Source organism: Bos indicus x Bos taurus, chromosome 3, assembly GCF_003369695.1.
Source record: "Bos indicus x Bos taurus breed Angus x Brahman F1 hybrid chromosome 3, Bos_hybrid_MaternalHap_v2.0, whole genome shotgun sequence".
Taxonomy (NCBI): Eukaryota; Metazoa; Chordata; class Mammalia; order Artiodactyla; family Bovidae; genus Bos; species Bos indicus x Bos taurus.
Window position 1 is genome coordinate 87,576,184 of NC_040078.1, and position 144,179 is coordinate 87,720,362.

Here is a 144,179-nt window from a genome sequence, read left to right on the forward strand (position 1 = left end):
AATCCCCATGGACAGAGGAGCCTGGCGGGCTACAGTCCATGGGGTTGCAAAGCCTCGGACATGACTGAGTGACTAAGCACAAGCATCTATAGGGCACCAGTCACTGTGCTGGCCTGCCCGCTAAACCATGTGACAACTCACGTTGTCCTGTAACATTAGTCCCATTTTCCTCTGGATGGAGTGCTGATTGTAGAGGGGACAATCCTGGGTTGGAATCCAGGCTCTGAAACTCACTCTCCATGTAAATCTGGACAAGGCCCTTCCCCTCCATGTCCCCACGAATAGTGGCCGTTACTATCTAATAGGCTTGCTGCACAGATTGTATGAGTTAGTACTGTGTAACAGAAGCTTAGCCAGATAATGCTCAGCAAATGTGAGTTCCTTCATTCCCATGTGGCCCCTGGTTAAGAGCAGGGCTTGAATGGAGAGAACATGGAGACATGCTAGGAAGAGACACCCTAGGGCATTGGGATTCTGGGGGAACACCTTTCTCTTACTCCCGAGAGAACAAGGCTGTATAAACATCATGAGTGGACCTCCCGGTTGGGCTGGTAAAAAAACACAGATGGCTGGTCACCTTCATCCCTGGCCTTTCTGGCCTCAGGGCTTGGGAGGAGTGTAATGATACAGCAGGAAGGAGTTCAAACAGCAGTTCTAAAGGTCAGCACACCTGGGTTTAACTCTGGCTCTGCCACTTACCAGTCTTGTGACTTTGGTTCATTCCTCCTAATCTCTGTGAGCCTCAATTCCCCATCCAGGTGGTGATAATATCACATGCTCTCATTATGCATTGTTGTGTGGCAAACCATGCCAAAACATAATGGCTTACAACAGCAATTCTTACCTCTCAGGGTTTGGGGCTGACTTGGTTCAGCTGGGTGGTTCCTGCTGATGCTCTCATGCAGTTGCAGTCAGATGGCAACTGGGCTGGAGTCATCCTAAGTTTGGACAGGCTCAGTATTCACGGTGGCTTTTTCATTCACCTGTCTGGCACCTGGGCTGGGTGGGGAACTCTCTTGCCGTTTGGCCTCTCCACATGGCTAGCTGGGACTTCACAGCACACTGATCTTAAGGTAGTCAGACTTCTCCCATGGCAGCTGGCTTCCCCCAGGGTAAGCATGCCGAGAGATCAAGGCAGAAAGGGAAAGGTGGCTTCTCACGTAGCCTTGGAAGTCCCTCTGTGCCCCTTATGCTGCAGTCCACTGGTTATAAGTGGGGCACGAAGCCAGCCCAGATGCAAGGAGAGGAGATGGGGAGGGGTGTCAAAGACAGGCCACCATCTTTAACTCACCGCCCCATGTGTCCCACCCTCTCAGGGCTGCTGCGAAGACGTCGAAAGATGGCATGCTCCAAAGTCATTAGTGTAATCATGAAAGAGACATGAGGTTACTGTTTCAGATCCATCCCTTCCTCTCTGTCCTAAATCAGGACCTCATCCTCTTTATTCTGTACTGGGAGCCTTCAGAGCCGACTCTTGTCTCCCCATCAAATGCATCCTTCATAAATGCCACCAGCCTTAGTGATCTTTCCAAATCAAGAGTGCATCTACATCTTTACTCTAGTGGAAAACTGTCACCAGCCCAGGGCCCTCTGTGCTGTGGCTCTCGCTTACCTGTGCAGCCTTGGCTGTACTCCAAACCCCACAGTCAAACTATTCCGTTCCCCACTTCAGTAGCTCGTGCCTTGGCCTATACCATTATTTCACCCCACAACTCCCTTCTCTTTGCACCTCTGCCCAAATCCCCACCTTTCAGGTAACAATTACTCCTAATTTAAAAAAAAATTTGGGCCACACCACGTGGCATGTGGGATCTTAGTTCCCTGATTAGGGACCGAACTCACACTCCCTGCATTGGAAGTGCAGAGTCTTAACCACTGGATCACCAGGTAAGTCCCTACTCCTAATTTTAAGATTCCCTTCAAAGTCACCTTCTCCAAGAAGACTGACACCAACTCTTTCCTTCTACTACTGTCCCATGTATCGGTTGGATTCAAGCATCCCTTCCATGTTCAGTGTCTACGTGGTGCCATGTGGCAGCTGGCTTGCACCAGCTTGCAAGAGCCATAGTGTGCATCTTTCTCAATCAGTGTTCTAACATGCCAGGTTGGTAGCTTGAAATTAGTCATGAGGAGAGTATTTTCAACAAGAAAATAACCAAATGCTGCATATTATGGTTCTCTTTTTCTGCAGAACCTGTTGCTACACTTCTACCAACACACTCTGCTGTGCTGTGCTTAGTCACTCAATGGTGTCTGACTCTTTGCTACCCCATGGATTGTAACCCACCAGGCCCCTCTGTCCATGGGGATTTTCTCCAGGCAAGAATACTGGAGTGGGTTGCCATGCCCTCCTCAGGGGGATCTTCCCAACCCAGGGATTGAACCCAGGTCTCCCGCATTGCAAGCAGATTCTTTACTGTCTGAGCCACCAGAAAAGCCCAAGAATACTGGAGTGGGTAGCCTATCCCTTCTCCAGGGGAACTTCCCAACCCAGGAACTGAAACCAGGTCTCCTGCATTGAAGTCAGATTCTTTACCAGGGAAGCCCACCAGCACATTACTGTATATATATTTTTGTTTTGTTGTTTATCTCCTGTACTAGATTATAATTTCCATGAAGGTAGAGCCTTTATTAATTCTGTATTCCCAGCATCTGTTGCAGTGCCTGATAAAACATGTATATTTAATAATGTTTGTTGAATGAATGAACAAATGCACAAACCAACTACTGAGTAACAATAATCACACTGAACTGTGAGCTGAGGTCCTTGAAAGCAGAAACTGGCTCTTTTTTCATCTTTTGCATCCAGTACAGAGCCTAGCCCATAGAAGGAGATCAGGAAATGTTTATAAACAAGAGAATACAGTCTGCAAAGGGCTGGATCCATGTTGACTTCAGTTGCACTCTGACGAGCACCAAAAGACTGGACTGGACAACTGCTCTGGTAGTTTCCATTATGAGCCAAAAATAGAAACCAGCACTAATGCAGGCAGGGGGAAAGCACTGACCTGGAAGGCAAGGCTAAAGTTTTCTAATCCCATTGTAGCTATCTGATCTTGTTGCAAGTCACTTCCCCAACCCAGGGCATAGTTTTCCTATTGGTAAAATGAAGCAACTAGGAGTAGGTGATGGGGTCCATTCTAACTCACCAACTGTGATTGAGTTTGTGTCTGGAGCTTCCCCAGGAAAGGCTGCTCTAAAGTAGGGTAGGTGTGGGAAGAAGGTGGCTGACCTGGCAGAAATGCCCAGAAACCAAGGCCTGTGGTCCCCATTCCAGCCCCTCTTACCTTTCTCTGCTTCGTGATGGTGGCATCTGGCTTGAGGCTTCCCTGAGAATAATTATAGAGTGTTGGCCATTTTGCCTACTTAAGCTGGACGTGGATGGGGTCTCCCGCACCGGGGAGGAGCAGGAGACTCTACACACCTGGAAACCTGGGCTCGTTTGTGACAAACGTCTTGGCCGAGTTGGTCGCCCAGCCCTGTGTTTCCTGTTGCCATTTATGCTCCATAGAGGAGACCCTGGCCGCTGAAAGAGCCCTGAGTTGGATTAGGCTGAAGAGTAGAAGCTGGCACTCATTGAGGACACACTGCATTCCAGGTGCTGCTCTAAGCTAAGGGTTGGCAAACTATAAATCTGTGACCAAATCCTGTTTTTGTGTGGGTATTTGTTTTTGTATGGTACATGAGCTAAGAATGTATTTTACATTTTCAAATAATTCTATATTATCATGTTAGTTGCACAGTTGTGTCTTTGCGACCCCATGGACTATAGCCTGCCAGGCTCCTCTGTCCATGGAATTCTCCAAGCAAGAATACTGGAGTGGGCTGCTGTGCCCTCCTCCAGAGGATCTTTCTGACCTAGGAATTGAACCCATGTCTCCTACATCTCTTGCATTGCAGGCAGATTCTTTACTGTCCGAGCCACCAGAGAAGACCAAATAATTCTATAGATGTCTCTAAAACAGCCTTGAATTTTGCTCCTCAGCCCACAAAACCTAAAATACTTAACATCTAGCCTTTTACATAAACAGTTTGCTCACCCCAGCTCAAAATTTTAATTTGGATGAACTCTTAGTCCTCACAATAACCTTATGAAGTAGGTTCCTATTATCCCCATTTTACAGATGAGAAAACAGGCATAAAGAAGTAAAGTGGTTTACTGAAAGTCAAGTAGCCAAAAAAATGCTCAACCTAAAAGCTGAGCATTAAGTTTTATTAAGTTAAGCATTAAGTTAAGTTTTATTTGGGAATCTTAATGAAGACTGTAGCCTGGCAGACAGCCTCTCAGATAGCTCTGAGGAACTGTTCCAAAAAGGTAAGGGAAGAGTTAGGATAAATAAGAGTTTTTCGTGGGAAAGAAAAACAAACAATAAATAAAATCCCAAAAAACATGTAGTTGAACATCAAAAGATTAGCCACACACACACACACACACACACAAAACAGAACCTCAAATGAATGATTTCAGTGTTTTTCTGTGTATGGGAAGATGTACAGTAAGAATCCGGGCTCGTTGGAATAATTTCATAGATACAATGTATGCATCTTAACCACCTAGGGCCAGCATCCATGGCACAGACTGCTTCCTGTTTTTTTCCATCCTGAATTCCCCTCGGGGTGCACTGTGGGTGTGTGTGGGAGGGTGGCTGCAATAGCTGGTGGCTTGATGGGGTGTAGGGTGCAGGGACAGACATTCATTGTTTACTGGAACGGCAGGCAACATTCCCTTTCTACATGGTGAAGTCGGTATTTGATCCCAGGCAGCTGGTTTTTAAGTTCTTTCTCAAAATGAAACTGCCTGATGTTTTCACTAACCGGCACTGTGAGCTTTAAGAAGTCATTCCACTGTTTGTTAAACGAGGTGAGGGCACTGAACTCGACAGAAATTCTAAACCGAGAATGGGAGAGTCCTTGAGAGGAATAAACTCAGGGACTCTGTGGCCTCCACTGGAAACTACAAAGTTTAGTGTTTCTGCCTCTGTGCACAGCTGTATTTATTTGAGGAGAAAACCCGCCACTTTTCTCAGACGTGGGACTCCACAATTTAAAATAGATTAGAACGACTGGACTGGCTGCCTCGGAAACTCATTTCCAACTTCAACATCCTTTGATGTTCTTAATTAGGGCTGTCATTTTTGTGCCTCAAATGTTATCCCTTTAGGTTGTCTTTTATGACCACATGTTATTTATTTCAGGTGCCTTTTTAATGCAAATATTATCTATTAGATTATGTTTTTCTCCTTACCCTCAAAGCATTACATGTTCATCATTGACAAAAATGAGAAAAGTGGGAATTCCCTGGTGTTACAGTGGTTAGGTTTGGACTTGGCATTTCCACTACTGTGGGTCTGGGTTGATCCCTGATCTGGGAACTAAGATCCCACAAGCTATTCAGCACAGTCAAAGAGAGAGAGAGAGAGAGGGAGGGAGGGAGGGAAAGGCATACAAACGTAAGAGAAAGTTAGGTTTTTCTATTGAGGTATTCAGCAATTCTAGGTGCATAATCCATATAAGTGGAGAAGGCAATGGGACCCCACTCCAGTACTCCTGCCTGGAAAACCCCATGGCAGAGGAGCCTGGTAGGCTGCGGTCCATGGGGTCGCTAAGAGTCAGACACGACGGAGCGACTTCACTTTCACTTTTCACTTTCATGCATTGGAGAAGGAAATGGCAACCCACTCCAGTGTTCTTGCCTGGAGAATCCCAGGGACGGAGGATCCTGGTGGGCTGCCGTCTATGGGGTCGCACAGAGTCGGACACAACTGAAGCAACTTAGCAGCAGCAGCAGCAATCCATATAAGTGGGAAGGACAGGAACTGTGCTTTATAATCCTTTACTGTAATTATTCATATGTTTTTATGATATTTATTCAATATATTTGCATTGAGCCCCTGCTTGGCAGCCATAACTGTGTGGATTGTGAGCTACTGAGAGTCAGGAGTTAGCTGCTATTTGTCTTTTATCCTCCCAGCCTGGTGCAGGGATGGTACATGGTGGGCACTCAAAGGGTTTGGAATGAATTAATGATGGCTGACTGACTGGCTGAATGGATGGTGAATGGATGTACAGGAAACCAGTCACATGGGTGGGAAAAGGAGGTGCCGGGTCCCGAGCAGGTTGGTTCTGTTGGCTCCCAGTTGCCTTCTCATCAGCAGACTCCGTGTTCTTGGAGAAGCTGTTGAGGGCAGACCTCATTTTCCCATCAGTCATGATTTGAAAGGTTATAGCTGAAGTTTAGCTGACAGAGCCAGGACTTCCCACATGAATCCAAAGAAATGAGTCCAATTTCTTGCATCCTACTTAGGCCAGAGGAACAATGAGGGCTTTCTGGCCTTTTGTCTTGGACCCGTACATCCCCACACTGGAAAACAATGAGATCGCCTCTGTCCTGCCTGTACTTTCTCCTTCAACTTCTGAACTTTTCCCTTGTCCCACTCCTCCTCGCCTCTACTTCCGTCCCTGGTGTGAGTCTAGTGACTCACAACTGCTGAGAGCATACTCAGCTCCTGGGACAGACATTTGCAAACATCCCCTGATAAGGGGTTAATACCCAAAATATACAAAGAAAGTCGGCATAAAAAAAAATTGAAAAATGGGCAGAGGATCTGAATAGACATTTTTACAAAGAGACATACAAATGGTCAACTGACACACGGAAAGACGGGCCACATCACCGACATCAGGGAAATTCAAATCAAAATCACAGTGAGATACCACTTCACATCAGTCAGAATGGATACTGTCAAAAAGATGACAAATGTTGGCAAGGATGTGAAGGAAAGAGGCCCTGTGCACTGTTAGTGGGATTTTAAATTGGTTCAGCCACTATGGAAAGACAAATGGAGCCACCTCAAAAAATTAAAAATAGAACTACCACATAATCCAATAGTTTTACTTCTGAGTATTTACCCAGAAAAAACAAAAACACTATTAAAAAGATATGTTTTCCAATGTTCGTTGCATTATTTACAATAGCCAAGATATAGAGGCAACCTAAGTGTCCATGGATATGAACATGGACACTTAGTGAATGGATAAAGAAAATACGTTTTATATACATATAATTTAGGTATATACACAATGGAATATTACTCAAGAATAATAAAAGAAGAAAATCTTGCCATTTTTAACAACATAGATGAACCTGATGGGTGTTATACTAAATGAAACAAGTCACATAGAGAAAGACAAAACTGCATAACCTAAATTATGTGGAATCTAAAAATATCTTAAAACAACAGGGACTTCCCTGGAAGTCCAATAGTTAAGAGTCTATGTTCCCAATGCAGAGTTCAATCCCTGGTCCAGAAACTAAGATCCCACCTGCACAGCCAAAAAAAATTACAAAAAAAATAAAACAAAACAGAAAACCCAGTGAAAATGGACTCATAGAATCAGAGAATAAGCAAGTCGTTGCCAGAAGAGGGGGAGAGGGGCAGGTGAATAAAATAGACACATGGGATTAAGTGGTACAAACCTCCAGGTATATATTAAGTCATGGGGATATAATATATGGCATAAGAAATAATACTATAATAACTTTATATGGGGACAGATTACTAGATTTTTCATGGTGATCATTTCATTATGTATGCAAATATAAAATCATTATGTAATATAGTTGAAACTAACATAATATTGCATGTCAACTATATTTCAACTAAATTTTTTTTAAAAAGACAAATAGGCAGGGAGAAGCAGAAGTACAGACAACAGAGAAGACTGGGTACTTGAAGCTGTAGAAAGGACAGCACAAGAGCCAAGAAGAGCATCTACGGCTAGGAGGAGCGGAAGGTTCTGTCCTGCTCTCTAGCTTTGGCCACCAACATGCTCTAGGCTGGACTTTCTTCACCTGCACAGTACTAATAATGTCTTATCTGTTTTTCTATAAGGGTGAATTCAGCCAAGATGTCAGAGCACAAAATTGTCTGCTGTTGGATAAAATCTAAGCCATATCATTACTTGGATTCAGTTGCGGGACAACTTTTTTTGTTTAAGTATTTTTTAAAATGTGGATCATTCTTTATTGAATTTGTTATAACATTGCTTCTGTTTAATGTTTTGGTTTTTTGGCCCTGAGGCATGTGGGATCTTAGCTCCCAAATCAGGGGTCGAACTCACAACCCCTGCATTGGAATGCAAAGGGGGAGTCCCTGAGAGACGATTTTGATGCCTTCATTTGGCAGCTCTAGAAGAACAAGAGGTTGGGATGTAGTTTGAACTTGTACATTAAGTGTGGTGGAGTTGAAAACCTGTGGGTTTGGGAAATTCACACGCTCTATAGCAGCTCGGTGTAAAACAAAGAGCATAATCTCAGAGCCAAAAGAATGTGAATTCCGGCTTTGCCGTTTACTGTTTATGTATTCTTGGGAAAGCCCCCTTTTGCCTGAGTTTTCATAAGTAAGAATAACAGAACATACCTCATTTAGATGTTGCAAGGATAAAGATAACACATGTTGAGAAGCTGACCATGACAGCCTCTCAATAAATTGCTGATATTATAAACACTGCCCAGGAATCATGTGTTCCTAGAAAAGAGGAAATTGGTAGCTGAGTAAGGGACAGTTTGAATTACACCCACCTTCCTAATCAGAGAGGTTAGACAACAGGAACAAGCCCTCCACACAGCTTCCCAGGGATCCTCTGCTGGCAGCAACCCAGTTACATGACATCATTTGCTGAACTGGACCACTGATGGAAACATCACAACCCAGGGGGTGAGGCTGGCACAGAGGCAAGGATGGGGGAGGAGGGATGTCTGTCCTAGACAAAGGCAAGGGAAGAGGCAGAAAGAGGCAGGAGGAGAACTGGGGGACAGAAGAGCTGGCTTCAAATCCATACCTGAGGAACCATCAAGTGGAGGGTGGAAATCATTTACTCTGTAGTGCTCTGAGTACGGAAATTTGGATCAGTCTGTGAAAATTAGAGAGGCATAGACTTTTCCTAAATATGATGAGGAACTTTCTCATAAAGATTCTCAGGGCTGGAATGAGTTGTCTTGTGGGGGAGAATGGATGATTCACCAGCCCAGGTAATGCTTAAGCACCTGTTAGGGATTTGGAGAAGAGATTTCTCTCTTTGGGTGGGAGACTGGGATAAATGACCTCTGAAATCCTTTTCAATAATTCTAAGAAGCAGCACTTGGACCAGGCTTGCCCAGAAAAGCAGGTTAGTGTGGGGGTGAGACCTCGCACCACCTGCCTCCAACTCCAGAACAGCTAGAAGTGCTAAGAAACAGCATACACCTGCATCCCCCTCTGTGAGGAATCACACATCACCTGGCCAGCTCAAGGAAAGGAAACGCCAACACTGTGATTCATAAACGTGGGGTCTGGGAAACCTGGCTGCCTGGGGAATGTTGTGACAACATTGCCCAATCACTCCTCATTTGTTGCCAAGTCTCACCGGAAACTGATGCACTCAAAAGCCAGTGAGATTAACTACACAGTTACTAAACATAGAACTACCATATGATGCAGCAGTTTTACTACTGGGCACATACCTTGAGAAAACCATAATTCAAAAGGACACATGCACCCTTGTGTTCACAGCAGCGCTATTCACAATAGCCAGGAGATGGAAGCAACCTAAATGTCCATGGACAGATGATGGATAAAGAAGATGTGACACATATATACAAGGGACTATTACTCAGCCACTAAAAGGAACAAAATAGAGTCATTTGCAGAGATGTGGATGAACCTAGACTGTCATACAGAGTGAAGTAAGTCAGAAGGAGAAAAACAAATATCTTATATTGATACATATGTGTGGAATCTAGGAAAATAGTAGAGATGAACCTATTTCCAAGGCAGGAACACAGATGAAGACATAGAGAATCAACATGCGGACACTGGGTGGGAAGGAGAGGCAGGGATGAATTGGGAACTGTGATTGACATATATACATACCACGTGTGAAACAGCTAGTGGGAACCTGCTATAAAGCACAGGAGCCTCAGCTCAGTGCCCTGTGAAGATCTAGATAGGCGGGATAATTGGGGGCTGGGAGGGGTGGGAGGGAGATTCAAGAGGAAGGGGGTATATGTATACACATAGCTGATTGACTTCACTGTACAGCAGAAACTAAAACAACAGTGTAAAGCAATTACATTCCAATTTAAAAAAACAAAGTTACTAGGTGACTTTTCTCCAGTGCTAAAGCCCTGGGGGAAGAAGTCAGCTACCTCTAGAAGAAGAGACCAGAATGAGACGGGAGCCACTTAGGGTTTGCAATTTGTGGCATGGATATCATGACAAGATCATGAAAAGAAGACGGTTAGTAGCAGATACAGAAATGACCATGACACAGACTTTTTGGGTGAGAATGCAGTCAAAAAACAAGCAGAACCACAGACGTCATAGCCAACCTCTCTCCTAAGAAAAGGAGTTAAGCCCCACCCAGATGCGCACACGCAAACAGAGAAATATGTTGTCTTGCCAGAAAAGTGAGACATCAGATTCCATTCCCTAGGCAGCTGGGTCCCAAAACACACTCAGTTCGCTAGCCCAACATCTTCAAACTACTCTCACTCATTCAAGACTTCAGAAAGAGCCCAAACTGTGCCATGGAAAAGTGCAGATCATGTTCAAACCCCTCCCCTACTGATTTCTTGCTGAGTGACCTTAAGCCTCAGCTTCCTAATCAGATGAATGGGGATGAGAATAGTTCATAGAATTGTTGGGGGGATTATACGGAATTTATTTATAAATAATAAATAAAAGCATAAATAAATAAATAAATAAAAGCATTAAAGTGCCTGACACCATGTTGGTGATAAATAAGTGCTGGTTCATATTAATAAGAAAAACTATGGAAATGGAAAAAAAAAAACAAGTAGAAGCAAAAACAGAAAACTATACTCCAAATATTTCCTCCAAACTTAATTTGAGGGATTAACTAGATTTAAAATTTTTTATTATAAACATTTTCACAATAACAAACAAGAAAATACAGAGTTCCCATTGCCTGGCTCTTTTGAATTCTAATAGTCTGCAATACTTGAGTTGCATTTTTAAAAAAATGAAGCACTGAAGACTCTTGTCTATTTGCTTCTCTGCATCTTGTCCCCAGCCCTTGGATGACTCCCCGTTCTTTCTATGGTTTGTTCTTGGAGCCTCTGTCCTCTTTCTGCCTAGTGACCATCACAGCCACCTTCTCTCTGTAGTTTCTGCATTCTGGCTGGCAGGACCACTTGATTCCTCCAGGACTCCAAGCTCCCTCCGAGGAAGAAGAGGAACCCTGACCAACCTTCAGGCCCTGTCCACCATTTCAATGGCTGCTCCTTATGAAGCCTAAAGCTGACGCTGGTCAGGCCAGAAATAAGAGTGAGGGCTCTTCCCAGCATGGCGCTAGGCAGCACCACAGACATTACACCACTGAATCCTCAAAGCTCTAAGACGCAACCATTGTCCCTGTTCTATGAGGGAAATACAAGGTGAAGCACCTGCTGGTAGCCTAGCAGCCCAGAATTCAAATGGAGGCCGCTTTTTCAGCAAAGCAGAGACATCAGGGACCACTTTCACTCCAGTGTGGGAGGAACGAGTGATTAGCGGACTAAGCCCTAGCGTTTCCAGGTATGAGCTCACTGGTGCGCCCTACACAATTTTAATAGCTATTTTGTGTTCTTCACAAACCAGAACTTTCTAAAAAGTGTTTGTATAGTTAAGGGAAAGAAAAATAATAAAAGACAACCCAAGGAACATGAGATGAGATTCTAACCCCTTCATGCTTTCAGTTCCCTTCCATCTTAATTAATTGACATGTACATCTGTAGTCAGGAGACCTGGATTCTAGGCCTGGCCTCTCTACCTATAAGCCTGTGACCATGAACAAGCCCTCTTCCCCTCCACAGGTCTCTGTTTCCACATCAGTAAAATGGGGATAATAATATCTTCTCTACCTACCCCTAGGGTGTTGTAGGTATTCCAACAGAAAATGGGAGTAGAAATGCTAACACACTCTAGATCCTCTCTAGATACTCTAGATATTCCTGCATCCGGTGGGGGCGGGGGAATGATAAGCGTTCTCAGGCAGCTCCCCTCCCTAACACCCAGCTCCTGTCAGCAATCCGCACAATCACCAGCTTTGTGCTTTTATGATCTCAAAGCATCCTCACATTCCAGAGAGGGCTGATAATAATAGCTAAGCTTAATTCCACCTAGAATATGCTAAACACTCTGTTGGGTTTTTTTTATATTCTTTATCTTGAATCATTAAAATAATTATGGATGGTAAGTATTTTACTAATAAACACACTTTTATTTTTGTGTTTTGCTTTTGTGAATCACCTCCTTGAATATAAAACTGATGTGTTGGTATTAATCTAATACCAAGGAAAACCAGAACATCAACAACAGATTAGCAAAGAGAGTACAAGAATAGATGAAGTATGAAGTTCAGTGGAGGGGGAAAGCATGTTCTCCATAATAAGATGGGAAATCATCCTTTTCCCAGATGTTGGGGAAATGTAGGCATTATTATCCCTATTTTATAACTAAGGAAATTGAGACTCAGGGAGGTGAAGTAATACACAGACAGTAAGTGATGTAAAACCAGAATTGGAGGCAAAGTCTTACTATAGAGCCAAAGCTCATTTTCTTTCAATCATACTACACTGATTGCCTCGAGAATCCTTGTCTATTCTAACCCTCATCAGACTAAACCTTCCTTCCTACAGTTATTAAATGTCTGAAAGTGAAGCTGGTCAGTTGTGTCCGACTCTTTGTGACCCCATGGACTGGGGCCTGCCACGCTCCTCCATCTATGGGATTTTCCAGGCAAGAATACTGGAGTGGGTTGCCATTTCCTTCTCCAAGGGATCTTCCTAACCCAGGGATGGAACCCGGGTCTCCGGCACTGCAAGCATTCTCCTTGCCATCTGAACCACCAGGGAAGTGTATTAAAAGCCTGGGATAAGAGCAAAAATAACACTCAGGTATCATTACCTGGTCTTCCTTGAAATGAGGTGCTAGGAAGGTAGGTTATGGTGAGGATAGAGGTTTGTGGCTGGGGTAGGTGATGAGAATTGGCCCAGAAGGGAAATACTGAATTGGTCAACAGCAACATTCCTAGGAGTATATGTTGATACTACAATACTCTGGGCACAACTCAACATTAATTAAGCCAATAAATATATTACTGAACACCTAACACATGCTGGCGCTGGAGCTACAGTGCTCAGATGTGGTTCCTGCCCTGATATACTCTTGTGAATCCTGAATTCATAGAACCCTTTTGTTAAATATTTAAAAATTAAAAAAGAAAAAACAGAACTAAAGCTAACACATGGTATTTTGCAGACCTAGGTGGGAAACAAAGAATGAAGGGGGTATCAGAGCTGGGGCTTCTCTTAATAAACCCATCTTGGTATTTGTGTGCTTGTTAGGAAAAATCTGCCAGAACCATAGAATTTAAGCAAGTGTGTGTGGGGTGGGGAATAGGACAGGGGGCAAGTTGTCTTTGCTTCTGTCCATCTTCCATAGAAGTTACTGAGAATGGACTCCCGTTTATCCCCTTCTTTCCAACACGTGACACGGCTGGAAAAGCCAGAGGTTTGGAGACGCAGCACTAGCCCAAATAAGGCCCAGGCATTGGGGCTGTCCTAGCTAAGTAGACACCATTGTATACATTCTGCAGCTCTGAGACCCTTTTCCCTTCAGCTTTCCTTTTGCTGGTCTGGGACCCATTGGAATATCAAGCAGGTGGCTTTCAGTTATAGGGGATTGTGGCTACCTAGTCAGTAGTTGGAAGAGTGAGAAGATAGATATTTAAATACTAAAAAGGCAATCTACTATTTTTATAGTGTCTTACAGCTTATAAAGCTTTGGCATCTACCATCTCATCTATTTACACTGGATCCTCAGGATGACTTATGAAGTAGAGAATTGCTATTATCTCCATTTTAGCGGGGGGATCACCAAGCCCAGAAAAGTTGTTGTTGCCATTCTGGTGTTAGAGGAATTACGAAAGCACAGAGAAGGGGCATCATCCTGACTGCAGCAAGAGGATCAATCAGGGAAGGCTTCCTGGAGGTGACCCAAGAGCTGAGTGTTAAAAAAAAAATCCACAAAATAGGTGAAGGAGTGGAGAGTCCAGGTAGATGACTTCACAAAGGTTTGAAAATATGACGAAGCCTGGAGAGGCAAGACGAAGCAAGATAAAGATGGTGATGGTGGTGACCATGACAATAGCTAACACCTGTCTATGCTTACCAAGTTTGGATACTGTTAGAACACACACTGCCCTAAGCGGTTTATTTAGGCTTATTTACATTAATTCTCACACCTATCTTGTTAGGTAGATACTTTTATTATCCCATTTTATTTACAGATGAGGATAGGTAACTAAGGCACAGAGAAGTTACATAACTTGAGAAGTTACATAACTTGAGAAATATGGCCAAAATCACATATGATCTTGTGTGCTAACTTAAGAAGTACGAGTTTCATCCTAAGAGCCAAGGGCACCTTCCACTCTGTGCATGAAAGATTCTCAGCAGAGAGAAGATGGGCACAGGTTTGTGATGTAGAAAGCCTTCTCTTGTTCAGGGTGGACTGGGTGTTGGGGAGGGGAAAACTGAGGAGGCTCCTGGTTCAAGAACCTAAACAGAGACAGTGGGAGTAGAGAGCAGAATGCCAGTTTCTTGTGGGTAAGAAACTGACCCCCACATGTTTCTGCTTTCTCTGCCTGTAAAGGCAGAATAATACATATCCACCTACCCGCCTCAGGAATTGCTAGAAAATTAATGGGGTAGAAACCTGACTGGCTTTCATGTGTTAAACAACACCCTGAACCACTGCTGGTGTTCTTTAAATGCTGAGCATATAAAATGTGCTCTGACTGGAGGAGCCGGGAATAATTATAGCTTGCTAATCATTGTTAATTTTACCACAGATTTGAAATCCTGAACTTTCTCAATGATTCAAAAAAGAGATGGCAACACTTGCATCCCATCCCAGTAGCCACACAGAAGCAGACAAGTAATTTCTCACAAGCTCCATTCGTTATTTGCAGTGGTTCAGCTACTTACATGAGGCGTAGTGAAAGAAAAGCAATAATTTGTTCTCTTAGAATCAAATTATACAAGGAACTCCTTATAGTCTTGCTGGTTCTTTGAAAGAATGTGTTCCTTTTCATCTCCCTATATTGACTACGTGCATAAATATTCCCAGTTTGTGGTGTTTGAAGAAGAGGGGGGGAAAGTGTTTAACAGAACTTCTAATATCCTGGCCACCAGGACACTTGGGTTTTAACTGTGATATGGTAACAGACCTGTTTCTAAACCTTCCTTCAGATTCGGCACCACTATTTCCATAAGCACTTACTTAAGGTCTCAGAACAGCCAGGCAGAGTTGCAAAGGCATCTCCAAGGAATCTGAGGAAACTGTTGGCCCGGTGACTTTAAATTCTCTAAGCCTCACCTACACCACCTATGGAATGGGTCTGATAGACAGTGAATACCTGTCAGGACCTGACGTGAGGATGAGATAATGTTTGTGTACTGTAAACTATATGCTGCTGCTAGGTCGCTTCAGTCCTGTCCAACTCTGTGCGACCCCATAGACGGCAGCCCACCAGGCTCCCCCGTCCCTGGGATTCTCCAGGCAAGAACACTGGAGTGGATTGCAAACTATATAAATCCATGCTATTAAGGCAACTGTAAGACTTAATGGGGTTCGATCCCTGGGTGGGGAAGAACCCATGGAGGAGGGCATGGCAACCCACTCCAGTATTCTTGCCTGGAGAATCCCATGGACAGAGGAGCTTGGTGGGCTCCAGTCTACAGAGTTGCAAAGAGTAGGACGCGACTGAAGTGACTTAGCATGAAAGCAAGGGACTGAGAAAAGAAGTGAGGAAGTGAAAGAACTTAAAGGAGGGACAAGGGCTGGAACAAAACCTGCCAGTCCCACGCCATCCTTCTCAATACAATTTCTGAGAACTCCAGCCCCGGAGAGCAGCCTGGACGCCCAAGGTTCTGGGCTGGAGGCCGCGCCTAGGGCGGGTCCCTTCTCGGGTGGGGCCGCGCGGGCCGGGGGCAGTACTCCGCTCCCCGCTCATCCACCACCCCCGCCCTCAGCCAAGTATCGGTTTTCCTTTCCCAGGCTTTCGGTCCAGAGGAGACGGGACAGCCTCCGCCTCCCTGATCCTATCACGGGAGGCGCAGGCCCGGCTGAGCCTTTAGTGAGAAGGGGACGAGAGCCCGGGAAGGGGCGGGCGGGGTATCTGTCACCCAAATACCAGCGGGTGAGTCGGCGGCCAAACCAGCCCGGCAGGTCCGGCGAAGTATAAGAGCTGGAGGGAGCGGCCGGCGGCAGACGCCTGGATACCGTCCCACACGCCGGAGCCGGAGCCCTGCGGAGTCTCCAGTCCTCGCCAGCCCGCGCCGGGTTCTCGCTCCTCCGCCCCACCATGGCCCGGGGCCCGGGCCTCGCGCTGCTGTCGCCGTGGCTCCTGATGCTGGCGGCGGTGATCGGCCACGCGGCCGCGCAGAACCAGTGCGTGTGTCCCACCAACAAGATGACCGTGTGCGACGAGCGCGACCCGAGCGGCCGCTGCCAGTGCCGCGTGCTCGGCTCGAACCAGGCGGTCAACTGTTCCACGCTCACGTCCAAGTGCCTGCTGCTCAAGGCGCGCATGAGCGCCTCCCACAGCGGCCGCGCGCTGGTGCGGCCGAGCGAGCACGCGATCGTGGACAACGACGGCCTGTACGACCCGGACTGCGACCAGCAGGGGCGCTTCAAGGCGCGCCAGTGCAACCAGACGTCGGTGTGCTGGTGCGTGAACTCGGTGGGCGTGCGCCGCACCGACAAGGGCGACCTGAGCCTGAAGTGCGACGAGGTGGTGCGCACCTACCACATCCTTATTGACCTGCGCCACCGCCCGGACGCCCCCGCCTTCAACCACTCGGACCTGGACGCTGAGCTGCGGCAGCTCTTCCAGCAGCGCTATCTGCTGCAGCCCAAGTTCGTGAGTGCTGTGCACTACGAGCACCCTACCATCCAGATCGAGCTGCGCCAGAACTCGTCGCAGAAGGTCGCCGGCGAGGTGGACATCGGCGACGCCGCGTACTACTTCGAGAGGGACGTCAAGGGCGAGTCGCTGTTCCTAGGCCCCCGCGACCTCAACTTGCGCGTGGGCGGACAGCCCCTGGTCCTGGAGCAGATGCTCATATACTACCTGGACGAGAAGCCCCCCCAGTTCTCCATGAAGCGCCTCACCAGCGGCCTCATCGCCGTCGTCGTGGTGGTCGTGGTGGCCGTGGTCGCCGGCGCGGCCGTCCTGGTGATCACCAATCGCAGAAAGTCGGGAAAGTACAAGAAGGTGGAGATCAAGGAACTGGGGGAGATAAGACAGAAACCGAGCTTGTAGGTACCGGCGGGGCTGGGGTGGGGTAGGGTATCGTATTTCAGCAAGTTTCCAGACCCAAGTGAGTCAGTCACCTTCTTGATTCTTGGCCCCCCGAAGGAGACATTTCTCCTCTCACATTCCTGCCTCTCCCCACCGCCACCATATTTAATAGATCCTGTTCTCAGGGTTACCTCGCTTTCTGACTTCTGTCCTGAAGAAAGCATTTCTAAAATTCCTTCCCTTTCGGTCCAACCAGAAACCTGACTCCAAGAGTTAAGGGAAGTTTGGCATAGGGTTATATATAAGAATCAAGTGTCTGTATGACAACCCAGCCTGGTTTACAAATGCGGAAATCCATGCTGAAGGCTTAAACGCTTTTAGCTGGGAAACAGCTGCTGTCTTGGGTTTAAGTTATTTCATTAGCTCCACTTGTCTCGTGGCCTTCCTGATGAGGAGTTCGCTAATTGGGCCCATGCTGTATCTTCATTTCCCATCGTTTGTATTACTGACCACACATGCTTGTCACCGGGAAAGAAGCCTGTCTGAGCTGCCTGCACATTTTAGATGTCTTTATTTGAGGGCAGACTTTGGCCCAGAAACTCAGCATCTGTTCCTCAACTTGCCCTTATTACAGCTGATACTAGTAATGTTTCTTGTGTAAAATGTTTGTACATAGGTTGTCTTTGATAATGCTGTTGTGATTTTTTTTTAAACATGAATTTAATAAAATATGGAAAAGGCACAAACCAAAAGATGGAATTTGTGAAAACTTGTTCCAGATTTAATATGATTTTGGACTGCTCTAATTTCCTATGACTCAGATTTCTTATTTCAAATTCTAACACTTCTTAGCAGGATGGGCCTTTTCCCATAGCCACTCTGGTGTTTCTGAGATCCCTGAGCTGGCAAGTGTAAACACAGGTGTTTCTAAATAAGGTTGTTTGGAAACCCACTGCTTGAGGGTAGGTCTGAGGGAACCGCCTAGAACCAGCCAGTGTTGTCAGGAAAGGGGACCAGCCTAAGGTTATCACCAAATGAGAATTCTCCCCTGGAGAAGAAAACTCTACCTTTGTCTCTGAGTTAAATGACTTTCCCACATGGGCACAGCCAGTCTGTAGCGGGCTCGTGCTCTGGCTGTGTGTGCGCATGCGCCCACGTAGTCTGTTTTCTTAAGATTTTACTAGTAAGGTGCTTTAAAAACTTACTGCGTTTTAGCTGCCAAAAATCTTGTCTCACATTTATCTTCTTGTTTTTACTCATTCACGCTTATTTATGTGAAGCAGGGTGTGTTAGAAGGTCACAGTGGGGTAGCCTAGTGGTAAACAAGTTACTGCAGTTCTGGGAGTTGCTGCAAGCACGGGCATGTTCGAGGATGGAGTGGTACATCCAACCCCAGATAGCTAGGTCTAGGACCTCAGTTTCTTCCCCAGAATACATCTCACATTCCTCCTCTGACTTGCACTCTGGTCTATGCCTGCCCCTCAGGAATGAAGCACCAGTAAGATTTGGGGTGAAAGAGCTCTAAGCTGCTGCCTGGGCAGCTTGGCGCCGTGACGGGTGTGTGTTGAAAGAATGATACCTTTTGGTCCCCAGAGTCTCTTCAGCCTGCAAGCACTCCTGCTAAGGGAAGGCTTCAAACATCCTTTCAGGTGAAAATAGGGCTTAAAAAGCGGAGAAGGCTGATGTAGGCTGGCTGTGGAAAGGACAGCTGACGTGCCTGAGGTTAGAATGAGAACCTTAACAACGAGTGAAACAACTCTCAGGCCACCTTCCCACCCCTCACCCACCCTCCGCACCCCCACTCCCCCCATCACTGAAATACCTTAGCTAAAGAGACCTTGGCAATCACTTCTATCCTAACCTCTCATCTTACGGATGAAAGGGTGAGTGACTTCTCAAGATTAATGTTTCTGTGACCCAGCTGAAACTAGACAGATTCTTGATTCCTCATCCAGTATTCTTTTCACTGCATCACACTGCCATTGTTTCGAGAGTCACTTCAGAAAACTATCACTTGACTGCCCAGAAAGTAAACAGATTAAGGATCGAGTGGGCGGCTGAACAAAGGAAAAAGTTCTGAGCAACCCCATTCTTCATCAGAATGTGGCTTTTGAATAATTTCTGAATGTCTGCATTAATTCTGGGCTGAGTCATTGATTGCACTTTATTTACAGTTTGTAAAGCACTTTCGTTTGTATCATCTCTGAGGCGCTGGGTTACTGACAATCAAGTGTTGACAAACCTGGGTTCAAATCCTGCTTTACTGGGCAATAAGTCACTTAACTCTCCAGTTTCCTCATCTGCTGAAAACTACAAATCTCTATTATAAAAATTGAATGAAGGTAATTGATAGGAGTGCCTAGAACTTGGTGTTCAGTTTTTCCCTCTCTTATAGATTAGGTCCCCCGTAGCTCAGTTGGTAAAGATTCTGCCTACAAACGATTCCTGGGTTGGGAAGATACCCTGGAGAAGGAAATGGCAACCCACTCCAGTATTCTTGCCTGGAGAATCCCACTGACAGAGGAGCCTGGCAGGCTACAGTCCATGGGGTCACAAGAGTCGGGCACAACTTAGGACTAAATCATGATGGATTATGTTCATTTCACATGTCAGAAAACAGGTCCACAGAGGCTGAGGCTGAGTGACTCATGATCACACATCCTCCATGTGCCAAAGCCAGAATGTAGAACCCTTGTTTCAGCTTTCTAGCCCAGGTTTCTACCCCAGGCACCAAGCAGGTTCCATGCCTGTGTGCTCAGTCGCTAAGTCATGTCTGACTCTTGGCGATCCCATGGACCGCAGCCCGCCAGGCTCTTCTGTCCATGGGATTTTCCAGGCAAGAATACCAGAGTGGGTTGCCATTTCCTCCTCCAGGGAATCTTCCCCACCCAGGGATGGAAGCCAAGTCTCCTGTGTCTCCTGCATTGCAGGTGGATTCTCTACCCACTAAGCCACTTAGGAAGCTCCAGCAGGTTGAGACATCTTTCCTATTCACTTCTTCCAAGGAAGAGCTCCTCATACTCTGTTCTGTACTTAGCTCACTTCTGTCAGTCACAGAACTATACTATCCAGAATTGGCTCTCTCCAGGGGTTTAGCCACCACCAGATTCCTCCTTCCCACCCCCCTACCCCAACTTAACATTTACTATTTTGAGCTCTGACCTGGGGCTGCTTTTGACAGGAATGTGAAGAGCAGGTATGATTCACCTTGCAGGTCACAACTTGTCTTCTGAGCCCTGCCGGAGGTTTCATTTGATTTCCTTGTTTTGGTCACCAGGGCTGTCTCCACTCTCGCTATTTCCTTAATTAGAGCAATTTTTTGGACCCACCTCATGGCTTGTGAGATCTTAGCTCCCCAACCGAGGATTGAACCCATGCCCTCAGCAGTGAGAGCATGGAGTCCTAACCACCTGTACCACCTGGAAATTCCAAGAGCAATTATTTAAATCACATACTTTTTACCTGCTTACGTACTTTTGGCGTCACCGTTTTTCGAATAGAATCACAACGTCAGAGCTGGAAAGAGGATCATTTAGTCCAAGAGTCCATTTTCTGGATGAAGAAACTGAGGCCCAGAGAGGAGAATGGGTTTAACCAAGTCTTGCAGATAGTGGCTGAGCTACCCTATAGCTCCAATACCCTGACTTCTGTCTTGGCTAATGTCTGTTCCACTTGTCTCCCTAGTCTCCTCTTCATTTTCACTCTATCATTTCTGTTCTTAAATTGTTGTGCGTTTCCTTTAGTTTCTTAATATCACTTAAATGGGAGCGATACTTTGGTCGAGTGTAAAATGTGTGGATTTTGAATTTACCTGGCCTTTCAGACCTCTTTTTTTCTTGTTTGTAAAACAAGTGAGTCTTGTCTATTATGCTTGGTTTTAAAGATTAGACATAAGAAAAGATTGAGTACATATTTAGTAAATGATCAGTCTTGATAGAATGACAGCAAGACCCCTCAAGATCCAAATAACTAACTAGTCACGGTTGAACTCTCTCCAATGCAATGCAAACAGCACTTTCAGCCTGCTTCCCTAAAGGGACTTCTCTGTCCATAGGCGTTTGCTCTTAGGGAGATGAGAGCAAACTTTGAGGTTACCTGTTTATAGAGGTGAAGTCACAGTCTGCCTGGTTTGTATGAAAGGGCTGCCAAAGCTGAGTGAGATACCTTCAACTCTGATGTGAGAAAGAAATAAATGCTTTTGTTTTTAAATTATGTCATTGTTGGGTCTCTGTAAGAGTCTTTTATTTTAGCATAATCTTTTACCCAAACAAGTATTGGTGGCCATATTATTATTCCTGTAACAGACAAAGGAAAAAAAAAAAAGACACTGAAAGTTAAATTACTTGCCTGTAGTCACACATCTAATAAGTGGCATATCTGAGTTTAGAGCCCTGGCAATGCTGCTGCTGCTAAGTCGTTTCAGTCGTGTCTGACTCCTAGCGACCCCATTGATGGCAGCCCACCAGGCTCCCCTGTCCCTGGGATTCTCCAGGCAAGAATACTGGAGTGGGTTGCCATTTCCTTCTCCAATTCATGAAAGTGAAAAGTGAATGTGAAGTCGCTCAGTCATGTCCGACTCCTAGCGACCCCATGGACTGCAGCCTACCAGGCTTCTCCGTCCATGGGATTTTCCAGGCAACAGTACTGGAGTGGGTTGCCATTGCCTTCTCCCAGAGCCCAGGCACATTGGCTCTTAAACCCAGATTCTTAACCAATGTATTATACTGTCTCCTAGGATTTATAAATTTGCTAGCCAGAGTATACTAGCTTCTGTTACAACATATTACTGCAAATCTAGTGGGTTAAACAGTACACATTTATACATAGTTATTACCTTACAGTTCTCTAGATAAGAAGGCTAGAAAAGACACTGGTTTCATTAGGCTAAAATCAAGATATCTGCATGTTGCATTCCTTTCTGAGGGTGCCAGGGGAGATTTTGTTTCCTGCTCATTCAGTTTATTGGCAGGATTCAGTTCCTTTTCAGTTATGGGACCTAGATGTTTGATTTCTTCTCACAGGCTGTAAACGAAGTGCTTTCCCCAGTTTGTAGTGGCAGCCTATGTTTCTTACCTCATGCCCCACTTTCTTCATTTTCAAAACCAGTGATGGCAAGTAGAAACTTCACACTGAATCTTTCTCCATTGTCCCATCTTTTTACGAAAAATGTCTCACTTGTGAGGACCCACGTGATTAGGTTGGGTCACCCACATAGTCCAGGATAAGATTATCTTCCCTCAAGGCCTCTAACTTTAATCATATCTGCAAAGTCCCTTTTGCCATTAATGTAACATATCCACAAATCCTGGGAATTAATTTGTAGGCACCTTGACTGGGGAGGGCATTATTCTGTCTACCCCTCAGAGAATGCCCTGTTCCCCACAAATCCATGCTCTTAACCATTATACTCTACTGCCTCTGTAAAATTTCAGGCCTGAGTGCAATTCTGTATTTTGTGATAAAAGAGCTCTTTCCCCCATGACCCTCTGCTTTGTCCCTTTTTGAACAAAGCCTTCACAAGGAGCAAAATGAACTCTTGGGAGAATTATTCCTGTATCACACATGGGGTCATGCAAGATGCCTAGCTCTGAATAGGCTCTCAAGAAATGTGTGTTGAAATGAAACCATACCAACTACTGGCATTTACTGAACATGTATAATGTGCCAGACACTGTCCTACAACTTTACAATGGATTATCTCATCCATTTCACAACAATCCCATGAACAGAAGATATGTTCTGTTGTTCCTGCTGAGGAAACCAAGGTATTAATAAGTGACTTGCCAGAAATCACATTGCTGGTAAGGAATACAGCTAGAATGTAAATCCAGGGCTACCTTCCCCAGAGTCTGTGCTTCTATCACCACGCTCTACAATACCACAGGGTAAAGAACCATGTTCCGTGCCAAAAAGAGATGATGCAAGTTGAGAAGCTTATTCTCAGGGACCCAGAGGGAATCCCCTGAAGGACCACTTAGGAATGTAACACATTTCTTTTACAATCAACAGCATACCCTGATGGGCATCTTCCAGTTGTAATTTCCCTCCTGGAGCCATTCTCTGTCATTGCTAAACACCATCGGCGATATCGTTACTGCTCTGTATGATGAACTCTAGGAAGGAATTACTGGAAAGGTGGGGATACATAAAGGGTTCTAGTTTCATTCAGCGTTAGGAATTCCACTGAGCTCAGGAGAACTGTGTCCCCTGATTCCACAGTAAGCTAAGATATCCTCAATGTCAGTGGAAACTCTCAGGTCCATGCTATACCAGGAGGGGATGGAGGGGAAGAGAAATGTCCCAGAGCAGCAGTCTGAACACTCAGCTTACCAACACATCATGTCTTCTTGGACAGACAGGGCCAAGAGTCTCTTGACTAGATCAGTTTAACATTTCAGTAGCCTTAGGTCCTCGTGGCTCCCACTCTGGAGCATCGCAGCCCCTTTGGGGTCCCACTACTCTCAACTCACTGGTTGGTTGGTACTGTTGGAGGAAATGTTCCGATCACCCAAACATTTTGATGGGAAGCACATTATCACGTGCTATCGAAACACAGCTTGATACAGAAGGTATCAGTTCAACTAGGTCAGCAAGGAAGCTTGATGTCTTGGTTCTCTCTTTTTAGCCATGTGATCTTGAATCTGGTAGTTTACCTCCCTGGTCCTCACATTTACATCGTCTAATGGATCTAATAATATCCAGTCACTCTGATTCATAGCACTCTTGTCTTCTAATCTCACCTCAATGGGACTAAGGTAAGTGTGACCAAGAGGCTAAGTTTGGCCAGTACTAGCCAAACTAGTACTAGGGAAGAGGTCTTGAGTAACTGTAAGTGTTACCTGGACGCCCTCCCAAATTGGACGACCTATGTCCTTAAGGATTCTGAAGTTTTATCATTCACTCATTCTCTCAAATTTTTTTTTGTTTGTCTTATTTTATGCCAGATATTGTACTAGCTTTTGGAGTATTTGATGCACTGAATAGACATGGTTTCTCTGGTGTTTGTTTTTTGCTTGACTGGCAACCCTGCAACCTTCTCAATGAGGAGACACACCCATTATTATGTGAGTCTTGGTGAGAGGCTCGGTGGTCCTGCTCCTGGCTGATGGAATATGCGTGTGTGACCTGGCTTAGTCAACTGAACTCTCCTGCCTGGGACATTGATCTAGAGGACAGGAAGCCATCCATCAGCCATCCATCACCTGATAAATTAGTCCCAGCAGCGTTAACTTTGCCAACTGTACAACCGCTTTATAGATGTCAACTGTCCAGTAGCAGCATACCAGTGGGCCATACTGATTAGACTGTCCCATTGCTTGCCTCTGGCCGTATTTCTACTGCCCAGCCAACCTACTTCCTGACCATTTTCTGAATCTGGTTCTCCAGTCTTCCCACTGATTCTGTATATTTACCCCAAACCCTTCAATAAATTACTTTTATGCTTGCGTTTAGCCAGAATCAGTTTCTGTTGTTTACAACCAACAATCCAAGGTAGAGTCCCTGACTTTGTATAACTGAAAGTCCAGAGACCAAGACATTCTTTAAGTATATGATCATAAAGGTAAGGGCACAATTGAAAAATGAGATAAGTGCTCTGAAGACAAACAGCACATATGGAAGTTCTGGCTCTGCCTTAGAGGGAGTCACATCCTTAAGGAATTGATGCTTGATCTAAGAGTATGGGTAGATGTTATTTATGCAGGGAAGGAAGGATTTTAGCAAAGGAAAGTAGCAGGTGGGAAGGTCCTGAAGCAGAGGGAATATGGCTTATCTGAGAACCTCAGAGTAGACCGGCACCCTAGAATGTAGATAGCAAGGAGAAGGGTGGTGCTGCTTGAGGCTGGAGAAGCAGGCTGGGGACAGACTTGTTTAGTGGCTCACTTGTGTCCAACTCCTTTGCAACCCCTTGGGCTATAGCCCACCAGCTCCTCTGTCCAGGGGATTTCCCAGGCAAGAATACTGGAGTGGGTTGCCATTTCCTTCTCCAGGGGCTCTTCCTGACCCAGGGATGGAACTCATTCTCCTGCATTGGGCAGCAGATTCTTCACCACTGAGGGAAGCTCCAAGGACACACTAAGAAAGGCCTTTCAAGTGAATATTTTGAACTTTGTGCAAATTAGTACAGGGCATGCCTCTGTACAGATAAGCAGAAACGGGCTTCCTGTCTAGTTGGACTTGTAGTGAAGGGCTTGACAAATGGGTGAGTGGGGACCTTTGTATGAAGAAAAAGGGGCTCCCTTCTCCCTACTGACACCACCTTATCCCAACCCCATTCAAGAGTAGCAATTTTACAATGTATTGTTGTTCAGTTGCTCAGGCGTGTCTCTTTGCAACCCCATGGAATGCAGCATGCCAGGCTTCCCTGTCCTTCACCATCTCCCAGAGTTTGCTCAAACTCGTGTCCATTAAGTCAGTGGTACCATCCAACCATCTTATCCTCTGTCATCTCCTTTTCCTCCTGCTTTCAATCTTTTCCAGCATCAGGGTCTTTTCCAAGGAGTTGGCTCTTCTCATCAGGTGGCCAAAGAATTAGAGCTTCAGCTTCAGCATCAGTTCCTCCAGCGAATATTCAGGATTGATTTCCTTTAGGATGGACTGGTTTGTTCTCCGTGCTGTCCAAGGGACTCTCAAGAGTCTTCTCCAACACCACAGTTCAAAAGCATTGGTTCTTCATCACTCAGCTCTCTTTATGGTCCAACTCTCACAGCCATACATGACTACTGGAAAAACCATAGCTTTGACTAGGCAGACCTTTGTTGGCACAGTAATGTCTCTGCTTTTTAATACACTGTCTAGGTTTGTCATAGCTTTTCTTTCAAGGAGGAAGAGTTTTTAAATTTCATGACTGCAGTCACTGTCCACAGTGATTTTGGATCCCAGAAAACAGTCTGTCACAGTTTCCCCATCTATTTGCCATGAAGTGAAGGGACTGGATGCCATGATCTTCATTTTTTGAATGTTGAGTTTTAAGCCAGGTTTTTCACTTTCCTCTTTCACCTTCATCAAGAGACTCTTTAGTTCCTTCTTTGCTTTCTGCCATAAGGGTGGTGTCATCTGCATATCTGAGGTTTACAATATATACAAACATCAAATCATTATGTTGTATACCTGAAACCAACAGAAGATAGAAAAGCCCAGAAAGTAAACGTACATTTCAAACAAAAATAAGTAGGGTTCCATGAAAGTTTTGTTTCTACTGTATTTATGTGTATATGTGGGTAGGAGAGTTGGCTGACAATGTAAATTGTATTTTGTCTTGTGGATTTCTGGTTCAAAAGAGTCTAAATCCTTTGATATAAAGCTTCTTAAATTCCTGTGCAAAGTGACACATGAGCTGCATTAGTAACACAGGACCATGTAGTTCATAATGTATTCAATAAGCAATTCATTTAGTGAAAAAAAAAAATAAGTGTAGTAAAAATCATTGAACATGGAGAAGGAAACAGCAACCCACTCCAGTATTCATGCCTGGAAAATCCCATGGACCAAGGAGCCTGGTGGGCTACAGTCCATGGGGTCGCAAAGAGTCGGACACGACTGAGCGACTTCTGTGTTTTTGAAGCTCAAAGGGATATGGGCCACTGAAAAGGATATAAACCAGGGCAGAATTTCTTAAAGAAGTAACAGATTAGTTAGTTACAACATCAAGATAAATGGAATTGAAAGAGAGATGCTACCAAGAGAGTTGGGCAGTACTGCTTAAATAATGCTCAGGAGTTTCTATTCTTAAATTGTTTCCTCTTGAGAGAAGATGAGCAGCACTGGGCCCACTCACCTCTGCCTTTTTTTTGTTCCCCACTTTGGTTATGTGTTGTTACTTTCAGAATTGCACTTTTTTCACCTTGTCATAGTAGCTGCCAAAGTGTGTTTTTATAAACATGGGGTTCTAGAGCGCTGGCTTCCTGGGGCAGAGGAAAGAAAGAAATACGTGTTGTACAAAATCAGTACGTTCATATGTTTAATAAAATAGTTCTGTTATTGAAAAAAAATAAAAATAAAAATCATTGAACATACATATATATGTGTACACACACACACACACACATTTACACAGATGTGACATGGGCTGCCGTCCATGGGGTCGCACAGAATTGGACACGACTGAAGCGACTTAGCAGCAGTAGACATAATCCAATTTTGGGAAAAAAAAATCGCTCTGGCTGGAGTCTGGAGAATAGACTGAAAAGGAACAAGAATAGAGGCAGGGAAACAGGAGAAGACAGAATCTCAGGTGAGAGATAAAGGTAGTTTAGACTGAGAACAAGTGTAGAGGATAGTGATGGTGATGGAGAGGAATTAGTGTATTGGAGGGATACCCAGGTCACAAAATCAGTAGGAGTTGGGGCTGGAGTCCAGCTGGTGGTGAGGAAGTGGGAGGTGTCAACAACAGTTCTCTGGTTTCAGGCTTTCATGACTGGTTGGAGATATCATTACCCACGATAGAGGACTCAGGAAAGAGAATGTGTTTGGTGGGAGGAAAATAATGTGTGCTATTGGTATGTTGAGTTCAGTTAGGAGTTGGATACAGATGTCTGACATATTATGTATGGGCAGCAGATGGGGATTTGGGAGAAGCTGGCATATAGGTTTTGGGAAGCACTAGTATGTAGGTACAGAGAAGGCAATGGCACCCCACTCCAGTACTCTTGCCTGGAAAATCCCATGGATGGAGGAGCCTGGTGGGCTGCAGACCATGGGGTCGCTAAGAGTCGGACACGACTAAGTGACTTCACTTTCACTTTTCACTTTCATGCATTGGAGAAGGAAATGGCAACCCACTCCAGTGTTCTTGCCTGGAGAATCCCAGGGACGGGGGAGCCTGGTGGGCTTCCGTCTATGGGGTCGCACAGAGTCGGACACAACTGAAGAGAATTAGCAGCAGCAGCACTATGTAGGTAGGACAAAAATCTATAATCACAGATGTAAGTGGCTAGAGGAAAGCGATAAATGGAAAAGGGGAGAGAACTAGTTCCAGGCCTCTGAAGACTTCAGCGCTTCAGGACATGAAAGAGGAGGATGAGCTGGCAAAGGAACCAAGAATGGTCAAAACCAGGCATTGAGATAAAAGGACCAGCCCAGTTTGGCCTCAGGAGATGAGACTGAGTCAGAAAGTGGTGGCTACTGAACAGATGGTTGAAGGGAGCATTGGTGGGAGCAAAAGCCCAGATCAAGAGAGACCTGAGTGTCTGACACTTACAGTTTTTGTCCACCAGCTGCCTGGTCTTTGGGGACAGCTATATGGGAAAAAGGAGAGGTTTTGAGTAGACAGTTCAAGAGACTAGTCTGTGAGCTGCTTGGAGGGACCCAGGAGGCTGAGATTGCCAAATGCAGCTTCTGGTAAAGTTCCTTTTCAGCATATGATCTTGGACCAAATCGATTAAACTTCCTGAGCGTCATTTCCTTACTTGTAGAAGGGCTTCCCAGGTGGCTCAATGGTAAAGAATCCTCCTGTAATGCAGGAGACCTGGGTTTGATCCCTGGGTTGGGAAGATCCTCTGGAGAAGGGAAAGGCAACCCACCCTAGTATCCTGGCCTGGAGAATTCCACGGACTGTATAGTCCATGAGGTCACAAAGAGTCAGACATGACTGAGCGACTTTGACTTCACTTCACCCCTTGGCCTTGGCGTAGCACATACACAGAATAACTTTACAAGATGGCCTGTTTTCAGTAAAAAAAAAAAAAAAAAGACAAAGGTCACAAATAGACAATTCTGGAAGAGAAACTAGAAATGATAATAAACATGTTTTAAAAATATTGCTAGGACTTCACTGGTGATGAAGATAAAATGGAGGAAGTCCCGTTCAGGTTTCAGAAGCAGGAGAGCAGAACTTTGAACTTGCTTCTGACCTGCTTGGACACAGCCCAGATTCTGTGCCTGCCCACAAGCACAGCTAGCCAGGCGACACTTTAGATAAGAGAGAAATGGAGTGTGTCTTGGAATTCTTGAGCCCCTGGAGGCCTAGCCAACCCCCCAGGATCTAGTGAAATCCTATGACTTAAAAGGTGAAAAAAACAGCATTGTAAAAATGTTACAGGAAAACCAGAGCTGCATTTTTGCACGCAAGATCCTTGGGTCAGGAAGATTCCCTGGAGAAGGGCATGGCAACCCACTCCAGTATTCTTGCCTAGAAAATCCTATGGACAGAGGAGCCTGGCAGGCTATAGTTCATGAGGTCACAGAGTCGGACACGACTGAAGTGACTTAGCATGCATGCACAAAGGTTTACATATAAGACATGTTCCCTGCAGCAATTTTATAATAAGAAGCTGAAAATAATCGAAATATCCAACAACAAAGGGACGGTTATACACATCCACAACTCTGAGATCCAATGTGTTTCAGAATCTTTGAATTTTCAAAAAATAATTTTGTGCATATACTATTTAGCATTCTCAATAAGGTCTGGAGCAACATCATCAACACATCCAGATTTCTGCCATGAAACTTACTAATAGCCACACTAATTGGTATAAATAGACCATAAATAGCTATAGGCCACTTCTGGTCATTGGTCATCAAATGAGTTGGCACTAAATTTTCAAAAGTTTTCAGAGCATTCTGAATTTGTGGATAAGGGATTGGGGATCTGTATAAATTATAGTATAATCTTTTAGGACTTTTTAATATGAAGAAATGATTACAATATATTGTTAGCTGAAGGAGCGAGGGAGGGGAGAGAGTACCAAAGTGACACAGTGGCCCCCCTCCACTTTAAAAGAGAAAAATGGGAACAAATTTGTTCATTTAAATGCAAAATTGGCTGTTTTAAATCCAAACTGACCATAGCTGCTTTTGTTTTCCTCTTTTTTCTTTCTGTTTTTAATCTTCAAGAGCAACAGTATAATTTTTATCAGTGTAGAAATCAGTCATTACTTCACTCAGCTTTCTTTGACTAATTTTTCTCTTTTGGCCCCAGTGCCTGGCAATACAGAACTTCTCTGACCAGGAATCAGATCCATGCCCCTTGCAGTGGAAGCACAGAGTCTTAGCCACTGGACCACCAGGGAGGTTCACTGGTTTTCTTTGAACGGTCTGCTGGGGCGGGAGAAAGGGAATCCCTCCATCCCATCTCCTACTTGGTGAAGCAAAGGATAAGGTCAGCTAGTAAAGAATCCACCTGCTATGCAGGAGACCAGGGATTGATCCCTGGGTCGGGAAGATTCCCTGGAGAATAGAATGGCAACCCACTCGAGTATTCTTGCCTGAAGAATCTCCTGCACAGAAGAGCGTCGTGGGCTACAATCTATGGGGTTGAAAAGAGTCTGACATGAGTGAGTGACTAAACCCTTGCTCCGAGGACTGGAAAAAGAAACTAAATTGCTTTGCACAAAGAAGTGGGAGGAAATCTGGAGGCATTGAGTGGAAGCAGGGGGGTGTGGGGGTAGAGAGGGTGGAGAGGTGGGGAGAGGAGATCACTCAGCATGGGGTTGACCCGTGTATTAGTTTCCTGGGGTTGCCATAATTATGCACAATAAATGTAGTGGCTTAAAATAATACAAAGTAAATTTCTCACAGTTGTAGAGGCTAGAAGTCTAAAATCAAGGTGTCAGCTGGGCCGCATTCTCTCCGAAGCCTCTAGTGAAACAGCCTTCCTTGCATTCTCTAGCTTCTTTGTTCCTTAGCTTACGGCAGCATAATTCCAGTCTCTGCCTCCTTCCCACACCTGTCTTTCCTCTGCGTGTGCTGTGTTGTGCTCAGTTGTGTCTGACTCCTTGTGAGCCTGTGGACTGTAGCCCACCAGGCTTCTCTGCCCATGGAATTTTCCAGGCAAGAATACAGAAGTGGGGTGCCATTTCCTTCACCAGGGGATCTTCCCCACTCAGGGACTGAACCCACATCTCTCGTGTCTCCTGCGTTGGTGGATGGATTCTTTACCACTGCTGCCACCTGGGAAACCTCTCTTCTGTGTGTGTGTCTGTGTCCAAATTTTTCTCTTCTTATAAGACACCAGGCATTGGATTGGGCTGTGCTGCAATTTAGTATGACTTCATCTTAACTTGATTGCATCTATGAAGAGCTTACTTCCAAATAAGAGAACATGTACAGGTTCAAGGTGGGCATGAATTTTGGGGGAATACTTTCCAACTTCATCCAGACTACTAGTGTGTGATTTGGCTAAGGAATGGAAGTTCTAATATTCCATTTTTAAACGGAATGAATGAATGAATGATAAATATGGAACTGTGATATAAAATTTCTCTTTGTCTTTACCCCCAGATTTTTAGGGTAAGTTGGCTATGCAAGTGTGGAAATCAAGGAAAAGGCATCTCTCTGTTTCTGTGAGATAAGAAGGGGACACACATGAGAAGTGAAATCAGGAATGCTGGAGGGGGGATCCTGAGAAGGTAAGGCCAGGAAAGTCCCTGGGGACAAGAGCCAGGATCTGAACTGATATCTGGTTACAGACATGCAGAGAAATAAAACACAAAGATTCATCAGTGGGGATAATGGGGCTTCTCATTTTCTCCAACTGTACTTCTATGTATATTCCAAATTTTGTATGATGATTATAATTTGTTTCAACAATCAGGGAAAAAAGCAAAAGTTATTTAAAAGAAGCCCATTCAAGGTAATGGATTATTTAGATTTAAATTCAGATCATCAGAAAATGCCTAAAGAACTGCAAACTGAGTTCTTCCTTTCTTTAAGTCTCATCAGACGGCTCAGTATTATTAAAGCCATAATCTTCATCCTCCGTGAGTATAATTATCCTTTTCAAATTATTCCCTTTGATCAGCTTGGGAGTTTTCAAGAAATTATTATGATGATTTTATTAAGAAATCCCTAAGTTAAAGCAATTAGTAGTTTCCATACTAAAAATTAATCAGGACATATTACAGTTGTCCAGTAGCCACACAGACACACAGACACACACATGAAGTAGCTATGACTTATAATTGGTCATAGTCTATTTTACTTTGAAAAACAAATGAAGATTGAAGTTGTGAATGAACAGACAATAATCACCTACTACTTTTCATCACTATGCTAGAAACTGGAATATAGCAATAAACAGAATTTTCTTCTGTTCTCAAAGGTCTTACATTTCAGCACAGTGGAAGTGTTAGGATTGTTGTTGTTTAGTTGCCAAATCGTGTCTGACTCTGCAGCTCCATGGACTGTAGCCCACCAGGCTCCTCTGTCATGGGATTTCCCAGGCAAGAATACCAGAGTGGGTTGCCATTTCCTTCTCCAGGGGATCTTCCCTACCTAGAGATCAAATCCACCTCTCCTGCACTGGCAGGCGGGCTCTTTACCACTGAGTCACCAGGGGGAGGAGGGGGCAACAGAGGATGAGATGATTGGAGGGCATCACCGATTCAATGGACATGAGAGCGCAAACTCCAGAAGACAGCGAAGGACAGGGAAGTCTGGTGTGCTGCAGTCATGGGGTCGCAAAGAGTTAGACATGACTTAGTGACTGGGCAACAACAACCAGGGAAGCAACCTTAGGATCGGGGAATAAATTAAACAGACAATTACAACGACGTGGTATAAGTGTTATGATAAAGGAGTGCCAGGCTATGAGAACATCCATCTGGTAGAACTGATGTAATCTGGGGTGGAGGCGGGGGAAGTTTAGGGAAGGTCTACTCCAGAAAGTTTGAACTGAGCTCTAAGGATAAATAGGACTTTGTCAGGTATAAGAAGAGAAGAGAAAGCAGATCCATCAAGGAAGAAATTAAATGTGTAGTACTTGATTGTATTAGTAAGTAAGAACTGTTTCAGTTGCTGGTGTTAGTGACTCAAACTAGTTAAGCAAAAGGAATTTGTTAATTCATGTAACTTGTAGGTGAAGAGGAAGTGTTAGCTTCATGCGTGTCTGGATCCAAGGGCTCAAATAATGTCAGGTTTCTGTTTCTCTCTTTATATCTTTATTATGCTCATGACTTGGCATCATTTTCTAGGGCAGCTTCCTCCTCATCTGGAGCAACAGGGCCACTAGCAGTTCAGTCTCTTATTCTACTAATTCAAGAACCACACAGAATGTTTTCTCCTTCCAATTTCCACTGGAAATAGTCTTTGTAGATGTTAACTCCTCTTGGTGATGTTAACTCTGGGAGATGGTGAAGGATAGGGAAGCCTGACATGCCGTAGTCCATGGGGTTGCAAAGAGTCAGATACAACTGAGCAACTAAATAAGAGCAACAACTCCTCTTGAGAGGAGATCATCCTGACCGAGGGAGGGCCCTAAATCCAATGACTGGTGTCCTTATAAGAATAGAGGACACAGAAACACAGAGAAAACAGTGGTATGAAGACAGAGGCAGAGCTTGGAGCTGTGTCTCTACATCCAAGGGGCTCACTTGTATGGGAGCATGTTAGTGGTTTCATCCTGGGGTTTGGAGTCAGGAGCCAATTTGGGTCTCAGAGCCACTTACAATCTCTTAGTAGGAGAGACATGAGAACAAAGTGCTGCTGGTGCACAGAAAATGGCGCAACTCACCAGGCTGGCTGCATAGGCACGCGGGACTTTTCAGAGGGTGACTTCTGCCCTGTGTTCTAAAGAATGAATTAGCTGGGTGACAGTAGAAAAGGCATTGGTAGCAGATGTTAGTGGTGCCCACTTACACCTCCCTGGATGTTGCTGCCTGGCACAACAGGTGTATTTCTGCACATGCTCATTATACTTGCAAAAATCAGCATCTGAACGCCTCTGCTTGAGACTTCTGGACCTCCCAGAAACATATGCAAGAGGCTGGAAGTGCAGAGAATTAATCAGCCTCGGGACAACTTTCCCTCAGTGACTGGTTAGAGTTGGTAGATAAAAAACCAAGCAAATTCATCCTTCAGCTGGGAAAATTCTGAGTGTGTGTTACATAGTACCCCCATACTCATTAGAGAAACTCCGCTTCATTTGACTCCATCTGTAACCAGTTTGTTAATGCATCATTTATTGGCTTCCCTTCCTTTCCCTGCCTCACTTTTCTGCTTTGAACCTCAACTGGTACTTCCTGGGATGGTCTCCCAAATAAATCACTTGCATTTGATTTCTTGTCTCAGGGTATCCTTCTGAGGGAACCCCAAATTAGATAACATTCCACACAGAAAGGACAGCATGTACCAGAGTGTGAGAATGTAAGCATGGACATCTCACAACATATTTAAGACATTATCCCAATTATTTGAGAATTTGCTGCCTGGTCTTTTGGTCTAAAGTGTAAAGAATTATCCGGAGCTTAGAAATAAATGTGTACCATGTTATAACGACCCCTCTTTAATTCTGGAAATAGTTGGAGTCCAAAAGAAAAGCTGGGGATTGTTCATTTTCCCTGGAGCCCTCAGACCTACACAGGGCCCAGCACATGGTGTGCACTCAGTAAGTATTTTTTAAAAATACTGTATTGTTGATTGACTGATTTTTGGCTGTGCTGGGTCTTTGTTGTTGTGCGTGGGCTTTCTCTGGTTGCCGTGAATGGGGGCTATTCTCCAGGTGTGGCGTATGGGCTTCTCATTGCAGTGGCTTCTCTTGTGGACGCACAGGCTCTACGCATGCAGGCTTCAGTAACTGCAGCTTGGATGATCCAGAGCGCGGGTTCAGTAGTTGTGGCACGTGGGCTTAGTTGCTCTGCAGCATATGGGATCTTCCCAGACCAGGGATGAAGCCCCCATCCCCTGCATTGGCAGGTGGATTCTTAATCACTGGACCATCAGGGAAGTCCAATAAGTATTTTTGAAGTGATGATTTTATTGTGCTGAAATTGGGGTATTGCAAAATTCCAGTGCTTAGTATACAATCAGATCAGATCAGATCAGTCGCTCAGTCGTGTCCGACTCTTTGCCTACTATACCCATCTGATAAATACTTTTTGAACAGAACTAAAGTTCACTTTTCACTTTCGTGCATTGGAGAAAGAAATGGCAACCCACTCCAGTATTCTTGCCTGGAGAATCCCAGAGACGGGGGAGCCTGGTGGGCTGCCATCTATGGGGTCGCACAGAGTCGGACACGACTGACGCGACTTAGCAGCAGCAGCAGCAAAGGACACTTAACAGCCAAAAAAATTTTAAAAAAGCCTTTCTTTGTCAGGCATTGTGCCACCTAGTGGTGACTTTGAGGAGGGGGACTTTGCAGGCACTGGTTGTGTGGTCTAGACTCTCAGGAACTTCGATTTTAGTTAGGGCGCAAAGTTGTAAACTGAGTTCTTTGTAAGATCAAAACAATAGAAATAGTTAAATGTCCACAACAAGGGAATAATAAATTAAATGATGCAATATCATTTCCATAAAACATTACGCAGTGATTAAAATGAATTAACTTGATAAGAAATTTCTCCAAGACTTGCTATTCAAGTGATAAACTGAAGTCACAGAAAATACATATAATATGATGTCACCATATCAAAAAAACTCACCAAAATACACCCCATATCTTTGCTTGTTTGATTGAGTGGGGTGATGAGATGATTTTTAAGTCCTTTCCAGTTCTGAGATTCTGTAATTTTAAGACAAGTCAAAGTCTATAGTTTCTTTAAAAAACATACTGCTTTGACCCATCATATAAGAAAACTGTAAAACTTTATGGAGGGACATAAAAGAAGATCTGTATAAATGGAGACACATGCCAGTTTCCTAGATTGATAGAGTCAACACTGCAAAGATATACTTTTTTTTTCAAAATTAATATAAATTTAAAAACACAGTGATAACAAAACCAAAGTCTCAATGCACTTTTGATGGAGAAGACTTGAAAAAAGTTCTAAAGTTCATCTTCAAGGTCAAATGTATAAGAAGAGGCAGAAAATATTTGAAAATAAAATCTGTATTGTAACGTTAGAATAATTAGAATTGTATACTAGTGCCAGAACAGACAGACAAAGGAACAAAGAGAAAGTCCAGAAACAGATGCAGGTATTTATGAAAATTTAGTATGTATAAAAAGTAACACTTCAACTGAGTCAGGAAAGGATGGGCTATTCAGAACTGTTGGGACCACAGTTATCTTGGTGGTCCTTACCACAAGAAGGGCATATGCATGTGTTTGTAAAAGCTCCACGGGCCTAATCATTCAGAAAATATTTTAGAATATTTTCTAAATATTCTAGCCAACTGGTTTCTGCTTAATATCTATGACCAGAAAAACACAAGAATGGAGGAAGAGGAGTCTCAGTGTGGTTATCCAAATAAAAAGTCATGTTCCTTTCTTAACTCTCATATCTGAGTAAATTTTCAGACCTAGACCATGGAACCCATTGATCAAAGGAGGTGGCTAGGTCCCTAGGAAGAAGGACCCTGCAACACTGAGACAAGTATACCGGGGAAAGAAGAACATCCAGATATTTCTCAGGATTTGAAAGGATCTTGTTACCCAGAAATACAAAGTACCACCATGGCTCCTCTGTAAGAAAGGGGACTTCTGAATGTCAGGTAATGAGCAGAGTCCTTGATAACACAGAGCTTACAATGGTCCCTGGGCCTACAGACCCACCCATTTCCCCACTCTTGAATTCACAATTGGGAATATAAATTGGGCAGTTGGAGCAAGCCTGCACATTAGGTTCTTGGCCTTTAGTTCTCATGTGGGGAAGTCCAAATGAACACCTTTGAAACTATCCCTTCTCTATCAAGTTGAAAAAATAAAATAAAATCAATATTTCATCCAAGGGGATGTGGAGGTGACGGTAGAATTAATGCTGCCATGAACAGCCTAAAGGATGCAGGAATGGTCACCCCTTAAGTGGTCACGTTTCCATTTAGTTTGCCTGTCAGCCCTCTTCAGAAACCAGGAGGATGGCTTACAAACTACTGCAGACCTAACCATGTAGGAGCCCTGATCACAGCCATCGTGTCAGCTCTGTGACCAACATAATACAGAATCTGGACCACTTGGGCATGCCACAGAACACAGAACACCTGTTTCACTGATGACATGATGCTAATCAGGCAGAATGAGCAAGAGGTGGCTAGTATATTGGAAGGATATTTCCTTGTTAGAAAACATGCCCTTCAGAGGGTGGGAGATAAATCCGTGAAGATTCAGGGAACTGCCACTTCAATTTTCAGGGAACCAGTGGTTAGAGATATGCCAACATAGTTCCTTTGAAGCAAAAAGCAAACTACACAATACAGACAAGCAAGATAAAAGAAAAAATTATTTTAAAATGCTCTAAAAGTGATACCTAAAAATAGTGTTTCTATCCTTTAAGATGTTCTTCACTGTGCATAGAATATAACAGACTAAATTTGTAATTAAAGTATATCACTATCTGGTATCTTGAAGTCTACTATACACATCACTTTGTAGCCAGTTATTTTCAACTAACTTCCAGACGCCGCAGGTATCCCTCATCTTCCTTAAAACGTGCCATGTGAAAGCAGACAGATCTCACACTCCGAAGACTACTTCTATCAGTGCAACTTCTGAACCAAGAAACCTTAGCGTTATGGTAGCCTTCGAATCACTTTCCTTTCGGCCAGCACAGCAGGCCGTATCTACAGCAGGCACACCCTTGACTGGATCACACTAGTGAAGATGTTCCTAGGCAAGCGGCCTAGCCCATAGTCACGTCCCTCCTCCAGCCACGCGGGGGCACTAGAGCGCCATAGTTCACACGGGACCCCGGCCCTCTGGGAGGACGATCTGGGCGGGTGTGTTGACTGCCCGGTGTGGGCGGAGCAAAAGGCGTCCCGGTCCTTGCCGAGGGCAGGAAGTGAAGAGGCCGGGCTTCTCTGACGAGGTGTGCGCGTGCGCATAGGTCGAGTCGGCGGACTCGTCGCTTTTGCTACTGCTGGGGTCTGTCCTGGTGGGGACGCCTTTGCTATAGAGTGGGCCGGGCCCCGGGGAGGGGACAGAGTACTGGAGTTGGGCCTGAGAGAGCTTTCAGGGGCGCTGGGGTGCGGAGCAAGGACCCTGTGTACCCGGCGGGGTGGGGATGGCGAGGCCTGGGGTAGGGGAGGGACGACAGGGCGCCCGGGCGGGAATAGAGGGGGCGGCGTGTGGAGTCGGGGAAGAGGGGCGAGGGGGAAAGGAGGACGTGGGAGTAAAGCCTCCTTCTCCCGCCTGGTCCCCTTTTGGTGTGAATTGCAGGGACTCCAGGGCGCTACCGTGTAGCGCGGGAGTTCAAATAGACAGGTGGCTGTATTTCCGGCAAGATGACCTCCCTCTCCCAGCGTTCTCGTTTAGGCGTCCCTTTTTAAAAGTTGTGTTTCTAATTAACGTAATATGGCTCACAGTAACACCTTCTCCCGTGGAAAACTGATTCCAACCGATTTAGGCATCTTGAGACTCAAACCTCTTGTACTTCCTCACTCTTAAAGTAGAGAAAAGTTTTCCTACCTAGACCCCAGTGAAAAATAGGAAATTCCCTGTCTGAACAGCTGTAGGGTATTGAAACAATTTCTTCATGAACTTGTCTACAAAAATCACTTTTTGTGCTCTTTAAATAATGTCTCTTGTTTGTGTAATGTGGAACAACAGTTAACAATGTGCATGAGAAATTTTAGTCCAGGGAAATGAAAATACTTGCATTGAGAATTCAGGGATTGATCAGCTATAGTGACTCCAACCAAAGCAACCAAATCCTCACTAAAAGGGATTTGGGTTCGTATCCATCATTCTCAGCTGTGGTGAAAGGATGTAGGCTGACATTTGGAAGCCTAAGAACCAAGTCTGTTGCCTTCCTATTTATTATTATTTTTTTAAGCCTTCCATCATGTGTGTACTTTGCTTGAATGATTATTTTAAAGTACATGTCCTATTTTTGCCGATCCGACAGCTGTTGCCATAGAAACTAGAGAAGAAATAGTCATTTTCATCAGAGTTGTTAAAACTGTCTTCTAGGCTTCAGCTGTGAGTGCCAGTGAGGGCTGTACTTGCGCATTCTGAGATGGTACTTAAAGAATTAAGGATCTGAAATGTTCTTAGAAGCTAACAATCCAAATTGTTTAATTTCCTCACATCGTTAATTTAATAATCCTAGAAGTTTGCCAGCTATGTTTGTTGACCTGCTGCTGTTCTTTGAAGAGGATATGTAAGCCCGGATTCTTTTGCTCTGTGTAGTCTAGTCATTGGTTCTTTGAAAATGTATAAATAGACTCCTTCTCCCATTCTCTATCCTTTAAGGATAAAGCAGGGATTACAAACTATCAGGCACTATTTCTGTTCTAAGTGACACTTGTCGGTGATATAAATGATAGTGTTTTTGCTTGTATGTGTAATAGGTATGGTGTTGGGCTTTTGCTTATACCTTCTGTGTCAGTAGAACACTTTACATTTCACCGAAGTCGAGAGTGATGAGCAGGAGTTTGCTTGACATATGAGCAGAGCTAAGCAGTGTAAATAGATACGCGCAGACAGAGATGAGAGGTTTTTTTCTTTCTTTCCGCTGAGAGGTGTAAGTAAATCCGTGGGTCTGGAACTTAGGAGTTGGTGAAGAAAGGGTGGGGAAGGTGCCTGGAGAAATAGTGGGAAGTGGTAATTTGCAGGGTTTGGTCTACAGTATGTAGGAGTTTATTGAAGTGCATGGAAACCAATGAAAATTACAAATACAGTTGGCTTTATTGGCTTGAGGCTTACAACAGTAGTCACACATTCTGTAAAAATGTAAATAGCACAGAAATACAGAAGATGGGAATGCTGAATCCTTAAAACCATCATCCTGCCGCTCCAGATAACCACTGTGAATGCTTTGGTGTATATTCCTTTAGATTTATTTATATTTGTGTATACTGCCATATTTTAAGCTTTACTATTTTTGCAAATTAGGTAGTGATTTTTGTCTGGTTTGTTTTCTGTGGTATCCCTGGCATTCAGAAAGGTATGTGGTATGGCATGTAGCAGGCACTTATTAAATATTTAATGTATGAATGAATAATAAATAATTCAGAGGTCAGAATCAAAAGGGACAAACATGGCAGTCTAGGCCTATGCCCCAAATTTAGGCTGTAGAGTGTACTTAGAAAAAGGGAGTGTGGTTGATAAGTGACTGAAACTGGTCCCCCAGAGTAATGAAAAGAGAATGTTTGTTTTTGCAGTTTGGACTTTTGGTAGAAGACGTTCTATATATAAACCTTAAGTACACTTTCATATTTGAAATCTTAAATTTTTTTTTATGCATCTGCCCAAATGGTGTGCATAATAATTGCCTTCCTGAACTATTTTGCTACTCAAAGATATACTTTCTTTTTTAAAATTCATACAGTGTATGGCACTTAAGGCCATGTTTTACTGTCCTTTAATAGTCTTACTAAAGTACTTTCCCCCCAGTTCCAACTAGATTATAACCTCTGTGAGGTCAGGGATTGAATTTTATGCTGTGTCCATAACTCACATACCACCTAGCCAATGAAGAATCTTCCTAGCTACCCAAATACTAATTTTAAAATGATTTCCAGGCCTAAAATATTTTACCACTTTTCAGCTAGGTTCAAAGGAGAAGAAAACTAGAAAATATCTTGTTATTAATGTTAAACTATTATATACAATATCAGCTTCAACTCTACTGATTTAGAATTGGTAGGAATTCAAAAAGGGTTAACTAGAAGTTAACACTTGCTTAGCATGCTCTTTATTCAGATTATACATTAATGCAAGGGCAGAATGTATAAAGTATGTAAAAATGTTGAACAGTATTCAAATAGTTTGATATATAGATAATACTATTTATGAAAATTGATGTTCTGAAGCATCTTTCCAGATAATAGTATATTAACCTAGATGAATTAGATTTATGTATTTTTACCTTCAAGTTTTATTGGGCTTCCCCAGTGGCTCAGCTGGTAAAGAACCTGCCTGCCAATGCAGAAGATGCACTTTTTATTATGAAGATTTTGAAACACTAAAGAAAACTGAAAAACAAATTTAATGGCACGTATATAACCACCACTTTACACAAAGATTGCTACCATTTTTAGTATATCAGCTTTATGTCCTGTGTGTATGTATGTAGGTAATTTTATTATAAAATTTGGAAGTTTCATTCATGATGAAGAGAGTGTTCAGCAAGTATTTCAGGTATAAGATACTCACCTCCATAACCACATCTTTTGTCAACTAAGAAAATAAGCAGTACTTACCTAAAAGAATCTAAAAGCAAATTCATATTCAGATTATTCCAGTAGTTCCAATTGTCTTCTAAGGCTAATTTTTTTCTTTCAAAGTAGGATCTAATCCGAGTTTACACATTGTGTTTGGTTGCCTCTTTTTAGTATCTTTTAAAAAAATATCTTAAATGTATAGTTTATACACAGTAAATTGGACATATTTAAACTGCATATGTTTGGGCTTAGTGTATATTTATGAAATCAGCAACACAATCACAATAGTGAGCATTTTAATTGTCCCCCAAACTTTGTAATTCCTCCTCTTGCCCCTCTTTACCTCTCCAACCTCTGATTTCTCTGTAACTATAAATTAGTCTGCATTTTCTACAGTTAATATTATAAAGCTGGAATCATAGAGTATGTTTTTTGGAGGGAGAGTAGTGTTTTTTCCTGTGTATGGGTCTGGCTTCTCTCACTTGCTAGTATGGAGAAATAAAATTGTTTTTGTGTACTGCTCTTGTATTCTGCCACCTTAAGCTCATTCTAATAGTTATTTTATTTATTTATTTTTTTGGTTTGGTTTCTAGATTTCTTTGGATATTTTGGATAGACAGTCATGTTATCTAGGAATAAAGATGATATATATTTCTTATCTGGATGCCATTTATGTACATATTTACTCAATTCAATCACACTCACCAACATCTCCAGTAAAATGAATAGAAGTGGTGGGAGTGGACATCTTTTCCTTGGTCGTGATCTTAGGAGGAAAGTATATCCTTTACCAGCAAACATACTGTTGGATATGCTGCTGCTGCTGCTGTCACTTCAGTTGTGTCCGACTCTTGAGACCCCAGAGACGGCAGCCCACCGGGCTCCCCCGTCCCTGGGATTCTCCAGGCAAGAGTACTGGAGTGGGGTGCCATTGCCTTCTCCACTGTTGGATATAGATACCTGTAAATATCTTAGTTTACTGAGTGTTTTTAAAAGATTGGTTGTTGACCTTTTTGGGGGCTGTGTTGGATCTTTGTTGTTTTATTCTAGTTGCAGTGAACAAGGGCTGGCTCTTCTCTTGTTGCAGTGTGTGGGCTTCTCATTGCAGTGGCTTCTTCTGTTGCAGAGCACGGGCTCTAGGGCCTGCAGGCTCAGTGTTGCGGCTCCCAGGCTCTGGAGCACAGGCTCAGAAGTTGCGGCTCCCAGGCTCTGGAGCACAGGCTCAGAAGTTGCGGCTCCCAGGCTCTGGAGCACAGGCTCAGAAGTTGCGGCACGCAGCCTCTGTTGCTCCTTGGCATGTGGGATCCTTCTGGGTAAGGTATTGAACCCATGTCTCCTGTGTTGGCAGATGAATTCCTTATCACTGAGCCACCAGGGAAGCTCCTGGTTGTTGGGTTTTATCAAATGCTTTTTCTGTGTCTTCTGAGATGATCACGTGGTGTTTTTTCAGTTAGGGTGAATTACTTTGATGTATGAATTTTTATTCAGCCTTACATTCCTGGGACAGATGTTGCTTGGTCATGATGTATTGTCTTTTTAATATATTGTTGAGTTAGAATTCCTAAAATATTAAGAATTTTTGTATCTATACTCATGAGGGTTATTATTTTGTGGTCTTTTTGTAATTATCCTTTTTTTTTCTGTCTTTGTTATCAGGTGATGCTGGTCTTAAGGAATGGGTTGCAAAGTATTCCTTTTTAATTTCCTGAAAGAGTTTATATAGAATTGTTATTTCTTCTTTAAATATTTAGTAGAATTCCCCAGTGAAGCCTTTTCGTTCTGAAACTTTCATTGTGGGAAGGTTTTCAACTACAAACTCAATTTAAAGATCGTGTATAAGGTTCTTTAGGTTATTTATTTCTTCTTGAGTGAGCTCTGGTAATTTGTGTTTTTCAGGGAATGTGTCCATTTAATCTAAGGTGTCAAATTTAAGATTTTCTCTTTCATTGGTTTTAAGAAATTTTATATACCTTGGAGTAATTTTGTTTGTGTTTCCAGTGTGTGTGATTTGTTAAACTTCTTGATTTGCAGGTTTACAATTTTCATCAAATTTGGAAAATTTTCAGTCAGTCAGTCACTTTAGTCGCTCAGTCGTGTCTGACTTTGAGACCCCATGGACTGCAGCACACCAGGCCTCCCTGTCCATCAACAACTCCTGGAGTTTACTCAAACTCATGTCCATTGAGTCAGTGATACCATCCAACCATCTCATCCTCTGTTGTCCCCTTCTCCTCCCACCTTCAGCCTTTCCCAGCATCAGGGTCTTTTCAAATGAGTCACTTCTTCGCATCAGGTAGCCAAAGTATTGGAGTTTCAGCTTCAGCATCAGTCCTTCCAGTGAATATTCAGGACTGATTTCCTTTAGGATGGACTGGTTGGATCTCCTTGCAATCCAAGTTACTCTCAAAGGTCTTCTCCAACACCACAGTTCAAAAGCACCAATTCTTCAGCACTCAGCTTTCTTTATAGTCCAACTCTCACACCCAGACGTGACTACTGGAAAAACCATAGCCTTGACTAGACAGACCTTTGTTGGCAAAGTAATGTGTCTGCTTTTAAATATGCTGTCTAGGTTGGTCATAACTTTTCTTCCAAGGAGCAAGTGTCTTTTAATTTCATGGCTGCAGTCATCACATGCAGTGATTTTGGAGCCCCCCAAAATAAAGTCAGTCACTGTTTCCATTGTTTCCCCATCTGTTTGCCATGAAGTGATGGGGCCAGATGCCATGATCTTAGATTTCTGAATGTTGAGTTTTAAGCCAACTTTTTCACTCTCCTCTTTCAGTTTCGTCAAGAGGCTCTTTGGTTCTTCTTTGCTTTCTGCCATAAGTGTGGTGTCATCTTCATATATGAGGTTATTGATATTTTTCCTGGCAGTCTTGATTCCAGCTTGTGCTTCATCCACCAAGACATTTCTCATGATGTACTCTGCATATAAGTTAAATAAGCAGGGTGACAATATACAGCCTTGATGTACTCCTTTCCCTGTTTGGAACCAGTCTATTGTTCCATGTCTGGTTCTAACTGTTGCTTCCTGACCCGCATACAGATTTCTCAAGAGGCAGGTCAGGTGGTCTGGTATTACCATCTCTTTCAGAATTTTCCACAGTTTGTTGTGATCCACACAGTCAAAGGCTTTGGCATAGTCAATAAAGCAGAAAGGGATGTTTTTCTGGAACTCTCTTGCTTTTTCGATGATGCCACAGATGTTGGCAATTTGATCTCTGGTTCCTCTGCCTTTTCTAAAACCAGCTTGAACATCTGAAAGTTCACGGTTCACGTACTGCTGAAGCCTGGCTTGGAGAATTTTGAGCATTACTTTACTAGCGTGTGAGATGAGTGCAATTGTGCAGTAGTTAGAGCATTCTTTGGCATTGCCTTTCTTTGGGATTGGAATGAAAGCTGACCTTTTCCAGTCCTGTGGCCACTGCTGAGTTTTCCAAATTTGCTGGCATATTGAGTGCAGCACTTTCACAGCATCATCTTTTAGGGTTTGAAATAGCTCAACTGGAATTCCATCACCTCCACTAGCTTTTTTCATACTGATGCTTCCTAAGGCCCACTTGACTTCACATTCTAGGATGTCTGGCTGGGTGAGTGATCATACCATCGTGATTATCTGGGTTGTGAAGATCTTTTTTGTATAGTTCTTCTTTATATTCTTGCCACCTCTTCTTAATATCTTCTATTTCTGTTAGGTCCATACCATTTCTGTCCTTTATTGAGCTCATCTTTGCATGAAATGTTCCCTTGGTATCTCTTAGAATTTCTTGAAGAGATCTCTAGTCTTTCCCATTCTACTGCTTTCCTCTATTTCTTTGCATTGATCACTGAGGAAGGCTTTCTTATCTCTCCTTGCTATTCTCTAGAAAATTCTGGCCATTATTTTTCAAGTGTTTTTCCCTGTGTGCTATCCCTTCCCACTTTTCTTGGAGTCCATTTACTCCTTTTGAGTTATCCCACACCTCATTGATGCTTTATGCATTTCTTACAGTTTATTTTTTCTCTGCATTTGATTTTCGATGGGTTTTATTGTTATTTCAGGTTCATAAGTCTTTATTTCTACAGTGTCTAATTTGCTGTTAGTCTCATCCAGGGTAATTTTTATTTAAGACATTGTATTAATAGTTTTCCTATCTAGAAATTCAATATCAGTCTTTTGAAAAATTATATTCTTTGTCTCTATATAACATGCTCAAACTTTCCTTTAAGATTTAACACATGTGCAGTGTATATAACTACTTTAATATCCTTGAATTCCCATCTTCATCTCTTTGATTTTGGAGGACCATTGGGCTGCGCTAGGTTTTACCTTTTTGCGTAGTGGCCTGAAAACTCTCCAGGCAGGAGATTGGGGTGGCCATGAGGTTCCTTTATCTGTTTTCTCCCTGTCTCTCAGGGATGACTGGTCTTCATTGCCTAATGTCCATATGGTGCAACCTTTGTTTTCAGTTCGGTCGCTCAGTCGTGTCCGACTCTTTGCTACCCCATGAACGGCAGCATGCCAGGCCTCCCTGTCCATCACCAACTCCCAGAGTCCACCCACACCCATGTCCATTGAGTCAGTGATACCATCCAGCCATCTCATCCTCTGTCGTCCCTTTCTCCTCCCGCCCTCAATCTTTTCCCAGCATCAGGGTCTTTTCAAATGAGTCAGTTCTTCGCATCAGGTGGCCAAAGTATTGAAATTTCAGCTTCAACATCAGTCCTTCCAATGAACACCCAGGACTGATCTGGTTTAGGATAGACTGGTTGGATCTCCTTGCAGTCCAAGGGACTCTCAAGAGTCTTCTCCAACACCACAGTTCAAAAGCATCAGTTCTTCGGCGCTCAGCTTTCTTCACAGTCCAACTCTCACATACATGACCACTGGAAAGATAGCCTTGACTAGACAGAACTTTGTTGACAAAGTAATGTCTCTGCTTTTTAATATGCTGTCTAGGTGTCATAACTTTCCTTCCAAAGAGTAAGCGTCTTTTAATTTCATGGCTGCAGTCACCATCTGCGGTGATTTTGGAGCCCAGAAAAATAAAGTGTTCCACTGTTTCCCCATCTATTTCCCATGAAGTGATGGGACTGGATGCCATGATCTTAGTTTTCTGAATGTTGAGTTTAAGCCAACTTATTCACTCTCCTTTTTCACTTTCATCAAGAGGCTTTTTAGTTCCTCTTCACTTTCTGCCATAAGGGTGGTGTCATCTGCATATCTGAGGTTATTGATATTTCTCCTGGCAATCTTGATTCCAGCTTGTGCTTCATCCAGCCCAGCATTTATCATGAAACCTTTGTTTTATTTACTCTTTTTAAAAATTATTGAGGTATAGTTGATGTACAATATTGTGTCAGTTTCAGGTATACAGCAAAGTGGTTCAGTTATATATATATATATTTTTTTTTCAGATTACCTTCCATTGTAGTTTATTACAAGATATTGAATGTAATTTCTTGCACTATATAGCAAGTCTTTGTTGATTATCTGTTTTATGTATGGCAGTTTATAACTGTTAATCCCATACTGATAATTTATTCCTCCCCTTTCCTCTCCCCAATAATCTTCAGTTTGTTTCCTGTGTCTGTGAATATGTTTTTGTTTTGTATATAGACTCATCTGTATTGTTTTTTTAAGATTCTGAATATATGTGATGTTATGTAATATTTATCTTTCTCTGTGTGACTTATTTCACTAATATTCTCTAGGTTCATCCATGTTGCTGCAAATGGCAGTATTTCATTCTGTTTTATGGCTGAGTAGTATTTCATTGTGTATACATATATATACCACATCTTCTTAAGCCAGTTATCTGTTGATGGGCACTTGGGTTGTTTCCATGACTTGGCTGTTGTAAATAGTGCTGCTGTGGGCACTGGGGTGCATGTATCTTTTTTCAATTAGAGTTTTTTCTTTTCTGGATAAATAGCCAGGAGTGGAATTGCTGGATCATATGGTAGCTCTATTTTTAGTTTAAGGAAGCTCCATACTCTTTCCCATAGTGACTGTAACATTTATATTCCCACCAACAGTGTAGGAGGGTTCCCTTTTCTCCACACTGTCTCCAGCATTTATTGTTTGTGAACTTCTTAATTATAGTCATTCTGAGCAGTGAATGGTGATACTTCATTGAAGTTTTGATTTGCATTTCTATAATAATTGGTCCTTGTTGAAAGGACTGATACTAAAGCTGCAGTATTTTGGTCATCTGATGTGAACAGCTGACTCATTGGAAAGTCCCTGATGCCGGGAAAGATTGAGGGTAGAAGGGAAAGAGGGTGTCAGAGGGTGAGATGGCTGGATGGCAGCACCAATACAATGGACTTGAACTTGGGCAAACTTTGGGAGATGGTGACGGGCAGGGAGGCCTGGCATGCTGCAGTCCGTGAGGTCACAAAGAGTTGGACGTGACTGAGTGAACAACAACAATAATAATTTTCAGTGTTGAGTACCTTTTCATGTGCTTGTTGGCCATCTGTATGTCTTCTTTGGAAAAATGTCTATTTAGGTCTTCATATTCTGTTCTTTCAGTTGTTTTCAGTGAGAAGATAAGTCCCTTTCCCTCTGTCTTGACCTGAATCAGAAGTGTCAGCATAATATTTGAAAGGAACAAATTGGTATTTTAAAAAATACATTTTGTGTTAGACTTTAGTATTCCATTAAATGCTCTTTGACCTGGTTACTACCAATTACTGAAACTTTCCCTGGTGGCTCAGCTGTTAAAGAATCCCCCTGCAATGTGGGAGACCTAGGTTCAATCCCTGGGTTGGAAAGATCCCATGAAGAAAGGAAAGGCTACCCATTCCAGTTTTCTGGTCTGAAGAATTCCATGGACCGTGTACAGTCCATGGATTTGCAAATAGCTGGACACGACTGAGCGACTTTCACTTTCTTACTTTCAGTCTTGTTTTTGTTTAATCTATTTCTTGTTCCCCAAATAATTTAGCTGTTAAAATAAAAATAGACTTCTTTCAACTAAAATTAAAAAAATGAAAAGAAGCAAAAAGGTCAGATTTGTTGGACATTGGAGGTACATGTTGCTGAGTTTAAAAAAGTTAGTAAAACCTCTTTGGTTTTTGTTGTTAAGAGGAATTGCTGCGTGAGTGGTGAGTAGAAACCCAAGGTAATTTGGTTGGAGACGTGTTGAAGGAAGAACTTTTCAATGTGTTATATTTCCAGTTTGGTAATAAATATTTTGCTGGGATTATTTATAGTTTATATTTTGTGTTCCAGATAATCAAGTAAAACAAAAATGAGCTTCATCTATGGACTGCAGTCTGCTGCTAGAAACTGTTTTTTCTTCCGATTTAATTTACTGACCAACTGGAGAAAATGTAACACACAAGCTGTAACCTCACGAGACTTTCATCAAGTGAAAATTAACCATATAGTAAATAAATCTCTGGGCCTGGGAGTAAATCACGGTGATAGATGGACTCCTTTGCCTGAAAACTTTCTCTTCTATAGGACTTTTAATACCAAAAGAAAAGGCTGCCTTTTGAGTTCCAGAAGTAAGGAAATTTGGATGATTAGCCGAAAATGTACTGCATGGACTGACTCTTTTTCAAGACAGCTACCGATGAAGAATGTTCCCGTAGTTCCTGCTCATTCAATGTCGCATCCCTTGAACTGTTTACCCACAAGAGACATCAGGAGTTTCCACACTTCTCCACGGTGCCAAGCTGCTCCTGCTCCTCTGTTGTTGATGATTCTTAAGCCAGCGCAGAAACTGCTTGCAATCATTGTGGGCAGGTAAAATGCTTTTCAAAATATAAGCTTTTATATTAAAAGTTTGTAAAACTGTACTTTTAAAGAAAAATTGGTAGATTTCCCTCCCATGATTAGCTCAGTTCAGTTTCTAAATAGTTGGTGTGTATATATATATATATATGTATGTATATATATGCCTTAATAATCTTGAAATCATTTGCTGCATATATAATACAGAAATGTGATCTGTGAGAATTATTCTTATATATATTATCTAGACACTGTTTTAAAGATCTTATAATTACAAAAATCAAAAATATTTATTACAGTTCATGTGTAAGAACTGTACTTAAAACATTCCTTTTTAGTTCATGAAATTTGAGGCAATGAATCATGAAACTGAAGAACTTTGCTCATTTAAGAAAGAACTCCTAGCCAAGTTAACTCTTAATTAGTATTTGTTTATTTTTCTATTCTGTTTCCAACAAATCTTTATTTTCTTTTGGTGATCCTTTATAGCATTTAATGTTTTTAAAGCTAAATAATGCTTCGTATTTAACTTAAAACTCCTCCCTCATAATTAATCTTGTTTTCTCTTATTTGCTCCATGAAGATTGAAGAAAGGTAAAGTTAAGCATTGTCTCCCTATAAACTTATTTCATATTTGATAGCTATGAAGTGCCTTCTAGCTTTTTTACTTCCATAATTATCCACCCAGTTTTCTTTTTATCCAAAATCGAGAACTTGTACTCTAATTTATTGTGTTCTTTATGACTAAGCTTTGGCACTCAGAAAATACACAGTTAATTTAGCTCTCAATTTAAGTATGACTTCGAAGAAAGCTAGGGTTAGGCAGTAGTCAAAGAAGTAAAACCAGCTTTTATTCAGAACTTTTGTGGTAGGAGAAAAGAGACCTCAGTATAGAACCAGAGTCAGTTTTGAATACACCATGGGCTGTGCAGGTAGTGTGGTGGTTGGTAGATGGAAAACTACAGAGGAAACATCAGGAGCCAGGAGGGATTCTACTCAATCTGGTCTACCAGAGTTACTGCCGAAACAGGTGAGAGTGATCAGATACCACCCAACCATGGTGCCTATCCATGGCCTGTTCAGAAACACAACTTCACAGCAAGAGGTGAGCAGTGGGTGAACAAGCAAAGCTTCATCTGTGTTTAACAGCTGCTCCCCATCATGTGCATTACTGCTTGAGCTTTGCCTCTTATTGGATCAGCAGCAGGATTAGATTCTCATAGGAGCATGAGCCCTACTGTGAACTGGGCATGTGAGGGATCTAGGTTGCGTGTTCCTTATAAGAATCATCCCGAAACCATTCCCTCACCACCACCCCAGGTCCATGGAAAAATTGTCTTCCACAAAACCAGTCCCTGGTGCCAGAAGGGTTGGGGACCACTGACCTGGGGGATACTGGAGAAGGCAATGGCACCCCACTCCAGTACTCTTACCTGGAAAATCCATGGACGGAGGAGCCTGATAGGCTGCAGTCCATGGGGTCGCTAAGAGTCGGACATGACTGAACGACTTCACTTTCACTTTTCGCTTTCATGCATTGGAGAAGGAAATGGCAACCCACTCCAGTGTTCTTGCCTGGAGAATCCCAGGGACTGGGGAGCCTGGTAGGCTGCCTGTGTATGGGGTTGCACAGAGTCAGACATGACTGAAGCAACTTAGCAACAGCAGCAGCAGCAGACCTTGGAGATGATGAATGATAAGTAACAGGTTAGATATCACGAGTAATCAGATATGGAGGATAAGGGATTCTGACTTAACTGACCTGTGCAGAGATGAACACAGGAGTCCCGAAGTCAAAACATTCATGGGCGTCTAAGTAGAGTTTGGTCCAGGAGAGAATCTTTGTCACAACTCAGCCCAGGCTCTTGGGCTGATAGATCTTTTTCCTCCTTTTAAATTATTTAACTTTTTGTTATTACTATTATAAATCACCTGACATTTTGTTTTAGGTTATGTTTTCATACATTTTAAATAATGGTGTCATAAATTTTTAAATTGGAAATAAGTATACTTCATAGCTTGATCTAAGTCTTTTTAGGTTGAAACACTTTAAGGGCCTTTTAGGTATATCACTTAGCAGGACTAAAATAACTTAAAGAAATTGTTTTATAGAATAAATTTTGTCTAGAGAATGATGTATATATTTTAAATATTTGTTGTAATTTCACAGATGAACTCATGGGGGAAATTTTTTGTTCAGGTACTGAAAACAGCATTATTATTTTAGTTGCTAAGTCGTGTCCAACTCTGCGACCCTGTTGATTGTAGCCCGCCAGGCCCCTATGTCCATGGGTTTTCCCAGGCAAGAGTATTGGAGTGGATTGCCATTTCCTTCTCCAGGGGATTTTCCAAACCCAGGGATTGAATCTGGGTCTCCTACTTTGGCAGGCAGGTTCTGTACCACTGGGCCACCCGGGAAGCTACTGAAAACATTACTGGTTGTCACAATGTCTGTGAATCCTAGGAAGCAGCAGAGAACGTTGTTGCCTGGTAGAGTTGGACCTCCTCAGATGTTATCATAAAATCTCTGATTTCTGTGTTTACAGTGCCTGTGCTCTTATTACCTCTCCTTTGTCGTGTTCTCTGTAGCTTAGTGGAGTTTCTGCTACTGTGCAATATTTGTTTCTAAAATCAGTGCTGAGATAGTTTCCCTTGCATCTGACTGAAGTACTGGCAGATTGTGCCAGATGTCTGATGTCTGATGAGCAGTGGGGGGACTGGTGGTTAAAGGTGAAGATTCATTGTACCATAAGCCTTCAGTTGTTTATTTGCGCAGTTCATCCCTATTATCACATTGCCTTCCTGATTTTCCTCTTATTAACTCTGTGACCTTGGATAAGTTGTTTAACTTCTCTATGCCTCAGTTTTCTCTTCTGTAACAGGGTTATTATGAAGATTAAATGAGATGACATATGTACAGCAATTAGAAGAATACCTTGAATGTGCTCATTAGTCAATAAATGTGAACTAATGGTAGAGTAAAACAACTTCTCACTTAGCTCGTTTAAAATAACCGAAGAAGAAAATTCAAATGAACATTAGAATTTTTAACTATAGCTCTGTATAATTGATTGCTTTTTTATCATTCGGCTAAGAATTTTATAAACTGGAAAAAAACCCCATCTATACAGACATATATAAAAATTCAAGCCTTTGATGACAAAATTTTAGCATAAGCATAAAGTTTTGGTGGTATGTACTGATTTTGTTATCAGAACTTTTTGTTATCAGAATTTTTCTTTTTGCTCTAGGGGCATAAGAAAATGGTGGCAGGCACTTCCTCCTAACAAGAAGGAACTATTTAAAGAAAGTTTAAGGAAGAATAAATGGAAGCTCTTCCTTGGCTTGAGTAGTTTTGGATTGCTTTTTGTAGTGTTTTATTTTACACATCTGGAAGTGAGTCCAGTCACAGGAAGGAGCAAGCTACTGATATTGGGGAAAGAACATTTCAGACTTTTATCAGAACTGGAATATGAAGCAGTAAGTAGAAAGACTCATTTTTTAATTAGATTGCTTGATATAATATTCAAAGCAGGAAAGTTTCTTAAACATGAACAATGCACTACTTTTTAATTTTAATTTCTGATGGGGAATTAGCCTTTTTTCCAAAAAGTCTCAGACCTTTCATGCTTTGTATTCCTGCCATCTACATTGCCTTTCCTCACAACCACCTAGCCAATTCCTGATTGCAACATGTCACCTTAAATGTCACTTTCTCAGGAAAGCCTTCCTCGATTATCCCGACTGGGTTAAGCAGTGAGGCTGTGTTAGGCCCTGGGGGGCATCCTTCATAACAGACTGCATTATGAATCAGTCATTTGTAGCTTGATCACTGCTTGACTATATTGGGGCTAGGTATCCTACTTTTATTTTCTCTTTGCATACTGTACTTTCCTTTTAAAAACCACTTATGAGGGTAGAAGCATCATAATTATTTGCATAATTATCTATTTGCTGATCTGTCTCCCTTGCTAGACTAACTCCAGGGGTTCAAAGAGCCTGTTTGTTCTGTTTATCATTTTATTTTAAGTACTGGTACAGAGTACAAAGTATGCTTACTATGTATTTTTTTTTAACAAATAGATCTATAATTTGAATTTTTGTATCTTGAAAATTAAGTAGAATAACATAGTTCCCCATCCCCTAAACATCAATTGGGGCAGTTTATGTATATATTTTCTTTTTCATTAAAAAAAAAATCTATTCATTTATTGGTTTCCCTGGGCCTTCACTGCCGCGTGAGGGCTTTCTCCAGTTGCAGCAAGTGGGAGCTACGCTCTAGTTGCAGTGTGCAGGCTTCCCACTGAGGTGGCTTCTCTGGTTGTGGAGCACAGGCTGTGGGTGCACAGGCTTCAGCGGTTGCTGTGTGGGCTCAATAGTTGCAGCTCCTGGACTCTAGAGCACAGGCTTCTGTAGTTGTGGCCATGGGCTTAGCTGCCTCGTAGTGTATGGAATCTTTCCAGACCAGGGATCGAACCCATGTCCCCTGCAATTGGCAGGCAGACTCTCAATCACTGGGCCACCAGGTTGCCACAGTTTATTATGTTCTTTTTAAAAGATTTTTAAAAATTATATTCTTTGAATACAAAATAAAGTTGGATTTCAGAAGCCTTAACTCCTTGGAAAGTATAGTAACTCAAGTGAACATCTTACACCCTTAGTGAGTTCCTTGAGGGCAGATCATCTTTCTGTCCCTCATGCTTAGCACACATACGGTATACACACTTCATTTTATTGTTATTTGCTTTATTACACTTTGCAGATACTGCATTTTTAAACTTAGGAGGTTTGTGGCAACCTTGTGTCAAGCAAGTCTGTCGGCTCCATTTTTCCAGCATCATTTGCTCACTTCCTATTTGTGTCACTTTTCAGTGAGGCAGTATTTTGAGTCTTTTCATTATTATTTGTTAGGCAAAAGAGATTATGTCTCTCCCAAGGCCTAGGTGATGCTTAACATTCTTTTTAAGCTATGAAGTGTTCTTTAAGGTGTGTGCATGCACACAATAAACAGTGGGAAACCGAAAATTCTTGTGACTCACTTTACTAAGACATGCACTTTGTGGTGAATATCTCAGCAAAGATATTGAGAACTGGAACTGAACCCACAATATCTCCAACGTGTGCTATATATGCTTAATTAATATTTGTTGAATTTATAGCCTCACTTGACAACTTTGCTGTGGTTAGATTTTTATATATCAATATTTTTATTGATATATTAAAATATTTATATATTTTTATTGATATATAAAAGATATATAAGATAAGATATATAAAGATAAGACCAATCTCTTTTATACAGCTTATACAGAGATTTGAGATGTTTCTTAGAATAGTCAGAAGCAAGTTTGACAAAAGTGTTTTATTAAGGTTGATAAAGCCCTAGTGTTAAATTAGTGTATGTTCTACCATTTATATCACTAAGAAGTTAAAAAAATTACATACATGTACATATATTTTTAACTTATTTTTAGCCTATGCATGTAATACCTGCTTGATATGAAAATTCAAGCACATGTTCTTATGGGATTATTATAAAGTACTGTAATTACATATAATCTTGTTGTATCTACTTCAGTAGTGTTCTTTTAAGACAGTTTACATTGGTGACTTGTGCTTTTAGAAAATACTATGTAAAGATTTTAAAATTCATATTCTGTAAAATCTTGTTTGTAATGTATTATCAAGGTTACAGACTTCTTAATTCATATATGAAAGAAATTACACATTTTTTGGAAATTTAGCAGTTTCAGAACATCCTTAATTTTCAAATGGATGTCTGAGGAACTTTACAAATAGCTGCTGCTGCTAAGTCGCTTCAATCGTGTCCAACTCTGTGCAACCCCATAGACGGCAGCCCACCAGGCTTCCCCGTCCCTGGGATTCTCCAGGCAAGAACACTGGAATGGGTTGCCATTTCCTTCTCCAATGCATGAAAGTGAAAAGTGAAAGTGAAGTCGCTCAGTCGTGTCCGACTCTTAGCGACCCCATGGACTGCAGCCCACCAGGCTCCTCCGTCCATGAGATTTTCCAGGCAAGAGTACTGGAGTGGGGTGCCATTGCCTTCTCAGTACAAATAGCTGAGGAAAGAAGAAAAGCGAAAGACAAAAGAGAAAAGGAAAGATATACCCCTCTGAATGCAGAGTTCCAAAGAATAGAAAGGAGAGATAAGAAAGCCTTCCTCAGCAATCAATGCAAAGAAATAGAGGAAAACAATAGAATAGGAAAAACTAGAGATCTCGTCAAGAAAATTAGAGATACCAGGGGAACATCTCATGCAAAGCTGGGCACAATAAAGAACAAAAATGGCATGGACCTAACAGAAGCAGAAGATATTAAGAAGAGGTGGTAAGAATACATAGAAGAACTATACAAAAAAGATCTTCATGACCCAGATAACCATGATGGTGTGATCTCTCACCTAGAACCAGCCATCCTGGAGTCTAAAGTCAAGTGGGTGTTAGGAAGCATCACTATGAACAAAGCTAGTGGAGGTGATGGAATTCCAGTTGAGCTATTTCAAATCCTAAAAGATGATGCTGTGAAAGTGTTGTACTCAGTATGCCAGCAAATTTGGAAAACTCAGCAGTGGACACAGGACTGGAAAAAGTCAGTTTTTATTCTAATCCAAAAGAAAGACAATACCAAAAGATGGTCAAACTACCACACAATCACACTCATTTCACATGTTAGTGAAGTAATGCTCAAAATTCTCCAAGCTAGGCTTCAAGTACATGAACCGAGAACTCCCAGATGGTTTTAGAAAAGGCAGAGGAACCAGAAATCAAATTGCCAACATCTGTTGGATCATCGAAAAAGCAAGAGAGTTCCAGAAAAACATCTTCTGCTTCATTGACTACTCTAAAGCCTTTGACTGTGTGAATCACAACAAACTGGAAAATTCTTAAAGAAATGGGATGCCAGACCACCGTACCTACCTCCTGAGAAATCTGTATGCAGATCAAAAGCAACAGTTAGAACCAGACATGGAACAGCAGACTGGTTCCAAATTGGGAAAGGAGTTCGTCAAGGTTGTGTATTATCACCTGGCTTATTTAACTTCTATGCAGAGTACATCATGAGAAATTCTGGAGTAGACAAAACAGGCTGAAATCCAGATTGCTGGGAGAAATATCAGTAACTTCAAATATGCAGATGACACCACCCTTGTGGCAGAAAGCAAAGAGGAACTAAAGAGTTTCTTGATGAAAGTGATAGAGGAGAGTGAAAAAGCCGACTTGAAACATTTAAAACACTAAGATCATGGCATCTGGTCCCGTCACTTCATGGCAAATAAATGGGGAAACAAAGGAAACAGTGACAGACTTTATTTTCTTTGGCTCTAAAATCACTGCAGATGGTGACTGCAGCCATGAAATTAAAAGACACTTGCTCCTTAGAAGAAAAGCTATGACCAACCTAAACAGCACATTAAAAAGCAGAGACATCACTTTGCTGACTAAAGTCCGTATAGTCAAAGTTATGAATTTTCCAGTAGTCATGTGTGGATGTGAGAGTTGGACCATAAAGAAGCTAAGTGCCAAAGAAGTGATGCTTTTGAACTCTGGTGTTGGAGAAGACTCTTGAGAGTCCCTTGGATTGTAAGGAGATCAGACCAGTCAATCCTAAAGGAAATCAATTCTGAGTATTCATTGGAAGGACTGATGCTGAAGCTCCAATACTTTGGTCACCTGATGCGAAGAGCCGACTCACTGGAAAAGACTTAATGCTGGGAAAGATGGAAGGCAGGAGGAAAAGGGGACTACAGAGGATGAGATGGTTGGATGGTATCACCGACTGAATGGACATGATTTTGAGCAAGCTCTGGGATTGTGAAGGACAGGGAAGCCTGGTGTACTGCAGTCCGTGGGGTCACAGAGTCAGAGATAACTGAGCGACTGGAACAGCAAAATTTTTCAAAGTATACTTGGAAGAATCTCTCATGCATATAGCTTCAGAAAAAATGTCTTTGTATGGTGGTTAGTCTTAACACAGTAAAAAGAAAATGATATGCTCATTAGTTCTACAGTTCCAGTAATTTCCTTTCAGTCGGTGTGAATAAGACACTTTAAAATTAATGAAATGTTGTCCTTTTTCTGGTAGAAGTTTAGCTTTCTTATTAAGCATAGGGCATTTTATGTTGTGAAAGAAAGTTTTCATTAATTTTTATCGGAGTATAGTTGGTTTACAGTGTTGTGTTAGTTTCTGCTATATAGTAATTTCTTTTGTGTTTTGCTTTCTTATATAAAATCTTTATGTTCTCTAGGAAATGCTTTGTTTTCTAAAATATTTAGGAAAGTAGAAATAATATTTAAGCATTTTATTTGTTTATAAGCTAATAGAAAAGATGAATGAAATTTTTATTTCAACCAATTTATAGGAAAAATCTTAAGTTATTAGAACTTACTCCATTTGTGAAAAGCCAAATTTTTGCCTTTGCATAAATAATTCAAATTTGAAAAATTTGAGTATTTACTATATGCAGATTTTTCCATATTTAAAAATTAAAGTATTCAACAACATAGTGCATATAAATCACTCCTTAAAATAAAGGCTTCCCTAGTGGCTCAGTGGTAGAGAATCCACCTGCCATTGCAGGAGATGAGGGTTCCATCTCTGGGTTGAAAAGATCTCCTCGAGAAGGAAATGGCAACCCACTCCAGTGTTCTTGCCTGGAGAATCCCAGGGACGGGGGAGCCTGGTGGGCTGCCATCTATGGGATAGCACAGAGTTGGACACGACTGATGGTGCTTAGCAGCAGCAGCAGTGGCTCAGTGGTAAAGAATCCACCTGCCATTGCAGGAGATGAGGGTTCCATCTCTGGGTTGAAAAGATCCCCTGGAGAAGGAAATGACAACCCGCTCCAGTGTTCTTGCCTGGGAAATCCTATGGACAGAGGAGCCTGGTGGGCTACAATCCATGGGGTCGCCAAGAGTCGGGTACAACTTAGTGACTAAACAAACAACAATAAAAGCAGTATAAACATTTTGTAGAGCTAGCACTCTCTTAGAGACTACTTTTCTTTTTAACCTTTCAGTGGATGGAAGAATTTAAAAATGATATGCTAACTGAGAAAGACGCCCGATATGTGGCTGTTAAAGCAGTGGTTCATCATTTAATTGAATGCAATCAAGATATTCCAGGGATCTCTGAGATCAATTGGATTATTCATGTGGTTGATTCCCCAGATATAAATGCCTTTGTACTTCCAGTAAGTAAATGTTACCCAGCCTAATTTTTAATTGTTAAATTTAGTGTCCTTGTTTGTTTGTTTTTTTAAAATGGTGTTCTCATTGCTTGCATTATTTTCATTATGGTGCAGAATGGACAAGTGTTCGTCTTCACTGGACTTTTAAATAGTGTGACTGATATTCATCAGCTTTCCTTCCTTCTGGGCCATGAAATAGCACATGCAGTACTTGAGCATGCTGTAAGTATCTGAAGTGAATGTTCAGTTATTGAAATACTCCTTTGGAGTCATCTTTTAGAGAACTGAATCTTTTCAGTTTTTTTAAATTGATGGTATTTTAGTTTTTAGTAATTGACTTACTCTGTTGCCTCAAAAAATATGACTGGCTAATTTTGAGAATTTCTATGATCTTTAGTGTTTGATTCTGAATAATTAGTGTTTCTCTTAAATACTGTTTTTATCACCTGTCTTTTTTGGTAAGAAGTAATTATTCTCAACCTCTAATTATTTCAAATTAGATTTTAAACTTTCCATAATTATTAACATACTTACAATCTAGTCAGAAAATTAACTGTAGGAAAGTGATATTACTATTTAAGTGGTAAATCAGTTTTCTTGCTTTTTTATTCATTCTCAGAGAATAACTTAGAGCATCTTGGAAAATGTCTAGAATGATATGCTGTATATAATGAATGGAAAGTAATAATGATACCTTGCTATTTTACAGTTTACTGAGCTTTGTAATATATACCTTCTCATTAATAATTTTAATACTGTCCTCATGAGGTAGGTATTTAATATCCTTATGTTATATACAAGAACAGTAACATTTAAAAAGACCTTAAATGAAATGACTAATCTGACAAACTGGCAGAATTGGAACTTTAATCAAGGCTTTGTCTTTGCAAGTCCAGCACTGCTTTCTGTTACCACAGTTACCTGGTGGTTTTCAGGTCAATTTATCATACAATTCAGGTTGATTAATGCTCATGTGAATATACACATCTGTTTGACTTGGTATGAATCTAGAAAAATATTTGTTTATTCATATTTTTATTTTGATGCACTGAAAATGTACATGGCTCATTTGTCCGCATGAGTAGAAAAGGTATATTTTCTAATTAAAAGCACAAAGGTAAATACTGAAAGGATTGTAAAATGTTGTATCAGAAATGCAAGTAATATTAACTTCAAGTGGAAAAGATAATGTTATTAATCCTTCTAAAAGTCATCTCAAATTCTGTCTTTTCCTTAGAATATTAATAAGATGAGGTAGGCCAAAGTTGTGCTCTTCTGGAGTACAAATAGTAATTATTACCTTTATTTCTTCTGAGTTATAGGAAAATTAAAAAAAATTTTTTTCCTTAAACAGATACATGCAAGAATCAATCTAAACAGTTGAAATGCATTATATCTTTCTAGAAATGGTTTCATAACTGCAAAATCAATTTTGGTCATTTTTAGCTTTTAAAAGGTATTCATTTCAGTACATTAATTTTCCTGGATCTAGATCAATGTGTTATTCAGCATAATGTTGTCATCTCTGTCTCTGCAAGAACAAAAATTAGATGAGACATAAAAAGCAAATAGCAGGCTCAAAAATAGGAAATAGTTATTAATATTTCTTTGTTAGGCGTCTTAGCCATTGTCTGTACTATGTTTTCTCTTTCAGGAGTCTCCATTTTTATTTGATCTCGCCTTTTATGTTGTTTTTGTTATTCCACAAATATGGATTTAAAAATTTTTTTTTAGTTTTCTAAGATTATGTAATAGCAATTATATTCTTTAGTAATTACAAGGATTTTCTCTTCTATAATGACTTCATCACTTGGACTTGTATTTTCTAGTGCTAAAATAATTCCGTAATTGTTTTTCATGACTCTCAGTTCTTATAATGAAGCAAAAATTGCTTAGTGAGGGCAGTTTGTATTAAGAAGTATTCTAGGTGGTTATTTTTAGTTGTCAGCCATGTTTCATACACTCAAGTAATGTTTCCTGTATTGTCAGTGTCAGCCTGACAGTAACATTTATTAATCAACAATAGTGGGGAGCGGTGAACAGTCCAGTGCCTTAAACTTATATTTAGATATCGCTATTCAAAACAACCACTTTAGAACTTTTTTTGGTTACTGCTATAAGTAAATACAAAAAAATCTTGTAACTAAATTTCTTGGTGGGCAATATCAGACTGATAAAATTTCAAACTTGCTTGACTTTTCATATATTAGCTCATGAAATCAAAAGATTTTTATTTAAAATAATTTCCAATATTTTCCTGAATTGTTCTTGTTTTAACTTCTTCATATGTTCAATAGTGTTTGGTCTCTGTCTAAAAGTAAAAGCATAATAAACACATTTATTTGATTTTTAAAAAAGATTTAGCGACAATATTAGAAACTAACTTCCTGGGTTTGATTCCTTGTTCTTTTTACTAGCAGCTATGTGAATTTGGGCAACTCTTTTAACCTCTCTTCATCCTAGTTTATCTATAAAATAGGAAACGATTGTACATATTTTACAAAATTAGTATGCTTGTTAATATAAGACTCTGTAGGTTAATGAACCTGTCATTATATCTGAATAGTGGTAATAGTTGAAGCAGATATTAGTTGTATGAGTAAATGAATACATAATGTGTAAGCAAGAGACAGGAAGGATAAAGCTCACAGAAGGAAGAGAACTTGCAGTCTTACTTGGCGAAGTTCAGTTAAACACATGTAATTATTTAATGTGGTTACACACAGTGAACTAGAAAATGTAAGCCTGTCTGAATTTATTAAGTATAATTTATTGTTTTGATTTTTCTCAGGCAGAAAAGGCTAGCTTGGTTCATTTACTGGATTTCCTAGGTCTGATTTTTCTTACGACGATTTGGGCCATTTGTCCTCGAGATAGTTTGGCACTTTTGGGCCAGTGGATACAGTCTAAACTGCAGGAGGTAAGTCCGAGACAAAAACTTGAATTTGCAATAGCTTGTGGTGCGGATATTTTAATATTACTGTAAAGAAAAAAAAATCAGAAATCTTTTCATATTTTATCCTTACCATGACACATGGCTACTATGTTTTAGTGTCTTACATTTTCTCATTTGTAGTGGATACTCTTAATAATAGGCATTTAAATTAGAAAATACTACTTCTCTTAAATGATGGAGATGGATGGGTAGGAAGGGCTTGGCAGCTTCTGGCGAACATAATTTTTTTGGCATCTTTATTGTTGCTACAGAGAGAAAACCCAGTCACAACCCTTTCTTTCCTTCTGTTGTTTACCTTCAGATGTTCCTTTTGTCTCTCATAGTGACAGTGGTGTACTCACTGGATGACTCTTCCTTTCCCCAAATGTTTACATTTCGATGGGGAACTTTTTTTTTTTGGAGGATAATTGCTTTACAGTGTTGTGTTGGTCTCTCCTGTACGACAGCGTGAATCAGCCATAATTATACGTATATCCTATCCGTCTTGAGCCTCCCTCTCCCTCCCATCGCACCCCTCTAGGTCATCACAGAACACCAGGCTGGGCTCCTTGTATTGTATAGCAGCTTCGTTATCTGTTTTACACGTTGTAGTATATATATGTCAGTGCCACTTTCTCAACTCTTCCCACCCTCTGCTTCCCCACCTGTGTCCAGAAGTCCTTTTCTGTCTTCATTCCTTTCCTGCAAATAGGTTCATCAGCACTCTTGGGGAGCTCTTAAAACCTGTAAACTTTTATGGATACAGGGTTGGCAGAAGCTGCCTAATTTCTCCCACCACCTCATTCCAGCTAAGCTAGTATTACCTGGTAAATATTGAAAGGACAGTTTTAATAGGTGTTTGTTAACTTTTGCTTTATGCATAATGATAGTCATCTGATAAAATTTGTGGGGTCCTCCATCTTGCTCAAAACAGTACACTACTGAAAGGAGGTCTTGCAGTCTTAATATTTGCTTTGCTGGCTGTGATTATTTTATTTTACATCTTTACATCTTGTCCTGGGAGGTTTGGTTATTTAGGAACAATCTGTTATTTGTGTATATTCAGTGATTTGTGGAGCACCCATCAGAGTGCCATCTGGGTGCTGTTTAAATCTAATCTGTAAAATTCTTTGAGACAAATTGCTTTGGAAATTGAATAACTAAATCTTTTATTCAGTGTTACTGTATCATTTGGTTTCATTTGTATTGAAATAAAAGTTCTTAAAGGGAAAGAGAAAAAATGGTTATTGCTTAAGTTACAGAATCTCATATTTTGAATTTTATTTTTATCGTTCATGTGCTGGGAAGTCAAAGAAGGTAATGCAGGTTTTCCACCATTTATCAGTAGATAGCATTTTGTGTAATGGAATCAGAAGATTAAGTCATAAGGAAGATAACTGGAAGCTGTTTCTCTGTTGAAATGCTTGATGATCCTGTTGCTTGAGTATAATTCTTTAATAATTACACTGAAACTCAAGTAAGGATTACTTCTGTTTGAACTCTTTTTTTTTTCCTCTATTTTTTTGCTCTGAATCAAGGCCCCCTCCCAATAATTTTGGTGATGAGGAAATGCTTCTTTCTCTAGAAGTCTTGCTCATGGTGATGGGAGGGCAGAGAGGATTCTGATAGTGAAGTTATTGAGGGGGAAATGCTGACATTCTTTTGTCAGAGAAAGGAAGAGAGGAAGGAAGAAGGAGGGGCTCTCACTTAACCATTTGGATATAGTGTAGCAGCCCTCATAGAGCGCTACCAGTTAAGGTTTTGAGAGCTATTAGTAATACAGTAGCTAGCATGTATTGAGTACATACTATATGGTAGGCACCACGATAAACACTGTAACTTAATTTTGTACAGGGGCTAAGAATACAGGCTCTCATCAGATGGATCTATGTTTGAATTTAATCTCTATTAGATTTAAATTCTGTAGAACTTCAACAGATGGCTGCACTTGTTATAGGTCTCAGTTTCTTTATCTGTAAGTTCAGATAGTAGTAGTGGCTAACTCAAAGCATTACTGAAGGTTTAATGATAACATTTAAAGCAGTATTTCTCAATATAAGCACTATTCACATTTTGAATTAACAAAGAATTGACAAGATAATTCTTTGTTGTGGGGAATTGTCCTCTGCATTGCAGAAAGTTTAGTAGCCTCCACACATTTAGATGCCTCTACCCACTAGATAGGGACTTCCCTGGTGGCTCAGATGGTAAAAGCATCGGCCTACGATGCGGGAGACCTGGGTTTGATCCTTGGGTTGGGAAGATCCCCTGGAGAAGGAAATGGCAGCCCACTCCAGTATTGTTGCCTGGAAAATCTCATGGACAGAGGAGCCTGGCAGGCTGCAGTCCATGGGGTCGCAAAGAGTCGGACACGACTGAGTGACTTCACTTCACCCACTAGATGCCAGTAGCTCTCCCCACTTCTTCCCACCCCTAGCTGCAGCTGTGACAGTCAAAAATATCACCAGACATTTCCAAATGTCCCCAAGGGATAAAAATCACATTCTGTTGATAACCACCGGTTGAAAGCATTTAGCCCAGCACCTGGTATAAAGTAAGGACTCAACAAATAGGAGTTATTACTTGCTCATTTTAACCCTCTGCAACTCTAGGAGTTTGGTACTATATGAAGTACTGCTATACTTTGCCACTATATGAAGTCACTGCTTCATTTTACATATGGTACTATTGGGCTTAGAAGGGTGGAAAAATACAGCCCAGAGGTAATAGTTAATAAGCACTCAGGCTTGAACATGTTTCTCTCCTTTCAAAGCCAGTGTTTTTCATCAGTTTATAGTAGTTATACTATTAGTGCCAGTCAGTTTGTGGGGACACCTGTGGAACAGCTTTTGGTGATGAAGCCAGTATATAATACAGCTCAGCAATCTGAAACAGACATGATCGAGAAGGAAGCAAGTCATACCTAATGGTCATGTACTGTGGACTAGATCGACTTAGTTATTTCTAGCCGTCACTGACAGGTAATTAATTGCTTCCCCAATTAATAGCTCTTTTCTCAAAAAGTCCTGCCTATCCATCTTCTACAAAGTTTTAGTACTTACTGAAAATTAGTATTTAACTGGAAAGCATTCACATAAATACAAGTAATTAGGAAAATTAAAGTTACAATATCTATTTGTATTTTTTTATTGAAGTTGGAAGAAAGGTTCATTTTCCTAACTAATCAATACTTAGAAAACAAATAAGAAATTAAGATAATACATCAAAGAAAGAACATTGTGCTATGTGGTTAATTTTCTAACTGAAATAAATCTCCTAGTAGTGTCACTGGCTAGTATATAGCTGCAGTTTTTCAATTTTCTTTTAAGACTGAAAGATCAGGATGTTTCTTGGCCATAATTAAAAAACCTATGTCAATAAACTTTCTCAGGGAATCCTCTACATAGTAAGTGGAGATTATAATCAGAAAAAAATAAAAGGACTCTGATACTATGGACTCTCCCAAAATTTGTAGGCATGGTTTTTTCCTATTTGTTCCTTATTTTTAAAATATTAATCTCTGATGGGGGAAATAAAGGTTGTATTGTTTTATACCATGGTGTGCTTTAAATGTTAATCATAGCATAAGAACTATATCCTAGATAATCCATGAAATTTATTTTAAAAATCTCATTTTGTTGCTTTTTTAAATGAAATAAATAGCCTGAATGGAACCTTTCTTTCTTATTTCTTAGTTTTTGTTTGATAGACCATATAGTAGAACGCTGGAGGCTGAAGCTGACAGAATTGGACTACAGCTTGCTGCCAAGGTAAAAAGTTTAGAAGTTGAAAATACACTATCTCCTTCATATAACAAAATACAATTGTATGTTGTCTTAACGAGGTTTGGCGTGGGCGTAGAATGAGAGTTTGACTATATATAATTTTTCACTAATACCTTTCTAAAAATAATTTTATTTATTTATTCTTGGCTGTTCTGGATCTTTTTTGCTGCATGGGCTTTTCTCTAGTTGTGGCGAGTGGGGGCTACCCTGTAATTGTGCTGCGTGGGCTTCTCATTGCAGTGGCTTCTCTTGTGGAACACGGGCTCTAGGGCACATGGGCTTCAGTAAATTGCCACATGTGGGCTCAGTAGTTGTGGCTCCTGGGCTCAAGAGCACAGGCTCAGCAGTTACGGTGCACAGGCTTAGTCTCTCTGCAGCATGGCGGGGCGGGTGCGGGGAGGGTCTTCTTCCTGGACCAGGGATCAAGCCCATGTCTCCTGCATTAGCAGGTGGATTCTTTACCACTGAGCCACCAGGGAAGCCCGTCATCAATTATCTTTTTAAGTCTGTCCTCTCTGGAAGCTATTGCTATCTTTATTTGACTCTTTTCCCTTGTTTTGCTGATCTAAGGAGGCTTTCTGAATAAGATGATGTACAACTGTTCTTCCCCACTTGGAAAAGGGTTTATCTTGTTGTAGCTATAATCTCAGCTGAACAAACTGAATTTTTACCATTTAAATAAATGGTAGAAGAACAGTCTTATTACTTTGTATCTTTTAGGTTATAATTTTTGTTATAGCAGATGACTTATTTTTGCTAGCCACAGAGAGCAGCTCTGGGGTCTTATTTTGGTTTATGTTGGGTTTATTTGAAGCTACTTTTATGCCTGGCTACTGTTTTTTATCATGTGTGATAAATGTGTATTAGTAGGATTTAACATTAGAAGTAAAACTGCATTTTTAAAAATTGGTGAAAACAGTGCCACTTCAAATGTTAAATTCAAATTGTATTTGATTCTTTGTTGAGTTTTCAGTAGTTATCAGAAATCCTAACTATTGAAAATCACTCTTACCTGAATTTCTCATTATGAGTTTTATGTATTTAATTTCATAAATCGAGATTAAAATTCAAAGTTCAAAAAATTCAATAAATCCAAAAAAGCTATGTTCTTTGAATGTTGCATAAACAGGATTAAATGAATTCTCAGACCTCATAGATTAAGGGGTTCTCAAATAGTGGGCCACAGGTTAACTCTTTCAAGAATTTCCCAATTTTAATGTACTATGGTCTGTGAAATTTTCCCTCTAGGTAAGTGCCTTCTGTGTTCTGGCTCAGAAATATTTGCTTATTTCAATAAGTTGTTCCTGTTTTATTTCCAAGAAGTTTTCTTGTTTTTTTAAATATAAGGAAGAGGTCAAGATAATTTTTTCCCCATGTGGATATCTAATAGACTCAGCACTGATTATTGCAGATTTTCTTTTCTCCACTAAACTTCAATTTCTGTGTCATGAATGTGGGAGGCTATATGTGAGTCTGTTTTTGGACTCCCTGTTGTATTCCACGGGTTCGGTATTTATCTTTGAGCCAGTACCACCTTTTCATTATAACAGTGTAATAAATTTCGACATCTCATTTCTTGATGCTGAAGCTGAAGCTCCAATCCTTTGGCTACCTGATGTGAAGAGCCTACTCATTGGAAAAGATACTGATGCTGGGAAAGATGGAAGGCAGGAGAAGGGGGCAGCAGAGGATAAGAAGGTTAGATAGCATCACTGATTCAATAGACATAAATTTGAGCAAATTCTGGGAGATAGTGGATGACAGAGGAGCCTGGCATGCTGCAGTCCATGGGGCCACAAAGAGCTGGACATGACTTAGCAACTAACAACAACAACATGCCCAGTAGTGGGAATACTGGATCATATGGTGGTTTTTGGAGAAGAAAATGGCAACTCATTCTGGTATTCTTGCCTGGGAAATCCTATGGACAGAGGAGCTTGGCAGGCTACATTCCACGGGGTCGCAAGAGTCGGACACAACTTCGCGACTGAAGCACCACCATGGTGGTGTTAGGCGTAACTTGTTAAGGATCTCCATGCTGTTCTCCACACTGACTATATCAGTTTACATTCCCACAGCAGTGCAGCGTGGTTCCCTTTTCTCCACACCCTCTCCAGCGTTTATTGTTTGTAGTTTTTCTGATGATGGCTGTTACAATTGCTGTGAGATAATGCCTAAAAGTAGTTTTGATTTTCATTTCTGTTATAGTGAATAATATCGAACATCTTTTTATGAGCTTCTTGGCCATCCCTGTGTCTTCTTTGGAGAAATGTCTGATTTCTAAGTTTTGACTCTCTAGTCCTGATAGACAGTCAAAGGCTCTTCTACCTCCTTCTGCTTGGGTTTCTTTTGATTTCTGCATATATTCTTAGTCTCTTGCTCTTCACTGCTTAAAATTTAATAAGATTTGCTGGTTGGAATTGTGAAACAGAGGATCAGACTCACCTCAGTGAGCTTTCCTTCTTTCTGGGATTTTGGCTTTTCTAGTCTTGGTTGACTTGATAACTCTCCAGTACCTTTGAACAAGTGTTATTTATGTTTTATCCAAATTTTCTAATCACTTTTGATGGAAACTTTGGTCTGCTATAATAAGCTACTTGTCTCTATCACTGTTAGGAGAGGAACTCCCTAATGCAGTCTTTTAAATAGCTATCTAATATTCTGTAATTTGGATAACTCATTTAACTATATGCTTATTGATGAACTTCTGGAGGTACTTCTAGTTTTTGTTGTTGTTACGGTTTTTATTGCAATAATTCTGAAATTGACAACCTTATACACATATCCTTCCGCTCCTTGGGCTTTTATAGCTATAGGGTGGGGTTGCTGGCATTTCAATGTTTACTTTAAAAGACACTCTCAATTATTTCAGAATGTTACTAGCAAGTCTTACCAGTGACAAAACCAGAATGCCTTTTTAAACTCCCCTCAACAGCACTGTTCTTAATACCTTTTTTGTTAATTTGGACAAAAAATGAGATCTCAAAAATTGCTTTTAAAACTTGAATTTTCTTGCTTAGCAGTAAAGCTGAGCATAATGTTTTATTTTCATTGGCTCTTTTAAAAACAATTTCTTCTTTTGTGGCTTGCCTTTTATTGTGTAAAAGGCAATCTACTTTTGATGAGTAGATTTTAAAAATACATATTCTAGCCTCCCCCCTTGGAAATTCAGAATCAGTAGCTAGGTGACCAAGGTCTGAGTCTGGAGTGTCTTTAGGAGCTGCAAGTGATTCTGATATCCAGTCAGATTTGGAAATTACTACTTTGAGTAATCAAATGTCAGTTTTGTTTTTTGAGGTCATTTGGTAAGTTAAATTTCCTGTTTTATTAAAAAAAAGGAATTAAACTAGAGAAGTTATTAAAGAAATATTGATATTCCTTTGATTATTTATGATATGCAATCCATATTATATATATTTTAAAGAGTATATCTGGGTAGATAAAACTATGATTTCACTTTCTTTGTGTTGTGGACTAGTGACCTTTTACCAGTTGTGATATTATGGTTTGTTTATTTAGTTCAAAGGAGAAAACAGTATTGCTGCAGATGTTAAGTGATGAATCCATAGTGATGAAGTAATATCTTTATTATGGAGCACTTAGGATATAAAAATGCCATCTCTGAATACAAGTATTTCTTTTCCTTCCAAAGGGAGAAATAAGTATGAAAACCTCAATTATGTTCATACTACCACTTTATTCTGTGTCACCTTTATAGATAGTAACACCATTATCTGCCATTTAATATTTATTATATTTTTATACTTTGCTTAGCATTTTAAATGATCAGATTGATCATATTCTTTGCAGTCAAAGGTGGAGAAGCTCTATACAGTCAGTAAAAACAAGATTGGGAGCTGACTGTGGCTTAGATCATGAACACCTTATTGCCAAATTCAGACTTAAATTGAAGAAAGTAGGGAAAACCACTAGACCATTCAGGTATGACCTAATCAAATCCTTTGTGATTATGCAGTGGAAGTGACAAATAGATTCAAGGGATTAGATCTGATAGAGTGCCTGAAGAACTATGGATGGAGGTTCATGACATTGTACAGGAGGCTGTGATCAAGACTATCCTCAAGAAAAAGAAATGCAAAGAGGCAAAACTGTTGTCTGAGGAGGCCTTACAAATAGCTGAGAAAAGGAGAGAAGCGAAAGGCAAAGGAGAAAAGGAAAGATATGCCCATTTGAACGCAGAGTTCCAAAGAATAGCAAGGAGAGATAAGAAAGCCTTCTTTAGTGATCAATGCAAAGAAATAGAGGAAAACAATAGAATAGGAAAGACTAGAGATCTCTTCAAGAAAATTAGAGATACCAAGGGAACATTTCATGCAAAGATAGGTACAGTAAAGGACAGAAATAGTAGGGACCTAACAGAAGCAGAAGATATTAAGAAGAGGTGGCAAGAATTAGCAGAAGAACTATGCAAAAAAGATCGCCACGACACAGATAATCACGATGGTGTGATCACTCACCTAGACCCAGACATCCTGGAACGCAAAGTCAAGTGGGCCTTAGGAAGCATCACTATGAACAGAGGTAGTGAAGGTGATGGAATTCCAGTTGAGCTATTTTAAATCCTAAAAGATAATGCTGTGAAAGTGCTGCACTCACTATGCCAGCATATTTGGAAAACTCAGCAGTGGTCACAGAATTGGAAAAGGTCAGTTTTCATTCCAATTCCAAGGAAAGACAATGCCAAAGAATGCTCAAACTACCACACAATTACACTCATCTCACATGATAGCAAAGTAATGGTCAAATTTCTCCAAGCCAGGCTTCAGCAGTATGTGAACCATGAACTTCCAGATGTTCAAGCTGGTTTTAGAAAAGGCAGAGGAACCAGAGATCAAATTGCCAACATCCGTTGGATCATTGAAAAAACAAGGGAGTTCCAGAAAAACATCTCCTTCTGCTTTATTGACTATGCCAAGGCCTTTGACTGTGTGGATCACAACAGACTGGAAAATTCTTAAAGAGATGGGAATACCAGACCACCTGATCTGCCTCCTGAGAAATCTTATGCAGGTCAAGAGGCAACAGTTAGAACTAGACATGGAACAACAGACTGGTTCTAAATTGGGAAAGGAGTTCATCAAGGCTGTATATTGTCATCCTGCTTATTTAACTTCTATGCAGAGTACATCATGAGAAATGCAGGACTGGATGAAGCACAAGTTGGAATCAAGATTGCCGGGAGAAATATCAATAACCTCAGATATGCAGATGACACCACCATTATGGCAGAAAGAGAAGAGGAACTAAAGAGCCTCTTGATGAAAGTGAAAGAGGAGAGTGAAAAAATTGGCTTAAAGCTCAACATTCAGAAAACAAAGATCATGGTATCTGGTCCCATCACTTCATGGGAAATAGATGGGGCAACAGTGGAAACAGTGACAGACTTTATTTTTGGGGGCTCTAAACTCACTGCAGATGGTGATTGCAGCCATGAAATTAAAAGACACTTGCTCCTTGAAAGAAAAGTTATGACCAACCTAGACAGTGTATTAAAAAACAGAGACATTACTTTGTCAGCAAAGGTTCGGGTAGTCAAAGCTATGGTTTTTCTAGTAGTCATTTATGGATGTGAGAGTTGGACTATAAAGAAAGCTGAGCGCTGAAGAATGGATGCTTTTGAACTGTGGTGTTGAAGAAGACTCTTGAGCGTCCCTGGGACAGCAAGGAGATCCGATCAGTCCAACCTAAAGGAAATCAGTCCTGAATATTCATTGGAAGTACTGATGGTGAAGCTGAAACTGTCAATACTTTGGCCATCTAATGTGAAGAACTGACTCATTGGAAAAGACCTTGATGCTGGTAAAAATTGAAGGCAGGAGGAGAAGGGGATAACTTAGAGAGTCAGATGGTTGGATGGCATCACTGACTCAATGGACATGAGTTTGAGTAAATTCCAGGAGTTGTTGATGGACAGGGAGGCATGCTGCAGTCCACGGGGTCGCAAAGAGTCAGACATGACTGAGCAACTGAACTGAACTGATCCTCGATGGTCAGTTTGAGTATCCGGAACTTGACTCTTATTTGTGGCGTGTGTCCTCTTTTTGGACACTGATGCATCAGACTCCGTTGACTTCTTGCCACTTAATAGTCAGATCACGTAATTCTCTTATTCCTAATCCTTTCCTTATCAAGCAACCTTCTGATTGTAGTCGGACTTCCTTTGCCTGGACTGCCTTGCCTGCGAGGGAGAGAACATGCTGACTTGAGGACACACATGCCCTGTGCCCTTGTGGTTTGGGTAGTGATAGTTACTGCTGTCACCTAATAGGTTGGCATTCTGATTTTACGTCTGTCTAGTGAGCTTGGTTAATGGAAACTGTTCCTGAAAGATGGATCTATTGGTCATGTGCTGTCCCATTGGATTTATGAGCTTTTAAGGCCAAGGGCTAAATAGAAATATGGAAAATCCATTAGAATCAAGTTACTCGAGATGCCTCTTTCATGGTAAGCAGCTTCTCTCTTCTAGAGACACTCTTTGTCTACTCTGCTATTGGCTGTGAGTGAGTTTGTTTTTTATATTTGCATTCTTATAGTTTTAATTTTTCATTTAATTTTTATAAAAATTAAAAAGTTTTAAATTATCACTATATAAATAACCAGAATGACAAATACAGTTGTAAAAACGGATAGAACTAAGGTGTCCTAAGCACAGAGTAACAGCTAACTGTCCAGCTGACAAAAAGATAGCCTGATTTTGTTGTGTGTTTATTCATTTGTCCCTGTAAAAAGAATTTGACACTTTACCGTCATTTACAGAAATGACTCTTGTTTATTTGATTTCACAAAAAGCTGTACCATGTTCATATATTTTTTGAGTATCTGTTTCTTAAATATGAGAAAGAAAACTAGTTTTCTTTTGTTTGTGCTAAGCTGGGGGACAGCCTCTTGATTATTTTTGATTGTCATACTGACTGTGGAGGTAGGATTGCTGATGTTTAGTGGGCATGCAGTGGGCAGGGATCTTAAATACCCTGTAGTGGCCCAGAGAGCTCTCCAGAATGAGGTATTGTCCAGCCCCCAAATCTTGAAAGTGCCCCTCTTAAGAAACATAGTTGGCTGATTGCTTCAAGTGATCTGAAGAACTGTGCACATAGCACCATCTAGTGGGGGAAATATCAATAGGTAATAAGCAAAACTTCCTTTCATAGCAGGAGTGAGAAAATTAAAAAATCTGAACTCTCTGTAAAATGATAAGTTATAGAATCCCAGATTTTTGAAGCAGGAAGGAAAACTGGAGATAATCTGATCCATCTTCTCCTTTTACAGATTAGAAAATTAGGGCCCAAAGAGGTGCAGTGATTTGTCCAGTAACATACGTATGTGTGTGCGTGCTAAGTCGTTTCAGTTGTGTCCAACTCTGCAATCCTATGGACTGTAGCCCACCAGGCTCCTCTATCCAGTTGTTCAGGCAAGAATAATGGAGTGGGTTCCCTTGTTATGCGCTTCCCAGGTGGCACTAGTGGTGAAGAACCCGCCTATCAGTGCAAGAGATGAAGCACACGCAGGTTCCGTGCCTGGGTCGGGAAGATCAGGGCCATGGCAACCCACTCCAGTATTCTTGCTGGAGAATCCCGTGGGCAGAGGAGCCTGGTGTGCTGGAGTCCATAGAGTCGTAGAGTTGGATACAACTGAAGTGACTTAGCACGCAGTTAGTACTACAGCAAGAGCCAGGGCTAGAATTCAGGTCTCAGTTTTCCAGGTTGGTAATCTGGCCTTTTACATAGCGAACTGACTATCTTTGTGTCCTATTTGTGTTAAAGTCTTATGTTTTTAGTGATTTATTTAAGAAAGAAAAAATAATAAATGAGAACGTCTCATTTACTAGGTGTGCCATGAAGTCAGCTCCCCTAATGCACGTGTTATAGATTACATCTTATTTTGAACCTGATTGTTTCACCTAGAGAAAAGAGACAAGCTGTTGTGATTTCATTTAATTTTTTTTTAGTTGCTCTGATTTCAGCACAAGTTTTTGAATCTTATGATAAAACATTTTAGGATAGATAAATAAATGCATGAAAATTTATTAAAATTATGTAGAACTGACATGTTGGCAATCAAAAATGCAGAAAACTTTAAAATGAAATGAATTATAGAATAATGGAAGTTGTCATTTTTCCTCTTTGTTAGGGTACATAAAATTGGTTTTGATAAGTCATTGTTTTTCTTTTTAAGTGAGTGGGATTGGCACATATTGAGAATAGTTTAGCAATAACCATCTCAGGACTATGTCACATTTAGTTGGTTGTAAAAGAGCAGTTTTTAATTATTGACTGGAGAATATTGTTTAAACAAGAAGTGGGTTATAAGGTGAGCTTTAACAAGTGGTACGATATTGGCAAAAGGAACCTGTAAGAGACTGAAATAAACTGAGACATCCTGGTAGATGATGATGGTAATGGTAGTGATGGTAACAATGATGATGATTTTTGACAACAGTGATAATAATAGTTCACATTTCTTTATGTATTGCTCATGTTCTGAGTGTTTTTAAATATGCTACCTCTTTTAATCTTCATAGCAACCCTGTGAAGTACAATTAATCTCTCATTTTTATGGATGAAACTGAGGGATGGAGAAAGCAAGTAACTTGTCAAAGGGCTCACAGATAATAAAGTTTTCTCCTCCTACTTCTGAAATGGAACTTTTTGATAATATTGGTTTGGCCAAAAGTTTTGCTCTGTAAGATGGTATGGAATAACTCGAACAAACTTTTTGGTCAACCCAATACTTTAACCTGCTAGGAACAGTTTTGGACATCTGTCCTGTTGTCCGTAAAATGACCATTTTTATATATGTTTTCAGTTCCTTTAAATTTAATTTTATTATAGCCTCAGTGTATTCTTCTACATCTAAGAATCCAGTTACCCTTCTGCTACAGTTCTTTATAGTGTTATCTCAGATGGCTGTTTTATCTACCACATGTCTATGTAGAATACAAGGGAGAATGCCAGAATGACTCAGATAAGTGTAGGGTGTTGTTGCCATTCCAAAGAAAAATTCAGAACTGCTAGTGTCAGAATTTACCTCTTAGAGAACATGGTATCTGGCAGGAGTTTGGTTGGAGAGTCTAGGTGAATAGAAAGACTAAGATTTAGAGATACTTTTCTTCTGCCGCATTTCTCTTTCTCTCTTCCTCTGGGACTTCTGTAATGTATAAATTGGTCTGCTGATGGGTAATATTGCATAAATTCCTTAAGCCTTCTTCATGAGATGATTTCTAATGCCTTGTCTTCGAGTTCACTGATCCTTTCTGGATCTAGTCTGATGTTGAATCCCTCTACTGAAATTTGTCAGTTTATTTATAGTATTCTTCAGTTCCAAGATTTTTGTTTGGTACTCTAGTAATTTCTATCTCTTGGCTGCAATTCATGCATTTCTCCTGACCTCGATGAGCAGCTTTATAATGGCTGGTTTGAATTCTCTATCAGGTAAATCGTCATTAGGGTTGATTTCTGGAGATTTAGCTTGTTCCTTCAGGACTCATTTCCCCATTTCTTCATTTCTCTTGACTTATGGTATTGGTATCTTCACAATGGAAAAAACAACCACTGCTTTCAGTCTTCACAGACTGGCCTCAAACAGGAGGAGATCTTTGCTGATCAGCCCAGCCAGAGACTTAGGTAACCTCTCAAACATTCAGGCTAGTCTGAATCTGTCTTTGGTCCCCATGCTCCCCAGGCATCTAAAGTACTCTAGAGTCTATCAGTGCCTTAGATAGATGTGACAGTGGCTAGTCCCTTGGGCAGCTCCTAGAAATGTAGGAGCACTACATGTGTGGTTCACCTCCTACTGCCCCAGGGCACTGGGATTTTTGTTGTTGTTGTTTATGTGGTGTATGCCATTGATTTATTTGTGGACATTGAAAAATCCTTGCATCCCTGGGATAAATCCCACTTGGTCATGGTAAATGATCTTTTTAATGTATTGTCGGATTCAGTTTGCTAGTATTCTGTTGAGGATTTTCGCATCATGTTCATCAGTGACATTGGCCTGTAATTTTTGTGTATATGTGAGATCTTCATCTAGTTTTTGGTGTCAGGGTGATGCTGGCCTTACAGAATGAATTAGGAGGTGTTCCTTCCTCTTCGGTTTTTGGGCATAGTTTCAGAAGTATAAGTGTTAACTCTTCTCTATGTTTTTGGTAGAATTCACCTGTGAAGCCCTCTGGTTCTGGACTTCTGTTTGTTGGACGTTTTTAAATTATTAATTCAATTTCATTACTGGTAATATATTTTCTGTTTCTTCCTGGTTCAATCTTGGGAAATTGTACCTTTCTAAGAATTTGTTCATTTCTTCCAGGTTGTCCATTTTATTGGCATATACTTGTTTGTAGTAGTCTCTTATGATCATTTGTATTTCTGTGATATTGGTTGTAGCTTCCCCTTTTTCATTTCTAATTTTATTGATTTGAGTCCTCTCCCCCCCTTTTTTTTCTTGAGTCTGGCTAAAGGTTGATCAGTTTGTTAATTTTTTCAAAGAAGCAGCTCTTAGTTTCATTGATTTTTTTTTTCCCCATTGGTTTTTGTTTTGTTGCTGTTTCTTTCCTTCTACTAATTTTGGGTTTTGGATTTTATTCCCCTTTCTCTGGTTTCTTTATGTGTAAGTCAGAGTTGTTTATTTGAGAGTTTTCTTGTTTCTTGAGGTAAGTGTGTATCACTATAAATGGCCCTGTTAGAACTGCTTTTGCTGTGTCCCATGGGTTTTGGTCCATTGTATTTTCATTTTCACTTATCTCTAGATATTTTTTGATTTCCTCTGTGATTTCTTCAGTGATCCATTGGTTGTTTAGTAGCATAGTGTTAGACCTCTACTAAACAGTATACTTTTAAACAGTCAAAGAATTTAAAGAAGAAATCACAAGGGAAATTAATAAATATAGAGATGAATGAAAATGAAAACAATATACCCAAAGTTAGCTCTCAAATATACAACTTAACTTTACAACTTAGCTAGAAAAAGAATAGACTAAACTCAGAGCTAGTAGAAGGAAATTTAAAAAAGATTAGAGTGGGGATAAATTAAATAGAGAATAGAAGAACAACAGAGAAAAATCAACAAAACCAAAATTTTGTTCTCTGAAAAGATAAACAAAATTGACAAATCATGAACTAGCTGGACTAATAAAAATATAAAGATGACTCAGATTACTAAAATCAGAAATGAAGTTGGGGACACTTTTACTGATTTTGTAGAAATAAAAAGATTATAATAGTGTGCTGTGAACAATTGTTTGCCCCAGATTGGATAGCCTAGATGAAATGGACAAATCCCTAGAAACACAAAACCTACCAAGACTAAATCATGGAGAAATAGAAAATCTGAATAGACCTGTAACTACTGGTGCTAGTGGTAAAGAACCTGCCTGCCATTGCAGGAGACGTAAGAGACACAAGTTCGACCTCTGAATTGGGGACATTCCCTGGAGGAGGGCATAGCAACCTGTTCGAATATTCTTGCCCAGAAAATCCCATAGACAAAGGGTCCTGGTGGGCTACAGTCCATGGGGTCGCAAATAGTTGGACATGACTGAAGTGACTTAGTACACATAACTAGTAATTAGATTGAGTCAATGATCAGAATCTTCCAACAGAGTGAAGTCTTGGATCTGATAGCATCACTGAAGAATTCTGCCAAATATTTAAAGAATTAATATCATTACTTCTCAAATTTCCTAATAAGATTGAAGAGGAGGGAATACTTCCTTGTCTGTGAAACCCATATAATCCTAATATCAAAGCCAGACAAAGATGAACAAGAAAAGAAGGATTCCCTGGTGGCTCAGAAGGTAAAGCATCTGCCTGCAATGTGGGAGACCCGGGTTCGATTCCTGGGTCGGGAAGATCCCCTGGAGAAGGAAATAGCAATCTACTCCAGCAGTCTTGCCTGGAAAATCCCATGGACGGAGGAGCCTGATAGGCTACAGTCCATGGGGTCGCAAAGAGTCGGACACGACTGAGCTACTAGCTACTACTATGAACATCAGTGCAAAGATTCTCAAAAGAATACTAGCAAATAGAATTCAGAAGCCTATTACAAGGATTATACACTGTGGCAAAATGAGATTTATCCCTGGAATACAAGAATGGGTCAATATACAAAAATTAATCAATGATATGCTATTATCAACAAAATGAAGGAAAAAAGCTGTGTGATTATCTTAACTAATACAGAAAAAACATCTGACAAAATTCAGCACCCTTTCATGATAAGGAACAGGCAACAAAATAGAGACAAAAAGAAAACTGTATCACTGCAATGAAAACCATACATGAAAAACACAGCAGCAAAGACTGAAAACTTCCTTTAAGATCAAGAACAAGACAGGGATGCCCAGTTTCACTTCCACTCAACATAGTAGTAGTAGAACGTTTAGCCAGAGCAAGAAAAAGAAATAAAAAGCATCCAATTAGAAAAGAAGAAGTAAGATGATATGTGTGTAGAAAATCCTAAAGACTCTACCAAAAAAGCTGTTTAAACTAATAAGTAGCAGGCTACAAAATCAGCACACACTAATCAGTTGTATTTCTATTCATGAACAGTGAATAATCTAAAAATGAAAACTACAAAAATAATTCCATTTGTAATAGCACCCATAAGAGTAAAAGACTTGGGAATTAACTAAGGAGGGAAAAGGCTTGTACAGTGAAAACTACAAAACATTTCTGGAACAACTTAAAGATGACATGAATGAATGGAAAAACATCCTGTACTTATGGATTGTGAAACTCAATATTGCTAAAATGTCAGTACCCAAACCAATCTACAAATTCAGTGTAATCTCTGTAAAATGCCAGTGATCTTTTTTTTTTTTGAGAAATAAAAGAACCCATCCTAGAGACTTCCCTGGTGATCCAGTGGCTAAGAGTCCACATTTCCACTGCAGGGGTTTCAGATTCAGTCCCTGATCAGGGAAGTTCCACGTGCCACATGGCATGGCCGAAAAAAGAGAAAAACCTATCCTAAAATTCATATACAATCTTGAGGAACCTGAGTAGCCAAAACAATCTCGAAAAAGAACAAAACTTGAAGACTCATGTTTCCTGATTTCAGAACTTACTCTACAAGTGTGCAGTAATCCAAGCAGTGTGGTGTTAGTATGAAAGACTTATAGACCAATAGAATAGAGTAGATAGCCCAGAATTAAACCGTCATGCATATGGTCAAATGATTTTTTGCCAAAAGTGGAAAATGGGTAAAGGACAATCTTTTCAGGAAATAATTCTTAAAAAAAGAGGATCAGTTCAGTTCAGTCACATCTGACTCTCTGCGACCCCATGGACTGCATCACACCAGGCTTCCCTGTCCATCACCAACTCCTGGAGCTTGCTCAAACTCATGTCCATAGAGTCGGTGATGCCATCCAACCGTCTCATCCTCTGTCATTCCCTTTTCCTTTCGCCTTCAATCTTTCCCAGCATCAGGGTCTTTTCCAATGAGTCAATTCTTCGCATCAGGTGGCCAAAGTATTGGAGTTTCAGCTTCAGCATCAGTCCTTCCAGTGAATATTCAGGACTGATTTCCTTTAGAATGGACTGGTTTGATCTCCTTGCAGTCCAAGGGACTCTCAAGAGTCTTCGCCAATACCACAGTTCAAAAGCATCAGTTCTTTATCACTCAGCTCTCTTTGTAGTCCGACTCTCACATCCATACATGACCACAGGAAAAACCATAGCTTTGACTGTACGGACCTTTGTCGGTAAAGTAACGTCTCTGCTTTTTAATATGCTGTCTAGGCTTGTCATAGCTTTTATTCCAAGGAGCAAGCGTCTTTTAATTTCATGGCTGCAGTCACCATCTGTAGTGATTTTGGAGCCTAAGAAAATAAAGTCTGTCACTGTTTCCATTGTTTTCCCATCTATTTGTCATGAATTGGCAAATGGGTTCAGATGCCATGATCTTACTTTTCTGAATGTTGAGTTTTAAGCCAACTTTTTCACTCTCCTCTTTCACTTTCATCAAGAGGCTCTTTAGTTCCTCTTCACTTTCTGCCATAAGGGTGCTGTCATCTGCATATCTGAGGTAATTGGTATTTCTCCCTGCAGTCTTGATTCCAGCTTGTGCTTCATCAAATCCAGCATGAAGCATAATGTACTCTACATATAAATTAAATAAGCAGGGTGACAATATACAGCTTTGATGTATTCCTTTCCAAATTTGAAATCAGTCCATTGTTCCATGTCCAGTTCTAACTGTTGCTTCTTGACCTGCGTACAGATTTCTCCACAAAAGAGTGGAGCTGGACCTTTATTAATACTGTATACAAAAACTAACTTGGACCTAAGTGTAAGACCTAAAACAAAAACTCTTAGGAAAAAAGCACAGGGCAAAAACCTTCACAGCATTCGTTTTGGAAATGATTTCTTAGATGTAACTCCAAAGGCACAATTGACAAGAGAAAAAGTAGACAAATTGGACTTCATGAAAATTAAAAAAAAAATTGCATCAAAAGACACCATTCACAGAGTGTTAGTTGCTCTGTTGTGTCCAACTCTTTGTGACCCTATGGGCTGTAGCCCACCAGGCCCCTCTGTCTGTGGGATTTTCCAGGCTAGAATACTGGAGTGGGTTGCCATTTCCTTCTTCAGGGGATCTTCCCAACCTAGGCATTGAACCTGGGGCTCAAGCAGATTCTTTACCACCTGAGCCACCAGAGAAGCCCTATCTCCAGAGTAAAAAGAGACAACTCACAGAATGGCAGGAAATATTTGCAAATCATGTATCTGATAAGGGATTAATATCCGAATATATAGAGAACTTCTAAAATTCAACAATAAAAACCTAATTCAAAAATGGGCAAAAGACTTGAATAGACATTTCTCCAGAGAAGAACTATGTGAATTGCCAATAAGCACATGGAAAGATGTTCAACACCACTGATAATTAGGGAACTGCAAGTTAAAACTACAATGAGATACTACTTACCATTCATTAGCAAAGCTATTATCAAAATAACATAAAATAACAGGTGCTGGCGAGGATATGAAGAAATTGGATGGAAGTGTAAAATGGTCCAGACACCATGGAAATGAAATGTTGGTTTCTGAAAAAATTTTAAATTAAAATCACCATATGATCCAGCAACTCCACTTATGGGTGTATTCCCTGGGAGATTGAAAGCTTGGTCTGGAAAAGGTATTTGTACACCCATGTTCATAGCAATATTTTCACAATAGCTAATGTGGAAGCAACCCAAGTACCCACTGACTGTTGAATGGATAAACAAAATGTGGTACATACATACAATGAGATGTCATCCAGCCTTTTTAAAAAGGCAGAAAATTCTATAGTATGCTATAACATGGATGAATCTTGAGGACATTATGCCCAGTGAAATGCCAGGTGTAAAAAGACAAATACTGTGTGATCCATTTATTTGAGGTATTTTAAGAGTAGTCAAAGTCATAAAGACAGGAATTGTTATAGTAGTTGCCTGGGGCTGAGGGGAGGGAAGAATGGAGGGTTGTTTAATAGGTACAGAGTTTCGTTTCACTAGATGAAGAGTTATGAGTCTAGTTATGGGTACAGATGACTGTACAATAGTGTGAATGTATTCAGTACCACTGAGCTGTATAGTTAAAAGTGGTTAAGATAGTCAACTTTGTTATATGTATTTTACCACAATAAAAAAAGAATGGTGTTGCTTTAAACATTGAATAAAACTTACTTGAATTTCAAATCATTTTTTCTTTTCATTTTCTGAGTATTTAAAAATGGCTTTAATGGTGTTTATTAAAAATGATGTGGCATAGTTGTTGACTGTCTAAATTAGCGTACAGTATTCTTTATTTGTCTTTTTGTTTGTCACAGTTGCACTGTTTTAAGGCTGATAGCACATTAAGGCTTTTGATAGCACATTTTAGTCAATACAGTGTAATTTAAAAAATTGTTTTAATCAAAAGTAAAACTGGTTGGGAAATACAATATAACTACTTTTTTCCCAGCCACTTTTTACAGGAAAAATAAGTTAAGAAGTGTGAAAAAATTGAATAGGTTTATAATAATATTTACTAAATCACTTTATGTAGGATTTAGAAAATAAATTTTAGTATAAAATAAATATATTTTAATACATTTCAGAAATAACCTCCTCTACCATCAAACACCCCATTTATCTCTTAGGGTAGCTACTATTAATGTTTTTTAAATAGCTTTCCAGAAATGATCTATGAATAGATAAGTATATGTATATGAGTATATGATGGAATTGTACACACACATACACAAAATCTGTATACCCCATCTTTTTTTTTAAAGATTCATTTTTTTGTAAGGTATTTTGAATGGCTTAATTCAAATGTTCTTCAGTAAGTTCAAGGAAAAGTAGACAAATTGATGTGTACATTAAAACTATAACTGTCTTTAACAGAAAACAACAAAATTCTGTAAAGCAATTATCCTTCAACTAAAAAGTAAATAAATTTAAAAAATACATTACTCATACGTTGATAAATGTTCACTTCAAGTGAATTGACGAGGTAAATGTAAACAGATGTATTAAAAAGAAATCATAGAGTAATATCTCTGATTTCAAACTTGTGAAATCCTTCTTAAGAATAAATACAATAAAAGAAATTTGTAAAGGAGGAAGTTAAGCTTTGGCCAAAAAAATGTCAACAAATGAAACCTATAGTGTAGGTTTAATATCCTTTAAAAAAGATTTCCAAGAGGGAATGACCGATTTTAAATGTAAATGAATGCTAATAGTGGGTGGAATCAAACAGCATAAAAACACTAAATTTTTTCTGGAGTCAGCACTTTAATCTTATATTCTAAAACGCAGAACCATTTTTGTAGTAAGATATAATGCAAATAAAATTGGAATTTCACATAAAAGTGTAACTGTCTTTATTTGAGGTCCTCTAATTATTCTGGTAGTATAGATGAAGAGTAAACTTTCTTTATTATAGTTTGTTAACAGATTAGATTTTAAAATCTTTTTATGAAAACCTAAAAAATTTTAATTTGTATGGAAGATTTTTGCCCTCAATATACATTCTTAATATCCATCACACTTCTTGGGAGTGGGATTATTGTGACGTTGTCTAGTGGGAGGGAGAGGGAGGAGGATGCTTTACCATATTATTGAGAGTTGTTGTTTTTTTTTTTTTAAGCAATGAGCGCGTTTTACTTTTATTAAAATGATAATGGTAAATATTTTTAAGAAATGTAATGACATAAAGGTAATTTAAAAATAATGTCCTCATTACTAAGCTTACGTTGTGCTTTTATTAATTTTGGTTTTAGGCCTGTGTGGACGTCAGAGCCAGTTCAGTGTTTTGGCAGCAGATGGAATTTGCAGAAAGCCTCCATGGTCATCCCAAGTTGCCAGAATGGTTGTCTACACACCCTTCTCATGGCAATCGAGCTGAGCACTTGGATAGGCTCATACCTCAGGTGAGCTAACACTGCATAAGGCAAGACTTTATTGTTATGGTATCATTTATTTTTAATACTGTTACTTCCTGTGCCTAGAAAAAGAGCACTAGCCTGTCAACCATTTTTATTACCATCAGTTTTCAAAGGATTTCACTGAAAAGTAAAAAATCCTGCTAGTCCACAAGTCCTGGTGAATAAATTGGTATGTATAGTTGACTTTTCATGATAGTCAAGGTTTAGCACTTTTAGTATCATACTTTTTAGTTTTAACTGATTCGGTGAAAGTCTAAAAGTCAAGGTATGTTTTTCATCATACTGATCATAATCTTAGTGATTTCAGCTTATCATTAAAAATACCAGTTAATGAATTGTGTGAAATTTTGGGTTGAGTATTAATTCCAGTAGTGATGCTGGAATTTGTTTTGTTTTGTTTTTTAGGGAAAAAAAAAAAACCTTCAGATTAGTTTGCTTTCTGGTTAGTTCTCTTAAAAGATAGAATAAAGTGTGTGCTGTGTGCTCTTTTTTTTTTTTTTTCCTTTGTAGAATTCATTAATGGATCAAGCTGAAACAGCTTTCTCCCAAGTAGTATTCACTCTCTTCTAAAACTCTTTTGATTTAACATATTCAGAAGTGCTTTCCACATAGGTACAAAATGAATGTCAGTCGTCTCTAAGGCAGCCTGCATCCTCTCTTCTGCCTCATGTGCTTAAAAGCAGAATATTCGTTACCAATTTAAGAATTAGTCTTGGGCTAATTGCTAAAGGGATAACACAACAGATACAGATATATTATAAACGTCTCTTTAAATATGACTTCAAATTCAGAAGAACAAACATTGAGTACCTGCTATAAGAAAGATGCAAAAGAAATAATACATAGTCTTGATATTTTAAGATGCTAAAATAAGTAAAAAATGATTCTTAATATAATAAGGAATATTATTTATCATAAGAAAAGTAGAATACAATGGTATACATTGTGAAGGAAGAATAACCTTATTACTTGGTGTAATAATAATAACCGTATTTTGGGGGTAAGCCTCTTATTTGTGGTAAGAAACTACCACAAGATTCATTCATTTATTCATATGATCAACATTTATTAATATTCATTGCTAATGTACTGTTCTGTGTTGTATTGTGCCGGGGAGTGAGCAAGGAACAAAGCAGCCTCTTGTTTTCTTAGAGCTAACATTCTAGTTAAGGAATGCAAATAATAAACAAGCCAACAAACATACATATAGTATGTCAAGCAGTTATAAGCACATTGCAGAAAAACAAAGCGGATGAAAGGTGGGAGAGAGGCCTGGGCAACAGAAGGTATACTAGTCAGTGTTCATTTGTCAAGGAAGACCTTAATACACAGAATTTGGAAAGAAGCAGGGGAGCAAGTCCTGTGGATATCTGGAGGAAGAGTCTTCTAGGCTGAGGAAGCAGCTAATGCCCAGGACCGGAAGTGAGACTGTGCTTGCTTGGTATATTCAAGGAATAGCAAGACACTGGGGCTGAATGGAGTAAGGGAGGGGAGAATGGTTGAGGTGTGAGGCGTCTTCTAAACCACTGTAAGGTCTTGATTCTTATTTCAAGTGATATGGGAAGCTAAGCGAGGGCTTTGAGCAGAGGAGGCTTGATCTGGCTCAAGTGTTTTATAGTGATCACCGGGTCTCTTTTGTGGACTATAGGGGAGCAAGGGTGGAATCAGGAAGCCTATTTAAGAGGTTCTTGCAGTAATCCTGGTTAGAGATGATGGAGGCAGAAGAGTGGGAGAGAAATGGTCAGATTTTGGATGTATTTTGAAAAGAATGATGACTGGATTTGTTGATTTTTTGAGCTTACTTTATGCCTTTTGTGAGCACCGGGTCAGCCAGACATAGGTTATTGAGACCTATCCTAAATACATTTCATTTATACTCTTAACTTTAAGGAAAAATACGTGAGAAAGAAAGAGCAGTGAAATTTACTTGATATAACGTGTAGTAGTTATTCCCCTTGAGAGACAACATGGGACTGGGACAGTCAGTTTCATAAGTAGCTGATTTGTATTGAAGAGCGCTGACTCTGAGAGTCTTCTTAGTGGCACCCCAGACCCAGGAACCTCATACTACCCTGGGAATGGCTTAACCTATCTCTAAATCCATAATAACCATATGGTTTTCTCTTAGAATTTCCTTTGCTTTTTGCTTAATGAAATTCTAAAAATACATGGTTTGCTTAAACTGGATAATGAGTTCTACCTAACTTTTATCTGAAGCCTGTCCTAAATTCCGGGTTTTTGTTTCATCATCAGATAACTAATGATCTTTAAAGAAGTAGTAAATGTTCTTTAGAGAAGTCTTTAAAATAATAATAAATTGAGTAGTGAGTATGAAAAAAAAAATGGTTGGAGAAACAGATATGTTATTTGGAAGCCAGTGACGAAGAAAAAATTAAGAGATATTTTTCTTCTAAAAATAAACTATTCTAGTTCGGAAGCTTAATTTGAAAACCTCATACAGTTTCTTGTATTTTTCCCCCCAAGTGATTAAATTCAATTTGAAGGTAATAAAACTCTACTACAATATTGGGAGTAATTCAGTGATTGAAGTGAAACTGATAGTAGAAGAGTATATTGTTAATTAGAATACATAGTCATAATTCAGAGATCGGAATTCCCTACTATCATAGGTCTAATTTCTGTAATGAAAGAAAACGATTCCTCAGGCAGTATCTGGAATTATGTGAGTCTGTGTCATCTTAGAGACTATCTTTTTTGGGTTAGATTTTCTTTAAGGTTTCTTTCCTACTAAAGTGAGGACAGTGTTGGGTTGCACCTAAAGCTCCTGTCCTCTGCCGTTTCAGACAGTGATGTACATCTAAAGGGTGGTTGGGCACCAGTGTGCAGAGGTGTCTCGGTCAGAGGTGAGGATTTCAGAATCACCAGGAAATGCTGGTAGTTGAAGTGGTGAGAGTGAGTGAGTTCACTTAGGAGGTAAGCACAGGAAGTGCTCTTGGACACTTTGCTGTGTTAGGTAGAGTCCATGCTTAATTGGTAGGAGGAAGAGCCTGTAGTAGATTAGGTTCGTAGGAAAAGACCAAGAAAGTCAGGAAAATGAGGTTCTTTGGTCCTCTGAGAATACAAATCTTGGTAACTTTGATGTTTTAAAATTTAAGTTTTTGAAGATTGTATATTTTTCTTTTTTATTGTTTTCCTGTAGATCATTACAGAAGTGTATTGTCTTACCATAGCATATTAATGTTTATGATGTTTTAAATCTATATTTGAGCATTTTTCAACAAATATTTATTGATTACCTCTTACGTGCTAGATTATAGGTATTGTAGGTGTTGTGACCAAAATAGACAAAACCCCCTGCCCTCAGGAAGTTTATTTGGCAGTAAAGGGTGAGAGACAGTGAATAGAATAAATTAGTAATATACAGAATAAATCACCAGTATATTGCATGTTAGTAATAAATGTAAGGGAGGGAAATAAAGAAGGAGGAATTGTGTATTATCTTGGGCTGCCATAACAAAATCCATAGACTTGGTAGCTTAAGCAACAGAAATTAATTTATTCACAGATTTGAAGGCTAAAAGTACAAGATCAGGGTTCTGCGTTAAGCAGCAGAAATACACTTTTCTCAATTCTGAGGGCTGGAAGTTCAATAATAAGGTTCTGGCCGGTTCAGTTTCTGGTGAGGTCTCTCTTCGTGTCTTGTATGTAGCTGTCTTCTCGCTGTGTCCCGCGTGGTATAGAAAGAGTGATTGCTTTTTGTGTCTCTTCCTCTTCTTAGGAGGCACTGTTCCGTCACAAGGGTCATACCCTCATGACCTCATCTAAACATTACCTCCCAGAGGCCCCATCTCTAAATACCGTCACAATGGGAATTAGAGCTTCAGCATACACATTCCCAGATGACACAGTTCATTCCATAGCAGATAGGTAATGTGTGAGCAGAGGTAGTCATGGTTGCTGGAATAGCTGTTTGAAATGGGATTGGGTCAGAGAAGGTTTTACTGGGAAGAAGGTATTTGAAGGAAGACTTGAAATAAGGGAAAGAGTGAGCCATGTAGCTTCCTGGGAGGAGGAGCTGTCCAGGCAGAGGGAATAGTAAGTACAAGTCCTTGAGCAGGAGTGAGCCAGCTATATTTGAGGACCAGCAAAGAAACCAATGTAGCTGCTTGGGGTTAAACAAGGGAAGGTGGAGGGAGCAGGTTTTATAGGCCCACCAAAAAAAAGAGGGGGGCCTAGGTTTTACTCAGAGATGGAGCAGCAGTGGGGGCTTCCTTGGTGGCTCAGTGATACAGAATCTGCCTGCAGTGCAGGAGTTGTAGGGGACTCAGGTTTCACCCCTGGGTCAGAAAGATTTCCTGGAGGAGGGCATGGCAACACACTCCAGTATTCTTGCCTGGAGAATTCCATGGACTGAGGAGCCTGGTGGGCTACAGTCCATAGGGTCACACAGAGTCGGACATGACTGAAGAGAGCCTCAGTGGAGTGTTTTGAGCTGAGGACTAGAGGAATAACAGGATCTGTGTTGTATTTGAAAAGAGTGTAATCTACAGCTCCTACAAAACAGTATAATCATGTAATTTTGGAGTGTTTTGGTTTAGTATATTGTTCAGAAAATAAGCCAATTCCTTTTTTTGTTTTGTTTCTAAATCAAGCCTCCAAATTGGAAAAAAATATCCTTGCTTTTTAAAAAAATGTGAATTCTGAGATAATGCATGTGTAAATGCCTAGTTAAATATAGTCCTGTGATCCACTAGTATTTAAAAAGGATAAATAAAGAGTTATAGTAATGATATTATTTGTAGTTAATGATACGGTATGTTATAATTTTATTTACTTGAAATAATCAGTTAAATTTAGGAAACACATATCCCACATATTCCGTTACCATAACAACTTGGGTGAAAAATTGAAGAACAGATGTTATATCAACCTGTTGATGTTTAATAGTATGACAATTTTAAAATTATATTCAAATTTTAAATTTATATATACCATACATAATCCTTGAAAGAGATAACCTTATTTAATTTTTTCTGTAAGTATCATTATACTATATGAATAGATGTTAATAAGAAAAATTGTATAATAACCTGGGGTTGAAATTTACTTGGCGGATTTATTTTACAACTGAAAACATTTATACTAAATTTTTTATATTTCTTCTCTTACCAACTCTCTGTCATCCTTTCCTTGGCATGGGGAAGGGGATAGAGAATAATAGAGTAAAAAGGGAAGGCATTTAATTTGGAATTACTATTTGTCTGGGGTTATGTTATTATAATCATAATTTTGAATAGGATTTATTTTTTAATACTCTTAGAACTTTCAATGTCAGCTTTATTTGTAAACTGTTTTTTAAATCTTGAGTTTCAAATTTACTACATTTAATTTTTAGGTACAAGAATCACTCAGTGGCAGACCATAAATGCATTCATTTTAATCTCATTTTACTTCAGATTCTTTAAACTTTCAGGAAGCTGGGGGTTTTAACTCACGTGTAAATCATTCTTACATATTTATAATTGGACAAAGTAAATGCATAAATCATTAATATTATACATCGCATAAGGAGAAAATATGAGAGTGTTTAACATTGAAGTGAAATGTCGTTGTTGGCCAATGTACACAAACACACTGCTCACCTCACAGAATTTCATTTTGTCTGACATGAAGAGTGTCGAGGAAAAGGCAAATATCATAGCAGCTACTGTAATTGAATTGGCCTCTGAATCATATAAAACCAGTAAGCCTGACAGTACCATTGTCTTAAAACCTTAAAAAATATTATGGTGCATTTGATGTGTATCTACTTGAGGCTGAAATGAATGGGCTATTAGAAAAAAATTGCTTTTAGGAGGAAGGGGGAGAAAAGTAATGATATCTTTAGAAAAACATGTTTAAAAAATGGAGGTGATTTTTTTTTTCCCCTTGAAATGTCTTGGTTTCTGTTTTCAAAGGAGGCTTTTAGCCTAACCATGAGGCTTCTTTGGCATTAATTTTTTTCCTGTTCCTTTTCCTTTTTCTCTTTTGAACTTAGTTTATTTTTTATGCATATGTAATTGCTGTTTTACTTGATATGTAGTACCAGATATCGTTCATTTCCTTTTCTGTGGCCAAGTGTCATTTACAGTGTTGTAAGTTTTCTACAACTTACAGTGTGGTAAAGTAGCTCTAAGGCTGTGAAAGACAGAGATAATACCCAAGGATGCACTTGACAGGGCACCGAATGACCGTTTACTGCCCGTTTCAGAGTCTTTCACAGCTTTTCTCTTTGTTTCCTATTGTCTCCTGTTAACCTTTCAAGTAGACACCAGGTCAGATCATCCTGTCAGACTAATAAAAACAAGTTTTTTGGTTGTTTTTAAGTAGCCACACATTGTATTGTGTTTTCTGGTGTATTTCCTATTCCTTGAAGTGGTAACCTACTATTCTTTTTATTTTCTCTTAAATTTGTTTCTAGTGAGTTTTTGCACTGAGGTTATTGATACTAAAATTTTAGATCTTTTGAAAAGTATATGCTTACCTTCAGAAATTAAGGTAAAGAGTTGGAAATTCAGAGGGTGTAAAGGGACTGCTTTCATATTTCAGGAAAAACGTTTAAACCTCTCATGAGCCATTTAGAATTAAAAGATATTGATGTAAAATCAAGGTTGAAGTTATAGAAGTGTAAAAATGACAAAGGAAAAGTAAGGTTGTTTTTTTTTTTTAAGAAAAGATTTTTAGTTTTATTTTTGATGGTAAAAATGTTAAAACATATATAAAGATAGAGAATAATTTGAATAATTTAATGAACCCCCATTTTCAGTCACATTCAGTAGTAGTAAGTTTTTTATACATTTGCTTCATTTGCCCCTTCTCTTATTTCTTTCCCCTGAAGTATTTTAATGCAAAACTTATACATGAGGGCTTTCCCTCCTAATACTTCCATATTCATTTTAGAAACTAGTACTGTTTTCTTCTGTAATCATACCACCATCATAGCTAAGAAAACTAAGTAATTTCCCCTTAATAAAGTTAAATATCCTTTGTATACTCAAATATCATCCCAAAATATAGTTCTATAATTAGTTTATTCAAATCCAACAAATCCATATAGCATTTCCCTGCTTTGTCCCTTAAGTCTGTGATTTTAGAACAGTCTCCCTGCCCTTTGTTTGTTTTTAAACATGTTATTGATGTGTTGAATAAATCTAGACCCACATTCTGGATTTATCTGATTACTTCTTTGTGGCCTTGACCAGCCTCTTTCTCTGTATGCCTATAAGTGGAAGTTAACTTTTGGCAAGAATATTTTATAGGTGGTGCAGTTAAGCTTCATATGGCTTCACATCAGGAGTCTCTTAATCTGGCTGCTCCATGTTCAGTGATGTCACATTTGATCAGAGGGTTTGGAGGGTGATACCGTAACCCCTCCTTTGGGGATGTGGTTTTCCCCCTCATAGCCAGCAAGTGATTGTGAGGTGGTGAGACGGCACTCTGCCAAAGATCCAGTTCTTCAGCAACCTGAGAAGTGTCTTTAATTGAAGAAATATCCTCCTCTCTCTTAAAAGGCTAAGCTGATTGTGTCTTCAGAAAGTGAAAGTGTTAGTCGCTTCAGTCGTGTTCGACTCTTTGTGACTTTATGGACTGTAGCCCGCCAGGCTCCTCTGTCCATGGAATTCTCCAGGCAACAGTACAAGAGTGGGTAGCCATTTCCTTCTCCAGGGCATATGCCCAATTTAGGGATTGAACCCAGGTCTCCTGCATTGCAGGCAGATTCTTTACTGTCTAAGCCAGCAGATAAGCCCCGTGTGTCTTTAGGAGGAATCTACCTAAGTAGAACAGTGAAGAAGGAACTCCGACCAGCCAAGTCAGCTCTAATGGAACAAAAGAGGTTGCAGGCACATTTTTCTCCTATTTAAGAGTAGATTTAAGACGTAGGTAAGTGAGGTTTTTTTTTTTTTTTTTTTTTTAAATCACAATGATGATTAGTGCATAAGAGTTGAAAGGAAAGTTGGTCACAGATAATTGTATTGATATTTAATAAATAGGTAGTGTCTGAGAGTCCTCAAATAATAATACCACAAAGATCTTCATCTCAACTAAATCTAGCATTAACGACAAAAACCAAAGCCCCCCAAATGCCCATTTTCCTCGAATAAGATAAGCTTTAAATAATAGAAAAACTAAAAAAAAAAAAAGGCAAATCTCAAGCTAATTTAAAAAATTTGCTTCATCAGAGATGCTTTCCTGGTGGCTCAAGTGGTAAATAATCTGCCTGCCAATGCAGGAGACTTGGGTTTGATCCCTGGAGCAGGAACATCCCCTAGAGGAGGAAATGGCAACCCACTCCAGTATTCTTGCCTGGGAAATCCCAGGGGCAGAGGAGCCTGGAGTGCTACAGTCCATGGGGTCACAAAAGAGTTGGACACAACTTAGTTTAGTTGCCGAAATTAGTTGCACATGCAGAGGCAGCACCATGTAAAGCTGCATGATAAGGCTGATTCAGCTACATTGAAAGTGACAGGAAGAAGAAAGAATGACTTTACAAATGTAAGACACACCCACTTCAAAAAGTTACTTCACTTGTGAATACTGCAGAGTAGCTATTGGAAAGAACAGAACTGATGCTCCAGAGCAAAGACTTACTGATGCTCAGAGATAGAGCAACATACATAGCACAACCAAATTAAAACATCTGAAGCTAAAAAAGGTGTTTAAGAAAATGGAAGCATATTGAAGACACAAGGAAATCCAAGCTGCATGTAACAGTGATAAGGGTCATTTGTTTGGTCTTTTGACAAGACAGAAGACATTTCTTTGACTAGTTTCTATGTCACATTTTTAATTTAGATAACATTTCTCAGGAAAAGTTTTTAGAAGAATCCCAGAGCATCATGCAAGAGAAACCTGACATGAACATACCTAGATACATACATTTATCAAATGTTTACCCTTCATTGCAAAGATAGGCTTTTACAAGATGCCATGGTATAAAGAGAAATTTTAAAAACACTTAAAGAGACTTTGGATCTTACTTTTCAGACTTTGGAGAAGTGTAAGAGTTTAAAGGGGAATGGAACAAAACCAACCAACCAAAAACCAATGGAACGAATACATTTTGCTATGGTATCTAACCAAACCAACTTTCATTGCTTTTAAGATGGTGTGTGCTCAGTCACTCAGTCGTGTCTGACTCTTTTTGACTTCATAGACTGTAGCCTACCAGGCTCCTCTGTCCATGGAATTTTCCAGACAAGAATACTGGAGTGGGTTGCCATTTCCTACTCCATGGGATCTTCCTGACCCAGGGATCAAATCCGCGTGTTCTGCATTGACAGACAGCTTCTCTACCACTGCACTACCTGGGAAACCCCTTTTATGATGAAAGATCCCTTAATAAATGAAACACATACAACGAAGTGTCAGTGAAGTACTCAGTAGCAGTGGTGAACTTTCCAAATCCACTGATGCTTGAGAATTAGATAAAATATATAGTTTAGCTTGCTATTTAGCAATCTATAGGATTGTGATTATAGCTTGCACTCTGCTCTTCTTAGAAAACCAAAGATCATGTAAAGAAATTAACAGAGAATTGAGTTGAATAGTACAAAAAGAAGATTTAATGGACATTAGAAACTAAATGCTTGGGAATGAATGTTTATTTTCTTCTTTACTGCGTGAGTGCTCAGTTGTTCCAGTTGTGTCCAATTCTTTGTGACCCTGTGGACTCTAGCCCACCAGGCTTCTCTGTCCATGGGGTTCTCCAGGCAAGAATACTGCAGTGGGTAGCCATTCCCTTCTCCAGAGGATCTTCTCAACCCAGGGATCGAATCTGGGTCTCTTGCATTGCAGGTGGATTCTTTGTCATCTGAGCCACTGGAGAAGCCCTGGTGGGGCTAGTAGTAAAGAGCCTGCCTGCCAGTACAAGAGACATAAAGAGATGTGGGTTTGATCCCTGGGTCAGGAAAATCCCATGGAGAAGGAAACTGAGATAGCAGTCTCTCCTGGATGTTTAATGAATGTTTTATGTATTTGTGCAGAGATCATGCTTCCTTCCCTCTTGGCCTAAGAAAGGGAAACTTTCTCCTTCCCTCCCTCCACTATAAGATACTTTAATGATAAGTATTTAACACTGAGCCCAGGATTTCAAAGTAGTTCATATCATAACCCCAATTTAGATAGCACACCTGGCACAGTGCAAGACACATAGAAAATGAATGGTAAATGTTAGTTTCTTTCACTCCTAGTGGGAATCTTTAGGCTGGCTAATCCCATATTTAATGCTACGTCTTCCATGGGATTCTTAGAACTGTATATTCTTATGTGAATGCATTCCTGCTTTCTCTTAGGCTGTAAAAACTCTTAAGAATGTTTTTCCTATGACATTTATCATAATGATTTATTCATAGCTTGTGTTCTATAAATGTTTGTTTAAAATTCAGCATGCATTTATTAAGTACTATTACGTGCAGTGCATGGAGTTAAATACGGAAAACAAAGTAAGGGAAAAAGCATATTCTAGTTATATAGTAGGAAAGCATTGCTTACTTTAAAAGAGAGGAAGGCATATTTAATAAGATAGATTTGAATTTATAAAAAATAAAAGATGTTGGTACCACAAAGCATAATGAAATAAATGTGGAAAGTAAAGTGAAAAAAAGAATGTTTTACCAACATATGTGATAAAAATCTTACTATGCAAAACAGATGAAGACTTGATGAAAATATACGTGGTCTGTAACAGGATTCTGCTTGATAGGTAGAGGAGAAAAACAGTTGACGTGTGAAGAAATACTAATATAAACCTTTATGAAGTATATATAGTTTTTCTAGCAGTTAAGGAAATGTAGTTCAGATGTTGCCAAAGTACGTTTTATTCAGTAAAGGATTACTCAGGAAACATAATGTGCAAAAAAAAAAAAAGAGAGAGAAAAAGAAACCACATTAGTACATGTAATGCAGAAGTATAAAAAACAAAAACAACAAAAGTGGGTTCCAATTCCTTTTTTCTAAACCTTTTTGCTTTTCCATGTGCTGTGCTGTGCTAAGTGGCTTTAGTCATACCTGACTCTTTGAGGTCCTGTAGACTGTAGCCCACCATATGCCCCTGTCCATGGGTTTCTGCAGGCAAGTATACTGGAGTGGGTTGCCATGCCCTTCTCCAGGAGATCTTCCCAATCCAGGGATCGAACCTCGTCTCTTATGTCTCCTGCATTGGCAAACGGGTTCTTTACCACTAGTGCCACCTGGGATTACTTCCATGCCAGCTTTTGAAAAAGATAGTTTTGTTTTTAAGGCAGATCTTAGGTTCATAACAAAATTAAATGGAAGGTACAATTTCCTATCTACCTCTTGCTTCCATGTGGGCACATCCTTCCCCTCTATCAAAACCCTGCACCAGAGTGGTACATTTGTTACTATAGATGAATGTACATTGCCACCATTATTATAGCCCAAAGTCCACAGTTTACATTGGGGTTCACTCTTAGTTGTACATTTGGTGGTGTTCTGACAAATGTATAATGCCGTATTTATCCTTATAGTACTACGTAGTATAGATTTCATCACCCTAAAAAACTCTTTGCTCGTCTGTTCATCCTTGTCTCCCTCCTACCCCCTAACAGACAAGGATCTTTTTAGTGTCTCCATAGTTGTGCCTTTTTCTGAATGTCACATATATCACTGGAATCACACACTAGGCAGCCTTTACAGATTGGCTTTTTTTTTTCCTCTTAAAAACACGCATTTAAGGTTTCTCTGTGGCTTTTTATGGCTTGAACATTTTTCTTATTAGTGCTGAGTAATATTCTGTTGTCTGCTTGTAGCACAGATTATTTATGCATTCACCTACCAAAGGACATCCTGGGTTGCTTCCAAGTTTTGGCAATTACAAGTAAATAAACAAAACTAGGCAGTGTTTTGTTTCCTGCCAGTCACTTAACCTCTCTAGGGTTCAATTTTCTTCTCTGTAAAATTTACCGCATGATTTCTAAGAATTCTGAGGTTTGAAATTATGTGGTTATCTTGATAGAAATCATGCACTCTTACATGGATTAGGTCAGATATGATTGCATGATGATGATATTATAGGGTGATAAACTCTTCCTAGTGAAAGCAGTCTGGTCCTATATCACAAGAATTACACTCTGTTCTTATGCTTTTGATCAGATCATTTTATTTTGGGGAATTTTCCTTCCCAACTGGAGGTTAGAAAATAACATCTTTTTTTTTTTTTTTTTTTTAAACAAAGATTTTCATAGCAGGGTAACTTATAAAAGCCACATAAAACAAAACTATGGAAACTATTCACAAGCCCAGTAATGGGGAAATGCAAAGTGAATTGCTTGAGGGCAGGGATCATGACTGTTCGGATTCGGGTGTACCTAGCACTTTACTCAGTTTTGGGTTCTAAGTTTCTGTTGAAGGCAAAAGTATTGACGAAAGGAAAGAGAAGAGCTTTTACTGAATATAAAAGACTATTGGAGATGGTATTCTCCTCTCTTTGTTTGCTTTTTCACATCTCTTATTGTTAAACTCAGCTGTACCCCCTGTTACCTGCTGAACCCCACACTTGGGCCTTTACGGACACCCAGGAATGCCTTGGGCGTATGATGTAGCAGCCGTGACAGGATGGCTTCTCACTTGGGAAAGAACATCAGCCTGGTTATAAAGGAGTTAAAGCAAGAGTAGCATGTCCCAGTTTTGCCAGGACAGTCTCAGGTTGTGCCTGATGTCTTGGTGTAAGTCTTATTTTTATAGCATTTCCTTTCACTCTCAGAGGTATCCTTGTTTGGACAGTAGGTCACCATTTGGCTGAGGGTCTGAATTTCTGTTTACTTTAGTGCTGTAGCTGGGAAACATTGTTTTTCTTTTTTCAGTTCAGTTTAACAAACATTTACTTAACACTGAGTACATATCACATTCTGTCATATTGTGAGATGCAAAGAAAATTCAGACAAGACCTCTGTCACCAAAGAATTTCACTTCAGTGCTTTTTCCTCTTTATTTTGGTAACTCACAGCCTCATTCAGAGTCCTAGACCCAAGCTCTTGCCCTGACCTCAGCCAATTGAAAAGACCCTTTTCTGACTTGCCTCTGGTTGTATGCCCTCCTCTCCTGTGAGACCTAAGGGAATAGTCCCTTTTAAGAACCTATGCTGTCATCATTTGGCATAATGGAATTCCCCACCCAGATCCTTTGGAGCCTGTTTCCAGGGCCTGTGTGGACCTCTTCCCTTGGACATGCTCACACAAGGTCCCTCCTAGTGCCAGGTGGGCGGTTGTGGTGGGAGAAGGGAGTGGACAGCAGGCCAGTGGCAGCAGCCAGGGTAGGCTCCCTGCAACCTTACAGTGAATTCAAGGATGCTAATTTTGTGTTTGGCCATCAGCGTCATTTTGATTGTCTGTTCCTCAAAGTAGAACAGAACATTTTTTATGTAGTCATTTTAGATATTTAAATATATGGTGTCTGAGCCTCCGTTTGCATTCTTGCCATGGACCCCACAGATGTCAGAAACAGGCGCACTCAGAGTAAGACCCAGATCCCTTCCCTGACCTGTGAGATCCCACACGATCTGCACCTGCCACATACCCACTCTGCTGCAGCTGTCCTGGCTTCCACACTGTCCAGAAGATGACTCTCCCATCTCAGGTTCTGGCACTCACTGCAGCATTTTGGAAGTATCTTCTTCTGGATACCCGAGTTACTTCTTCCCTCAGGTCCTGTCCTCTACGTCTTCCCTCCACCCCTCCAGGTCATTATTTTTTCAGTGAGACCTAGTGAAATGTTCAGTTTAGTCCCTCAGTCATGTCCCACACTTAGCGACGCCATGGACTGCAGCACGCCAGGCCTCCCTGTCCACCAACTCCCGGAGCTTACGCAAACTCATGTCCATCGAGTAGGTGATGCCGTCCAGTCCTCATCTTCTATCGTCCCCTTCTCCTCCTGCCTTCAACCTTTCCCAGCGTCAGAGTTTTTTCCAGTGAGTCAGTTCTTTGCATCAGGTGACCAAAGTATTGGAGTTTCAGCTTCAGCATCAGTTCTTCCAATGAACATTCAGGACTGATTTTATTTAGGATTGACTGGTTGGGTCTCCTTGCAGTCCAAAGGACTCTCAAAAGTCTTCAGCACCACAGTTCAAAAGCATCAATTCTTTGGCACTCAGCTTTTTTTTTTATAGTCCAACTCTCACATCCATACATGACTACTGGAAAAATCATAGATTTCACTAGACAGACATTTGTTGGCAAAGTAATGTCTCTGCTTTTTAATATTCTGTCTAGGTTGATCATAACTTTTCTTCCAAGGAGCAAGCATCTTTTATTTTCATGGCTGCCGTCATCATCTGCAGTGATTTTCAGTTCAGTTCAGTCGCTCAGTTGTGTCTGACTTTTTGCGACCCCATGAATCGCAGCACGCCAGGCCTCCCTGTCCATCACCAACTCCCGGAGTTCACTCAGACTCACGTCCATCGAGTCAGTGATGCCATCCAGCCATCTCATCCTCTGTCGTCCCCTTCTCCTCTTGCCCCAATCCATCCCAGCATCAGAGTCTTTTCCAATGAGTAAACTCTTCGTACGAGGTGGCCAGAGTACTGGAGTTTCAGCTTTAGCATCATTCCTTCCAAAGAAATCCCAGGGCTGATCTCCTTCAGAATGGACTGATTGGCTCTCCTTGCAGTCCAAGGGACTCTCAAGACTCTTCTCCAACACCACAGTTCAAAAGCATCAATTCTTCGGCTCTCAGCCTTCTTCACAGTCCAACTCTCACATCCATACATGACCACAGGAAAAACCGTAGCCTTGACTACATGGACCCTTGTTGGCAAAGTAATGTCTGTGCTTTTGAATATGCTATCTAGGTTGGTCATAACTTTCCTTCCAAGGAGTAAGCATCTTTTAATTTCATGGCTGCAGTCACCATCTGTAGTGATTTTGGAGCCCAGAAAAATAAAGTCTGACACTGTTTGCACTGTTTCCCCATCTATTTCCCATGAAGTGATGGGACTGGATGCCATGATCTTCATTTTCTGAATATTGAGCTTTAAGCCAACTTTTTCACTCTCCAACTTTTTCACTTTCATCAAGAGGCTTTTGAGTTCCTCTTCACTTTCTGCCATAAGAGTGGTGTCATCTGCATATCTGAGGTTATTGATATTTCTCCCGGCAATCTTGATTCCAGCTTGTGTTTCTTCCAGTCCAGCGTTTCTCATGATGTACTCTGCATATGAGTTAAATAAGCAGGGTGACAATATACAGCCTTGACGTACTCCTTTTCCTATTTGGAACCAGTCTGTTGTTCCATGTCCAGTTCTAACTGTTGCTTCCTGACCTGCATACAGATTTCTCAAGAGGCAGGGCAGGTGGTCTGGTATTCCCATCTCTTTCAGAATTTTCCACAGTTTATTGTGATCCACACAGTCAAAGGCTTTGGCATAGTCAATAAAGCAGAAATAGATGTTTTTCTGGAACTCTCTTGCTTTTTCCATGATCCAGCGGATGTCGGCATTTTGATCTCTGGTTCCTCTAACTTTTCTAAAACCAGCTTGAACATCAGGAAGTTCACGGTTCACATATTGCTGAAGCCTGGCTTGGAGAATTTTGAGCATTACTTTACTAGCATGTGAGTTGAGTGCAATTGTGCAGTAGTTTGAGCATTCTTTGGTATTGCCTTTCTTTGGGATTGGAATGAAAACTGACCTTTTCTAGTCCTGTGGCCACTGCTGAGTTTTCCAAATGTGCTGGCATATTGAGTGCAGCACTTTCACAGCATCATCTTTAAGGATTTGAAATAGCTCAATTGGAATTCCATCACCTCCACTAGCTTTGTTTGTAGTGATGCTTCCTAAGGCCCACTTAACTTCGGATTCCAGGATGTCTGGCTCTAGGTGAGTGATCATGTCTGGCTCTAGGTGAGTGATCACACCATTGTGGTTATCTGGGTCATGAAGATCTTTTTGGTATAGTTCTTCTGTGTATTCTTGCCATCTCTTGTTAATATCTTCTGCTTCTGTAAAGTCCATACCATTTCTGTCCTTTATTGTGCCCATCTTTGTATGAAAAGTTCCCTTGCTGCTACTGCTAAGTCACTTCAGTCATGTCCGACTCTGTGTGACCCCATAGACATCAGCCCACCAGGCTCTCCTGCCCCTGGGATTCTCCAGGCAAGAACACTGGAGTAGGTTGCCATTTCCTTCTCCAATGCATTAAAGTGAAAAAATGAAAGTGAAGTCGCTCAGTCGAGTCCGACTCTTAGCGACCCCATGGACTGCAGCTTACCAGGCTCCTCCCTTGGTATCTCTTATTTTCTTGAAGAGATCTCTAGTCTTTTTCATTTTATTGTTTTCCTCTGTTTCTTTGCATTGATCACTGAGGAAGGCTTTCTTATCTTTCCTTGCTATTCTTTGGAACTCTGCATTCAAATGGGTATATCTTTCCTTTTTTCCTTTGCCTTTAAAGTGAAAGTGAAGTCGCTCAGTTGTGTCTGACTCTTTGCGACCCCATGGAAGGTAACCTACCAGGCTCCACAGTCCATGGGATTTTTCAGGCAAGAATACTGGAGTGGGCTGCCATTTCCTTCTCCAGGGGATCTTCCCAACCCAGGGATCGAACCCAGGTCTCCTGCATTGCAGACAGACGCTTTACCGTCTGACCCACTAGGGAAGCCCTTTGCCTTTAGCTTCTCTCCTTTTCTCAGCTATTGGTAAGGCCTCCTCAGACAACCATTTTTCCTTTTTGTATTTCTTTTTCTTGGGGATGGTCTTGATCACTGCCTTCTGTACAATGTTATGAACCTCTGTCCATAGTTTTTCAGGCACTCTGTCTATCACATACAATCCATTGAATCTGTTTGTCACTTCCACTGTAAAATCGGAAAGGATTTGATTTAGGTCATACCTGAATGGTCTAGTGGTTTTCCCTACTTTCTTCAATTTAAGTCAGAATTTTGCAATAAGGAGTTCTGAGGCACAGGCAACTCTCAGTCTTGTTTCTACTGACTGTATAGAGCTTCTCCATCTTTGGCTACAAAGAATATAATTAATCTGATTTCATTATTGACCATCTTGTGATATCCATGTGTAGAGTCATCTCTTGTAGTGTTGGAAGAAGGTGTTTGCTATGACCAGTGCATTCTCTTGGCAAAACTCTGTTAGCCTTTTCCCTGCTTCGTTTTGTATGCAAAGGCCAAATTTGCCTGTTACTCCAGGTGTTTCTTGACTTCCTACTTTTGCATTCCAGTCCCCTTTAATGAAAAGGACATCTTTTTTGAGTGTTATTTCTATAAGTTCTGTTAGGTCTTCATAGAACCGTTCAACTTCAGCTTCTTCAGCATTACTGGTTGGGGCATAGACTGGGATTACTGTGATATTGAATGGTTTGCCTTGGAAATGAACAGAGATAATTCTGTCATTTTTGAGATTGTAGCCAAGTACTGCATTTCAGACTCTTTGATTGACTATGGGGGCTACTCTGTTTCCTCTAAGGGATTCTCACATCCCCTTCCCTGCTTCTCTTCCCTTAATGTGCATCACTATCCAAGATTTAGAAGCGGTAAAAGACTAAACTAATTTTTTCCCTCAAATATGTTTTTTTTCAAAATCCCTTAAGAATCAAGACTTTCTTCTCTTAAAAAATTTCTATTTTGGTTTTCATGTTTTAAAGTCGTTCATGTACCCGCTTTAAAGAAGCACGTAGTTCTCTGAGGCTAGTATGTGAAGCAGCAGTCTCCCTATCCTGCTTCCAATTTCAAGGGTAACTGCACCTCTATAAAGTGGTTCTTTCAGTATTTCCTACCATGTCCATGTAACATGCTTATATGGCTATTTCCTAACTTTTCAGTATTGGGTATTATATGTTTCTTTTCTCCCCATGGAGGATGAGAATTACTGGGGTCCAACCCCAGTTGGATCCAGGGATTCCCTCGAGAGGACTGCGTTGGCAAAAAGGATAGAAATAGAGAAAGAGATAAGGAAAAAATTCTGCAGTTAAGAAAATGAGGAGAGAAGAGAGGCCGATACTCCTTGGTTTACGCAGAAAGCCAATAAAGCCCCAGCACGGGACTTGTTCTGTTCACGTAGGCTGCAGGCGCCCTCTCGAATCGCAGAAGGTGCCCCACCTTAGGCACCTTCTCTAGTGGGTCTTAGAAGCCCAGGCAGGAAAGTGAACGCAGAGGGCCCCTGCGCCTCAGGGGATCAGCCTGAAAAGGAAAAGGAAAGAACGACATGGGGAGACAAAGCTTCAGTGAGCAAGGCCCGCAACTTTATTTTCCAAAGTAGCTTTTATACCTTAAGTTGTGCATAGAAGATAATGGGGTGGGGCGGGGGGGTAGAGTCATGCACGGAGAAGGCAATGGCACCCTACTCCACTACTCTTACTTGGAAAATCCACTGGACGGAGGAGCCTGGTAGGCTGCTGTCCATGGGGTTGCTGAGAGTCGGACACGACTGAGCGACTTCACTTTCACTTTTCACTTTCATGCATTGGAGAAGGAAATGGCAACCCACTCCAATGTTCTTGCCTGGAGAATCCCAGGGACGGGGGAGCCTAGTGGGCTGCTGTCTATGGGGTCGCACAGAGTCGGACACGACTGAAGTGACTCAGCAGCAGAGTCATGCAAGGTCAGCAGTCCTTGATCCTTATCGAAGCCAGGCTTTCTTTCTGCAAACTTATCACGTGCAAAAGCTTTAGGTGATTTACATCATCTTCTGGCCAGGAGGCCTGTTAACATTTTATGACCCTTTCTTCAGAAAACTTATTTGTCTCTAAAGGTGATTATTCTAAAGTCAGGTGCCACCCTCTGAAAGCATTAAAGTTGCATTCCTATAGGGCAAAAGTGTGGTGGGCTATAACAAGAAAAGAATTAACTCAAGGGTCCAAGGTTACAAACATTAAAGCTACTACTTACATTTCTATACACCAACTGTATTAATCAATACACTCCCAGGGACACAGTAGGTAAGGGATATGGAAACTTGGAAGCAAGCATTAGCTCAACAAAGAAATCCTGTACTAGTTCTATTCTAACAATTTTAACTCTCTAAGAAGCTCTGCATTGTTAGAATATCTTAAGCTTCCTGTGCCCCTTGTGATTGGGAGGCTGTGAACAATCACATGCGTAGCTGCAGGAGTCCAAACAAACCTGTCAGGCAATCTAGAAAGTCATCAGAGGGGTTTGAATTGAAATAGTCCTATTATGCCCAGGAGACTTATTAACTAGAGTTTTAAGTTGATTTTCTTACAGAGAAAGGTGGTCGGGGATAGCCCCCCGTTAACGTCAGAAGAGTTGGTGAAAGTCGTGAAATAGTAAAACAGACAGATTTTGGTTTTGGGGTAGATGCTCAGGCTGGTCCAGGCGGGGGCGCTCTTGAGCCCTGACTCACCTTGCCCATCAGGGCGCTCCTGCATGACCTTGTCATGGGTGGGAACTCCCGTGCTGGCTCCCGGCACACTGTCACATCCTGTGCATACACAGGCATGAATATAGCTCTCCCCCTTTTGGTTAGATAAAGATCGATTTTTTTAAACACTGTAAACACTAATCACAGTTGAGCCGTTTGTATATTGTGCTTACTTTTCTTTTTCCTGCAGCATTTTATTTTCCCTGGAGTTAAAAGGTGTCATGATTTTGGTTTGCTTACTTGTCTAGGTTATTAGCATCATTTCCACCCCAGACTGTCCCACTTATGTATATCTTCTTTCAGTGTGTTCACATCTTTTTTTTTTCTCTCTCGAAAAAAATCTGAGTCTTCAGATCTTTTTGATTGGAATATTATTCTCAGGATTGGCTCGAGTTTGACAAGTCGTAGAGATACCTTCAAGAAGCCTTGTTTATCCCCAGTAGAACAGTGGGCAGTCATTGCAGATACAGTTGTTTTTTGCAAATACCTTATTGTATGGATAAATCATGTAAATACGACTATTTACTATGAATTTACATATGTTCTCTTTTACATATTGTATTTAAGATCCCTTTATTGCAGAAATATAGAATGTATTCTTATTTTTCATTGTTTTAATTAATTTATATGTGTGTATATATTTTGTATTGTATTCTTTCTTTATAGGCTCTCAAAATTAGAGAGACCTGTAATTGCCCACCACTTTCTGGACCAGACCCTCGATTACTATTCAAACTCAGCATGAAGAATTTTCTTGAAGCAGAGAAAGAAGACCTAAATATCACTGTTAAACAGAAAATGGATGCTCTTCCCATCCAAAACCAGAAGCAAATACCATTAACATGCATAGTGGACAAAAGAACTGGCAGCTGAATTAAAATTTATGAGACACAGGATACATGAAGAATGCAGCAGTCCTTATCATTTTCATGTTATTTTTTAAAAAATGATGTTTGAAAGGAAAAAAATGGATACTCAGGGTCAAATCATGTATATTACAGGTATTATCTAAATTCTTATACTAGGTATTTATTTTTCATGAAATGTTGATATATTTAATCAATTTAAAAATATCTTTAATGAGGAAAATGCCACAGAATAAATTTGTATTATACTTTTTTTTGAATCTTGATTTTTTTTAATCCACAAAAGTGAACTAGCAGTTATATTTCTTATTTTCTTTGATGTTTTGTTTCATTACCTTGTGGTAACTCAGATGTTAAGGGAGTTGAATCAGGCTGATACCAGTATGAAGATAATTTAACTGATGAACTCTTTTTAACACAGAATATTGAGCCTGTTGTGTATCCTTGTCATTGGTTCCAGCACTAGATCTACTTTTTCAGTTCTGAAAATAAAACAGACTAAGAAATCATCTTGGTGGTTAGCTATCAAATGCAGGAGTTTGGTTGACTATTAAAGATAGCTGACTATAGGTGGAGGGTTTTCATGCACAGTGAATGATACTGCTGAATGATAATTTGGTAAATATTAAAGAAATGGTGGAGATGGATTTCTTAGCTCACTGTTTTGTTCAGACATTGTGGTCTCAACTTATTTGAATATCTCCAGATGTTTAATATCACTGATTGCCCTTTAAAAAAATGTTATGTAATGTTTGATACATGGAAAAGGGTATACAAATACCCTATAAATCTATAAATTGATAGAACATTATCAACACATTGAAGCTACTGTGTGAGGAGGAGCTTAACTCATTTACTTCATTATTATAGCTTACTAAACATTCGTCCATAATTAAATACTTCTAGAACGCCACTTCTGTGTCATCTGCCAGCTGTCTGGTGTGAACCTATGTTCTTTATTGGTCAGTTGGTTCAGTGTTTGAGAAAAAAAGAGCTAGACATGGACCAGAGGGGTGTTAGGATGGGCTGGAACTGGCAGTATCAGTATCTGTGACCACATCTAACCAAGAAGAGAAATCCTATGGCTGCTTCAGTTCCTCCTCTGGCATCTGAAGTGAATTCCTGTTTTGGCCAAATCTGCCTGGAGCCATTTGTGACCAGGGATTCTGGGACATGTAGTTCCACCTAGGTCAAATTGCTACAGTACAAATCTGCACATGTTCTGTTCCTATACTTGTTTGTTGTATTGTAAACAAGAGACATTCATCATTATTTCTGCTTAGAAAATATCAGAAGAGTTATTTAAGATATCAGAATAGTTTAAAAATAGTTTAACTTGATTATGTCATTGTTTTGTTTTCCATTAAACCATATCTTTTATTTTCAAAGCCATGAGATAACTTAAAATAGTAATGTAATCTTACCTTCTTCTGTTGAAAGAAAGAATTCTTTTAATTTGATAAGTAAGTTGAACCTTGAGCTAAAAATTTTTTTTAAGTTATCCAGTATAGTGCCATCTAGTGATAAATAATTTACTTTCTGGTTGAAGATCACTGCTACATTTTACTTCTTGATAAATCAAGAACTTCACTTTTAATCATGCCTAACTCCTTTTTTTTTTTTAATTCTGTAACAAAAATACATTTTATTTATTTTTTATTTATTTTAATTGGAGGCTAATTACTTTACAGTATTGTAGTGGTTTTGCCATACATTAACATGAATCAGCCATGGATGTACATGTGTTCCCCATCCTGAACCCCCCTCCCACCTCCTTCCCCATCCCATCCCTCTGGGTCATCCCAGTGCACCAGCCCTGAGCACCCTGTCTCATGCATCAAACCTGGACTGGCGATCTGTTTCACATATGATAATATACATGTTTCAGTGCTATTCTCTCAAATCATCCCACCCTCGCCTTCTCCCACAGAGTCCAAAAGACTGTTCTATACATCTGTGTCTCTTTTGCTGTCTCGCATATAGGGTTATCGTTACTATCTTTCTAAATTCCATATATATCTGTTAGTATACTGTATTGGTGTTTTTCTTTCTGGCTTACTTCATTCTGTATATAGGCTCCAGTTTCATCCAGAACTGACTCAAATGTATTCTTTTCAATGGCTGAGCAATATTCCATTGTGTATATGTACCACAGCTTTCTTATCCATTCGTCTGCTGATGGACATCTAGGTTGCTTCTATGTCCTGGCTATTATAAACAGTGCTGTGATGAATATTGGGGTACACGTGTCTCTTTCAGTTCTGGTTTCCTCAGTGTGTATGCCCAGCAATGGGATTGCTGGGTCAGATGGCAGTTCTATTTCCAGTTTTTTAAGAAATCTCCACACTGTTCTCCAGAGTGACTGTACTAGTTTGCATTCCCACCAACAGTGGGATGCAAATTTCCCTTTTTTCCATTCCATCTCCAGAATTTATTGTTTGTAGACTTTTGGATAGCAGCCATTCTGACCAGCATGAGATGGTACTTCATTGTGGTTTTGATTTGCATTTCTCTGATAATGAGTGACGTTGAGCATCTTTTCATGTGTTTGTTAGCCATCTGTATGTCTTCTTCGGAGAAATGTCTGTTTAGTTCTTTGGCCCATTTTTTTGACTGGGTCATTTATTTTTCTGGAATTGAGCTGCAGGAGTTGCTTGTATATTTTTGAGATTAATTCTTTGTCAGTTGCTTCGTTTGCTATTATTTTCTCCCATTCTGAAGACTGTCTTTCACTTTGCTTATAGTTTCCTTCGTTGTGCAAAAGCTTTTGAGTTTAATTAGGTCCCATTTGTTTATTTTTGTTTTTATTAACATAACTTTTGAACTGTGGTGTTGGAGAAGACTCTTGAGAGTCCCTTGGATTGCAAGGAGATCCAACCAGTCCATTCTGAAGGAGATCAGCCCTGGGATTTCTTTGGAAGGAATGATGCTAAAACTGAAACTCCAGTACTTTGGCCGCCTCATGCAAAAGTTGACTCATTGGAAAAGACTCTGATGCTGGGAGGGATTGGGGGCAAGAGAAGGGTACGACAGAGGATGAGATGGCTGGATGGCATCACTGACTCAATGGACGTGAGTCTGAGCGAACTCCGGGAGTTGGTGATGGACAGGGAGGCCTGGCGTGCTGATTCGTGGGGTCGCAAAGAGTCGGACACGACTGAGCAACTGAACTGAACTGAACTGGGAGGTGGGTCATAGAGGATCCTACTGTGATTTATGTCAGGGAGTGTTTTGCCTATATTTTCCTCTAGGAGTTTTATAGTTTCTGATCGTACATTTAGATCTTTAATCCATTTGAGTTTATTTTTGTGTATGGTGTTAGTAAGTGTTCTAGTTTCATTCTTTTACAAGTGGTTGACCAGTTTTCCCAGCACCTCTTGTTAAAGAGATTGTCTTTTCTCCATTGTATATTCTTGCCTCCTTTGTCAAAGATAAGGTGTCCATAGGTGTGTGGATTTATCTCTGGGCTTTTTATTTTCTTCCATTGTTCTATATTTCTGTCTTTGTGCCAATTCCGTACTGTCTTGATGAGTGTAGCTTTGTAGTATAGCCTGAAGTCAGGCAGGTTGATTCCTCCAGTTCCATTCTTCTTTCTCAAGATTGCTTCGGCTCTTCGAGGTTTTTTGTATTTCCATACAAATTATGACATTATTTGTTCTAGTTCTGTGAAAAATACCATTGGTAGCTTGATAGGGATTGCATTGAATCTATAGATTGCTTTGGGTACTATACTCATTTTCACTATATTGATTCTTCCAATGCATGAACATGGTATATTTCTCCATCTATTTGTGTCCTCTTTGATTTCTTTCATCAGTGTTTTATAGTTTTCTGTATATAGGTCTTTTGTTTTTTTAGGTAGATATATTCCTAAGTATTTTATTCTTTTCATTTAAATGGTGAATGGAATTGTTTCCTTAATTTCTCTTTCTGTTTTCTCATTGTTAGTGTATAGGAATGCAAGGAATTTCTGTGTGTTGGTTTTATATCCTGCAACTTTACTATATTCATTGATTAGCTCTGGTAATTTTCTGGTGGAGTCTTTAGGGTTTTCTATGTAGAGGATCATGTCATCTGCAAACAGTGAGAGTTTTACTTCTTCTTTTCCCATCTGGATTCCTTTTATTTCTTTTTCTGCTCTGATTGCTGCGGCCAAAACTTCCAAAACTATGTTGAATAGTAGTGGTGAGAGTGGGCACACTTATCTTGTTCCTGACTTTAGGGGAAATTCTTTCAGTTTTTCATCATTGAGGATAATATTTGCTGTGGGTTTCTCATATAGATTTTATTATGTTGAGGATTGTTCCTTCTATTCCTGCTTTCTGGAGGCTTTTTTTTTTTTTAATCATAAATGGATGTTGAATTTTGTCAAAGGCTTTCTCTGCATCTATTGAGATAATCATATGGTTTTTATCTTTCAATTTGTCAATGTGGTGTATTACAGTGATTGATTTGCAGATATTTAAGAATACTTGCATCCCTGGGATAAAACCCACTTGGTCATGATGTATGGTCTTTTTAATATGTTGTTGGATTCTGTTTGCTAGAATTTTATTAAGGATTTTTGCATCTTTTTTCATCAGTGATATTGGCCTGTAGTTTTCTTTTTTTTGTGGCATCTTTGTCTGGTTTTGGTATTAGGGTGATGGTGGCCTCATAGAATGAGTTTGGAAGTTTATCTTCCTCTGCAATTTTCTGGAAAAGTTTGAGTAGGGTAGGTGTTAGCTCTTCTCTAAATTTTTTGGTAGAATTCAGCTGTGAAGCCTTCTGGTCCTGGGCTTTTGTTTGCTGGAAGATTTCTGATTACAGTTTCAATTTCCGTGCTTGTGATGGGTCTGTTAAGATTTTCTATTTCTTCCAGGTTCAGTTTTGGAAAGTTATACTTTTCTAAAAATTTGTCTATTTCTTCCAAGTTGTCCATTTTATTGGCATATAGTTGCTGATAGTAGTCTCTTATGATCCTTTGTATTTCTGTGTTGTCTGTTGTGATTTCTCCTTTTTCATTTCTAATTTTGTTGATTTGATTCTTCTTCCTTTGTTTCTTGATGAATCTGGCTAATGGTCAATTTTATTTATCTTCTCAAAGAACCAGCTTTAAGCTTTGTTGATTTTTCTGTGGTCTCCTATGTTTCTTTTTCATTTATTTTTGCCCTAATTTTTAAGATTTCTTTTCTTCTACTAACCCTGGGGTTCTTCATTTCTTCCTTTCCTAGTTGCTTTAGGTGTAGAGTTAGGTTATTTATTTGACTTTTTTCTTGTTTCTTGAGGTAAGCCTGTATTGCTATGAACCTTCCCCTTATCACTGCTTTTACAGTGTCCCATGGGTTTTGGGTTGTCGTGTTTTCATTTTCATTCGTTTCTATCCATATTTTGATTTCTTCTGTGATTTGTTGGTTATCCAGTAGCGTGTTGTTCAGCCTCCATATGTTGGAATTTTTAATAGCTTTTCTCCTGTAATTGACATCTAATCTTACTGCATTGTGGTCAGAAAAGATGCGTGGAATGATTTCAGTTTTTTTTAATTTCAAGGCTAGCTTTATGGCCCAGGATGTGATCTATCCTGGAGAAGGTTCCATGTGCACTTGAGAAAAAGGTGAAATTCATTGTTTTGGGGTGAAATGTCCTATAGATATCAATTAGGTCTAACTGGTCCATTGTATCATTTAAAGTTTGTGTTTCCTTATTAATTTTCTGTTCAGTTGATCTATTCATAGGTGTGAGTGGGGTATTAAAATCTCCCACTATTATTGTGTTATTGTTAATTTCCCCTTTCATACTTGTTAGCATTTGCCTTACATATTGTGGTGCTCCTATGTTGGGTCATATATATTTATAATTGTTATATCTTTTTCTTGGATTGATCCTTTGCTCATTATGTAGTGTCCTTCTTTGTCTCTTTTCAGAACCTTTATTTTAAAGTCTATTTTATCTGATATGAGTATTGCTACTCCTTCTTTCTTTTGGTCTCTATTTGTGTGGAATATCTTTTTCCAGCCCTTCACTTTCAGTCTGTGTGTGTCCCTTGTTTTGAGGTGGGTCTCTTGTAGACAATATATATAGGGGTCTTGTTTTGGTATCCATTCAGCCAGTCTTTGTCTTTTGGTTGGGGCATTCAACCCATTTACATTTAAGATAATTATTGATAAGTATGGCCCCATTGCCATTTACTTTGTTGTTTTGGGTTCGAGTTTATACACCCTTTCTGTGTTTCCTGTCTAGAGAAGATCCTTTCATATTTGTTGAAGAGCTGGTTTGGTGGTGCTGAATTCTCTCAGCTTTTGCTTGTCTGTAAAGCTTTTGATTTCTCCTTCATATTTGAATGAGATCCTTGCTGGGTACAGTAATCTGGGTTGTAGGTTTTTCTCTTTCATCGCTTTAAGTATGTCCTGCCATTCCCTTCTAGCCTGAAGTGTTTCTATTGAAAGATCAGCTGTTATCCTTATGGGAATCCCCTTGTGTGTTATTTGTTGTTTTTCCCTTGCTGTTTTAATATTTGTTCTTTGTGTTTGATCTTTTTTAATTTGATTAATATGCATCTTGGGGTGTTTCTCCTTGGGTTTATCCTGTTTGGGACTCTCTGGGTTTCTTGGACTTGGGTGACTGTTTCCTTCCCCATTTTAGGGAAGTTTTCAACTATTATCTCCTCAAGTATTTTCTCATGGTCTTTCTTTTTGTCTTCTTCTTCTGGGACTCCTATGATTCGAATGTTGAGGCATTTAACATTGTCCCAGAGGTCTCTGAGATTGTCCTCATTTCTTTTAATTCTTTTTTCTTTTTTCCTCTCTGCTTCATTTATTTCTACTGTTCTATCTTCTACTTCACTTATCCTATCTTCTGCCTCTGTTATTCTACTGTTGGTTCCCTCCAGAGTGTTTTTGATCTCATTTATTGAATTATTCATTATTGACTCTGTTTTATTTCTTCTAGGTCCTTGTTATGCATTTCTTGCATCTTCTCAATCCTTGTCTCCAGGCTATTTATCTGTAACTCCATATTGTTTTCAAGATTTTGGATCATTTTTACTATCATTGTTCTGAATTCTTTTTCAGGTAGACTCCCTATCTCTTCCTCTTTTGTTTGGTTTGGTGGGTACTTATCCTGTTCCTTTACCTGCTGAGTATTTCTCTGCCTTTTCACAGTTTAGATTGCTGTGTTTGGGGTGGCCTTTCTGTATTCTGGCAGTTTGTGGTTCCTCTTTATTGTGGAGGTTACACGCTGTGGGTGGGTTTGGATGAGTGACTTGTCAAGGTTTCCTGGTAGGGAAGCTTGCATCGGTGTTCTGGTGGGTGGAGCTGGATTTCTTCTCTCTGGAATGCAATGAAGTGTCCAGTAGTGAGTTTTGAGATGTCTATGGGTTTGGTGTGACTTTGGGCAGCCTGTATATTGAAGCTCAGGGCTATGTTCCTGCATTGCTGGAGAATTTTCCTGGTATGTCTTGCTCTGGAACTTGTTGGCTCTTGGGTGGTGCTTGGTTTCAGTGTAGGTATGGAGGCTTTTGGATGATCTCTTATCAATTAACATTCCCTGGAGTCAGGAGTTCTTTGGTGTTCTCAGATTTTGGACTTCAGCCTCCTGCCTCTGGTTTTCAGTCTTATTCTTATAGTAGCCTTAAGACTTCACCATCTATACAGCACCAATGATGAAACATCTAGGTTAATGATGAAAAGCTTCTCCACAATGAGGGACACCTGGAGAGGTTCACAGAGTTACATGGAGAAGAGAAGAGGGAGGAGGGAGATAGAAGTGACCAGGAGAAGAAGAGGGGGAATCAAAAGGGGAGAGAGCAAGCTAGCCAGTAATCAATTCCCTATGTGCTCTCCACAGTCTGTACCCCTCAGACAGGTTCACAGAGTTACACAGAGAAGAGAAGAGGAATGAAGGAGACAGAGGCGACCAGGAGGAGAAAAGGGGGAATCAAAAGGAGAGAGACAGATCCAGCCAGTAATCAGTTCCCTAAGTGTTCTCCACAGTCCAGAACACACAAAGAAATTCACAGAGTATGCTAAGAAGAGAAGGGGGAGGGAGGAGATAGAGGCGACCTGGTGGAGAAAAAGGAGAGTCAAAAGGGGGAGAGGGCAATCAAGCCAGTAATCACACTCCCAAGTTAAAATGGGTACTGAAGATTGGGTTCTTAAAGGTACAAAATTGATAACAAATACTAAAAAGCAAAGATTAAAAATCTAGAGTAGTGGTTAGACTCTCAAAAATACAATATTAAAAAAAACCCAAAGTCACAAAAATTATATATATATGAAGTTTGCTTTAAAAATAGGGTCTTTTTTTTTTTTTGCAAGTTAATAGAACGTTATAAAAATGAAAATTAAAGGAGTAAAAGAGGACTTAAAATTTTTTTTTTTCATTTTTTAAAAATTTAAAAAGTGATAATAGTAAACAGCTCTGGAGCTGTTGCAGGTAGTGTGTGGTCAGTTCAGTTTCAGATATTTCCTTGATCTGGCTTATACTTCTCAAGATCTATAGGCCCCTTCCAATGTAGTCGGTGCTAACTAGAGGTTTTAATCTGTTGCACCTGTCATTTCCAAAGTGATTCCCTCTGTTTATTTTAGCTTCTTCTGTTTGCTGGTCTCTTCAGTGTCTAATTTCTGCCCTGACACAAGGGGGCGAAGGTGGTCACTTAGGCTCACTTGTGCAGTCATGCTGTGGGGAGGGAGAAACACTGCAAACCAATATCACTGGCGTGTGTGGGCAGTGCTCACAGTGCCTGGGCCACACTGGGTTTGCTCCCGCTCATGGTGCATGCGCTTTCCCAGTCTACACTTCTCAGGCTCTAGGTTGCTCTGCCAGGAACTGTCAGAGGTGGGCCCTGGGTTGTACGCGCTTCCCAGGTCTAAGCTGCTCAGGTTCAGGTTCTCAGGTACTCCACAAAGGCGCAGACTCCGTTGGGTCTGCATTTTGTGCCCTTCCCAGGTCTGAGCAGCTCAGGTGACCAGGTGCTTGGCGAGCCAGTCTCCCCAGGTGGGGCGGGGCGTCTTATCACCTCCCTGATCCCAGCAGCTCGGTTTCCTGGGTGGCAGCGGGTGCGCCCATCTCAGGTGTGCCGTGCGTCTCCTGGGGAGCTGATCTCTGGTGGCGACCGTCCTGGCAGATGTCAACCACCCAGAATCCCAAGAAGTCTTGGTTAGCAACTGGGAGCCTGCTTGCAGTTTGTTAGAAGATGCTGTCTCTGGGGCTGAGATTGCCCCTTTCTGGCTCTGGCTGCCCCCTTCTGCCTCCCTGTCTCCAGTGGGGGATGGGCCAGTCCGCAGCCAGCTAGCTCTCCTCTGTTATTCGCTCAGTCCTTTGTTCTGTGAGCGGGCCTGGCAGTGCCTTAGGTTAGGGCTTTTTGCAAGATAGTTCTCTCTCTCTCTCTCTTTTTTTTCTCTCTCTCTGGCTATCCCACAGTTTGGGTTGCTATCTCACATTAGTTCCCTCAGATTGCCCTCAGAACATTCAGGCTCAGTCCTTACCCTAAACAATGTAGCCCATGCCTCCCTGTTCAGCCCCTGCTTGGCAGATGTGAGCACTGGGAGTTGCCATTAGGCATGTAATCTGTGGGTTTTATTTATTTATTTTTCCTCCCAGTTATGTTGCCGTGGGAAAACTCAGTAGTGGCCACAGGACTGGAAAAGGTCAGTTTTCATTCCAATTTCAAAGAAAGGCAATACCAAAGAATGCTCAAACTACTGCACAATTGCACTCAACTCACATGCTAGTAAAGTAATGCTCAAAATTCTCCAAGCCAGGCTTCAGCAATACGTGAACCGTGAACTTCCTGATGTTCAAGCTGGTTTTAGAAAAGGCAGAGGAACCAGAGATCAAATTGCCAACATCCGCTGGATCATCAAAAAAGCAAGAGAGCTCCAGAAAAACATCTATTTCTGGTTTATTGACTATGCCAAAGGCTTTGACTATGTGGGTCACAATAAACTGTGGAAAATTCTTCAAGAGATGGGAATAGCAGACTACCTGACCTGCCTCTTGAGAAACCTATATGCAGGTCAGGAAGTAACAGTTAGAACGGGACATGGAACAACAGACTGGTTCCAAATAGGAAAAGGAGTATGTCAAGGCTGTATACTGTCACCCTGCTTATTTAACTTACCTGCAGAGTACATCATGAGAAACGCTGGGCTGGAAGAAGCACAAGCTGGAATCAAGATTGTCGGGAGAAATATCAGTCACCTCAGATACGCAGATAACACCACCCTTACGGCAGAAAGTGAAGAGGAACTCAAAAGCCTCTTCTGTGGCGGATTCATTTTGATATTTGGCAAAACTAATACAATTATGTAAAGTTTAAAAATAAAATAAAATTTAAAAAAAAAACACAAAGTACCTCATATTAAAAAAAAAACAAAAAACAAAAGCCTCTTGATGAAAGTGAAAGTGGAGAGTGAAAAAGTTGGCTTAAAGCTCAACATTCAGAAAATGAAGATCATGGCATCTGGTCCCATCACTTCATGGCAAATGGATGGGGAAACAGTGGAAACAGTGTCAGACTTTATTTTTCTGGGCTCCAAAATCACTGCAGATGGTGACTGCAGCCATGAAATTAAAAGACGCTTACTCCTTGGAAGGAAAGTTATGACCAACCTAGATAGCATATTCAAAAGCAGAGACATTACTTTGCCAACAAGGGTCCGTCTAGTCAAGGCCATGGTTTTTCCAGTGGTCATGTATGGATGTGGGAGTTGGACTGTGAAGAAAGCTGAGCACCAAAGAATAGATGCTTTTGAACTGTGGTGTTGGAGAAGACTCTTGAGAGTCCCTTGGACTGCAAGGAGGTCCAACCAGTCCGTTCTAAAGGAGGTCAGCCCTGGGTGTTCTTTGGAAGGAATAATGCTAAAGCTGAAACTCCAGTACTTTGGCCACCTCATGTGAAGAGTTGACTCATTGGAAAAGACTCTGATGCTGGAAAGTATTGGGGGCAGGAGGAAAAAGGGATGACAGAGGATGAGATGGCTGGATGGCATCACTGACTCAATGGACATGAGTTTGAGTGAACTCTGGGAATTGGTGATGGACAGGGAGGCCTGGCGTGCTGCGATTCATGGGGTCGCAAAGAGTCGGACACAACTGGGTGACTGAACTGAACTGAACTGAGATTCCAGAACTCCCCACAGACCCGCCAATGAGTGTTTCCTGGTGTTTGGAAACTTCTCTTTTAAGACTCCCTTCCCTGGATGGATCTTCATCTCTACCTCTTTTGTCTGTCTTTTTATCTTTTATATTTTGTCCTACCTCCTTTTCAAAGACAATGGGCTGCCTTTTTGGGTGCCTCATGTCCTCTGCCAGCATTCAGAGGTTGTTTTGTGGAATTTTCTGAGTTCAAATTTTCTTTCGATGAATTTGTGGGGGAGAAAGTGGTCTCCCCATCCTATTCCTCCGCCATCTTAGGACCACCCCTGTTTTACACATTTTACTGTGTCTTATACTTTTGATTTGGGGGGAAAACCTCTAGTGGGTGAAAAATCAGAATATCAGAACGTAAAATAATTGTTATCATCTAGAGGGTTCCAGCTGAGCCTAAACTGAATTTAAGAGTCTGGGTGGTTGCAATGAACTAGGAAATTGATGGTCTGAAATATGCAGAAATTGGTTTGCAGTAGGACTGCAATTGTGTGGAGTAGGCACCTTTGACTAGAGAGTTTCCTGATCCTCATCTGTGGGCCATGAGTGATTAAGAAGAAGCTGAAGAAGCTCTTTCCATAGGCAGACACAAGTAGTGCTGTTTGAGGTCTAAGTGATCAAGTGAGAAAATGGGGAGAAGGATCTTCTCTGCAGATGTGGTATGCTTCTGGTGCACTGAAGCCATAGCAGGAAGTTGTGTCATCTGAGCTTGTTGGTGATATTATAGTCTCAGTACCTCGGGGGTTCTCAGAGAGCACAGCCAACCTGTTCTCACTGAGGTATCACAGAGACGCAGGCAGGGGCGAGATGTAGTCCCCAAGTTGATCTTTCTGGCAGCAGACATCGAAAAAGATCTGGATGAAGATGAAAGAAGCACAAGACACATCCCTAGTGATACCCAGAAATTACTATATTCCCTACATGTAGAAATAGGTTGTAAAAATGTATTATTGTTTTTGTATGATTTGTACTCCCAAACTGGTGAAGTCTAGTGATGTTGAGGTTATATTAAGAGGGATATTTTTCTTATACCACGTTAAATCAAATAAATAGTTTTATAGAAAATTAAAGGGAAAATAAGCTACCTTTTACCTGTGCCCATTCATCACACAACCCTGTGAAGTAGTTCTTATTACAGGCATACCTCAGAGATACTGCAGGATCGGTTCCAGACCACCACAAGAAAGTGAATATCACAGTCAAATGAGTCGCAATTTTTTTTGGCTTCCCAGTGCATATAAAACTTACGTTTATACTGTACTGTAGTCTATTACATATGCCATAACATCATGTGTAAGAAACAATGTACACACCTTAATTAAAAAATAATGCTGTTGGGACAGTGTGACACAGTCTTGCCACAAACCTTCAGTTTGTAAAAGACATGATAATGCAAAGTGCAATAAACTGAAGCGCAGTCATATGAGGCATGCCTGTATTTTCATTTTATGATGAGAAACAGGCTTGCAGAGGTTCAATGATACACTCAGTGTCTCTCACCTAGAAGGAGCAAGGCTGACCTGCCTGACTACAAATATGTCCACTTCCACACCCTCAGCTTTCTAAAAACTACCAAAAGGAACAAACTATTCTAGGTTGCTTGTCAGCTTCCTCATGTATGACTTTGATACCGGTAAAAAACCGTCTAAGCTTAAAATCAAGGATCACTTGTATCATCTATAAGACTGTTTTCCAGGTCCTCCTCTCAGACGTTTCTATCAGGCCTCATGGGAAAAACCTGGAATGAGGCAGGACGGAAGTGAAACCTCTCGCCCTGCCTGTGAAACTCTGTTACTTCTCACCGGGGATATGTTTGGATGCAGTTACATTTTCTTTGACAAAATATTGACCTAGTTGTTAAGAAGACCAGTCCAGAGTGTATTTATGTTTTTCAAGGCTTTCTATTTATTGCTCGGAAGGAATTCCCTCATCTGCCCACAAGACAACACTTGTAAGGCAGAGGTTTGGATTAACCATTCTCCCTTTGGTTGGTCTTTCCTCCCTTAGTGGTTGGAGTGCTGTCACTCCATGCCATGTAGCGGCATCTGGAGAAGGTCCCCTACAGGTCAACAGTAAAATGCAGTTTTAGATGTCCCTGTACATTTCCTAAGAAAATTATGTAGTGAAGACCCTAGTCTATTTGTTTTTCTTCTATTCTCACATCTAATTGTATTGTTCAGACTTCCTAGAAAACATACACAAGTTTACATCTTGTCAGAAAGAGCAGAGACAATATAGAGATGATAATTTTATAGTGTACATGAAAAAGATTTTTTTAAAAATTAGAATCAATAAATGTAAAAGAAATGTTACATTTCAGCTCAGGGTTTTAGGAGAAATTAAATAGTAATTGGAACATAATATGTGTACATATGCTTTAAGTTGTACATGGAAACGACCTCTCTATGTCCTGCATTTGGTTGCATAACTTACTTTCAGTGCTTTTTATGTGCTTGGAGGATTTAGATGCTGTTGGCTGGAAAATGATGCTGGTTAATCCAGAGCACAAATTCAATTTAATTTCTTTTATAATCCAATAGTTTTAATACTATACCCTCTAAAACTAAGCTCAAAGAAAAATGTATATTTACTGCTATATCTCTAATACCTAATCATTTTTAGCACATTTGCATTTTGATGATAATGTACAATATCATCTGGTCGAAAGATTAGAAAAAAGGAAAAGTAATGATATTTGGTGAAATCTCTGCCTTTTGGTAGCCATGGGACCCTGGACAAGTCCCCTAAACCCTATAACCCTCATTTCTTCATTTATAAATGGAGATAGTAAATCCCACTTTATAGGTTAACATGATGATTAAGGGAAATGATGTACTGAAAGCATTTAGCACAATGTCTAGAGCTCCAAACATAATAAAAATAGCCACAATTTATTGAATTCTTACTTTGTACTAAGCACTGTGCTAAGCATTTTTCAAGCACTATTGAACCTCACTGTAACCCTCTATATGATAGATATTATATTATCCCCTATTATAGATCAGGAAACTGACGTTCAGGGGGTTAATGAAACTTGCTCAAGGTCACATGGTATATTTAAGATTATTTTACTTGCAAGAACAGAAAAACCAACTCAAACTCAATCAATAAAATTTATTGTCTCAGCCAGCAAGCCCAGAAGTGCACTAGCTCTGGACACAATTCAGTCCAAAGGATCATGATATCAGCAGAGCGATGGCTCTTTGTGATTTTTCTCAGCTCTGGCTTCTCTCTCTTCTGATGATAATCAAGATGGCTGTAGGCAGCTGCCAAGTTTACTTCACATCTAGATAAGAAGAGTGACTCACTTTGCAACTTTTGAAACAAAGCCTTCATTTCTAAGTGCAGCCTCTAAAGAGCATCCCAGAAGCAGTCACCATCACCATGGTAGAGGATGGGATTGTCCTGACTGGCAGGAGCCAAGGATGAGTACAGTCAACAGCACCCAAACAGAGCTCTATGACATGGTGGGGACATGCAACCGTAGGGTCTATTGAGTGATGAATAAAGAAACCTGTTACCTTTGCCTCTGAGCAAGTAAGGAAACACGATCCTTTGAAGATTGGTCTGAAATGATAATCTGGACAAAAACACTGTAGCGAAATTTTATGTTGATATGATAGTGGGTTTGTGTTGAAATGTTTGCTTTATCATTTATCTTTTTTTTTTTTTTTTGGCCTGACCTGAATTATATCCTCAAAATCAACCTATGAGATTGGAAGGACAAGTGAGTTTTGCTCATAGGGGATAAAACTAAAGCTTGAAGGAGTTAGGCAAGTTATCCAAGTTAATGGCTGAACTGGGATCAGAAGGAAAAGATTCGTTGATTTATAATCCTGTGCTCATTCAACAGTAACACCAAACTGTAACTCCACTCTCTTTGGAGAGGCAGGCCTTACCTCCATTTTTTATATCTCAAAACTGAAGCTCAAAGATACTAAGCAACTGCCCAGCACTGCTCAGCAAGTAATGGCAGAACTGAGATCCAAGCCTTCATCTTCTGATTCCAGAGTCTGTGCTCCTCATCCATTTACTACTTCAGCTGGCAAATCTCATAAAGGAAGTGGAAATGCACAGGGTTCCTTTCCTTTCACTCCTCACTTGCGAAGAGCAGGGCCAATACCTTCTCTTCCCTTTCTTAAAAGCACTCATTTTAATGCTCTATGGCATGTGGTAAAAATATCTATTTTAAGCATATTCATATACATGAAGATAAAATTCCTGGTAATTGTTCTATAATATAACATTTTTTTAATTGAAATACACTTGATTTACAATGCTGTGTTAATTCTGCTGTATAGCAAAGAGACTCAGTTTTATATATATATGTATACACACACACACATATATTCACACAAATTCTTTTTTATATGCATCACCATTATGGTTTGTCTCAGGGTATTGAATGTACTTCCGTGTGCTATATAATAGGACCTTGCTTATCCATCCTAAGTGCAGTAGTTTGCATCTTTCAACCCCAAGTTCCTGGTCCATCCCTCCCCCATCTCCCTCCTTGGCAGCCGCAAGTCTGCTCTTTATGTCTGTGAATCTGTTTCTCTTCCATAGATTGGTTCATTTGTGTCATATTTTAGGTTCCGTATATGAGTGATTTTGTATGGTATGTCTTTTTCTGATTACTTCACTTGGAATGGTAATCTCATTGCATCCGTGTTGCTGCAAATGGCATTATTTTGTTCTTTTTTATGTCTGAGTACTATTCATTGTATTTGTGTACCATATCTTCTTTATCCATTTGTCTGTCGATGGACATGTAGGTTGTTTCCATATCTTTGATATTGTGAATAGTGTCACTGCGAACATTGGGTTGTATGTATCTTTTCAAATTAGAGTTTTGTCTGGATATATGCCCAGTTGTGGGATTGCTGGATCATGTAGTAATTCTATTTTTAGTTTTCTGAGGAACCTCTCTACTGTTTTTCATAATGGCTGAACAAACTTAAATTCCCACCAACAGTATAGGAGGGTTCCCTTTTCTCTACACCTTCTCCAGCATCTGTATAATGTATTTTTATTGAAACCTAGAGAGTTCCTTTGGAGAAGGCAATGGCAACCCACTCCAGTGCTCTTACCTGGAAACTCCCATGGATGGAGGAGCCTGATAGGCTGCAGTCCATGGGGTCGTGAAGAGTCAGACACGACTGAGTGACTTCACTTTCACTTTTCACTTTCATGCATTGGAGAAGGAAATGGCAACCCACTCCAGCGTTCTTGCCTGGAGAATCCCAGGGACGGAGGAGCCTGGTAGGCTGCCGTCGGTGGGGTCCCACAGAGTCGGACACGACTGAAGTGACTTAGCAGCAGCAGCAGAGAGTTCCTTAATCTGTGGTAAAAACATATATATATATATATATATATATATATATATATATATAATTTCTCCTTTATTTATTTATTTATTTCTGCTTTATTGACTATGCCAAAGCCTTTGACTGTGTGGATCACAATAAATTGTGGAAAATTCTGAAAGAGATGGGAATACCAGACCACCTGATCTGCCTCTTGAGAAATTTGTATGCAGGTCAGGAAGCAACAGTTAGAACTGGACATGGAACAACAGACTGGTTCCAAATAGGAAAAGGAGTACGTCAAGGCTGTATATTGTCACCCTGCTTATTTAACTTATATGCAGAGTACATCATGAGAAACGCTGGACTGGAAGAAGCACAAGCTGGAATCAAGACTGCCGGGAGAAATATCAATAACCTCAGATATGCAGATGACACCACCCTTCTGGCAGAAAGTGAAGAGGAACTCAAAAGCCTCTTGATGAAAGTGAAAGTGGAGAGTGAAAAAGTTGGCTTAAAGCTCAACATTCAGAAAACTAACATCATGGCATCCGGTCCCACCACTTCATGGGAAATAGATGGGGAAACAGTGGAAACAGTGTCAGACTTTATTTTTCTGGGCTCCAAAATCACTACAGATGGTGACTGCAGCCATGAAATTAAAAGACACTTACTCCTTGGAAGGAAAGTTATGACCAACCTAGATAGCATATTCAAAAGCAGAGACATTACTTTGCCAACAAAGGTTCGTCTAGTCAGGGCTATGGTTTTTCCTGTGGTCATGTATGGATGTGAGAGTTGGACTGTGAAGAAGGCTGAACGCTGAACAATTGATGCTTTTGAACTGTGGTGTTGGAGAAGAGTCTTGAGAGTCCCTTGGACTGCAAGGAGATCCAACCAGTCCATTCTGAAGGAGATCAGCCCTGGGATTTCTTTGGAGGGAATGATGCTGAAGCTGAAACTCCAGTACTTTGGCCACCTCATGTGAAGAGTTGACTCATTGGAAAAGACTCTGATGCTGGGAGGGATTGGGGGCAGGAGGAGAAGGGGACAACAGAGGATGAGATGGCTGGATGGCATCACTGACTCGATGGACGTGAGTGTGGGTGAACTCTGGGAGTTGGTGATGGACAGGGAGGCCTGGCGTGCTGCGATTCATGGGGTCGCAAAGAGTCGGACACGACTGAGTGACTGATCTGATCTGATATCTCATTTCACTGTGGAAATACAGCACTATCAGGGCATCCCCGCTTTACTCCTTGGCCCCCTAATTTCCATCAGAAAACCCATAGCCCTCCAGAGTAGGCCAGTGGCTCTAGCTTTTAAATCACCAAGAATTCTTTTTACATGATCTGGCTCTGTGTGCATGGATGTTTGCACCAAGTTCTCTCTGTCTTGAAGGGTTGGAATGTCTCAACCCATGACCAGGGTCTCTTGCTGCACTGGCTGCTTAGGAGCTGAGATAGTTGGGTAAGGGGCATAAGTCACAGTGTGGTTCTGCTTCCAGGTCTCAGAGTTTCTGTGATGTCATTAATGACCAATCAGGACTGCTGATCATCATGTGATCTCTGGTGTTACCAAATTCCAGCCAAAAGAAAGATTTGTGATTTTAATTAGTCTGTGTGGCCTAATTATATGAGAGAAAATATAAAATTTTTAGTTAGGTTCTTTGAAAGATTCCAATAACATCTTTACAGGCCACAAGGGGCCTGGGACCTCTTCCCAGGAGGTTTACAATCAGATTCACTTTTTTTCCTCCAGAAGATGAAATAAAGTAAAATTAACATGTATTAACATTGACCAGTATATTAAATTATAGCCATATTTCTGTAGGTTAGGGATGATGGACAGTCTACTGACGGTAGACAGGTCTGTTGTTCCGTATATAAGGATATATTTTTTAAGTATCATTTTTGCAGAAAGGCAAGTTGAATTTAATTTTTTCCACAACTGTTCCCCTCTGATGTTAGAATACCTTGAGAAAAATCAAGAACATGACTACTCTTATTTTTTCTTTAGGAAAATAGGATGATAACATTTTCCCTGCCTACTTCCCGCAGTTATTATGGGTTTTAAATATAGTTATGTGTCTCTGCTTTGTACATTATCCAAAATGCTGCATGCAGTTTGGGGCTGGCTTTTTATCGTTTTGTATTTAAAACACCTACAATTTATTTTTGTATTCCAAGATATACAACCAAATTTATGCCATTATTTTTATTAAAAACTGCTTCATTTCTCTTTCAAAAAAAAACACCAAAAACAAAAAACAACGCTGTATGCAGGCCAATTCTAGCATCATCTTAGTCTGGGTGATAAGTTTATTATTTAGGAGAGGTCATTTCCAAAAGGATGACCATTGCCTGATGTGATACAACCCAGAACTGATGATCATCTGTTCTTACCCAAGGGTAAGAAAAGGGAAACCTATTTGTAGCAGGTTTAGTTTTAGTGTGATTTATGAGCCTATAGATGTGTGTGTTTAGGCTCATGTCTGGCTCTAAGTCATGTCTGGCTCTTTACGACCCCATGGACTGTAACCCTCCAGGCTTCTCTGTCCATGGGATTTCCCAGGCAAGAATAGTGGCGTGCGCAGTCATTCCCTTCTCCAGGGGATCTTCCCGACCTAGGGATCGAACCCAGGTCTCCTGCATTGCAGGTGGATTCTTTACCACAGAGCCACCTGAGAAGCCGCATCACAGTTTTAACCCTGTCATTAATCCATACTGCAGTGGTTTCTCCCTCCCCGCTCTCTCTGTCCACTTCCTTATATGAGTTCCTGAGAGCAAGGCCAGATAAACCACCTCAGGCCTACCTACTTTACCTGGTGCCTGCGTTGGCCTTATTTTGGGGGAGACCCAAACTGGGAAGTTAGTTATCAAACACTGTTATTATTATTGAATGCCTATAACAACCCCACTTAGCAGATGACAAAACTAAAGTTCAGAGAGTGGGAATCGGTCCATGGTTACACAGCAGGGCATAGTTTAAATAACCCTTGCCTCTCAGGGTTGTTATGAGGAGGTAATGAGTCAACACTTAAATATAAATGGGCTTCATAAACTGTAGTACTGGGCATGAGTGGCTTATTGTCCCTTCATAATGCCACCTCTTCTAATGATGGTGACACAAAAGTGATCCTCTGATGCTCAGAGTAGCCATAAACATGCCCACATACAGTAAATAAACATCCCTCATTCAGGCCCATCATCAGGCCCCAGGGCAGCCTCGGAGCTGGAACCTATTATCTCTGATTCATACAATCTGGATCTGGAGTGACCCTAATAACCAGCCATGTAGTGGGAATTTTGACTTGGAAATCAGAGTCCAGACATAAAGTGGTTTTTACACACATGTGACAGCCCGTCCGGGAGCAGAAGTTTATTTAACAGCCGGAGCAGATGGCAGAGTCACACTCAGAGGCCTTGTCCGATACAAGGAATCTGTCAGGAGTCGAAACACGGAACACAGGCTGGGAAGGCAAACCAGTTTTGAGGAAGCCAACTCAGAAGTGCTCCAGCTTACTCTGCAGAGGACATTCAGGTTGGGTTGTTTTGGAAACCGGTCACTGGGGCTTCCCTGATGGCTCAGATGGTAAAGAATCTGCATGCAATGCAGGAGACCAGAGTTCAATCCCTGGGTTGGGAAGATCCCCTGCAACCCACTCCAGTATTCTTGCCTGGAGAATTCCACAGACGGAGGAGCCTGGTAGGCTATGGGGTCGTAAAGAGTCAGACATGACTGAGTGACTAACACTTTCACTTCACACTTCTCAATTCACTTCAGGGCTCAGCAAGATCCAGTCACTGACAGTAAGACCAGTAAGCAGAGCAGTAATAAGAGCCACCATTGGTTAGTGGATGAATAATTAATCGCCTCTTACAAGCCAGGACCCAAAAGCACTTGACATCCAGGGGCTGATTTGATCAGTGCAGCCATTCTGTGAAGTGGATATGATCGTCTCACTTTATAGATGAATGCATGGGAATCAGAGCCTAGACAGCATGGGTGTTTTGACCCAGAGTCACAGTTTGGACTGTCCCCATCCTCCAAGCTAATGGGCTCCAGATTTAATGCCATGTGAAGGCATTCGATGAAGGTGGGTTGGCTATTTGACTGACTAGTTTATGATGAACAAAAATACAGTTTGATATATTGGAAAAGACTCTGATGCTGGGAATGATTGAAGGCAGGAGGAGAAGGGGACGACAGAGGATGAGATGGTTGGAGGGCATCACTGACTCAATGGACATGAGTTTGAGGAAGTTCTGGGAGTTGGTGATGGACAGGGAGGCCTGGCATGCTGCAGTCCATGGTGTCACAAAGAGTTGGACATGACTGAGCAACTGAACTGAACTGAACTGACAGTGTGATGTGGAGAAATGTCTTTTGAATCAGACAGACCTTAGAAAATTCCTTCACTTTCCCAGGACTGATTTCACGCCCACCAAATATTGGTGATACCTGCTTCACAGAGCAGCCAGGAGAAGGCAGTGGAGTTATGTGCAGAGGTGCCTGGCACATGGTAACTAATTACCATTGTTCTAATTCTTGTTCTTTCTCTTACCCCTCAAACATATGCCTTATAGTCCACTTACTTCCAAAGATGATTTGCAAAGGAAAGTTTGGGGCCAAAATCTGACTCTTCTTATCAGGCCTCAGATGATATAAGAGATTCTTTTGTAAGGCAGAGAATATCAAGAGACAAATACAAGAAAGGTTTTTCAACAAAGTCTTTTGTTTTCTACTCAAGATAGCATCAAGTAATATTCAGGAAATACCTGCCCTGGTTTCTCTACCCTTTGCTGATGAGTCTCTTTGAACTGTTTCAAAGGTGACAGCAGAACTGGAAAGCCTGCCTTCCCCCCAGCCCCACTGCCATATGAAGGGCAGATAGAGGTCCCATGGTCAAGTTCATGACCACAACTGGTCACTGACTCTATCCCTTAAAGGGAGCTGCCTGTCCCTATTTTCACTCAAGATATTGATAAGATGTTAATCCAGGCTCAATTCCTAAGTGAGACGTACGAGTAAGACAAAAAAGCTAAAGTTTTTGTAGGGTCAAATATACCAAGAACAGGAGGGGACTGCTTATGGGAGAAGATGGTATGGTGAAGACAGATGACACAGAAAGAACTATTTTACTTCTAATAGGACCAAGGCTAGCAGTCACACAAGTTATATCCTGCACAACTCCAGAGGGCGCCATCCGCCCAGACTACAATGTGAACAACTCCCAGTAGAGTAAATGCAACAAGGCAGTCCTACCTTTAATGCTTTTATCTTTTCTGTCAAGAAGAATGATCCTCAAGGTAGAACATAATTAAGGGTGAACTGAAGTTCTAGGTGGAAGAAGAGATTGTCAGAGGGAAACTGGGTACCTTTGTTAATGTTTATCATCATAATAGGCAATAGTAAGAGTTAACAAGGAGTAAAACATGTCAGAAATTACTAAGCACTGTGCACATATCCCATTTTACCCTCAAGTGCAATATTGTTGCTGTTCAGCCAACAGCTAGCAGAGCTTCATTTTGTTTAAATGGCAATCTGCCCTGCCCAAGGAGATAAAACATGGTTGTCTAAGTCAATCATGGCAGTACTATCTCCCTCAGCTAGTGATTGGTCTAGAAGTAGGCACGTGACCAGATCTGACCAATGAGAAATAGAGACAAGTCTAATATTTTCCAGAATGGCAAATGTTTTCCACCTGATAAGAGAGAGGCCATGAAAAAGTCTGGTTGTTTTATTTTATTTTACATTTTCAATGGAAATATAGTTGATTTACAATGTTATGTTAATTTTTGCTATACAGCAAAGTGATTCAGTTATACATTCTGAAATACATGCATACATATGTATATTCTTTCCATTATGGTTTATCTCAGGATATTGAATATAGTTCCCTGTGCTATACAGTAGACCCTTATTGTTTATCTACTTTGCTTTATTTTTAAACCTGTGTCTTCTATCCCTGCTTTGCAAGTTTTGTGTTAAGATATGATACTTGTTGCTGCTGTGGCCTTTTAATGAACTTGAGGGCAGGCCAAGAGAATCATGAAGATACTAACCTGAAGCCCAACATCACTGTGTTGCTGAGCGAGTGCCAGTGCTGCCTCCCTTGCAATTGTTTATGAAATGAAAAATTAAGTGTATTGTTTATGCCACTGTTAATTAAGTATTCTCTTGTTCAGTTGCTCAGTTGTGTCCAACTCGTTGCAACCACATGGACTGCAGTGTGCCAGGCTTCCCTGTCCTTCACCATCTGCCAGAGATTGCTCAAACTCATGTCTGTTGAGTTGGTAATGCCATTCAACCATCTCGTCCTCTGTTATCTCCTTCTCCTCCTGCCTTCAATCTTCCCCAGCATCAGGATCTTTTCCAGTGAGTCGGCTCTTCACATCAGGTGGCCATTCTCACACCTGCACCCAAATGAAATCCTACTGATAAAATATTATTGGTTGCATTTTGCAAATTAGTTAACTTTGCCAGTTCACCTAGCTAGTAAATGGAAAGTCCATACTTCAGGGCAGGTCTGCCTGAGCTTTTCACCTATGCTTTTATGCCTGCAGCAAAGTCTAAGGTCCAGGGGAATTACCTTCCTAGGGCACAAATAAGAGGAGCTCTCTTATGGACAGCTCTGGCAGGGAGGGAGCTCTTGGTTACTGGAAATATTCAGGCAAAGTCTTGTCAGACTACCATTTGTAAGGTTTGTTGGAGAGGAAAGTCTGGCTCTGAGTAGGCAGAAGTGAAGAAGTGGGACTGCAAGTGAGAGACAAATGTTCTATGTATATGTTCTGGAGTAGAACCAACTGGATCCAAAGACTAGGCAAAAATAAGTTGCAGCCTTGGCTGACTGGGCTTTCACTCTGAGCCAGTGTCTTAGGCATCTGTGCTCAAGGAATGGGTATGATGGCTCTGCTCCTGAACCACCAAGGGCAGTGGTGTGGTGACTGGTCAAGGTTACGTCTGAGGCTACATCACGGTCCTAATTCTTCCATTTCTTACTTGGGAGCCTCAGCTTCCCCTTTTGTCAAATGTGAAGAATGAGTTTGGTACACTTCACAGGGGCACTGTGAGGATTCCATGAGCTGACTGCATATGCCACAAACATTTATTGAGGACCTACTATGTCCCTCTGCTTATTTAACTTATATGCAGAGTATATCATGCAAAATGCCAGGCTGACTGAAGCACAAGCTGGAATCAAGATTGCTGGGAGAAATAGCAATAACCTCAGATACACAGATGACACCACCCTCATGGCAGAAAGTGAAGAAGAACTAAAGAGCCTCTTGATGAAAGTGAAAGAGGAGAGTGAAGAAGCTGGTTTAAAACTCAACATTCAGAAAACTAAGATCATGGCATCTGGCCCATCACTTCATGGCAAATATATGGGGGAACAATGGAAATTGTGGCAGACTTTATTGTTTTGGGCTCCCAAATCACTATAGATAGTGATTACAACCATGAAATTAAAAGACGCTTGCTCCCTGGAAGAAAAGCTATGTCCAGTCTAGACAGCATATTAAAAAGCAGAGACATTACTTTGCTGACAAATGTCCATCTAGTCAAAGCTATGGTTTTTCCAGTAGTCATGTATGGATCTGAGAGTTTGACTATAAAGAAAGCTGAGCATTGAAGAATTGATGCTTTTGACCTGTGGTGTTGGAGAAGACTCTTGAGAGTCCCTTGGACTGCAAGGAGATCCAACCAGTCAATCCTAAAGGAACTCAGTCTTGAATGTTCATTGGAAGGACTGATGCTGAAGCTAAAACTTCAGTACTTTGGCCACTTGATGTGAAGAACTGACTCATTGAAAAGACCCTGATGCTGGGAAGGATTGAAGGCAGGAGGAGAAGGGCATGACAGAGGATAAGATGGTTGGATGGCATGACCAACTCGGTGGACATGAGTTTGAGCAAGCTTTGGGAGTTGGTGACGGACAGGGAAGCCTGGTGTGCTGCAGTCCATGGGGTCACAAAGAGTTGGACATGACTGAGCAACTGAACTGAACTGAACTATGTGCCTAGCCTTCTGCTGAACCCTGATGTCTGTGTCAGCCATGAAGAGTTCCCCAAATTTAAAATGTTAACTATTATTCATTATTTTTAAAAAATCATCCAACTCCTCTCTCCTTCCAACCCCACCAAGGGAATAAAAAAAGGACCCCATTTATCTATTTTGAAATAAATTGACCTCTTATCTGGGAAAGTAGAAGAAATGGCTCCAACAGACAGAGTTTCCAGCAAGACAAATCCCCCAATGGCCTCTCTCTGCCACCGCTCAATAATGGTGTTTGCTATAAATCAGAGAGCTTCTTTATCAAGTGCCTTGGAAGCTCTTGGGACTGATTTAGCCCTAGAGTGAGATTAATCACAAATGCTGCTTTAGAAAGAGTGATGGGTGTGAATAAGAAGGGTCAATGGAGACCATTTCGATTCACCCTGATTGCTATAGCTGGAGTTTGCAGAACTAGGGCTCTAAGTTTTAGCAGTTCTGTTTGAGAAAAATTGTTCCATCCAAGAATGTTGGGTGAGGAACCTAATGTTTTTTAAATCACCTACTATGTGTGCCAGGTGCTATGTTTACATCACCTCTTTTAATCCTCATAACAGCTCCATGAAATAGGTCTGGTTACCCTCATTTTTGAGACCTAGAGCAAGGTACAAAGGTCTTTGCACAAGTGACCAAGTGGCAGAGAAAAGAATAAAAACAGGTCTGTATGACTCCAAAATCTTACCCTGAAGACTCTTGGGACCTTGACTGTAGATCCCTGGCAGTAGAGCTCTATGTAGTCACCAGACAAAAATGACTTCCTGCGGCTGCTGGCCCCAGTGATGAAGTCTGAAACAGTCCTCTAGGGACCCAGCTTTCATGGCACTGTTCTGTGATGACCTTCTGAAACATCTCAATTTGTTTCTAAGATAGAGAATGAATGAACAAATGAATAAATAAGTAGGAATCTGCCTGTTCTCTGCTCATGCACAGTATGGCAGCCACAGAGGTTGTGGACCCATTCAGCACCCCATTCCAGAGAACCTGCTGTGTGGAGCTTAGCTGACTGATGCCCCAGCTGCCACACCTTCAGATCCAGTGTGACATTTCATCTGGATGGCTTCCAGCCAGTGACTGGACACAGCAGCAGTGCTAGAGCTGGACGGGGCCATTCTGGCCTCCCAGTGGGTACCTATAATGGACAACCTTTGCTTGAGGACTCCCTGTTGGCCTAGCTGAGACTTGCTTAAAGCCACGCTAGTCAGAAATCTTCCTGACTCAGTCCTCCTTCCTTCCCACTCTCCTTTCCTGTGTCAGACCTGCATTGTGGTCTGAAGGCTGTCCCTGCCTACTACTCCTCCCCTACCCACATCATTCACCTGTGTCTCTCCAATTCATCTCTTTACATCTGATCCCATCTTGGTGTCTGCTTCTTGGAAGTCTCTAGTAGACAGACAGAGTGACTCTATTTCCCCATTGCAAATGTTTATCACCAGGAACACAGATCAATACTGTGATATTGACATGCAATGGAATGCTACAGAGCAGTGAAAAAGAATGAATTAGAGATAAAGGCCTCAATATGGATACATCTCAAAAGTACAGTATTGAGCAAAAACAACCAAAAAAGTTGCAGAGTGATACATACAAGATGTGACATTTATATAAAGTTTTAAAACATGCAGAACCAAGCAATACATCATTTGTAGATATGTGCATACATAATAAAAGTCTAAGAACACACTAGGGAGTGATTAAGCACAAACTTCCGGATTGAAGTTGCCACTGGGGAGAGAAAGAAAGAAGAATGCAGTCAGGTGTTCTGTTTTAAGCTGAGTGGTTGGTTCATGATTGCTCTTTGTACCTGTGCCTAAAGTATTCCATGATAAAAGTAACCCATATTAAATCATACTCCACAGACTACCTTTTTTGAAAATATATTAAATGACTTGAAATTGGCTCTGCTTCAGAAAATCTTGGGTCTTTGTTATCACATGTCAGCAGTTGAGTCTTAGCCTATTGTGGCTTTTCCTGCCCTGAGTAGCAATTCTTTATTTTTATGCTTGTTTCTACTCTCTTTCTCTCCCAGACCCTCACTGGACCATGAACTCTAAGAAGGAAGATTCTCATCTGCTTATTTCTGAATCCCCAGTGCTGATGACAAGCAGTATGTGCTTATTATGTTTTTACTAATCAGGAGATGGAAAATCGAGGGAAGAGAGAAGGCGGGTAGAGCAGATAGTAGAACGTAAGTAACTGTTTTGAAAGTCAGGAAAGCAGAGCCTCTGCCTCTGTCTGAGCACTGCTGTATGAGGTGATAGATCTATAGTGGAGGACCTGGGGGGCCAGGTCAGAGGGCCTGATGCCTGATTTCCTACTACTGTGACAGCCACTTTGTTAAATGCCTCATGTGTTTTATTTTCAGTCTTCACAACTTGGAGAATTGAACATTACAATCCCTTTTTACAGATGAGAAAACTGAGGCTCAGCAAATTTGGGGTCACTCAGCTGCTAATTAGCAGAGCTAGGTTCACATGAAAGTCTTTCTGGTGTCAAGGGTCCACTGCGGTGCTCTGCCTCCAGGTTCTGTGTCTGTTTTATACAAGGCAAGTGATGTGTTTGCTATGAGGCCAATCATCCACTTATTGATGTGTTCGATCATTTCAGTCATTGATTTACCACTCCTACATTCCAGGCACCAGAATACAGTGACAAGTAGCACAGACTCTGACCCACCACCCAGGAGCCTCCACCCCTATCTAGCAGGAACACAGAGGCATGGACAGGTACCCAGGCAGTGGGATGAAGTCCATGAGAGATGAAGGTCGGGGCAGTGGCAGCACTGAAAGTGACACATCACCCCGTGTCATGGCATCAAGGCTTTCTGGAGGAAGTGACCTCCAGAAGAGAACCAGGTGGAGCCAGGGGAAGGAAAAAAGGATGGCGTGTGGCAGGGGAGAGAGATTGTTCCTTCAAGAAAGAACTTCCCCCTCCCCGAGGCCTGAAAAAGGAAGCGCAAAGTGACAGTGCTTCGCATGAGACCACTCGAGCGTCCTCCCTTTCCTCTACTATCCAGGCTCAGAATCCAGTGCTCCACAGACTTCAGCTGGGCACCCACGTGGCTTCTGTTTACACTTACTTGATCTGTATTAGTCCAGGTCCATAGAAGAAGCAGAAACCAGAAACAGACAGGATTAAATGTATAGGAAATCTGAAACGGGAGAGAAAATGAAGGGGAAGTCAGGAGAGATGGGAGCAGCTACGGCGTGTGAAGTTGATGTGACCCTGGGTGAAGGACAGAGGGAAGGCAGAGGGTTGGGTGGAAATTCTTAGACAATCCTGAGTCTGGCAAAGCTGTCTGGGGGTCCTTGAACCCAAGTTGCCCGGGTGAGGAGGCCCGAGTCTCCCCTGAATGACCCTGCTGAGTGTCCCTCGCTGGGTTCTGCCTCTGGCTGGGAGCTGCCAGGAACCAGCATGGTGCAAAGACAGTGCTGGACTTCAGAGCACAGTGGCTGGGACCACTGGTCAGTTACGCTCCTTGAGGTTGGACATCTGAGAGGCACATTCTTACAGCCACCATACTGCTCTAGGTTTCTTCCTCTCCAAAATCTGGCTTCTCTCTTGGCCTCAGGTCCTGAGTTTTAATGGGGAAACATTTCTGACCAGAGGTGGCATAGGGGTACAGCTTGGAGTCATCCCCCAGCTCAAACACTTACCAGCTGGGCACTTTAGCCAAGCTACCTAAGCCCCCAGTTTTCTCATCTGAAAATGTGGGTTCCCACACTGTGTCATAGGAGCAAATGAATGAAAGCACATGGCAAGTGCTCCATAAATGTTATCCATTATAACTGTAGTGGAGCCATTTTGATTTGCAGGCTATTTCAATGCCTCACCTTGACAGGACTGTATCAAATGTGAAACACTGTGGGTCCTACCACGGCCTATGTCAGATACACCCACCTCACTCTGCCCATCTTCCTGCAAAGCTTCTCCTGGCCCCAGGGGTTGGTTTTAGGATCCTCCTCTGATTCTGCTTCCCTGGAGGCTTAGATGGTAAAGAATCTGCCTGCAGTGCAGGAGACCCAGGTTCGATCTCTGGGTTGGGAAGTCCCCTTGGTGAAGAGAATGGCTACCCCCTCCAGCATTCTTGCCTGGAGAATTCCAGGGACAGAGGAGCCTGGCGGGCTACAGTCCATGGAGTCACAAAGAGTTGGATATGACTCAGAGACTGACTCATAGCAACAAAGGTCTAAAGACAAGAGCTGCCTCATGTGGAGGTCTGGATCCTCCACATCCTCTCTCAGACTGTCACCTGGTCAGTGCCTTCTCAGGAGCCTGCTGGACTGAGCCCCACTCATCACATATGCTATGTACTGTATACTTTATTAGGTGACTTCATATTTCTTACTTCCTTTCATTGTCACAATTGCCTAGTAACAATAATTGGTATTATTATTTCATCTTGCAGATGAGGGAAATGAAACTCAGAGAGGTTAAATAACTTGCCTAAGACCACAGACATTCTAGGAATGTCGACATTCTAGGAATCAGTGAACGGAAATGGACTGGAATGGGTGAGTTTAACTCAGATGACCATTATATCTACTACTGCGGGCAGGAATCCCTCAGAAGAAATGGAGTAGCCATCATGGTCAACAAAACAGTCTGAAATGCAGTACTTGGATGCAATCTCAAAAAACAGAATGATCTCTGTTCGTTTCCAAGGCAAACCATTCAATATCACAGTAATCCAAGTCTATGCCCCAACCAGTAATGCTGAAGAAGCTGAAGTTGAACGGTTCTATGAAGACCTACAAGACCTTTTAGAACTAACACCCAAAAAAGATGTCCTTTACATTATAGGGGACTGGAATGCAAAAGTAGGAAGTCAAGAAACACCTGGAGTAACAGGCAAATTTGGCCTTGGAATACAGAATGAAGCAGGGCAAAGGCTAATAGAGTTTTGCCAAGAAAATGCACTGGTCATAGCAAACACCCTCTTCCAACAACACAAGAGAAGACTCTATACATGGACATCACCAGATGGTCAACACCGAAATCAGATTGATTATATTCTTTGCAGCCAAAGATGGAGAAGCTCTATACAGTCAGCAAAAACAAGACCAGGAGCTGACTGTGACGCAGACCATGAACTCCTTATTGCCAAATTCAGACTTAAATTGAAGAAAGTAGGGAAAACCACTAGACCATTCAGGTATGACCTAAATCACATCCCTTATGATCATACAGTGGAAGTGAGAAATAGATTTAAAGGCCTAGATCTGATAGATAGAGTGCCTGATGAACTATGGAATGAGGTTCGTGACATTGTACAGGAGACAGGGATCAAGACCATCCCCATGGAAAAGAAATGCAAAAAAGCAAAATGGCTGTCTGGGGAGGCCTTACAAATAGCTGTGAAAAGAAGAGAAGTGAAAAGCAAAGGAGAAAAGGAAAGATATAAATACCTGAATGCAGAGTTCCAGAGAATAGCAAGAAGAGATAAGAAAGCCTTCTTCAGCAATCAATGCAAAGAAATAGAGGAAAACAACAGAATGGGAAAGACTAGGGATCTCTTCAAGAAAATCAGAGATACCAAAGGGACATTTCATGCAAAGATGGGCTCGATAAAGGACAGAAATGGTATGGACCTAACAGAAGCAGAAGATATTAAGAAGAGGTGGCAAGAATACACAGAAGAACTGTACAAAAAAGATCTTCACGACCCAGATAATCACGATGGTGTGATCACTGACCTAGAGCCAGACATTCTGGAATGAGAAATCAAGTGGGCCTTAGAAAGCATCACTACGAACAAAGCTAGTGGAGGTGATAGAATTCCAGTTGAGCTATTCCAAATCCTGAAAGATGATGCTGTGAAAGTGCTGCACTCAATATGCCAGCAAATTTGGAAAACTCAGCATTGGCCACAGGACTGGAAAAGGTCAGTTTTCATTCCAATCCCAAAGAAAGGCAATGCCAAAGAATGCTCAAACTACAGCACAATTGCACTCATCTCACACGCTAGTAAAGTAATGCTCAAAATTCTCCAAGCCAGGCTTCAGCAATATATGAACCATGAACTTCCTGATGTTCAAGCTGGTTTTAGAAAAGTTAGAGGAACCAGAGATCAAATTGCCAACATCCGCTGGATCATGGAAAAAGCAAGAGAGTTCCAGAAAAACATCTATTTCTGCTTTATTAACTATGCCAAAGTCTTTGACTGTGTGGATCACAATAAACTGTGGAAAATTCTGAAAGAGATGGGAATACCAGACCACCTGACCTGCCTCTTGAGAAATTTGTATGCCGGTCAGGAAGCAACAGTTAGAACTGGACATGGAACAATAGACTGGTTCCAAATAGGGAAAGGAGTACGTCAAGGCTGTATACTGTCACCCTGCTTATTTAACTTATATGCAGAGTACATCATGAGAAACGCTGGACTGGAAGAAGCACAAGCTGGAATCAAGATTGCCGGGAGAAATATCAATAACCTCAGATATGCAGATGACACCACCCTTCTGGCAGAAAGTGAAGAGGAACTCAAAAGCCTCTTGATGAAAGTGAAAGTGGAGAGTGAAAAAGTTGGCTTAAAGCTCAACATTCAGAAAACTAAGACCATGGCATCCAGTCCCATCACTTCATGGGAAATAGATGGGGAAACAGTGGAAACAGTGTCAGACTTTATTTTTCTGGGCTCCAAAATCACTACAGATGGTGACTGCAGCCATGAAATTAAAAGACGTTTACTCCTTGCAAGGAAAGTTATGACCAACCTAGATAGCATATTCAAAAGCAGAGACATTACTTTGCCAACACAGGTTCGTCTAGTCAAGGCTATGGTTTTTCCTGTGGTCATGTATGGATGTGAGAGTTGGACTGTGAAGAAGGCTGAGCGCCGAAGAATTGATGCTTTTGAACTGTGGTGTTGGAGAAGATTCTTGAGAGTCCCTTGGACTGCAAGGAGATCCAACCAGTCCATTCTGAAGGAGATCAGCCCTGGGATTTCTTTGGAAGGACTGATGCTGAGGCTGAAACTCCAGTACTTTGGCCACTTCATGCAAAGAGTTGACTCACTGGAAAAGACTCTGATGCTGGGAGGGATTGGGGGCGAGAGGAGAAGGGGACGACAGAGGATAAGATGGCTGGATGTCATCACTGACTCGATGGACGTGAGTGTGGGTGAACTCCGGGAGTTGGTGATGGACAGGGAGGCCTGGCGTGCTGCGATTCATGGGGTCGCAAAGAGTCGGACACAACTGAGCGACTGGTCTGATCTGAAGACCACAGAGCCAGTAAAAGGTGGAGTTCAGACTTGCACACAAATCTATACAGTAGAATGCCTGAACACTTTCTTTACATTGCTTGTTTTTTTCTTCATTGTATGTTTCACTCCTCCATTTAGAAACTCAGGCTCAAGGGACATGCTTCCACTTTGTTCCAATTCCTCCCAAAGACCTCGTGTATGCAATAGGTGCTGTCTAAACACTGCCTGAGTAAAAGCCAACATGCAGTCATATCATATGTCAACCCCCGAGAAGCCCTGTGTAGAAACACACCCTGTGTATGCACGCCAGTCCTCAGGCTGTGTGCCCTGGGCAATGGGTGTGGCGCCTTTAAGGAGACATCTCTGGTTAAAAAGCAAGATGCTCTTCTGTCTGTGCCTGCCCATTGGTGGTGGATTTGTCAGCCAGATCTCTGCTCCCCTCTCTTGCACTGTGTTCTTCCTTGTCCTTTCCTCCCTGCAGCCCAGGCTCCACATCTCCTCTCATTTAGGTCCACTCTTACTTGACCCCTTTGGCAGTGAGCTCACTTTCTCCCAACCATAGCTCCCTGCCAGTTCCTAGCTTAGGGGTATTCACCCAGAGCCCCCCAGACCCGACTCCACAGGTATCCCGTGGGCAGCAGCCCCATAGCCTGCCCTGTCTCAGAACCAGGCACCAGTGAGATGCACAGTAAGAGCTGTACAAACTCATATATATTTGTGTTTAGACTTGAACACAAATCTAGACAGTGATGCCAGAATCTCACACAGATGGATCCACCTGGCCACAAGGATCCATGCCCACTGGGCCAAGAGCAGAGACCCAGACATGCATGTGTGCCCATGGGGGCAGACACAGAGCCCGCAGGCAAACCCACTTGTGTTTCGCATGCAATGTGTGCCCAGATGCACAGGTACATGCACACACAGACTCTCTGGTGTGCATATGACCTTATGCATCTGAGAGTTCATACCCTTGGGTTCATGGATACCAGTGTATGCAAACTCAGTGCCGTGTTGCCTTCCATGGTGACACACACAGGCATGCAAGGGCGAGGAAGGCAGCCTTAACTGCCTCCTCCCCCCGAGGGATTCCATCCCAGCTCATGGCCTTTTCAAAGACAGGTTCACACCTTCTCTTTGGGGTCAGCTCTGCCTGTGTCAAGCTGTCTGCCCCCAGGAACAGAGCCCAGGCTGGTGGTCTAGGATTCCCCAGGTGTGCACACGATGGCCCGTCACCTCCACACTCAGCCTCCCCTCCCACCAGGAGCTCGCTGCTCTCGGCAGGGAAGGTGGTGAGGCTGGAGGTAATTAAATCTCTCTTTTCACTTCAGCAACATTGATCTGTACAGGGACACACTCTGACTCCAAAGGAACAAAGCTTTTAATTTCCCGGCTGGAATGTGCTGTTCTCAGACTTGTTTCATGTGTGAGTCAGAAAACTGAAAAGTACAACACATTCTGTCATCTTCGGAGCACGCTGTAGCTTGTAAGGCACTATTGTACCGTTTCATTTGAGTCTCACAGTATGCCTGTGGGTAGTAGGTAGTATGTGCACTCTCCTATTTTACTGATGCAGAAACCGAGGCTAAAACAATAACGATAGCTGTCACTGATTTCCTGCTAGATGTCAGGCACTGTTCTAAGTACTTTACATGTTTTGATTTTTAAAAATCCCAACCACAACTCTTAGAGGTATGTCTGTCCTCACCCCTATTTTATAGTTGAGGAAACTGAACACAATAAGGTCTTATCAACAGCCTGAGGCATTCATTCGCTCAACAGCCCAGTCTGGCTTCACCAGATGCTATATGAAGTTGAAGGGACTTGATGCAGGGTACTTGCCATTTGGGTAAAAATCTAAAGCAATGGCTTCCCCCATTTTGACCACCAATGACCCATACATGATTTTCATACATTGATTGACTCCACCCTTGAAAGATTTTACCCAGTACAAGCACTGTATTTATTGGTAAATAGCCTGTCTCATGCCATTTTTTAGACATTTTGAAGTTTGGAGAATACCCTGAAGTTTTGGGTACCCTGAACCTCTGAATACCTTCAGAATACCCTGAACCTCTGAAACACTGCTATAGACAGAGATTCCTTGGGATTGAGGTGACTCAGTCTGGGGACACTTGAGATGTGGCAGAGAAAATTTAAGGTACTTCCCTTATTGATCTGGGTCCAAATCCTGGATCTGCCTTTTACCCTTTAGGTGTCCTTAATCAAATAACCTGTCTGAGCCTCAGTCCGCTTCCTTGCAGTGTCAGATGGAATAAAGAGCACCCGTAATTGTAGCATCAAGGCACAGCGGAGTGATCACGGATGCCCCACAACACCACCGAGTGAGCAAAGAAGTATTTGTAATTGTCAGAAACACAGTGTAGCCAGCACAAGTATATGCAATCAGTTACGTAAATTGTGAACTATATGTCAAAGTTCTATTTGTCCTGAGACAGGGTGGAATCAGCACATTTCTCATCAAGATAGAAAATAAAAACAGAGAAAAATCATGAGCCCTTTTGAATAACTGAGTCTCAGGGAGAGCTCATTCTCTTCACGGCAGTACTACCCTTGTTCATGTTGATGCTTGCCTGCCTCGGTGTCCTTTAATGTACACCTTTTGGCTTATTTTTTTAAAAAAGCTCTTGAGTAGTTTAGCTGGGTTCAGTTGCAGTTTCGTCCTTGGTTACTGTACTTATATGAAATCAACTTCAGAACAAACCTTGCTTTCTCCCTGGCAATCCCTGAGCAGCTCTGACTCTCCAGAGCGGCCATCTCTTGTCTGCTCTCCATCTCTGCTCTCTCCTTTCTCACCCATCCTGCCTGTTCCTTACTTAAAAATGTTTCAGGAGAATGAGCATGAGTATAAATCACATTGGCAATAACTGGGCTCTAGATCAGTCCTTTTTGATCATGAGCCTCGATTGGCACTGGAAACTGAGCATCCAGGATCAATGTATACACATTGCTTTGTTTAAAAATTGTATCGTTACATGTGTACTAATATTTTGTGTGTAAGACAAACACAAATGGAGATTTTTTTCTTTTTTGGCTATGCCACGTGGCATGTGGGCTCTTAGTTCCCTGCCTAGGGATACAATCTGCACTCCTCACTGGAATTTCAGAGTTTTAACCACTGGACCTCCTTCTCTGGTGGGAAGTCCACAAATGGAAATTTTTAAGATTGGAATTTTTTGAAAGCCTGAAATAAAAATAAACACTAATTGAAAAATAATTAGTGACCCAGAAATACATACTCACACTAAAATATTGTGATTTTGAAAATCTTGCAACACTTTCTGAAATAGTTATGTAAACGTTTGGCCCAGGGCCTTCCCTGGTGGCCCAGTGGTAAAGACGCCATTGATTCCTCTGCAGAGGGTGCAGGTTGGATCCCCGGCCGGGAACTAAGATCCCTTAAGCTGTGCAGTGTGGCCAAAAAGTTAAAAAAAAAAAAACTGAAAGTTTGGCCCAAAGTTTGATATATCTGAGGGGTTGAATTTAATCATTGTCTTAGCTATAAGGGACTGCCAACAGCTGTTTTCATCACAGGAAATCTCAGTAAATTCCAAACCTTTGTCGTTTTTAAAAATAATTTCATCATCAATTTTTATCTCATCTCTCTTCTAGACAACTCTTTTAAGTATTTAGCTCTGGGATAACTAGTGAGCCTCTGTTTGGTATAGAAGATTTTCATAATCTTCACCCAACTCTAGTATCTCAGACAATAATTTGTAAAGTCTCTTAATTATACTCATGTCCATACAGTAAACCCTTAAATGCTGAAAAGTAAAAATTGAATGAGGATTCTGTGGGTAGCCTTTCTGTCTTGTGGGACACTTACCTTTTCTTCAGAGAAAGAAAAGAGAGTAGAGAATAGGTGACAGATAGACCCAGTAAGAGCATCAGAGCTTATCTGCATATTCAGTTCAGTTCAGTTCAGTGGCTCAGTCGTGTCCAACTCTTTGCGACCCCATGAACTGCAGCACACCAGGCCTCCCTGTCCATCACCAACTCAGGGAGTTCACCCAAACTCATGTGCATCAAGTCGGTGATGCCATCCAGCCATCTCATCCTCTGTCGTCCCCTTCTCCTCCTGCCCCCAATCCCTCCCAGCATCAGGGTCTTTTCCAATGAGTCAACTCTTCTCATAAGGTGGCCAAAGTATTGGAGTTTCAGCCTCAGCATCAGTCCTTCCAGTGAACACCCAGGACTGGTCTCCTTTAGGATGGACCGGTTGGATCTCCTTGCAGTCCAAGGAACTCACAAAAGTCTTCTCCAGCACCACAGTTCAAAAGCATCAATTCTTCAGTGCTCAGCTTTCTTCACAGTCCAACTCTCACATTCATACATGACCACTGAAAAAACCATAGCCTTGACTAGATGGACCTTTGTTGGCAAAGTAATACCTCTTTTTAACATGCTATCTAGGTTGGTTTCCTTCCAAGGAGTAAGCATCTTTTAATTCCATGGCTGCAGTCACCATCTGCAGTGATTTTGGAGCCCAGAAAAATTAAGTCTGACACTGTTTCCACTGTTTCCCCATCTATTTCCCATGAAGTGATGGGACCGGATGCCATGGTCTTCGTTTTCTGAATGTTGAGCTTTAAGCCAACTTTTTCACTCTCCTCTTTGACTTTCATCAAGAAGCTTTTTAGTTCCTCTTCACTTTCTGCCAGAAGGGTGGTGTCATCTGCATATCTGAGGTTATTGATATTTCTCCCAGCAATCTTGATTCCAGCTTGTGCTTCTTGCAGTCCAGCATTTCTCATGATGTACTCTGCATATAAGTTAAATAAGCAGGGTGACAATATACAGCCTTGACGTACTCCTTTTCCTATTTGGAACCAGTCTGTTGTTCCATGTCCAGTTCTAACTGTTGCTTCCTGACCTGCATATAGGTTTCTCAAGAGGTAGGTCAGGTGGTCTGGGATTCCCATCTCTTTCAGAATTTTCCAGTTTATTGTGATCCACACAGTCAAAGGCTTTGGCATATTATAGCTTAGTAAACATTAATATTTTACTTATTTTAAGTTTAAACATATAAATAGAGGGCTCCACCAATGTGTTTTCCTCCACAACTCCCATGAATCATTAGAATAGGTCAACCTTATTTTGGAGACCACTCAGAGAACAATAGTCTATGGGTCTCAAAGAGTCGTGGATACAACTGAGCATGCAGAGAGCACTGCAGGTTGGATCCCTGGTCAGGGGGGCACCAACAGAGAACAATGAGATTCAGGACTATGGACAGGTATACACATGAGTTGGGGGACACCATATCTAGGTGGCTCAGTGGTAAAGAATCTGTCTGCCAATGCAGGGGACGCAAGAGATGTGGAATTGATCCCAGGATCAGGAAGATCTCCTGGAGTAGGAAATGACAACCCACTCCAGTATTCCTGCCTGGGAAATACCGTGGGTAGAGGAGCCCGGCAGGCTACAGTCCATGGGGATGAAAGAGTTGGATACAACTGAGCACACACAAACACACATGCACACACACATTTTAATAATCTGTCTTTGACACCTATCTGATAGGATATTTGTGAGAAATAAAATGACATAGCAGCTATTCAATAAATATTAATTTCTTTCATCCCCTTCTCTGCTGCTCAACCTAGGGCCAAGTGAAAGAAAGGAGAAGGATTCAGGGAAGGTGCTCTGGCCAGAAATAAAACAATGCAAGTTTGGAAGTGTTTCTGGTGCCTCGTTCCCCAAACACGGTGCCCCAATTAGGAGAAAGAATTTATATACAATTAGTGTATGTCCTATTATAATACAGGTGATGTGCCCTTCCTTCCCTGCCCCACACATATGCATAAACATTACTGATACGTCCTACTGCTGCCAACTTCTTCGTCTGCCTTTTGCTATCTTCCCAGATCTGACTCAAGCTCCTGGATGGTAAAGTGGTATTTATGTGCCTAGACTTTTTGTCTTTGACTCCTGGTCCATCCAGGCACTCTGCTCAAAGGAAGACCTGGGCACGCAGCCCAGTCCGTGCTTGTGGTGGTTTTAATATATGTCCACAAATTCTTGGATGCTTCTCCTTACAAGCTGTAGAGCTTAATTCCTCTCTCAGTCCAATATGGGCTGGATTTAGTGACTTGCTTCTAATGAATAGAACATGGCAAAAGTGGTGGTATGTTCTTTTTGAGATTACCTTGTGAACAGACTATGGGTTCTCTCTGTCACTTGCTCTTTCTACCCCTTGGGTCAGTTGCTCTGGGGGAAAGCCAGCTTCCATGTCTTAAGAACTCTTATAGGGCCTTGTGTAGAAGCCCATGTGGTAAAGACCCAAGAAGACCAAACAGAGCTAGAGAGAAATGAGGCCCCCTGACAGCAGTCTTGGGACTAAATTCCCTTAAAGTTGATTCTCCTGCCCAGCCAAGCCTTCAGATAATACAGCCCCAGCCAACAACTTGACTGCCACCTTGCTAGATACTCCGAGCGAGAGGCACCCAGCTAAATTGCTTTCAGATTCATGACCCTCAGAATCTATGAGATAATGAATCTTTGTTGTTTTAAGGCATTGAGTATTTGGGTAATTTGTTACATAGACAAATAATGTAATGATCAAAATCTGGGGTTCATCTTTACTGTTCCTGGTTGTTCTGTTCTTGAATTTTCCAAAACAAATGATTTCTGAGTGTTTCTTTATCTCTGGTTTTAAATCACTATTGTACTTCTGTCATTTAGAGCTCAGATTCATCATCCAGGGGGATGGAAGGAATTCGTATTTAATGAACACTTAACTATGCCATTTTATTTATTTCTCACAACTAACCTATCAGGTAGGTGTCAGACACAGATTATTAAAAGATGGTATCCCCTAACTTGTGTATGTAGCTGTGTCCATAGTCCTAAACTCATTGTTCTCTGAGTGGGCTCCAAAACACTGAGCATTTATCCCATACCAGGATGTGTACACAAACATCTTACTACAGAATATGAAGTGACCCTATTATTATCCCTACATGATGAATAAACTGAGGCCCAGAGAGGTTAAAAAAAAATGACCCAAATTTATACTTACATTTTAATAGGTCGTATTGCAAGTCACATGGTCTGAACCATTTTGCTTTTCTACCTGTAGCTTTGATCCTGTTTCCTTTACTTACTTATAGATTTTGGATAGGAGAAACCTGAGTTCAAACCCTGATTCCACAAGTGACCACGTGGTCCCTGCTTCCTCCTCTCTAAAATAGGGGAAACTATGCTTACCTCAAAGGTTCTGTGAGGGAGAGATGAAATAATATAAAGTGTCTGCCTGTCCCACTAGACCAGTGCTGTCTAACTGAAATTTCTCTGAAGATGGAGATGTTTCCTGTCTATCCAATGTGGTAGCTACTAGCCACATGACTACTGAACACCTGAAATGTTACTAGTACAATGTGAAGTGAAAGTCACTCGGTCATGTCTGACTCTTTGTGACCCCGTGGACTATACAGTCCATGGAATTCTCTAGGCCCAATTACTGGAGTGGATAGGCTTTCCCTTGTCCAGGGGATCTTCCCAACCCAGGGATCAAACCCAGGTCTCCCACATTGCAGGCAGATTCTTTACCAGCTGAGCCACAAGGGAAGCCCAGCTAGTACAAAGGAGGAATTGAACTTTTGATTATACTTAGATCAGTTTAAATACGTAGACACTTGTGGTTCGTGATCACTATACTGGATAGCACAGAACTAGATTAGAAACTCCAGGAAGGCAGGGTCTCTACCTGTTTGGCTCAGCAAGGTATATTCAGCTCTTTGCACCATGCCTGATGCCAAAGAGGCACGTGTAATTAATTGTTGAACAGATGAATATACACAGGAATGCGTGTCCCATTGTGGGCATTTGAAGAATAGCTTCTCTGTGCTGGGTAAAGATAGATGTTTCTCGGAGCCCTCCTGCCAACGCACTTTTTGCCTTTTCTCCCCTCGTCCACAGCAGCCAATTATGCTCTTCTGCAGAAATGTCATTTGAGCCAAGAATCGGACAGAGACTAGATTTCAGGTGACTGGGGGAGGAGGGAGAGAAGCCCCCTGCATCTCTAATGGGCCACAGAGGACAGGAAGCCCCCTCCTCATCCCTCCAAGGCTGACTAGAAAGTTTGTCTGTAACAGAGACGGTTAAATTAATGATGAGGCTCAGTGACAGGGAGGCCAGAGCGGCCCCCCTAAATGTCACCTTCATTATTTTTCAAGCCCACACGACGAACTGCCTTCCCAGTCAGCATCCGTGTTGTTATTGTTCTGCCTCGGGGTGGAGGGATTTTTTTCCCCCTAATCCCTACAACATGAGCAGTATAAGTTCAGCGGGGGCAGGAGATGAGATGGTACAGGACGCTTAATAAGGGCTTTTGCTGTCAGGAGCAGGGGCTGTTGTGTAGACGCAGGGAGGGGACAGGGTGGCCTGCTGGGGCTCCCTTTCTCGCTTCTTTCCCGTAACATGGAGTCAGCCTTTGCAGACAGGAGAGTGAAGGAGCGCCCTCTGACAGTCTGACCCAGCGCTCGGATGGTTTTCCTCACTACTTCTTCTCTGTATCAGAATTCTAGTCTAAAACAGAACACGGCATGTCTGGGAGCAGTGAGTTCTGGGCTGGGGGTCCGGAGAGCCAGGTAGGAGTCTGATGTGGCACAGCTGGTGTGGGTGACCTCTGGCAGCTCACTCCCTCCCTGGACCTCCATTTTCTTCTCTGTGAAATGGGGCTGGGCATGGCAATCTTTAAGACCTCTTTCAGCCTCTCAACCTACGAAGCAGCTGAAAGCATGGGCTTTACAGCTACATAAAGTCTGAAACTTGGCTCTTTTTCTTAGTTCTTCCTTAGCCTATCTGAGACAATAATAGTAGAACCTCATAGGGATGCCGGGGGGATTAAATGAGATAAGGAATTCCAGTGGTCTCAGCCCTGGCCGCATATAATAATCACCTGGGATGCTTTTTTAAAAATACCAATGCCCACAGCCTGAACCCCACAGATACTGACTTAATTGTTTGTGTCCAGATCTAAGTGCTGGGATTTAAAAAATAAACTTCTTGGGTGTTTCTAAATCATATTTAAGGCTTGGTGGGAGTTTTCGTATTTAGTAGATGCTTAATGAGTAGTAGCTCAATGGATTCTTTTTTTTAATATAAATTTATTTATTTTAGTTGGAGGCTAATTACTTTACAATATTACATTGGTTTCCATTTGTGTCATCGTCTTTTCCAAAACCTGGCTCTCTGGCCCTAAGTTACATATGCTAAAAATAGCCCCGGCCTTGGAAAATACAAATTCTTGTGGATTTCTCCTCTCTTCTCCTTTTCCTAGGCCTCAGAGTCCTCCATTGCCAGGTCTCTTCTGTGCATGCCTCCCTTCCACTCCCTCCTATGCCTGCTTTGCTCTGGACCGTCCATTATTATTGTAATTTTGGATGCTTTCACTAGCCTAGTATCTTTCTTTTTCCAGTATTCATTCTCAAACAGTAAACAAAACATCATGAGCATATGAACATAGACTCTGGAGCCACACTGTCTGGGCTCTAATCCCAGCTGAGCCATTTATTAGCTGTGACCGTGGATATTTTTCTTAACCTCTCTGTGCTCAGTACTGTCATCTGCTTACTGAGGATCCCAAAGATCCCAATTTTTGAAATTAGTTTTCCCTCCCACCATTAGACCCTCTTATAGGGTTGCCTTAGATTAGGGGAAGGAAAGAAAATTGAGAAATGAAAGTATTAACACAATGTTGAATATTTTCCATATGTTTATGTCATTTCATTCCCATAAAAGTAAGCAAGGTAGATAGGCCCATTTTATAGACAACAAAAGTGAGTTGTTGAACCAAAGTGAGAACAGTGAGTGGAGCCAGGGCCAGGATGCTGCCCA

At 40.9% G+C, this 144,179-nt stretch overlaps 2 protein-coding genes across 4 annotated transcripts; both read left to right on the top strand.

The window, feature by feature from the left end:
- The first annotated feature begins 16,265 nt into the window (after positions 1-16,265).
- TACSTD2 (tumor associated calcium signal transducer 2) lies at positions 16,266-18,108 on the top strand. Its single transcript, XM_027537109.1, has one exon. The coding sequence runs from the start codon at positions 16,411-16,413 to the stop codon at positions 17,368-17,370; it is 960 nt and encodes a 319-aa protein (XP_027392910.1). The 5' UTR covers positions 16,266-16,410; the 3' UTR covers positions 17,371-18,108.
- A 19,889-nt stretch (positions 18,109-37,997) lies between these two features.
- OMA1 (OMA1 zinc metallopeptidase) lies at positions 37,998-103,267 on the top strand. Of its 3 annotated transcripts, none has more exons than XM_027537110.1 (9): positions 37,998-38,086; positions 48,551-49,069; positions 52,309-52,537; positions 58,095-58,268; positions 58,380-58,487; positions 61,057-61,185; positions 64,896-64,970; positions 82,251-82,400; positions 102,421-103,267. In XM_027537110.1, exons 2-9 carry the CDS (start codon positions 48,570-48,572, stop codon positions 102,625-102,627), a joined length of 1,572 nt encoding a protein of 523 aa, XP_027392911.1. In that variant the 5' UTR covers positions 37,998-38,086; positions 48,551-48,569; the 3' UTR covers positions 102,628-103,267. The 3 variants fall into 3 exon arrangements, with proteins under 3 accessions (XP_027392911.1, XP_027392913.1, XP_027392912.1); XM_027537112.1 differs by having other exon boundaries at positions 38,006-38,096; XM_027537111.1 differs by having other exon boundaries at positions 38,006-38,030.
- Positions 103,268-144,179: the final 40,912 nt, after the last annotated feature.

Bases quoted from the DNA above. Each gene is read 5' to 3' on its own strand.
- TACSTD2 (XM_027537109.1), top strand. From the start codon at position 16,411: ATGGCCCGGGGCCCGGGCCTCGCGCTGCTGTCGCCGTGGCTCCTGATG.
- OMA1 (XM_027537110.1), top strand. From the start codon at position 48,570: ATGAGCTTCATCTATGGACTGCAGTCTGCTGCTAGAAACTGTTTTTTC. The intron at 52,538-58,094 runs GTAAGTAGAAAG...TTAACCTTTCAG, and splicing joins CAGAACTGGAATATGAAGCA to TGGATGGAAGAATTTAAAAA. The intron at 61,186-64,895 runs GTAAGTCCGAGA...CTTATTTCTTAG, and splicing joins TACAGTCTAAACTGCAGGAG to TTTTTGTTTGATAGACCATA.